Raw genomic sequence first — 144,179 nt, 5'->3', positions numbered from 1 at the left:
AGATTCAAATATAAAGCATATGAAAAACATATTCAAACTAGGCTAAAGGGTATCTGAAGGCAGCCTTCAGAGGAACCCCAGTGGATAAAGCCATGTTCGGCTTTTAGCATCCTCTTCCTTTTGCTACCTCTAAGGCATACATTATATATGGTCAACTTTCAGCTAGTTGCCTGACACCATACTATCTATAACCTCCAGCCATATAGCTTTAAGGGAAACTAAAAAAACCTATCACTATGCTTACAGGGACCACATATACTACAGAAGCACCCAGGTATTTACTTAGCAGGGTGCTCTTTAATAAGCACCAATGAACTTCCTGAGCTGCTACATCCTTTTCAGGGAAGAGAAGGGAATAGGGATTGTTGGCTACCATTTCAATCTCTCTACATTTCTCTTTTCACATTTACTTCCTCTCTTTCCCTGGGATGCTATGTCTTGATATTCATACTCTACATGGTAGCTATAACTCCTATTGGTGACTTGCCCACTAACTTCATCCTGGTTGCACATATTACACACAGGCATCCACCTGCTATCAGAGCCCAAACATTTCACAATGCACGCTACTAACTTTTTGAATCAAACAGGACACATGTGCAGACTCTTTAGCAGATGTCTCCAAACTTAACAAGTATAAATTATTCATCATTGACTCATATATTTTCAAAGAAAAATCTGACATCCAACTAAAGGTTTTTCCTGTCCTGAGGAATTAGGACAATGCAAGGCACAGTCTAACTGTACAGACAGAACATGGACTGCCCTTAACAGAGAAGAGCTAAGAAGCAAAGATGTCTCAAGCCTTAGTGGTTTAAAAGGTTAATAAAATGTCAGTAGGTTATACACAGCATCTACTATCCACTTCCAAATTCACGTGTGATAATAGGAAATGTCACACTTGTAGCTCTGAGGCCTAGAAAAGGATACAATAAGACACTGGGGCATGAATAGTTACAAAAATGTTCTGTACATTATTGTGAACTCTGATGTTCAAGCAGGAACCAAGACACTCTGCTTCTTTCAACAAGACCTCCTGTTTGCCTTCTTAGCCTACACTTTGTAATCTTAATGCTAGTGGTTAAAGAATCTCCACCTTCACAACGCATTCAATTCCATCCAGTGGAGAAGTCCCTCAAGCACTCTATGAGCATGCTGTGGAATGTCGAGCTCCTGCCCATGTTTGGCAGCCCTGAGGGGAGCCTGGCATCTCCAGTTGATGATGGAAGAGGCTGTGAGGCACTGCAGAAGGGGCATACCACTGGACAGTTAGGAAACAGCACTCACACCTGACACTGGTGCTCAGAGGCAGTGGGACCTTTTAATAGCCTTTTCTACTTTTCTGGACCTTGTGCCATGCCTGCTAGAACATAGAAAATATCTTTCTTTGTCTAAAGACAGATGGCTAGATTAGATGATTTATGATTTTCTCCATTTATGATTTAGTTCCACAATTCTACTCTATGCTTTATTTCTTGACTATATCTGGGTATTCTCTGAGAGTAATTAGCCATTCTTATCAAGAACTCCCAAATCACTCCTTTGTGATCCCTATGCATGCCTGGGTACATGTGTGTATGTAGGCCAGAGGTTGACACCACTGTCTTCCTCAGTCTGTTTCCATCTTGTTTTTTTTTTTTTTCTGAGACAGGTTCTCTCAGTGAATATGGAGCTCACAGATGCTATTAGACGGGCTGGCTAGTGAGCTTCAGGGGCCTACTGGTATCTATCTGTTCCCTAGCACTGGCATCACGGATGTATGCTACTGTACCTAGCTCTTCTGTTCACACTGGTGCTGGAAGTCTGAACTTGGGCCCTCAAGGTTGCCTAACGACAAGTCCTTTATTGACAGGGCCATCTCCCCAGCTTCCAAATCACTATTAATGCTACAGGAATAGCATTTTGGGGTGGTACTATCATTGGAAGCCGGGGCAGCTAAACAGTACCCTCCAACTCATGAGTTTTCAGATAAGATATTTCAAAGACAAATCTGGAAATCTGGGCTAGAGATGTAGCTTCATGGTCCACCACTTGTCTGGAAATTAAGAAATGCAAATACAGCTGGGGTACAGCTCAGTGGTAGTACATTTGTAGTATATGTAAGGCACTAGGTGCCTAGAGATGTAGCTCAGTTTAATGCTTATCTGCCATCTACTATAAGGCCCAAGTTTGAGTCTCAGGACTGCATAAAACCAGGGCTGCTATAATCCCAGCACTGGGGAGGTGAAGGCAGGAAGATCAAACAGCAAGGCCACTTTTGATACATAATGAGCTTGAGGCTAGCCCGTAATACATGAGACCCCGTCTCAATAAAATCTATGTCTTGAGTTTTATTTCTTTTATAAACACTATCAACAACTTGTCAGATGGATAAACATCATTCCTGAATTTTGAGCATACTTCAAAACACACGGCAGGACATCAGGGCTTATTAGGGAATTCTCACCAAGTCAGAGGCCTCTGATATGAGAATGCTTAGGGGTAAGTTCCAGGGACCACAGTTAAGTGTTAATCAAGCACAAGGAAGCCTTCATTACCACCAATGAATTGAATTACCTTTTCTAGGAAGCTGTCTTCTTCCTGAGAGCAGAGCAGGAGAAAAGTCATTGGCAGATAGACAATGATCAGAGTTAATTCACAGCATTAGAAACAGCTCAGTATTAGATCTTGCTAGCTTGCTAGACATGGGCTTTTAAAAGCTCTGAACCCTTCAAATGACAAGCACTGAAAATAGAACACGTTTTCCACATGCGAAGATCTTGGTCATGCATAGTATATTATTATACAGTTCGCTGAGATTATCATTCAAAAACCATCCTTCTACAGGCCTTGACTTTTCTGACCCCAGGAAGCTGCCTGAGGGTCGAGTCAAGCCTGGTGCTGCGTCTTCCTGTTCATCTGCTGTCATGTGCAGTTCTTACCTCATCCTAATGCTGCCTTCATGGAGGAACCTGGCTGCTGGCCTGAGAACAGACACTCAGAAGCAGGTGATGAGTTACTCCTTTCTATCGCTCGTCTCATCTCATCTAGTGCCCGGAGTCTCCAAGAGCTTTTACCCTCTCCTGGTACCCACCCGCCTCCTCAAAGGCCTATAGACTCCCCAGATTTGAAGGGCCTACTGAAATGTACATGAATTTTATCTCAGAGCTTTGTGGATCACAGTATCCATCAGTTCCTTGATTTTCCCAGTGGACATAAAAGACAAGAAGCAGGGGAAACAGCACCTTTTCTCTTCCTTGTTATTTCTGCAGTCATTACAACCCAATGGGAGTGAGAGCAGCAGCAGTGATCACCACCACTTAAGAAATATCTACCATGTACCAGCAGCCATGCCAAGGGTTTATATATGATGTCACTTTATCTGCACATCATTAAGAAACATTATTCCCATTTTACAGATGAAGAAACTGAGGCTTTGAGAGGTTAAATTATTTGCCCAAGGTCACACACAGGTAATAAGTGACAGTCAACACTGGATCCCAGGTCTGACTAACCCCATTCATTATCACCGTACTCAGGTAGACAACTCAGAAAGGACAACACAAGCGCTTCCCAGATAGAGGCAGGGGAGACCTGTGGGAGTACTTCTAGAATCAGCTAGGAACAGTGATAACTGCTATTCACAAGGCAGCAAGGTTAATGCAAAGAGTATCAGCCCAGATGTGAGACAGGTCTTGGTATAAATCTTCCTTCTGCCTCCTACAGTTTGCTCAGGCAATTTACCAAACTTCATCTTGTCTCAGTGTCTTCATCTCTGAAGCAGGTAAAGTATTTTCTACATAGGGATAGTGAAGCAGTTTAAAGTTAGGAGGAAGTGGGGTACACTGCCCCAGAGACTCTCAACTGGATTCTTCCTGATCCCATTGTTGACCACTGAGAAAATCAAGGCTAAATCCCATCTCAGGTCTGGTAGGTGTAAGGAGAAATCTAAGACTTGCTGTCAGAGAAGCAAAGGTGTCTGGAGCAGGAGTGAGCATTTATTTCCCGGGGATTGCAAGTGAGAATCCTGAACCTATTATCCTGAGTTGTTAATATGGCAATTAGGGGTCTTAATATTGTTAGATACTTTTGAATTAAACATGCTTTTCTGCATTTACCTATACTTTTAAATACCATGTGAAATAAAGTAGCCAGAGTCCTAATAATAGTACTTATAAGGTCCATATTGTCCTATCATTATGATATTTCTAAATGTAAAGTTGATTCTGAGTGTCAGCTATCCAATTTAACAAAAATTTGTACTCTAATATTAAGTTTAGAAACATGTGTTAGTAAATCTGACAAATGAATCTGACATGATACATAATATACCAAGCAAAATGAAGCAAGGATCTTGTGTCAATGTAGGCCCTGAAAGTAGGTCCCTTTGAGTGGTGACCATCTATCAGTATAAAGGGCTATGAGAAATACCTTCTAAGGAGGACAGTGACAAGTAAGGACACAGAGAAGAGAAAGATGTGGTTGGTCCGTGGTTTCCAATTCTGACCGGTCCTCCTTAGTCTCATAATATACAACTGATATTCTTAGAACTCATATGTACAAGTTCCCAATACATGGCCACTTGTTCTTTAAAAAAAAAAAACCCAGGATTTTTTTTGTCAGCTGGTGTTGGGACCCAGAGCTGTGTACATGCTGCACAAACTTTCTCCTACATAGCCACATCTAAGTCCTTAAGTCACAGGATGTGGATGAAGGGAACTAATGTGAAAGTAAGCCAGACCTAGTGGTGTAGGATGTTATGATGGTTACTCAAGAAGTTCATATGGACGCAGGAGTTCAGGGCCAGTCTAGAAAACATAGCAAGATACATGCTCTAAGAAAAGGTAGAAGAGGCAGAAAGAAACAAATGCACAGAAAACTTAAATGACAAGGTAACTAAGAAGAACTTATTCATCTTGTTTGTAGGGAGCATAACCTAACTAGACAATGTTGAAAAAAATGTCAAAAACCAAAAGGTGACACTGAATGGCAGCTTAGTGAATCTGGATTTTTCTAACAGGCATGTGGGAGCCACTCACTACCTTTGAGCAAGGAAGACCATTGCCCCCAGCAGAGTAGTATTACAGAAAGTTCAATCTGGTAGACCTGAATGGGAAAACATGAAGTGCAGGAACAAAGGAAAACATTAAATGACTATCAACATAGGTCAAGAGGGAGAAAAAGAAACACCTTAAAACTCATATGGGGGCCAGACAGTGGTGGCGCACACCTTCAGACCCAGCACTTGGGAGGCAGAGGCAGGTGGATCTCTGTGAGTTTGAGGCCAGCCTGGTCTACAGAGAGAGTTCCAGGACAGGCAAGGCTACACAGAGAAACTGTCTCAAAAAGCCAAACCAAACCAACCAAATAAACAAAAACTAATATGGGGGCCCATGAAAGAGCTCAGCACATAATGGTGTTTTCCACTAAGCTTGATGACTTAAATCTCTGGAACTCACATGGCAGAAGAAAAGAAAGCAGCTCCACACCACTGTCCTCTGACCTCTACAAGTGTGCCTTGGAGTGAATACACAAGCAAAATCAGTCAGTGAATCAACTTATTTACTAATATGGGGCCTAGGAGAAGGCTCACGTGATGGAGGTGCAAGTATACTAGCTCCTACAAGGCAGGAGAGAACCAGCTCCCAAGAGCTGTCCTGATCAACACACATGTGTTGTGGCACATGCATGTCTGTCCAAGTACATGTATACAGACACACACACACACACACACACACACACACACACACACACACACAGAGAGAGAGAGGGAGAGACAGGGAGATAGAGACAGGGAGACAGAGACAGATTGAGAGACAGACAGAGAGAGAGAAATTCATTTAAAAAAACTAGAATGGGAAAAATATATTTTAAAATAGTGGATAGGCAGTGTTTCTTAGTGGTAGAACAATTAACAATTATCTGGCATGAATACCACAATACTACAAACATGAGGAATGGAAAAAAGAGAAAACTCTAAAAGAATAAAAATGATTGATTAAATGCAACTGGAGAGGCAGCAAATTTACATGAAAAGTTTATTTCTGTAGTGACTAAAATGGTGGCTTAGTGGTTAAAGCATCTGCTACATAGGTGTGATGGAATTTGGACCCCCAGAACCCACTCAAATGCCAGGTAGGTGTGGTGGTCCACCTGTAACCCTAGCCTCAGGGAGATGTGAGATCTTCAGAAGCTGGCTAGCAAGACAAGCCAAATAACTGAGATCTGGGTTTGACAGAGAACAAATAAGGTGTGAGACAGATGGAGAATGATTCCCAACATCAAGCTAGGGGCTTCACATGAATGAGCACACACATGCACACACCTGAATATGCATATACTCAATGCACATCACACACACTTGAAAGTGTGAAAAGGAAAATATATAGTGAGTTTACTTCTCTTTGTGTAGGCATAAAGACAACAAATGTAAATTACACTTAATCCAACACTAGCCTGAATTTTGAAAGTAGAAACATCGGTTAACCTCCACTAATAAAAGGTCACTCGTTCCGTAGTTCAGTGGACTTGAAAGGACACAAATATTCTCTTTGTTAAAGGCTCTGCTGATCTCATTCTGAACAGGAGCCCACTTCAGGATTTGTTTCCCTGGGGTGACATGAGATATAACAAATGCAATGCAAATCATTCCTAAGTCCAACATTTACCCTAAGAAGAATATTCTAAGTAGTGAATGTAGCTAAAACAATATAAAAGAGTTTTTTTTTCTTTTTTTTCTTCAAATCGAAGATTCAGACTGACAGTACTGAGGATTAAATCCAGGGCGTGCGGAATGTTAGGAAAGTATTGCATCTCCACTGAGCTGCATCTCCAGCTCCCTCACCCACTTTTAACTCCTTACATGGAGACAAGGCTTGTTAAATTTCTCAAGCTAGCCTTGATCTTGTGATCCTCCTGCCTCCAGTCTTCCAAGCAGCTGGATAAAAGGTGTGTGCCACCAGGCTCAACTAGAAGGTTGAAATTTAAGAATAACTAAATGGAAACTGAAGTTCTCAGAAGAAATAGTTCATATGAAATATATAGAAGAAACAAGTCATACATGTAACAGGACAAGAAAGGAGCAATTAGATAAGCAAGATAAAGCAAACCCAGGGTAAAGAGAATACAGGTCCTGAATGAATCACCAAGTTTCTATCTCAGACTTTATATCCTTCTCCTCACTGGTATGTTCTCCACCCATCTTTCATCTTTTCGTGTTTGCACTTGCAACCAAAACCCTTAACCAGTTCTGGCACGTCAAGCCTGGTATCCTTTCCATTAGCTCATTCTATATGCAATACCAGAAGGTTCCTTCTAATATGTCAATTTTCAACCTTGTGTTAGTCCTCAAAGTCTCCTAAAGGTTCGAGATAATCTCTGGCTCAAGCATAAGTGCATCTCTTGATTTTAGGAGCATTACCTACCCCCATCTTACAGAACTATCTTCATGTATCATAATCTGATCCTTCACCCTCCAGGGAAATCTTAGTATTTCCCACTCATGGTCACTTTTCTCCTTACTTTGCATCCTTTATTCAAGGTGCTCCTTACTTCTAGAACAGTCTACTCAGCCTATACCTAAATACATGTTTGTTTCTTTTTTTAAAATATATATTCCCTTCAGCTGGAGAGATGGCTCACAGGTTAAGAGCATTGACTGCTCTTCCAGAGGTCCTGAGTTCAATTCCCAGTAACCACATGGTGGCTCACAACCTTCTGTAATGAAATCAAGTGCCCTCTTCTGGTCAGCAAGCATACATGCAGACAGAACACTATATACATAATAAATAAATAAATCTTTAAAAAATATATTCTTTTCAGCAACTAGGCTGTGGGGTACCTTTTCACAGACAGGGGTTTATTCTTTTTATTTATTTATTTGATGTGCATTCGTGTTTTTGCCTGCATATATGTGTGAGGTTGTCAGGCTTGGAGTTACAGACAGTTGTGAGCCGCCATGTCAGTGCTGAGAATTGAACCGGGGTCCTCTGGCTGAGGAGCCAGTGCTCTAACCTCTGAGCCATCTCTCCAGCCCCCACATGTTTGTTTCTTAAGTGCTCTGATTTGAGTGGAAATATGTCTGTGGTTAACTTCAAATCAATTTCCTAATCTACGTTATTCATATGTACTGAACATATTTCTAGATCATGTTAATATTACAAGCATCAAATATCCATTAAGACAAAAATAGGCTGATTCTGAGATTGATTTTTGCAGAGATTGCCTGGTGAATCGATAAGCTTTTATAGCACATGAGGGCTTGAGCAACTGTGTAGAAAAGGAATCTACAGTGAATACAAATTACAACCTCCATAACATTCACTTTACATCATTTCCCAAAATGTTGACTTACCCAAACAGAGTGAACAGTAGCCGGTATGGACCACTAACGTTCAAATTATCTTGAACAAAACTTTCTATTAACCATGACTTAGGAATTAGCTATCTTTTGCATGCAAGTATACTTTCATGACCACTAAATTACAGAAACTCACATAATCTCCATACTACTTTATATCCAGCATGTAGTAAATATTGATGATTATCTGCAGGTTAACATATTAGTTAATAAATCAGAAAAATGGATCTTTGTTTTGAAAAAGAATAAAAATCATTACAACAGCAAATAATTCTCATCTGCTCCCACTTTACTTAATCCCAACTATCCTAGGAGTTGTAGAATCTCTATTATTGAACATGGTTGGAAGAACAAAAAGATTCATGCTAATTATCTCATTTTGCCTTTAGCAGGAAGCAAATGTAACATAAGTATCTCCCTGAAACAGTACATGGAAACAAATCATATGAGCTGAACTCATTTTTGGCTTCCTTGTGGATTTATAGCACACAATCCAATACAGGGCATGTATCAGTATTAAGGCTACCGTTTCACGGGGTCTGAAATATCCCGTCGGGTCCTAGCAAAGCATGAGTGAACATGAGACCTAAAGAAGTGTTTCAGAGTCAAGATAGGCGGAAAGGTGTGCAGAGAGGGAAGTGGTTATTTTAGACTCCTGTTTACTGCCTCACAAGATGAATAACTTCTTTATTGATGAGATACAGTAATTTAATAAAACTGAAATGCAATAACCTGTGGAAAGAATGAGAGCCCTAAAGCCTACAAAATAAGAACTTTCACAAAGAACAAATGATGATCATGAATGTATAATTTAATAAAAAGTCATTATGTAATTACAAATGACCAAGGTTCTATTTCTTTAACCCTGAGTCAATAATGTCCTAAAAGAGCAAAGAGGGCCCCTTACAGAGACGCTGATTAATCTAATGATTTTGTATACTTTACTTATGGATGTGGTCAAATTGCCTGATAATATACTTTCTATACAGTAAGACTTTTCAAAGCTTGTTGAACCTCCTAGTTACTCCCAGAATATGAAAAAATTATGGTCAGGTACTATAATGCTGCCACTGACTTTGATTAAAAAAATAAGCCATGATCTAATTGATAGGAAAACAAGAGTAAAGAGAGGGTATACAAGGATAAGTTAAAAATACCAAAGAAGAAATGGCCAAATTTAGGAACTAAGAGACCACTGCCTGGACAACTAAACTAGACTCTTAAAAGGCAAATGACAGTAAAGAAAAAACAGAGACTTGTTCTACTATGAAGAGTATACATACACACATGCTATATACTACATGAAAGGTACTACAGAAACCTTAGCATATATATGAATATATGTATATACACATATACACACATGCTATATACTACATGAAAGGTACTACAGAAATACTAGCATAAATGTGAATATATGTAGATACACACATACATATACATACACACATGTTATACTGCATGAACTGAGATTGCATTTTGGTTTTTAGAAAGCTATAAAAAATTGCTAGAACAATTGGAAAAATATGAATATAAACTAGATGCTAGACGGTATTCGACACCCTTTCCCGACCTCTGTGGGTAGGCATGGAATGCATATGGTTCACAGACAGACAGACAGACACACACACACACACACACATACACACACACACACACAGGCAAAACACCTATATACACAAAACAAAACTCATTTTTCAAAAAATTAAAAATAACGATAAAATGAAAAGCAGGAACAAAGAAAGCTAGGAAATAGGGTTTGGGATGAAGTAGAAAAAAATCATGCAGAATCTATTCTAACAGGTGAAATGCAAAATTTGAAAACTAAGACTATGGTGGCAGGCCTCATGCCGAACAGGAGATGGCCAACACAAAATGAACCCATCCATTCTGGTAAACTTTTTGTCTCTTCTTGCTTTGTTTGGGCATTTTTTTTGTCCCACTTGTATTTTGCAAGGCTTCCTATCTTTTGCTTTTATAGTTTTTGTTTGTATGTACACGCGCATGCATTTCTTATGACTTTTTTCCCTTTTAAAAGAATTCTAGTTTGTCTTTTGTTTGCCTCTTTGTCTGCTTTCTAAAGTCAGAGAGAAGAAAGAGTGTGGAGTTGGTTGGGTTGGGTGGGGTGGGAAGGCTCTGGGAGGAGCTGGGGGAGGGGACCTGTGATCAAACTATATTGTATAGTTTTTTCGATACAAAATGAGAATATGGCAGTAGGAGAAAAACAATTACGAGAAATACCAGACTGGCAGGATATGAGTTTCTGTAGAAAATGGTTTCTTTCAAACACAGGTAAAGCCTTCCATCATGAGAGCTCTATGGAAACAAATAGATTTTCAGTGCTGTAATTTGCTCTGAGTCACAGGTGCAACAATTCCATGGCAACGGCACAGATACAAGCCAGCAGGCTACCCTCCTCCTCTAACCCTTCCTGCGGGATGCTACAGTCACTAGCTCTGCCCAGGCCTAAGCACCAACGTGATTTTGTACACATGATGACATTTGGCTCTTCATTATATTTGGTAAAAAAGCTAAGAATAAACTTGTAGTGCAAACTTGTACACAATCCAACAATAGTTTCATTTATCTGAAAAGTTTTTAATAGGATGAATTTGCTATTAAGTCATGTTTTTTACTGAAAATAATATACTTTCTCTTCTTAAGACTATAGATATTATATAATAACTTGGTTTGGGAAAGGGGAGGAAATAATTCTCTTCCTTTCTTGAGTCACATTAAGTGAACAAGCCTCAGTGTGCATTATACACATCTATGGACTGAGTTTGCATCTCAGTTGGCAGAGAGCCTGCCTAGCATGCATGAAGCCCTGGCTTTGATCCTCAACACTGCATAAACCAGGATTGTGGCATATACTTGTGATCCCACACTGGGGAGGAGGAGACAGGGAGATCAGAAGTTTAAAGTCATTCTCATTTGAACAGGAAATTCAACCCCAGCCTGGACTACCAAAGAAAAAAAAGTGTCTGGAATGTTAGTAAAATGTGACCCAGGCTCCATATCTAAAGATTCTGTTACCACTGGTGAATGGGGATAGGGACCTCTACTTAGAGTAAGCACCCCTAAGGACAATGATGCAGGTTCTGTAAGCTTTCCTAACAGCCTGTGTTCTCATCAGCAGCAAAGTTTGATTTGACATAATGTAGGGAGGGATACTGGGGAGGAAGTCAGACAATCTGGACAGGAGATCTGTCACTAACTTAGTTGACTATGGGCAACTGAATGCCTCTGGGCCTCAGTTTTCTTGCCAGCACAATGAGGATAATACCGCATGGTGCCCTTGCCACACCTCACATACATGCCAATTTATGTGAAAGAGTGTGATAAACCTAACAAGCATTATAGCTCTGAGAGAGACTTTAACCTTATTTTGGAAGTATACTACCTACTTTAGTCACAACAAGAGTTAACGACAGATTGGCCTCTTCTTTTCCCTCTTAAGCTTAATTTAATTTAAGTAGTGCTAAGATAAAGTGACATTCTTCTGTATCATTTGTCAGTTCCCCTGATCCCAGAAGAAGAGAGAAGGCACAGAAATAATGGCGACAAAAACGTGCGAATTAAATGTGAAGATGATTTTTAGAAAGCTTCTTACCAAGTCTATGAGTTTGGTAACAGGAACTTCTCGGATTGGCCTTTTCATTCGACACAAAGCCTCTAAGGATGTACCAAAGCAACTCGGAAGGTAATTCCCGCCGATGGTCAAGAAGTAATCTTTGCCTCGATCCAAATGAAGGACGAGAATGTCCTCAATCTGATCTTCACCAGAGTTCAGGATGGTTACAGAGTCTTTGCTGACGTAGACATCAAGAGAAATGTCTACTGTCTCATCTGCAATGAAAGAGATGGTGCGTTGTAGTCCAGAGCTTTCTGGTGGAAAAATCAACTGTCCATAACAGCAAGAACAAAACAACAGTGGGAAAAGGATGGGACACACGAATATAAAGACAGCGAAGCGAGAGACAAGCGCTTAGAGAACTAGAAGTTAAGCCAAGGTGGTGGCAAGCAGAGGCAGTGGTAAAGGGAAAACTCACTTGGCTCCAAGTAGCCCTCAAAAGGTTCAGCTCGAAGCCATGGCTTGCAGTATTGGCTGTCATTAAGTTTAGGGATGAAAGAAAAATGGCAGGGAACCTGTCCATTGTTGCTGATCTGGAACTTCTCCTTTTGCAGCTGCCGAAACTTCACATTCTCAAACACAAACTGGGGAACAGACAGACACAAGCATGCATCACTAGTAGGGGAAGTAAGTTGGATTATTCATAGACAATATGAATCAAGAATAAGGTAATTATTAATCAGATGCGTACCTACCACATATATTCACAGACCGAGACAACTTCCTAGCATTGGCTTTCCTACATTATTTAGTTAACACCAGCAAAGAAGGAGCTAGGTAACTTTTGACCCTGTTCAAGGCTACTCTGATTGTTCAGGGATCCTGAGAAGAACACAACTGTGGTCCAGGGTGCTTATTCTGTGACTAGGTTCTGCTCCCTCAAACATATGAACTGAATGCCAAACAAGAGTAACTAATATGAGGGCTTCCAAGCTGCTGGGTGCTGTTTTAAGAGCTTCGCAGGTATTAACTCATGTGATCCAGCAAAGGGAGCTGCATCTCTGAGGCTTCCTGTACTCCTCTAGCTACCAAACTGCAAAGCTGACACCAGAACAGAGACAGTCTGACACCAGTGGAGATGTTATCCTTGATGCCCGTTGAAGTAAAACAGTTTCCTTTGTGTTAACTAATAATGGATAGTAGACAGGAAGCTGTCTAGTTTTGCTCACCTCTCTCCTGCTAAGTTCTAATGAAGGAAGGAAGTCATTTTCCATTCTGTCCATAATGCGTACGATATCTTCAAAGACCTTCCGATACCTCCGTTCATCCACAACCTTCACCTAACGGGAAAGAAGGAACCATTTTCAGCTCTACATTCTCCTAGCTCATCTCCATCAGAGAGTATCTAAGAATTTCAAACTGGGCATTACGGGACACCTTTAAGATAAACTGTAGTATAATCAACACACTCCAAAGCTTTAATATCCTACTTCATCCATAACTTTCACCTCAAAAGAAATAAATTTTTATTTACTCTTATGTAATTTCAACTTCTCTAAGAGTTTCTAATTCTAAAAGCCACAAAATAAATTAATAAGCATTATAAAATACACCTTATGGGAAAGATAAAGTCAAATGGCTAAATGTACTGTTAAAGTACAATCTGTAAGATGTTTGATAATGGTATATAGCTGGGAAGGATTTTTTTCTTGCTTCGTTGTTAATCATCTGAGAGTGGAGAAAATGAGAACTTGTAGTAAAAATGATTTCTTGCAGTGTGTAAAACAACACTGCTAAAATACATCCACCGCTATTTTTAACAAGCAAAAATTGTGAAACTGTACAAAATAATGATCGAAGCATTTAAGTCCATTAGTTGCTATGCACGTTGACAGGAATCAGGTAATTGCTCAGATTACTAACAGGAAAGCTATGGTGTTAGGAAATGGAGCCAGTGACCATTTTAGAAAAAGGCCACCACAGAATGTCCTGGAGTAAAACCATGACAACAGACAAGTCGTTTGGAGTAATGGGTCAAAAAAGTTTCTAGGTGACACAGCATTTCCAGCTTCCTGACATAGCTGTATTTTTGTAAATATTAAAAGTTCAAACAAACTAATGTTCTCACTTAGCATAAATAATGTAACATCATTGTTATATGTGAGACATCGGTTTCCTTTTTACATAAAGTATAAAATTACAAAAGTCCATCTTAAAAAGATTCATGTATACAGCAAAGGTTCTGAGGCAGATGTGGGAAACAGCTGAACTTAAGTGGACTAGGGAGCTTTTTTATTTTTAAAAAAAAGATACATTGTTGCCATAACTTAGAGAACTGAGGATTCATCACTTTAACTCCACAGTATATAAGCGTTAGGTTAAGATAAATTTTAAATTCTTAAAAAAAATTCATAACTTTTTCTTTCTTAAAAAGTATTGCTTGAACTTTCAAGACCACAGCGGCAAGGGCTATTCTAAGTTTTGAGCAGTTCACCTAGCTGGCTCCCTGGTAAGACCTGGAATACTATGCAGATTCTTTCAGAAAGACGAGGTAAGCAACAGATTCCACCTGGCTGAGGTTTAAAAATCACAGGGGCCTGAAACTATTACTCACATTGTTGAGGTGAGGGGTTCATGTCTCCATCCTTTTTTCTTCTTAAGTTCTCTGGACAATGGGCATTTTCACTAAAATCTGAGAGCCATCACAGCAAATCACAGAACCCAGTGCAGGGTAGAACACTGTCTCAGAAAAGCTTCGTCTCAGACAGTCCACAGCAAGTCTTTAGAAACTAACTGACAACAGAATACTTGGCTCCTTTGCTAAAAGTCCCTGGGGCCAGTGGTGGTGTCACAATGTGTAATATAGTTTTAAAAGTCTCTAACTCGTAGTTAGCCCAAGACTCTAAAGTATGAAGTAGTTACTCAAAAGCAAACCTATTCTCTGTGGATTAGCACTACTTAATGGTGCATCTAGAATAACAGAGGATGGTGGGAAGAATCTTACCATGGGATACATTCATTTCAGAAAAGGAAATCCCCAACAAATTAGGAATTCAGTATAAAAGGAAAATGAGCTAGATCTTAACATAATGACCCAGAGAGATAAACTATATATCACAAACAAATTTCAGATCAGCACATGTATAAGACCACTTACAATATACACACACATATACACAAAACTTTTAAGCAGAAAGACATATGCAGAAGTCTATCATGGATATAAGACATTTTCAGTGTCACAGAAAGTACCGATGATGATACACGTGTAGGAAGACAAACACTCATACATGGTGTTGGCCTGGCTAGGAAGTAGGGATTTATGAAAAGTCTCAAGTGGGAGATGACAGTTACTAGAGTCTCAGCCTTCTGTGTAAATTCTGCTTAGGTCTCTATTTTAAAAAAATACAATTTAAATTTTCTTCTTTGTGTGTGAACGCATGTGTGTGCATGTGGTACGCCACACATGTGGAGGTCAGAGGACTACTTTCGGATATTGGCTGATTCTCTCTTTCCACCATGTGGCTCCCAGGAATCAAAATCGGGCCATAAGGCTTGCTGACAGGTACCTTTACCCACCGAGACACCTTGCCAGCCCCACAAAGGGCTCATTCAAGTTGTTGTATCATTTAAAACCAGAAACATAGACTATTAAAGATGTATAAAAATATAAAGAACTCTTGTAAATGTAAGATTATTTAAGTGGGAGTTTAGGATTGATGTGTAGTATGAAGAACGTTCCAAGGTTCTGAGGGCAAGTACAACAAAAATCCAACATGACTGATTAAACCAAAGAGGTCAGTGTTTAAGAAGTGATACCTTCTTTAAACTGATTAGGGGACGAGGAAAAGAGGATGTCCTAGAAGTACAAACTGAAATCCAATGGGTTAAAAGTAGCTTCTGAAGGCACGTTTAATTAGTACATTAGAACCATCAAGGTACAGTGGGGTAGTCGAAAGACCACACATGTAGGAGTTAAACAGACTTAAGATTTGAATCAGAGCTCTCTTTTTACTTGAACACTCTCAAGGAAGTCATGTTGGAACTCCCTGAGTTTTTATCTGCTCATCTGTGAAGTGGAAAACATTTAAGTGAGCACTGTTGTGGGAAGTAACTGACGTGCAGAAATTCCCTAAAGCCACTTCAGGCTCACAGATACTAGCTGCTGTATGTTAGAGTGGAAGGGAAGGGGTGGGGGTAAGCACAGCTCAGTGATCTGGCAGGTGTTTAGAAGACACAAAAGCCTGTGTCTGATTCCTAGCATCAAATTAAAAACAACTGTGGATACTGAAAGGCGAGAAACGACTCCTACCAAGTTGTCATCTTACCTTTACACACCACACAGCAGGTGCCTCCCCAGCCAAAATATAATAAGAAACAAAAACAACTGCAGTCCAAAAGTGGAAAAAAATAAAGAACTAATTTTGTATCTCAGGGAAATGCCCTAAAGTCATTCTTCTTTAAAAGAGGACTTGAGGGTGGAGGTGAGGGTGGGGAGATGACTCAGTGGTCACAAACACTGGCTGCTCTTCCAGAGGACCCAGGTTCAATTCCCAGCACCCACATGGCAGCTCACAACTGTCTGTAACTCCTGTTCCAGAAGATCCGACTTCCTCACATAGACATGCATGCAGGTAAAAATGCTAATGTATTTAAAATAGAAACAAATAAATCCTTTTTAAAAAGAGGACTCAGGATAAAAGTCACCATAAGACACCGATGGCAGCAGTCCCTGAAACTGACATAAACAAAAGTAACCTGTCTCACTATGCCCTTCACATGGTTGAACTCATTAATCCTCATGAGTAGGTCCCATTACCAGCATACTTTGTAGAGTAGATTGACACACAAGGATGCTAAATAAATTGTCCATATTCTTCACAATTACAAAGTGGCTGACCTAGAATGTAAAACCAAGCAGAAGACTACCTAATTCATCCTAGTGAGAATCACATGAGTTATATCCTGACAGGTTACATGACCACATATGTGGAAAATACACAAGAAGTAATCAAAATATCAACCATCAAGCTTATAAGATAATTTCCACAGTCATAACACAGTTAAAAATGGGAAAATGCATTCACATTAGAGGAGAAACAGGTTATAAGTTCAGCATAAGATGCAACCAAATGCAAAACAACATAATACCTATGATATTTGAGAGGAATGTGCCACAGTAGTGAACAGGACTCTCTTTAGTGAGTAGATCTGGTTCTATTCTGATCACTCTGTGCCTACATGGAATAAAATATCTGTATATCAGTAAAAAGACAGGATCATGAAGAAGTAGAAGGATAGCATTTGGGAGGGTTGAGGGGGTGCTAACCACTCAACCCTGCGAATGATTGTTTGCTTAGAGAACATTTACGGCATGCTGGATTACGAACTTACTCGATCTCCATAATGCTCTGGAAGTAGCTACTTAACAGGTAAACGAATGAATGAGCAATCAACTATTTACCCCAATATGGAACAGAGCGCTAACAGGCTTGTGGTCACTAGTTTTGAGTTCCATGTGACTCCGGTAATGAAGTTGATTAATATTTATTCCTCTCCAAAGAATTCGGTCACACCAGGCTGGAACTCGGCATTTCCCACTGTAAATAAAAGAATGAGTCACAAACAGAGTATACCACACTAGGATGCAGTAACACACACTGGTTTAGAATCACATTAGGCCTCTTCTAATATGCTTCCAATGAACCACATACTTCTCCTTCCCGGGTGGTCCCTATCATCTTCTCTACATTGCAAGCACTGATAAGGGCCTGTATCTGCTTGTCAGCCACTAAACTCCTAGTACAACGTGTCTAGTATCAACTAATGGAGAAATGGTTTTCCTAAATTTAGGTCTGCATCGTAAATGTCACCACAGGGAAAGATGGAACAGCACCTCCTTAAAATAGCCTTCTCAGGTCAGGATTCCATCCTGAATACTTTCTCTTTCTTTGCTCCACCTGACTGCAATGGTACTCCATGATAGACAATTAATCGAGTTGAAAACCGCCACTCTTTATTCCTAGGCCAGGTTTAATCTCTGGAGAAGACTAGAGCTTTCTCTTCTAAGAAGTATGGGTCCAGACTTCAGGATGTCTAAGAGGTCACCAATGGATTACTTTTTAAGACCTATTTTCAGTTTTTCATTAGTGTGTGTGTGTGTGTGTGTGTGTGTGTGTATGTATATGTACACACACACACATACACACACACACACATATATGTATATGCATGCAGATGTCCTCAAAGGTCAGAGAAGGGTGTCAGATCCCTTGGAGCTGGAATTACTGAACTTAGGTCCTCTGCAAGAGCACCAAGTATTCTAGCCACTGAACAATCTCTCCAGGCCCTTACCAGTGGATTCTAATGTGTTCTCAGGACCAAGAATGACTCTGCTAGAAGAACTGCTTATGACTCTTGGTTCTCACCTTCTGGTATTCAGAGTAAGTAGCAGAGAAGAAGTTTGGCTAAGAGGTAAGCATTAGGGAAGGAGGCTAAGAGTCTTAGGTGAGAAAGAAATGTAAGACTAGGAACACAAAAAAATCTAAACTAGTTTTCAGGGGTGACAGAAACAAGGTACCAGAGGCAGCTCATAAAATGTCACCAGCCCTGATATCTAATTAATACTTTCCTAATATAAGCTCAGTTTGAAATACTCTTCTGTAATAACACTAAGCCATTAGACTTCCCTCTCTGCATACGGAATGATACAAAAAAAAAATCCTAGCTTGTCAGGAGGGACAGGGAAAGGCTCAGTAAAGATCAAGCCTTAACCTTTTCTGTGAGAAGGTTCTTATCACTTTACCTGGAATCCCATCTGTCAGTTTTAGAATCGTACTTGTAAGTGGGAATAAACTTGATTTCCCCTTCATTGAAATCCACAAAGGCTTTTTTCTGCGTGCGCTGAATGTTTAACTGCAGACAGAAAGAAACACCACGTAAGCACAATAACACCACACTAACAGAGGTGATAATCAGGCTGGTTGGTCACTGTTCCCTTTGTAGGGATCCAGTTCCAGAGCCTTTTCAAGTGTGGAAAAATACACAGATAAGACTGCTTATCTTTCGGATTCAATGACAACACTTGTTATTAGCACATTGCCATTTTATTGCCAACTGTGGTCAGGACAAAATTGTGGAAACATGAACTCTGAATAGTCCTACATTGCTTAGAACTGGACAGGCACAAGCTAGCATAATTATAATTACAATACCACCACCACCAACAAAACCATGCAAACCTTAAAAGGATAATTCTTGAAACCAATTTCAATGACTAGTTAACGTTTTTTTTCTTTTTCTTTTTTTTTTAAAAGTGGGTGAGTTGGGGCAATAGAGAGGGCCCAGTGGTTAAGAGAGCACACTGCTCTTCCAGGGGACCCAAATTTGTTGGATGGCTCACAACTACCTGTAACTTCAGCTCTAAGGGATCCACAGACATATTCTGACCTCCATAGGCACTGCACGCACATGCTCCAAACCATACTCTCTCTCTCTCTCTCTCTCTCTCTCTCTCACACACACACACACACACACACACACATACAGTGACCCTCCTGTCTCCACCTCTCCCTGTTAGTGCTGGGGTTACAGGTCCATGTGACCATACTTGGCTTTTTTATGGATGTTGGAATCCAAATTCAGGCCATCATGCTGGCAAGGCAAGTACTCATTTCTCCAGCCCTATAACCCATCCTTCTAAAAAATTATCCTCACTCAGATATTTTACCAAAGTTACACAAGATTCAGCAATTATCCCAACTGTACCCTTTCTAGAAGCAAGAAAGAGGAAGGAATACAAATTAGCCATTTGACTTCAGTGTAAAGGCAGATAGCTAAGGAAGACTCACATAAAAACTATTGTACTGCAAAACACTTGAATTTTTACTGTGTCTAAAGGTCAAAAGGCTCTCATAGGGATTTAAAGACATTTGAATCAATTTAAAACTTTGTCTTTTCTCATTAAGAAGCATTTACTTTCACTCCTGTACCATGATGTGCTGGGTACATAATAAAAGTAAAACCAGCATACCAAAGAGATAAGTGTTCACATATGTTTACTGTGGCATTAGTTATATAGCCAAAAATAAGGAACCAAGAAAAGTACCTGTGAATACTGACTAGATAAAGAAAATGTGACACACATATATTATTCAGTCATAATCAATGAAACACTGTCATTTGCAGCAAAATGGATGAGCCAGACATAATTATTGTTAAATGAAATAACTCTGACACAGAAAGACAAATGTTACAATTTAGCTCTTAGGTGTGAAAGCCGAAAGAAGTCAGCCTGAATGTAGAATAGTGATAGAATAGTGATAATCAGAAAGTGGAATGTGAGGAGAGATCATTAAAAAAAAAGAGGTAATTTTTATGGTGCTGTAGATTGTCCTCACAGCCTAACATAGATTTTGCGAGTGTTCGACCACTAAGCTACATCCCCAGATCCCAGAGGCTGGATTTGATTACTGTATTCTGACTCCACATGCTGATACATGATACAAGAAACACAGTAACTCTGTACAATTAATATGTATTAATAAAATAAGAAATGACATGAAGGAATATTCATTTTCATTGATCACTACCTATATTCCAAAAAAATTATTTTTATGATCAAGGTGCTTTGGCCCATACCTGTAATATCAGCACTTAGGAAGCAGAGGTAGGAGAAACACAAGCTCAAGGTCAGCCCTAGGCTATACAACTAGTTCCAGGCTAGGACAGGCTTTATCGTGATGATCAAGCGCAAAAAAGAAAAAAGGATGTATGAAAATAAAAATTCAACTCATTTACCAGGTTTACACACCAACATAGAGGCTTATATTCACAGAGACTTGTTTACTGATTATCAGGTTTTGTCTGAGTGCTCCATAATCAATAATTTCCCGACAAGTACTTTGGTTGCTCTTGTTTGTATATATGTGGGTAGGCATCCATGTAGGGATGTGCAGAAGTCAGAGGGTGCTATCAGGATGCTTTCTTCAGTCACTTCTCTACCTTATATTTTGAGACCAGGCTCTCTCATTGAACCAGGAGTTCACTGTTTGGATTAGGCTGGCTGACCAGTAAGCCCTTGGGATATACCTGTTTCCCCCAGAACGGGGATTACAGATGCATGCTACTGTGCCTGGCATTTACATGGGTGCTGAGGATCCTAACTCAAGTACTGATTCTTGTGCAACAAACACTTTATCCACTGAGCTACCTTCTCAGCCCCTTCCACTGGTTTTAACATCAACAGCTAAATATCAGTCAACACCAACTTATCAATCAGTTCCTATTTGACTATAGCTTATGCTGGTCATCCCAAACAAACTTGTTTTTATTAGTTTCCCAGTCTCGTTCATAGGGCCTGCCCCTCTCTTTTATCTCCAAGCTGTTGCTCAGCCTGCCAAATAATCACAGAACAATTTTCGCCATTCCATCTGCTAAACCACATTAACACAGCAGAAGGCCATTCTCCTCTAGAAGTATTCTCCAATTAACCTCACGTAGTCTGTAGCCAATCTAGACAAATCTCTAACATCTCTGCCTGATAATGACTTACTAAATGAATTTTACATTGGCTTTTTGTCACCAACATTATCTCCCTTGAATCTTAGTACTTAATCAAGGCACTCCAAATCTATATATCCCCAGGTACAATACCTTGCAAGATAGTAAAACTTGCCATCTCTTCCTAGCATAAGCCCTGCCTACCATGGCTATCTCATAATCCTCACCATCTCTGCCACTGAAACTTTACTTACCTGGTCGAATTTCAAGAGCTTCTGAAGGTCATTTTTATTAATAAGACTTTTCACCTCATTGGCGTCAGGCATGCAAAGTCTGTAGTTCAAGTCTCCCAACCAAATGACAACACTGAAGACCAAGAAATAGATTAAAATAGCACTAATTAACATTAAAGTCAATCAGAGGAGAACAGAAAGAAGAGAATGGGTAAACTACTTATAAGGATCTATTTATCACTGACAAGAGGTTTAAAGCTGCAAACAATTCTTTGGGGGCAAGTACTGCCAATCCCAGAGAAAGCCAATAGACTATAAAATAGCAGGGAAAATAGGCACGCCACATAAAACTGAATGAAAGTGGGGCCATATAGTATACATATGGGATTTGGAAGCCAAGGAGTTAATGGACTGAGAAGCACGCAGTTTATTTGCTGGATTAGCTTCAAAATTTTGTCTGGCTGCCTGCCAGGTCTCTAGGCGAAGAGAATCTTAATGCTTTTTGCCTCCCAGAGCCCTGAGGTTCTGTAGGTGCTCTGTCACGGTTTGGATGGTCGGAAAAACTGACAGCCCACTAGGAAAACTGAGCCCGGCCCTCCAGTGTAGCCAACCTGACTAAATCTGTTTCAGATCTGAAGTTCAAGTTCCCCCAAAGAAGCAAACTGGCACCTTACTTCTCAACTGCAGCACCAGGACTTGAGATGAGCCAAGACCCTGAAATTACCACATCAACATGGGTCCCTTTTGAATCACCTCAAGTTCTCAAAGGCAACAGGAAAGTTTGGACTCCTGGGATTAAATTTATGGAATTGCTGGGGGCTTCATGAGCATAAATTTCAAGGCCTTGACTTTGTCATTGTGAAACCAAATTCTATATTCTCCCAACTGTTGAGATAGTATGGACATATTCCAATATTACCACCTTGCCCTGTTCCTTCCTTAATTCCCCCAATATCCACTGCTTCTCACAATCCTAGGTTATCTCTTGATTTACTACAGTTCTCACCTCGCGCTATTCCTTCCAAATCACCGTCTCAGAGTTTCAAAGAATTTCTCCACAGCTGACTCTTTTCTACACCACCTAGCCCATTCCTCAATGGACTTCCGCTCCTGTCCTTACGAAATCCTGGTCTTCGCAGACCTATCACTGCCACCCATTTTTAATAATCACAACCGTTAAAAAGAATAATGTAGATCTGCAGACACAACGCTGGAAAGATGAATAGGGCAATGTTCTCATACAACAAGTATGTGTGTCTGTACATGCATGGAGAAGAGTCTAGAAGAAACTGTTGGATGAAATGATGCACGCCTCCATATCCTTTTATTTTTTTCTAGTAGCTGCACTTAAAATATAAAAGTAAAAATAACAACTTTTATTTAACTTAATACACCCAAATCATTAAGGTGTGATTAATATTTTGCAAATTAAGGTATCCCACATTTCCCCCAAGCAATCTTCAAAATCCAATATAGCTTTTGCTCACAAACCTCTCAGTTTGACGAATAACTTTCAAATACCAACAGCCAGATGCTGGCTATCATATTAGACAGTGCACATCCAGAAAGGTCTATATTCAAATGTTAAATACAGTCTCCTATGGAGAGAGGGACTGGCTGGGGAGAAGAGGAGGTAAGTAAAGGATTTTAAACTATGTTTATTCATTTTATCTTTTATTATCACACTTACAGTGAACATTTCTATTTCATTTTTAAAAATGACACTAATGTGTAGATTCCTTCAACATTATTTTAGAAGTTACACTAATACAAACCTTTTTCCCCCTAATGCCAAACCTAATTTCTCTGCCTCAGCGAATCTAGTTCTAAATAACATATTCTCTTCTTTGTGGAACAAATCCCAAAATGGTAACCCCTTCCTCTTCACAGCTCCATGGCTTCTCACCCTATCTAACCACTGCTACATCTCCATGCAAAGGCCACAGCACGGAGAGGCCACTTACTCATGTTTCATGATGTTCAGCTGTGGGAGAGCCTGATTGGGGACTGTAAAACTCATTCTTGCACAGATGTCCTTATAATCCTGATTCCTTCTTTCAAACTCTTCCACATGGGCAGCCAGGTGTGAATTGACGATGCAGAAGGTGGTGTTATGAAATACAAACCTCACAGCGACTCCTCCTTTGTTTCCCTGGTAGCAAAGGCAATTATAAAGTTAGGAAACACGGAGTGCAATCGAATGTCACATAGACATCAACAATAATCAAATTAATTGCCAAAGTAACTCACCATTTTCCCCATGATTCCAGTTCCCACTGTTTCTGTAGCAATATCACGGATATACCGACACTGATCTTTTCTGGCAAATATAAGAAGCATCATCCCCACAAGGCGGACGAGTTGCACCTATGAGTTTCAGGGAGTTACAAACAGCTAATGTGAGCATCATTTTCTGCTACATAGCAACCTTTATAGAATGACTAACAAAGTGATTACTGATGTCCACATCTGTATCTGCATCCTCTAATTTCCTACTGGACCCCATAAATTGGAAATCAAGGTTCTCTGTGGAAGCTCTCTAGTCTCAATTTGACTAATAAAAGTCAGAATCTCTGAAGATAATGTAGAAGTCTCTCTCTCTCTCTCTCTCTCTCTCTCTCTCCCCTCCCCCCACCCCGCCCCGCCCCGCCCCACCCCGCCCCGCCCCGCCCCTGTGTGTTTCTATTTGTCAGTGCTTGAGGATCGAATGAAGAACCCTGAGCATGCTATGCAGGCAGGCACTCTACCACCAACTCACATACTCAGTTTTAGCTCTCTTTGTAAATCACTTTGTACCCTACTGATAGTACATTAAAAGTTCAAATAGTGAAGAACAAACCCTTATCCCAGCTTGTTCTTCCTTCTCCTTCCTAGACTCTGATTTCATGTTGTCTAAGATATTTAAATCTACAAACAGTGATCCTTTGAATTTTGATTATTTTTAGTCTAAATGAGCTAGAGAGCTGTAATATCTTCACAATTTATGCCACCTACATAAACTGTTCAAAAGCAAAGAAGAACATTAGATTACTCCTTCTGAGATCAGGATAGTTGCCTTGAAATGAAAATATCTCTCCTAGTAGCTAAGTGCCTATACCAAATATCTCCTAAAGACCAACAAATGTGACCACCTTGCTAAAGTCAACTCTATTGTTATTATTACTTAACAAATAGCTGAGTGTTGTTGCATACACCTTTTAAAAACGATTTTTATTTTATGTGCATTCGTGCTTTGCCTGCATGTGTGTCTGTGTGAAGGTGTCAGATCTTGGAGTTAGAGAAAGTTGTTTGCTGCCATGTCAATGCTGGGAATTGAACCCAGGTCTTCTGGAAGAGCAGCCAGTGCTCTTAACTGTTGAGCCATCTCTTCAGCTCCTCAACTTTATTCTTCACCTCCAAAGAAGTCTAGAATTTGTTTAAATACCACAATACTGCTGTTCTTGTTCTGAATCTAAAGCACACTTTATGCACCCCATAAGTTTCAATCTGCTTTTCTGGTAGGCATTTTATTTTGGCCATGTTGGAAGACATGTTGTACTTTTATTACACAGACAGATCAATTAACTCATATGTAATTATTTTGACTTAATTATTAATGCAAAAACAGTAAATTGTTTTCTTCTAAAGGCTACCCAAGTGATAAAAAATTATGAGCAGAAAACTTATGCCCCCCCCACCCCAGAAGTAACTATGGTAGATTAGTCTCCTATAGCACAGTATTTCATCTGAGGAAGAATTCAATTATTTAACAAGCTTTTTGAAAGAAGTTCAGATAATGGAATAACTCCCAGTGAGGTCTACTTAGTTATATACTGAAAGAGATAATCCAATCCAGTAGCTTACTTTTTTATACTTGGCCTTTGAAGGCAGACCCCTTTCCACGGCCATGGACCATTCTTGCTCTTTTACAGACTCAAAGTAGAAAAAGGCTTCTGTGCTCAAATCCAGCTCTTGGAATCTGAGGGAAAAATGAGGGCAGAGGCTATAGCTATGGTATACACAGCCCATAACTTAGTGGCTACCTCCTTTCCCATTTGCTGAGACATTAGAGTAAAGGAAAAAAAAAGAATGCAAGATGAATTTTATAAAAGACATGTAGTTTTTCTAAAGAATTCCCACCATTATATTCATAGGTTATACTAAAACCAAACAATAACAATCAAAACTCTCATAGGGATAGTAGTAAAACTTTTCTTTTACAACCTTTGAATAATCACTGTGAGAATTGATTTCGTCTGTTTCTATGATGAGCAATTTCCTATGGGTTTCATTCATGCTTTCTTTTGACCCACAAATTAACCCTCACATATAGTTCACATCAAGTTTTTAACCAAACGGGTTTTAGGAAAAAATAGGAAGATGAAGGCTGGGGAAACGGCTCCACCGATAAAGGGCTTGCTGTCCAAGTGTGAGGACATGAGGTCAGTCCTCAGCATCCATGGAAAACAAAGCTGAGGGTGTAGCATATACCTGCAATCCCAGCACTGGGGAGAAAGAGACAGCAGGATCTCGAGGCAAGCTCCTGGTTCAGTGGGAGTCCCTCAAAAAATAAGGTAGATATAAGGTAGGCTTTACCATAGAAGTGGGTGGCAGTTAATGTAGGAACTCGTAACTGGCCAAAGTGCTGGGAATCAGTGATGGTGGAGTGCCCTGTCACCCTGGGGCAGCTATATCACACATTGCAAGGCTTGGGTAACATGTGAGAGAGGGTATGGAAAGAATGTAAGAGCCAGAAGACAGTGGCATGTACAGCAAAAGGACGTCTTCTCGATGACGTAATCATTGCTCCTCTTGAACTCACTCCAGTTGTGGTTATCTGCATAAGACCTTTACAAATTGGACCCATCACCATTTCGTCATGGATAGGGGAGGGGCCCGTGAGGCTCTACCCCTCCCTGAGGGACAATGGGCAGTTAATGGTTGCTGGTGGAAAGGCTGTCACTTTCTTCTGGGGTACAACCACTGTTAGTTGTTCATGCTCCAGTAAATAACCTCCCATCCATGCTCACACGAGAAACTCCAACTAAACACAATGGGTCACGTATATACAGAAGATGTGGATGTAGGAGGGAGACTTGTTGGGAAGAAAGGTTTCAGCAGGAGAGAGAGAAGGTAATAGGGGTGGGAACAACAAAAATTTATTATATACAAGAATGAAATGGTTAAAGAATAAAAAATGCAAAGAAGGTAAGATGGAGAGTGATCGTGGAAGATACTCAATGACCTGGTGCTCACATGTACATGCTAACACATTACATACACAAACACATACACAAACAAAGGTGAGAGAGAGGCCAAAGCCATGTTACATCAATACCAAATAGAGGAAAAGGAAGGTCCAGAAGTGGTCTTTACCCAATGCAGTAAATATCAGGAGGATTTGGGTCACAGTTCAGCCAAGGTTCTAAGCTGCTATCTGGAGACTGGCCATTCACATTCCAAGTTCCAACAAAAAATCTAATACAGTACAACAAAAATTAATTTGAAAACAAAGATAAAGCATTAACAAACATAATACTACTTTTAACATTTCTATGAAAGGGTATATTGATCAACATAACTCTTCAAAGTGTTTTGCCAGTTACATAAGAAAAATTCTGCTCATAGAATACAGAGCCATGGGTTTATTTTCTCTACATTTTACATCAAGTGAGTCACCATAAAGGAGCTAGGTCTGTATTTTAAACAGACACTTAACTCTCTTGACAAATTTCCACTCAAACTTTATCCACATTCATTAAGGGAGAGCTTTAGGTTAGACTGGAAAGAGCTATTTTTGCGCTGGACACAGCCTAATAAGGACACCTGTTTTGTAAGAAGCTATAGCTAAACTGAAAAAAAACCTTCATGAGGATCATGAGGACAACTCTTTGGGAAATTTTGATGAGGCAGATAGTACACTAAGCAGGAAGGCAGAAGGGATGACTCATGACTGTGCTAATTGTTCACATATAAGTGCTGTATAGAATGTGAGGAACTGCAGTTGTGACTGGATTCGAGGAAATGATGCATGTTAGGCTAGAAGATGGGACTGGAGTCTTGGATTAGAAAGGAATATTCTGCCCATGAATAACATACTGGGGATACATGCCGCACCCCATCACCTCTCCTTTATACCACATATACCAGGGTCCAGAAAATGAGATGTTAATGAGTCAAGGTGAAATGAAAACTAATAGGAAAGGATTCAGGATAGATCTTCCAATCAAGATGACTGGGTGAAACTTTAGTTAATTTATCAAAGCAGTAAATTAATACATGGTAGTAACGGTGGACTTTAGTTTTCCAGTACTGGCTGGACAAAGATTCAGTGGGCCAGATGAGACACATACTTGTTTATAGAAGGCGTGAGAGGACAATCTTCTATTATATGTGAGTTTGATTTGTTTCTCTAAGCGTGGGTAGAAATATTAGTAGACATGGTATTATTAGCAGTTAGGAAATTGAAAGGATAGCTTCTGCATGATCTTAGATATATATGCTTCTGGCCAGCAGAGACAGAAGTCGGAGTCAGATGAACATTGCCTTATAGCATGCTTTGATTCTTAATGAAGCTGATATTTTTACAAATAAAAAGACTGTTATACCTTAAGTTTTAGACTCAGCGAGTAGAAGACAGACAAACCTGAAAGACTGGAGGTTGACATATTCTTTTTCTCGCTTTGCAAGGATATGTTTGATGAGACCTTCTCGCTGCCCAGATTGGGTATTTGGTACAAATAGCTTCCGCATGGTGTTGGTCACTTTGGGCTGTTCTTTGTTTGAAGCTTCCTTTTCACGTGGAAGCCTAGCACATCAAGCAGGGATTCAAAAGTAAACAGGCTAACATATAAGCCTATTATAGGGGGAAGTATGTTGCGACACAGGACTTACATTCTATTTACTGAAGGAGGTGGAGGGGGTGGTTCCCGATGAATCGCTGTGGGGTAGTTTGGTGTGTCCATTTTTTTATCTAAATTCATAGATGAAAAATTATCCTCAAATCCAAGCAGCCCTGAAGAATACAAGATCCAAAGTGAAAGTGAAGAAACAGAGATCCTCCAACATAGCCAGGATAGACAAGGCTTTTATTTGCAACATCAGCAATGTTGCTAAACAGAAGGGCCCCACAGCGGTAGTAATCACTTATATTATGGTAAGACTCATATTCATCCAAGAAGCACTGACATGCTAACTGTAATGATAGAAAATTTATACTGATCTGGATTTTGAATAATATAAGCTGACATTTACAGAAGGGATTATATATCATTTGTCTTTCTTACATTATAATAACCTCATAAAGTACTTTTAATGAAAAATCTTCCCACATTGTAGAGAAGGAAACAGAAGTTCATGATTTTTTGAGTCACTCAAACATGATGGCATAATTAGTAAGCTTCATGTCAGTATTTTACTGACTTGATATTCAAACCTAGGCTGTTTGGTTTGGCTGTGGAGTTTGTACTTTTTAACTTTTTTTTCCCAGTTGGCCTCCCAGTTGGCCTGTAAAGAGCTACTATACCATAGAGTGAAACATTGGTCCATGGTCATGGGGTCAATAAAATCACTCTACACAACCAATTAATCTGAACTAATACAATCTATCGACTCTAAAATGATCATAGCAACCAGAGATAAAAGAGTCTTTCCAATACCTGAATAAGTAGGTTTATCCTTAGTGTCTAATTTCTGATACCAGCTAGATGATTCTTTCTGTTCTGGAACAAGAAGCTGTGACTGAGCTGGAAAGACAAGATTTAGGTCAGAAACTGGAAAGACCATCACTAAACTACAAACGCAAAGCTATTCATTTATTCAAACTCCCCGAGTACATGGTCAGCACAATTCTGGAATGGAATGGAAGAGACTAAGGAAATACCGACAGCTCTGAGTCATCTGGGGGCAAAAGGAGGGGGATTACAGGCTGCAGGGAACTGCATGCCTTGCCACTGACTTTCTTTTTAGAGCTGGGTAGACTTGTTCCTTAATCTATCCTGAGTTCATTCCTGAAGGAAAAAAAAAAATCAGATATCAGGGCTTAAGGGGCAGGGGGCTTTGTTGACGGCTACGTTACTCTGAATCAGCACGTCAGTATTTCACTCCCATTGAAATAGTGGGAAGAAACTTGCTGAGTCTTGACTTACCTTCCTGTGCCGCAAAGACTTCTGAGAGGAACTTTAAGCAGAGCTCTTCATCAGGAATTTCAAAGTGGCGCTCTCTGGTCCAGTCTCCTTGCACCCGAATTTTGCAACCACCTTTAAAAAGAATTAAATCCACAGATACCTAGATATGGGACACACTGCTTTACTGAGACAGTATTCTGAAATTTTTTGGTCAGTAGGAGGTCCAGATTAGAAATATACTAGACCCTCAGAGTAAGGAGCGCACATCCAAGAGCAAGGGCTCGGTATTGCAGTGGTTGAGGGGCTGAAACAGAGAGAAAACGCTATGGGAAGTACTCACAGTGCTGATGGACTGTGTCAATAAGCAGACTGATCTAGCAATAGGCACTAACTATTATAATAAGCTAACTCATAGCTTCCTATGTCCTGATCTCTCAGATGTCAGTGCAGAGATTTCTAAGTTCTAGCAAAAGATAAATTCATCAATCATCCTCTTCCTCTCTCCACATTGGAAATCCCCATCACTTCAAGTTCAGCTCACATAGTATTCTAAAGCATGAAGGTAATATAGGAAGTAACATGATTAGGTTCAGAGTAAATTAAATTTACAAGCTAACTTAAAAATAGCAGGACTGATTTAAAGTGTTCTGGAAAGATGTACCTATACCTCTAACACAAGTGCAAAATACCTCAAATAAAAATGAGGATTTTGAATAATCTTGCAAATGCAACATAAAGATCTATTCTAAGAGTGGGTTGGTTAAGAAGAACCAATTGAGAAAGAGTAGAATTTGAAGCAAATTTACTGAGGCTGGACAGACGGCTCAGCAGTTGAGGGCACTTGACGCTCTTGCTGATGACTTGGGTTCAATTCCCAACACCCACATGTTAAACCACAACCTTCTGTAACTTCAGTTCTAGGGGATCCAATGCCCTTTTCTAGTCTCTGCAGGCACCAAATATGCACATGGTACAATACATACATGCATGCAAAACATATCTAAACATTACAAATAGTAATACTTAAAAGTAAATTTACAGCCAGCTGTGGTGGCACATGCCTTTAATCCCAACACTTGGAAGGCAGAGGCAGGCGAACTCTGTGAGTTCAAGGCCAGCCTGGTTTACAAGAGCTAGTTCCAGGACAGGATCCAAAGCTACAGAGAAACCCTGTCTCAAAAAACCAAAAAAAGAAAAAAAAAGAAAAGAAAAGTAAATTTACAAAGGGCTCAGAGTTCTTTAATTATTAAAAACTATTTTTTTATTTTATATGTATGAGTATTTCTGCTTACATGTATGTCTGTGTTATATATCTGCTCCTTGCAGGTCACAAGAGGCAGTGTGTCCCTCTAGAACTGGAGTTACAGACAGTTGTGAGTTACCATGAGGATTCTGAGAATTGAACCCAGGTCCTCAGGATGGGCAGCTGAGCTATCTCTCCAGACTCAGGCTTAGACTTTTTAAGGGTACAGCATACTCTCACCTGTTTTCTGGTGCCCTAAAATTACCGTCTGTCTCAACTTTTCAGATTTTATGATCCAGGGAGCCTATGTATTTGTTTATATTCTTATTCTAATGGATTATACATCCTGCTTCCCTGTGTTCCTAAAGCTACACATTCCTTAGTCAGGAGGCAGGACACATATCCACATCATCCAATGCTCCCCAACAGTTTCAGAGTCGTCTGAAACTTAACGGCTTCCCATACGAGCTTCAAGACTTTTCAGATTATTAGGATGGACAAAGTCCCGAGTTAGCTGGTCACTCTCCTGGTGACAATGATGGCAGATTTCAGAGCTAGAAGGCATTTAACAAACAGCTGTGGAAGAGGACTTTTCTACACTTATAAATAATAAAGAAAGGAGAAATGGAATTTATATCCTAGTTTCTTATGTTGGTAATCTAGTTCTCACCTTTGGTTCTGTTTTTGTCTTCTTTTAAAATCTCTTTTGTTTCCATCTTCATAGGACTCAGTGAATTTTTAAAACAAAATTACTGGTCAGAAGAATAAAAAGGATGAAAAGGGAGGAATGAAAGACAACTAAGAGGGCCACAGATAAGATACTTACTGGGGCAATCCACTGTGCAGAGGAGAACAAAGGCAGGTAGCCAAGTGCCATTTAGGAACAGCCTTAAAGCTACTGGGAAAAGCTTCAGGACCCGAGTCCTCCATTTCTCATGTCAGAATAGGTAAAACAGAGCAATCTCTATCTGATATAAATTTAGTACAAGAACATTTAATCCCTTTCCTACAATTCTTGAAAAATAGAATTTAGCAAATGTAAAATAGATTTATTTAATGGCCAGAAGATTCCAGAAACTGTTTGAAAATTATCACCGAATGCTCTTTTACCAAAATGCTTAGGAAATATAACAAATTATTTCATGACCCAACCTTCTCTTCTCCTTTCTTCCACCGTGTCCTTATCACCGAATTCTCTCTTACCAAAATGCTTAGGAAATATAACAAATTGTTTCATGACCCAACCTTCTCTTCTCCTTTCTTCCACCCTGCCCCAACTCTCAGCCTTCTGTGGCCAGCAAACATTCCTGCATTCACCTCCTCGGAACAGTCTTTGTATCTCTTGGTAGTTCTCAATCATGGTTGCATTACATTTCAGAGGTTTATTTATTTGTGTGCACGTGTGTGTACCTACACGTGTGTGCACATACAGGTGGAAGACAGAGGTTAAACTGTTATTAGGCCTCAGGAGCCATTCACTTTATCTTTTGAAAAATACAGAGTCTTTCATTGACTTGGGACTTGTAGGGTAGTATCGGCTGTTGACCAGGGGGCCTCAGGGATCTAACTGTCTCTGTCTCCACAGGGAGGGATTATATACGTGCCCGCCATCTACCTGTTTGTTTAAATTTTTTAAATTATGGGTTCTGGGGATCCAACTCATGTCTTCATGCTTGCACAGAAAGCAGTTTGCCAACTGAGCCATCTCCCCAGCGGGAGAGGCGCTTTTTAGAGCACACTGACAGGTGGGCCCCATTCCAGGACAACAGAAAGAGAGTATCAAGGGAGGAAGCCCAGAAGTAATGTCTCACTGTGTAGCCCTGGCCAGTTTCAAACCTGCAATCCTGCCTTGGCTCCCAAGTGCTGGAATTCTAGGTACCTGTCACTACATTTGACTCTACTGGTAGTTTTAAGCAAAATACTTGCAAGGGATTTCAGCATCCAACTCCATTAAAAATCAGATGCAAATGCAAATTGCCTGGTTTTCAAGTGGGTTACCCCTCCACAGACTGGCTTTGATCCCCTGCTCTCAAGTGATTCTCCCTCAGTTTTTCATGTAGCTAAGACTATAGACAGGTACTGTCATGCCTGGCTTAAACATGATGCAATCCAATACCACCTGTAGACTCCTCCCTCTCCATCTCTTTCAGGAGACCGCTCTCTCCTGAGGCTCATCCAGTGGGCTGTACTGCTTTCTCTTTCTTCCTCTGCGAGAGCGCCACTCTCTATTAAGACTCAGAATTCAAGATCCGATGCCTGATACATAAGACTTCACCTCCACCTTGTTTGAAAACTAGTGCAGAAAATCCAGTTAACACCTTCAACTCCTTCACCCAATGACCTTCCCATTCCATCTCAGCCACCATTTTCTCACTCCCTACAGTGACTCTCTCAATAATATTCTAGATTTTCCATCATGGAAACACCATCCCCTAACACACACCAAATCAAACATCTCGCTGTGACCTCCTCCCAATTTACTTGCTTATTATCTGTACTGGAATTGTTTTGGGCCTCACAGAACCTCAGCCCATTAATCCCTTCACTTTCTATCCATAGAACCCTTCTTGCTTCTACTTCCCCTTTTCTCAAACAGATGTCATCACCATGGTCTGTTGCAAAAATCCACAATTGCCTTACCTCTGGTCTCCCACAGCACCTATTTGGCTAAATTCCAACCCACAAAAGTCCAACTAATTGCTTTCTCAGTACTTCCAGCAGCGCAGCCAGAGGAAATGTGCACACACGCACACGTCCGTATTGTGCTGGCTAGACCTGTCAACTCGAAACGAACTACAGTCGTCTGGGAGAAGAAAACACTGATTGAGAAAATGCCTCCATAAGATCGGACTGGAGGCAAGCACACAGAGCATTTTCTTAATTAGCAATTGAAGGGGGAGCAAGTCATGAGGAACAAGCAGCACCCCTCCATGGCCTCTGCATCAGTTCCTGACTCCAAGTTCTGCCTTGTCTGAGTTCTTGTCCTGACTTCCTTCAACGATGAACAGTAACATGAAAACATAAGCCAAGTAAACCATTTTCCCCCCAAACTTGCATTTTGGTTATGGTGTTTCATTGAAACAATAGAAACCTGAACTAAGACACATATACATTGAGATTTGCTAGCATAATAAAATTTCGATCACCAACCTCAAATGGACCCTTTAGCCTAGAAAGCAATTGTTTCCTACAGTTAACTAGTTTCCTAGTATTATCTGGAATAACTTTCACATCTTTTCATGTATTCTCAGATTGCGGACCAGCTCCTTCTCATGTGCTTCCACTCAGCAGGTTGCTTAACCTATACTTCAGAGAATGGAAGCCTACCTGTTTGTACTCATCTCTTTTACGACCCCATTCAAAGAAGATCCCTTCTACATGATCCCAGTCCCTCCTCACACATCCCCCAGTCCTCTCAGGAATCACGCTTCCTGCTAGTCTTCAGGTAGACGCTCCCCATTCCAAATTTACAAAAGTACTCATCCAGTTTGTCTACTATGGATATTAGTTGTTACTACTTTTTGAAGTGGCTCCTCCTATATGTGACTTTAAAGAAACAGACAGAATTCTTTGAACTAACACAAATTATTTTCTCATTCTATATAGCACTGTCCCAAATATTCTGGGATCTTGTGCATGCTCTATAGTTGGACCATCCAGTATGGACACATCTGGCTAGTGAGCTCTTGAAAATGGATTACTGAAATGGATGATTGAATTTTAAATTTTACTTCTAATTCATGCAAGGCATATGCATCAGACAGCACTGTGTGAAACAGCACAGCTCTCGACATAATCACATTATTTATATTATCATTCACGTGCTAGTGGTTTTGATTTTGCTTCTAAGTGGCATCAGTCTGACTGTCAATTAGTCACCCACTCACTCGTGTCCCAAAGAAATCTCAATTAAATATGGTTAAAACTGCATTCACTGGTACTGTAAATCCAGCCACAAACCCATGGTTGGGTCACTCAAAAGCCCCAAGGATAAGCCTACTGCTATTACTCTGCTAAACGGACACAGTATCAACCTGCCCTCAAAGCCCTCAGTCTTTATCCAAAAGTTTGTGCGGTGGGTAGTGGTTAAGGAAGAAACTCACAGCTTGACAAAATACAAAAAGTAAGCGTCAGTGGCAGGTTCAGCCACAAATGGACTTCTATATCACACTCCTTTCCCAAGGCTTAGGGGAAGATTGAAACAAAACTGTCTTCTTGACATGACAGGCCCACACCGCACTCGAGCTGAGAGCAGCGGTGGTTATGTGCACAGCACCTGCACAAAATCAGTCAATCAACATTCTAGCACCAAGTGTAAAGGGGTTAATGAACCCTTACTCCTAACTGAAGAGCTACGGACAGCTGATGGCTTCAAGGGGAGGGAGAGTCAGTTTTCCTTAAGGATGTGGTTACTGGTAGGTCAGTGGACGATTCCATGCCCAGGAGTAGGTAAAAATAATCAAAATGTATTGTATAAAATTCTCAAACAAATAATAAGATATATTTTAAAGAGGAAATTTTTGACAGTCCTCTCAAAGGAAAACTCATTCCAACTTCAATGTAGTTGTGCAAATGGGCATCATCATCTCAGTTCAGGTTAGAAACCCTGTATTGATCCTCGACACTTTTCTTCCTCCCACTTCCCACACCCAAGCCAATTCTTCTTGATTCTACCTCTAAATTCATCTATCAAATCTGCTCATGTCTCTCCATCTCTATCACCACCATACTCTCTAGCATACACAACCAAAGCAGTCTCCTAAGTGGTCTTTCTGCTTCCAGGCAAATGATGCTATATCAGCATAAAATCATTAACTTCTCATTTTAAGATCTAAAAAAACAGATTCAACAGTGTGGATTACAAGATTCCACTGGATCTGGCCTCTTGCCTCAGTGCTCAAGCCCTATTCCAGGCATCCTAGCCTTTTATTTCCCAGAAAGCATCAGGGTACTTTTAAATTTGGAGTCTCATGTGCCCTTGATCTGGAATACATTTTCCCCCACTCCACTTGTTGCCTGTCTCTTAGGCCCTCTGTTCCCAATTTAAATGTCTCTTCTTTGTAAATTCCTTGCCTAACTACAATGCCCAATGAATAACCCTTCTTGTAAATTCTTTGCAAGTTTTGTTTTATTTACCAAATCCACAAGCATGTAAGCGTCTAAACCTGCTGAAAGTCACTTTTCTATATTAAAATACATGAACTACCAAGAGTGTTGTTTTCTCTTGTAGTGTTAGAACCTTGCACAGTGCACAGCACCCAAAATGTACTCAGATATTTATTGAATACATTCATGAATTATAGGCATCTCTGTGGCTCAAGCAACAAAAAAAATCACAGAAGGTAAAACCAAAGCAATAGCAAGACTATTATCTCTGCTGTGCTCTGATGATTTTGTGGGATTTACAAGCAGGTCTGACAAACAGAAGGCACTGAACAAATATTTATAGAATAATGAGTAAACTAGGTAGAGTAATAATTAAAAATTAGCATAATAGAGTTCATCTAAAGGTCATAAAGGTACAAGAAAGAAAAGGGGAAATCATATCATCTCCATGAATAAGAGGGACAAAATTTAATAAAATTCAGTATATATTCACAATGTTAAAGAACAGCAAAAAACTTAAATACATTTATTTTACTGTTAGGTTTTTTTTGTAAGTGACAGAGTTTTGCTATGTGACTCAGGCTGGTCCTGAACTTGCTATATATAGCCCTAGCCTTGAATTCATGATCATTTTACTTAAGCCTTCCAAGTATTCTGACTACTGGCACATGCCATGTCTGGTTTAAATGCAGTTTCTTACTTTGTTTTTTTAAGAACCAGCAAGTAATCAGCTAGAATGTCTTGAACTGGGAAATGCCACTTGAGGTATCCTCACTGGAACCCAGACCCACACAAGGATTAACACCATTAGCTAACATTGATCCCCAAATTCTCATCGGTACAGTAAGACATGAAACATGGCAATGGCTTTAGCTATGAGAAATAGGGCAGACTAGCTATTTGAAGATAATTAAGGTTATCCATCTACCAAAATGGAAAAAAAATAGAAAAATACTAAAAATAAATTAGGTGAAGTGGCTGGATAAAATATCCATGATTCATTAGCTGTTCATATGCTAGTAATAAGCAATCAGAAGATAACTGACCCCCCCACACACACAATATCAGCAACAAATCATCATGAAATTCTTAACCTAAAATTCTGATGTACATAAAGAAACAACAAGATTTGTTATAAAGAGATGAATTGTGTTCCTGCAAAATGATTTAATTTTATGAACTAATTTGATAAAAGTATGACAAAATAGCTATGGTGAGATACTGGTTATTAGAAATTGTGTTTAAACGACCTGGCAAGGTGGAATAGGCTTTAATTCCTGCACTAAGGAGACAAGGATCAATGTTATCCTTGACTACATAAGGAATTTGAGGCTAGCCTAGAAATAGATAGAATTCTTTCTCAAACAAAGAACAATAACAACAACAAAAGTATGTTTAAAATGATTTTAAATATCATAGGGAAAATGTCATGGTAAAGTGTTAAGTAAAAATCCACAATAAAAACTGTCAATAAAGGAGTAGAGGTATAGCTCAGTCATAGAGTATATGTTTACCATGCACCAGACCTCTGGGGTCAAAGTTCATCATTAAAACTCTCCCACAAAAACTGTGTAGAAGGATTCTAATTATGTGGAAATATAATCTAAAGCAGTAGGATACATACATACATATATATATATATATATATATATATATATATATATACATATATATAAATGTTAGCTACAGTATAACTTCATGATTATATAGCAATGCTCAAAGATTTTAGTTTTAATTATGTGTGTATGTTTGTGCAGATGTAAGTGCAGGTGTCTGTGGACTCTAGAAGAGGGCATTGGATCCCCTGGAGTTGGAGTTACCTTAAGTGGGTGCTGGAAACTGAACTTGCAAGTGGGTCCTCTGCAAGAGAGATACTAGCTCTTAATTGCTGAGCCACCTCTTCCATTCTACCCAAAAGTTTAATTTGATACTTTGAAACTTTTGATGATCACAAATTATAATTAATTGCATTAACTTTATAACCAGAAAAACTATTTTCAAGATGTTTATTATTGGTATCTAAACAATACATATTTATACCAAAATCAGTCTTGCCCATTAACAAAGGGTGCTATTTTCTAGGGGTTGAACTCAGATCGTCAGTCTTGTACAGCAGGTGCTTTTACTCACTGAGACTTCTCCCTGACCCTATATTCATTAACAACACCACCACCACCACCAACAACACCTCTGGTTTGGAAACAGGGAGGGTTCCATGTAGCCCAGGCTAGCTTGGAATCACTATGTAACCAAGGATAGACTTGAATTCCTCATCCTCCTTCCTGCACTTCAACCACTGAGGTTACAGATGTACGCCACTATGCCCAGTTTATGTCGTGTTGGGACAGAACCAGGGTGTTTTTGGATGCTAAGCAAACACTCTATCAACTGAGCTACATCTCCAACCTGGTGCTGTTTTTGTTTCCTTTTGTCTAGTCACAATAAAACACAGATTCTGAGTTACTTTCTCTCTTGGATACCTGCAACAGAAACTAGCAGCTAGTTTTACATAGCATGTTAGGACCAGCCTTTAAGACTTCTATATTTGACGATTAAAGAAAAGAATAATAAACTCAAACCAGAAAACCATCCAGTACAAATTAATAATGCCAAGGGCAGAGACCATCTCCAAGCAAAATTAATGTGCAACCTGTAGCCTCAAGCTAAATGGCAAGTTCTACTTATCCAAGGACTCAAGCAAGAGATAAGGCAAGCTATTTGATTTAGATTTGTGTGGTCAGACACACTTTCCATAGCAACCACACGGTAGTCACAGTAGCAATCAAGTGCCCATTTTCTCCTCTCCAGAGCACAGTACAATTAGATGATAAACAAAGAACATCTTGCATAGAAAGTCAGTGATTTGCAACAAACTGATAAAAATGAAAGCACAGAAACAGCGAAAAGAAGACCATGTTCCCTCGGATGAATGGAGGCCTTGAGGGAACAGGGCTCAAGTAGGACACAAATTATTTCAAAAAAGAAAAGAGAATGCTTGAACAAGTAATTTCATGGACTCTGCGCCTTTCAACATAACATAAGGAACAGGTGAAAACATCGTGAGCTTACACAAAAACATCAAGAGAAGGTGGGAGAAAAGTCTACAGTATAATAGCAGTCAAAAGATTCAGCCACAAAGAAAAATAGAGTCGTGACTATTGCAGGAAAATAGGTGTAACAAATTACAATGATGATATTAACAACGTGTCTCAGACTCAGAAAGACAAATACTGCATGTTTTCCCTCACACACAGAGCCTAAATTTTAATATGCATCCAAGTGCATCTATGTGTGTGGGGGGGTACGGGCTAGAAGACTGGAAAGGGGATCATGAGAGAGGAAAAGGTCTTATCTTAAGGGGATGTTGGGGAGAAGAAAACAAGGTCAAAGAATATATGTGACATGCAGGCAGAAGGAGGACCAGTGAGGTAAAGAAAGGGTTCAGGAGGAAAGAGGCTGTGGGAGGAAAATCAATAAAGCCAGAGTATGTTCGAAATGCCATGATAACATTTATTACTTTGTATGCTAACAACAATAACAACAAAAGAAAAGGCAACTAATGACTCTCCGAAAGGGAGAATCAGCCTCACCCAGGGATGAGCCCCTAATTTGTTATTCAATACTCTGAAGCCATATACACACAAAGAACAGAAACCTATTTAGCAGATTGTATTTATATATTTATGCATACATGAATGCACACACATATGCAACAAATAATAATAATAATAACAATAAAGAAGTTATCAATTTGAAAGTGGGGGGACTTGGAAGAAACTGTAAGGAGGGAACTTTAGAGGGGTTGGGGGGATGATAGGGAAGAACGAAAAGAATGCAATTATATTTTTATTTTAAATACACACACATAAAAACTAATATGGCTGGGTAGATAGCTTTATCAGTAAGGTGTTTGGCATTTAAGCATGAGGAACTGAATTTGATCTTCAGAACCTATGTAAGAAAGTTGGAAAGTGGAGCATACTTGTAATATGTGCTGAGGAAGCAGAAACAGGTAGACTCCTAGTGCTTACTGGCCAACCAGCCTAGCTTAATTGGGGAACGCCAAGCTGGTGAATCCCTGTCTCAAAAACAAAGGTGGACAACACCTAAAAATGCTACTTATTGTCACTGACCCAAGGCCTCAACACAAATGCACAGATGTGCACATGTACACACACACTGCATGTACACACACATGCATGCTTATCTGCATATATACACAAACACACACACACACACACACACAAAAACATGATCTGGAAACCTTAAGTGTTTTAAGCATTTCCCTAGCTCTTCTTTATAATTAATCAGTCCCACAGCAGTGATGCGAATGGTAGTGACAATAATTGCATCTTCAGGTGGCTTAAAGCTCCTCAGCAGAAGAGCTGATTGCATTTCAGATTTTTAAAGATTCTTAGCAGCTTTCTGTGTTTTCTCAAACTCAGATGGAACGTTTTTGAGAGATGAAGATAATTTGTAGGGCAGCATTAAGAAAATGGTGACAGGATGAGATGGCTAAATACAAGCAAGATGTACCCCTGAAAATTCTCTCTCTCTCTCTCTCTCTCTCTCTCTCTCTCTCTCTCTCTCTCTCTGTGTGTGTGTGTGTGTGTGTGTGTGTGTGTGTGTTTGTTTGTTTTCGATTTTCAAGACAGGGTTTCTCCCTGTAGCTTTGGAGCCTGTCCTAGAACTCACTCTGTAGAACAGGCTGGCCTCAAACTCACAGAGTTCTGTCTGCCTCTGCCCCCTGAGTGCTGGGATTAAAGGTGTGCACTACTACCATGCACCCCCCCCAAAAGTTTCTTAAATATAGAGTAATAAAGTCAATATTTGTAGAATGAAAATCAACTCCATTCAGAAAGATACTCACTGTTTGAAGCAATATCAATCAAAAGAGTTTCTTCTGCTTCTACAGGGAGGAGAAAAACACAATGGAATCAGAGAGGAGAATCCTACTCATTACCACGAAAGCACTATTTCATAACTAAACAATCACTCAGTCACCCCTCCTGAGTCTCAGAATACATTAAAGAAACCTTTGTTTTCGTTTGGAATATTTTTAAAAAGAATTTTTATAGCCCCAGGTTATAAAGACTATGTACAATTCAACTTAAAGAAAAAAAGAACTGATCAAGGACCCAACTGGAACTCCTCAAAGAAAAGCAAGGTATGGTGACTTAATAGAAGGGAACATGACAACATGTTCGTGCAAGTGAAGGCCAGTTTAGCTCTCTGTGTTCTTTCGATCTTATAGGAAGCCAGGGAAAAGTGACTAAAAGCCTCAGAGAATTCTTCTCACAGAATTATTCTCTCAACTCAGACATAGTCTCTGAAAATTTGTCAGTGATCTCATCTCTGCTTTTGCCCTGTCGAAGAGTAGAGTATACTTAAAGTTCTTTTCTCTTAGGCTTTAGTGAATATCTGTGGGTCTAAAAGGTATCATATCCAATAAGAAGTTTCAGACACAATGCCATCTTAATTGGAGCATGATTCACAAGAGCCATCTACTGACGTGAGGACCCAGACAGATGAATAAAGAAGATCCAGTGTATAACACACAGTGGAATACTGTTTAAGGACAGAGAGAATGAAATCCAGTCCTTTTGGCCATTGGATGGAACCGGAGGACATTATGTTAAGTGAAATAAACCATCACAGAAGGATAAATACTGCATGTTTTCACTTACATGTGGAAGCTAAAAATTGATCTCATAGAAGCACAGAGTAGGACTAGAGACTAGGGTCAAGTAGTGGGTAAAGGGATCCAGAGAGAGTAAATACGGGATAGCAAAGTACGGTTAGATAGGAGGACTAAGGTCTAGTATTCTACAGCATAGCAGGGTAATTACAGTAGATCACACGTTACTACAGATCTTAGAAAAACTAGATGATTTTGACGGTCCCTAATACAAAGAAATGCTATTGTTTCAATTTGACAACTGCGTGTTTCAGATTGTTACACTGTACTCCCTAATATGCACAAATGTTATGTGTCAATGGGCGGGGGGGGGGAAGGGGGGAGAGGATAGCAAAAGCCGTTTGCAAGTTTAGAGTTCTCTTTTCTCTCATTGGTTTTCCTGGACTTCCTTTTTTGCCTCGAGTATCTGAACTCAACCTACCTTCTTCTGACTTCCCTAGATTTGAGCACAGGCTACTGTCTCACAGCTGACACTTGGTTCTGAGCTGGAATCAACCATGACCTCTGTTGATCAGATGCGAAGCCACACACTTTTCTAGCTCCCTCATTGCACTCGATTCAACACCAGGTTCTACTATTCAGGTACAAGAGCAGCGATTAGTAAGGCACTACGTTTTCTAGCAGCAGAGTGTAGTCCCCCTGCTCTCCGTTGCAGATTGACGTAAATAGGAAATGAAGACGTAATCTATATTCACAGTTGCTCTGTAATGCCCTTTAGTTCCACAAAACTCTGAGTGACTAGTTTCCCAAATAGATATGCAAGTCAGGAAATGGAAAGGAAGTGAAAACTCAAGGGCATAACATTTCAATTTGTCATGGGGGAAAAATGGCATACGTCTTCCACTGCAATATAGCAACTGGCCATCTACTTCTTATTAAAAATAAGGGAAACGAGACCCTTGGGGTAGTAGGAAAGGTCCAAATCATGCTCAGACACCAAAACCTTTGGCTCTTTTGTGAGTATAGCAACCTTATTATAGCAGTAGGAGCCTTGTTTACAATGTCTCCAGCGCAGGGCAGGTTCAACAGCTGGTTTGCTTTTTGACACACTGTAGACGATACTCCTGTACATATTTCAATTTACTCCCTCCTCTTTCTCTTCCTTCTGTCCCCTATCTTCTCCTCTCCTTGTTCCTTTTGCTTTTTGCTGTTGTTGTTGCAGGCAGGGTCTCCCTACATGGCCAAGTCTAGCCTGGAACTCTTTCTTGGCCTCTAATTTGCAACCCTCCTGTTTCAGCCTCCTTCTGGGATATAGGTGTGAGCCACTATGGTCAGCTGAGTATTTCTGAGTTCTTAATACACACTGTGTTTTCTTTTCAGCGCACTGTTTTAAAAGTCATACACACTGACTATATTCACTTACAGGGATAAATCCTGAACAAATAATAAATATGTAGGAAGATTTATGTGCAGAGATGTTCGCCCCATTCCTACTTATACCAGTGAACAGTAGTCCAAATGTCAACCAGAGAATAATTAGATTATGAGCTATTCATAAAATGGAACGGCATATAGCCATTGACAGCATGGGACAGCACTCATAATATAGTAGCAAGTGAATGAGAGAAAAATGTTGTATAGGATGAATCCCGCTTAAACGATGTATTGTGTGCACACAAAAAAATAGCTATTAGGTGTATCTAAAGGACGCTTTAGGTGACTTATTTTCTTCATGCATTGCTGCTGTTTCCAACCCTTTTACAGAATGCATGTTACTGTTGTGAAAAGATCAAAATTTAATGTAGAAAGAACCTGTGCAAGGTGGGACTCAAGCTCTCAAGATCCTCCACTGGGTACAGAATGCTTCTCCCTGAAAAGCACTGGACCTTTGGGAGACACAATACATTTGGTCTCTAGTAACCAGTTTCCTTTCTAGAACAATGGGAAGTTACAGAAGCAATACCTCCTACACAGCTCTCCCAGCCTTTGAGTTTCATTGCAGCAAACGAAACAAGATTTTTCTATGTTCAGTCCTCAAATGTGAGGGTAGAAAGCCAAGTGCTCCCTCCCCAGAGTTATGATTTCACCAACATTAAGGCTTGAGAACCAACAGAACTGAGTATGAGGCATGACAGTCAGATACTTCATGTTGCCAAGGTGACTGAAATCCAAAGTGCAGAATATGTGAATCCTTTACAATGGACAGAATGTTGGCTAAGCCCAAGGTCGTCATTTAAATCCACATATATGTCAGTCAGCATAAAAGATTAGTTATGCGTATCTCCAACCCTACTCAGTGAGGCAGGTGTTATATACATATGTAGTTTAAAATATAATTCTTCAGCATTTTAAACATAACACTTATCTTTTCAATGGCCGGTTAGAAGTGTTAATTTTTCTGTGAAGAGCAATATATTTCATTTTACATGCAGTGACAAATTTGAATATGTATGACATTATACACTGCATTAATGACCAAGGCGAAGCCTTATAAAATTAGCTAAGTCATTAAAGCAAGTACCTTGAACACATTTGAAGTGGCTATTTATAGGAATGATATCTTGAACATGCTGTTCCTTCCCATGCAACTGGATTATTAACCTAGAACACAGAAGAATGCATTAACGAATAGTTACTGAAAATGACAAATATTTAGCAACAAAACACCTTGCTGTCTTGCTACACAAAAATAATATGTGTTTAGTGGACCTGCTGCATTTAGTCCATTCGATCTGAGCATCACAATTAGTAAATGCTGCTCAAGGGCTAAGAGTGGTGATCAATATCTGAACATCCAAACTGGCTTACATGCATAAAGAATGTATATGTTTATGTCTTAAAAACAGTCTTAAGAGCATGCACTGCAAGTTACACACCTTCATTGTATAAACATCAGCCTGGAGAACCTATAACTTTAAGAGAACTCACTGATGGCAGGGACCATGGCTATCTTTTTGGTCATAGTATTTCTAGTGCTTAGTTCAGAGACTGGCATGCCACACACACTCAGGTGCACTGAATCAATGAACCAGACAACCTGTTCTTTAGGTTTTCATGTTCGGGTTCATGTCTTTGACCAAAGAAGTGTTCTATCTCTTTCGCACATGCATGTAGGTTGCTGGAGGAATAAGAAGAATTATTCCTGGACCAGTAAAATAACAGCAAAGAGGTAGCCCAAACCATAAGTGGGTTGCCTTCACACCCTTTGAGTATGTTCTCTGGTTGCTAACTTCAGGCTGGTAATTTTTTTTTGCAAGCATGAATGAATTAGGCTTCCAAGTATGAAGTGCAAGACTTCTAAATTCACGTATTCTTACTCCTTACATTGTTGAGACAGGGTTTCACTGTAGTTTGAACTGCAGTTCAGGCTAGCCTATAACCCAGTATATAGCTCAGGCTGATCTCAAACCCATGATCCTTCTGCCCAGTCTCAAAAGTGCAGGGACTGTAGATGCATGCCACCACGTTGGGCTCATTTTTAAAAAAATCACTTCTTCTTAGTGGCACAGAATCCAAGTATAACCTAATTAGTAAACCGCTGTTCTAAACATCAACTGCTTCCTTCACATCAAGCACTCTTCAGTTTTGTTCAAGAATATCTCTTTTCTTCCTGAGCCCCACTTCAAATACGCCCTCCTCTGTGAAGCCTTTTCCAAACAGTTCCAAGCAGAACCAGCAATCTTCTCCCACTAGCCTGGCCTTCCAACAGAACACTTAAACAGCAGTTACATTAATTTTCCCTCGAGTGGAGCTCCTTCAGAGCAATGACCCTATTCAGATCTGTCTACAGTCTAGCAGATACTCAATGACTACTGGTTGAATAGGTGAACAACTTTAATAACACTATAAGCAGAGGTTAATTTCCTAATTAAATTCCCCAAAGAAATAAATATTTTTAACATTTCATTGTTTTCCTTGCAAAACCCCATATGTTTATTTTTCATTTTGGTCTCTCAAGCAAAACTCTTCCATATTCAGAACGACAGAGCTAAATGTGGAACTAGGCTTCAAGTTCGAAGACAAAAAGTCCGAAAGTAAAAACTTCTGAACACCTAGGTCAGAGAAGACATCAAGAAGAAAAAAACCTGTGAGGCGTACAGATGGTATTATAGTTTCAGGTGTCTGCAGTGAATGTTTTCAAAAGAAATTTCACGGCCACACTTTTAATCCCAGCACTTGGGGAGACAGACAAGCAGATCTCTGAGTTCAAGACCAGCCTGGTCTACAGAATGAGTTCCAGGACAGCCCAGGGCTACACAGATACCCTGTCTAGAAAAAAAAACTTTTGTCTGTAGAATTCTGGATTATACTGCATAGGTTTAGATCTCAGCCATGCAATGCTGTAACTGAACAAGAAACCTAGCCTCCCTTTCTCTATAAAGGGGCATGATAAGCACTTAGAGCCAGCATCGAGTCACCACGCAGCAGTTGTTGCTACACCCTTAGCATTTATATGGACTCACACCACAAGGATTTGATTTCTCTGTGGGGAAATCATCAAGAGTGCTCCCTTTGCCAAGTTTAAAAGTTTTTCTAGTACAAGAGATTAGACAGGACAAGTTCCTTATCCTAAGACCAGCTACTGGCTCTCATTTTAGAGTTCTAAACCCACTAAACAGGGGGTTCGATTCCTGTGTTGTGGTCATTTCGATGATGTAGCTATTCCACTTGATTCTTAGAACTTTGGTTTTGTTTTGTTTTTTGTTTTTTTAATTGAAGAGGAAAGCAAGAAACATAGAATCTACTGGTGTGTGCAGGTTATACTTCTCCATACTGTTTCCACCTTCCGACACGATAGTGGAAGCGAACCCTTCAATTCACTGGTCCATTGAATGCATTCTTATTAAACTAGTCTTCCTGGATTTTTATAAAGTCTAGGGAAAATAACATGAATGTCTCACGTCAGCACAACCAACCCAGCAGGATCTAGGAAAGAGCTACTTCAAAGATGGAGTTGAAATCAGTTACAGTGTCACCTGTAGCCTCAAGGCAAGGCCTGTGGTACTTTGCTTCTGTGTGCAGCTAGAGACAGAGGATTAAAAAGTAGGGCCCGAGACAAACGGTTTTTCATGCAGAATCCAATGTTATGAGATGTTCAGATTTAAGTAATCAACAATTGTTAAACGGCGAGGAAAACGGATTACCAGAAACCAGTGAACCAAGGGTAGTAGCGTGCACATTTACAGCGAGAGGGCATTGTGACATATAATGGTAACCATGGGAACTTAAGATGAAGCATTAGTGACAAGGGGGCAAGGTTAGCAGCTGTGCGATAGCTTATCTAAATAATCTTTTGCTCAATCAGTCAACAGTATTTACTGAGCTCCTATCATCCAAGGAAGTGGCTTGCACTGATAAAATGTCAAATATCGCTTTATTTCTGTACATTTCATTAGCTTTTCTTTCCAACAGTCCAGTCCAGTGAGACAGTTACTGCCCTATGCCAACAAATTAGTGAATTAATGAATATGCCTTCAAGCAAATGGAAAAAGAGGATCCAGGGACTGGAAGAGCCAGTCGAATGGGGAAAAGACAAGTCTGGAACATTAAAAGCAGAGCATTTCCATAGCACTTTTACTTTGTAAACCACTTTTGCACTTATGATTCCCCCAGTTAAACCTCCAAAAGTTCTAAGACAGTTTATGCTTTTATTCAATGTAAGAGGAAAGAAACCAAGACTCAGAAAACCTTATTAACTTGGTTACACAACACATGTCAGTTACAGGGTGCAGGAACTAAGAACCCAGGCTTCCTGCTTCCCTGTCCATTGCGCCCTTCCACTGAGCCACAGGGCCTGGAGTTATCTAGCAACTTAGAAGTTGGTGATGGGAGGCCTCTGCTTAGGAAGCGCTCACTCTGCACACCTGGCTGTGAACCTGTTGCCCGCTTGGCCAAGGGGGCTGGCTTCTTGCGGTTTCGGACTCAGGGAGGTTTATGGAATAAGGCGCTCTCCGCCGTGGGAGTCAGGTGGTTACTTACTCATATCGCCCGTTCCTCTGGGCTAGGGTCAGGGTGCAGGGCTCCCGGAGGGGACCCTTCATCTCCAAACCCTCCACCATATGTAGGCACTGGTCAAGGGTCTTTCGCTCTTTTTTTTTTTTTTTTTTTCCAAACTCAGCCAAGGAGGGGTGATGACACGGGGCCGGGCGCACACCGGCCGCCCTCCTTGGTTCCCCCAGTGTCCCCTCCCGAGCCGGCCCCCTTTCCATGCTTCGCTCAGCCCCAGGACTTACGTGCGGCACCCCGGCCCGCGCCCCCCGCCCCTGTGGCCTCCCTTCCCCTTCCCCCTTCTCTCAGACGGATACGGCCAGGGGCTGAGCTCCGATCGGGAGCTGCGGCTCCATCAGGGCGGCCTCCCGGCTCTGCGGGGTTGCGGACTGCCAGCGGATTCCACGACACCGCCTCCTGCGGCCTGCCGCCCACCCGCCTCGGCTAGGCGGACAGAAAGGGCTCGGGCGCCAGCAGGCGCTGGGAAGCCCGGGAGCCCGGGAGCCTGGGAGGTAGCCGGGGAGCTGGGGAGCTGGGAGGAGAGTGTCTGACCCGAGAGAGAGCGGCGCCTCCCGCCCCCGCCCGCCTGCCAGGCCGCCGCAGATTTCGCCCCCTGCGACCAACCTGGGGAACTGCAGCCAGACACCCGAAGGACTTTAGGACTCCATAGCCGCGGGTCCAGTGGAAGACAACGCACCAGAAAGGTTCTGAGGACTTTGAAGACAGTCAGAGAAAAAAAAAACAAACAGCCATATCGGATGAGCTGGGCCGATAGGAACCATAGCATGATGCAAAAACAAAAAAACAAAAACAAAACAAAACCCCTCAAAAATCCTTTAAGGTTATGAAGCTCTCTGTTGGTCATCTTCTAAGGTGTTTTCTCTTTCCATGTTTTTCTTCCATACCCTAAATTGGGAAATTACCCATAGCTTTCCTCTGGCCCATCCCCACCCCTGTATTTCATCCTCCTCAGGTGACTTTCGAAGCACACATACCTAGTCCGTTCCACTCAGCCATCAGCCCTGAAAACTTAAAAGCTACATGCTTTCTTCCTCGCTCATGATTGTTTTGATCCAACTAAACCTTATTCATATTTTCTTTGGAATGACTTTTTCAATTTCTTGTTTTCTCTCCTTTCAAATGGCCACGTAAGCAAGCTTTTGTGATATCTGAGCTGGGTTACTAAATCCTTCCCCCACCCCAAGAACTCCTGTAACTTTTCCAGGCTGTTAATAGTCGCCCAAAAGTACTACCACTTCCGTGGTGTTATTCATTTCCTCCAGAATCTGTATTTGACTGGATATCAAGACTTACTTTAAAGCTATGCTAGTTAAGACTATATAGTATGAGCACAGACCAATGGAACAGAATACACAGTCCATAAATAGACCCATTCACATACAGAAGATGGATACTCAGTATATATGCCATTTCATATCAATGAAGAAAGAATAGATTCTTCATTAAATACCACCGGGGATACTGATTTCTTTTTCCACATGGAAAATTATATAGTTAGATCCTTACCTCACACCATGGATGGAAAAATCAGTTTCTGGAGGTATTATAGTTAGTAGTCAGCCTGAGCCCACTAGACAAGCTGTGTGTGCTCTATGTGTCAGAGCTGGGGAGGTGAGGTTAACCAAGCACCTTAGAGCCCAGAAGATCGCAAATGAGTCCAGACATCTGACATTAAGCTTTTTACACTGTTAGATTTTTGCTTGGCCTTCACCTGATTTTCACTGTGCCCAGGCTCTTCCCTCTGGAATAAGAAGGTATGAAACTTATTTTGGATTTTATAGCAGCCTATAGTTAAGAGACTTTAGATCTTTAAAGAGAATGGGCCTTTAAAATAATTGGTATTTTTAAAAGACTAAAACTATTTTTTGTTTGTTTTTCAAGACCCATTTACTCTGTTTAAAAGTCCTGGCTGTCCTGGAAATCACCCTGTAGGCCAGGTTGACTTCCAACTCACAGAGATCCATCTGTCTCTGCCTTCCAAGTGCTGGGATTAAAGATATGCACCACCACTGCTCGGCTAAGACTGGAACTTGAAAACGTTGTATTGCAATTAACATGAGATTCCAGAGAAAAGAAATAAAAAATGATTGGTTTAAAATTGTGTGTTCGTGTGTCAGAATTGACAAAGGGTGGGATGATAAAGGGTTTGTAAGCTCAACACAAGCATAGACATACCCAAGAGGAAGGAATCCCAACTGGGGAATTGCCTGTATTAGATTGACCTGTGAAGGCATTCTTCTGATTACTGATGTGGCAGAGTTCAGTCCACTGAACAGATAGGCCTATGCTGTATATGAAAGATAGCTAAGCAAGCCAAGGGAAATGAGCCAGTAGGCACTATTTATTCTCTAGGATTCCTTGCTTCAGCTCCTGCTCTGGCTTCTGTTGATGACGAATTCTAACCTGGAAGATGAAATAAACCCCTTTCCTCCTCAAGTTGGTTCTGGTCAGTGCGTTATCACTGCAACAGAAAACTAAGATGGGCAGGTTAAAAATCAAATGGTGAAAAGCAAAACTTGCAACTTTCAGAAGAAAGTTAGGAGAGCAGGGGTGGGGGTTATGGGCCAGCGATAATACGGACATTTAGTATGCACAAGTCCCTGCAACCCCCAACACCAAAATTATTTTCTGAAAATACAGTGAGAATGATAACTTTAGTTAAACTACTTTTTCACAAGGCATATACTTTAAGACAATAGAGTGAGACATGATAACACATGCCTGATATTCAGGAGTTTGAGGCTACCCTGGGTAACACAGCAAGTTTAAGACTTGTTGAAGCTATATAATGAGAGCTTATTCCAAGGAAAACAAGGAGATGAAACTCACCTTAGTGATAAAATGCTTATTTACCCCGTTCCAGGCTTTGGAGTTAATACCTAACAACAAAACACACACACACACACACACACACACCATCTAGTAGAAAACAGCAAAATATATGAATAAATAAATATATGATTGTCAAGTACACCTTATGACTGATAAAACATAAAAGGATGCACAGCTTTATTACTACTCAGGAAAAATAAAACATGAAATAATGAAATATTTCTTCGCAATCATTTTTTTTGGCAAAACATTGAAAAGTTAGGTAGCATCTGTTAGGTCTCAGGCCCTCTATATGTCTAGAAATGATTTCAAGATGGAGAATAGAAGGATTTCTGATGATTAGATAAAAGCCAGCATTCCTCAGGAACTTGTGAAACAGGTTTTCCATCCCCCCCCCACATGAACCCCTCCCTCCAGCTACCTTACTATAATCTGCCTGGTTTGTCCACCCCCCACTCTCTTGGGACTCTATTTGCTGCTCTCCCTATCTCCTGCTATCTCTACCATTGTCTCCTGCTCTCCCACTTCCCTAGCCCCAGCCATGTCCAGTCTGCTTTCTTTCCTCTTTGCTCTGGACTCTTCCAGATGCCTCTGGATATTGCCTCTGTTTTGCTAACAATAAGAACCTCCCCGCCCCTCGTGGAACTGTCATGTTGGCAGTTCCTTTACTGCATTCCCTTGGATGCAGCACCAAGTGTTTTTGAGGGTGTAGAACATAGATAACTTGGATAGAATTTGTACTATCATTCTAAGTTAGTAAAGAACAATTGACAATGTCCAATAAAAGTGAGAACACACCCTGTGGTAGTTTGGATATAATTGGTCCCATAATCTCATAGGGTGTGGCACTATTAGGAGGTGTGGCTTTGTTGGAGTGGGTGTGCCTTGTTGGAGGAAGTGTGACACTGTGGGGGCAGGCTTTGAGGTTTCCTATGCTCAGGATACCACCACCCAGTGTCTCAGTTGATTTCCTGTTGTGTGGCATGACTAAGAAAAATCCAGAGACAGAAATTGGAGTTCTACCTGAAAACCAGAAAAGCAAGGCAGCCAAGCACCAGAGAAGCCTCTAAAGAGGTTGGGCAACCATAAACTAATTAACTAAGCCTCTCTCTCCTCCCATTTTATATTCCCTCTAGTGCTGGGATTAGAGTCAGGACTCCCTAGTACTGGGATCAAAGGTGAGGCACCACCACCTGGATTTGTTTCTGCATTGATTTTGTGTAGCCCAGGGTGGCCTTGACGTCACAGAGATCCATCTGCCTCTGTCTCCCAAATCCTGGGATTAAAGGTGTGTGCCACCAATACCTGACCTCTAGTGGCTTTAGCTTTGCCTCTGGTCTTCAGGCAAGATTTATTTATTAAAAAACATTAATATACCACTACACTGTTGCCTGCAAGATGTAGGTCTCTCAGCTATTTCTCCAGTACCACATCTGCCTGCTTGCCTGCTACTATGTTCCCTGTCATGATGATAATGGACGAAACCTTTGAAACTGTAAGCCAGCACCCTCAATTAAATGTTTTTCTTCTAAGAGTTGTCATGTTCATGGTATCTCTTCACAGCACTAGAAGGAAACCCTAACTAAGACACAGTCTTAAACCCAGAAATACATTCCTAGGTAGAGATCCTGGCAAAACTAATTTTTCTAAACAAAGAAATAAATTATTTTGCATTATTTGTAACAAAGATGGAAGTAAATCAAATGCCTGTTGGAAGGTGAATGGTTAAATTTTGTTTTTCATGAAGGTAAATGCTACTATTTTGAAATAAAATGAATGAATTTGAACTTTAGGTAGTAACAGAATTAAATCTCAGAACTATGGAGTTAAACAAAAATGTATCATATTTATAAGGGAGGAGAGGTCTGAGAAGGATCCTGGGGCAGGTGTGAATGTTATTATCTTCTCTCTCTCTCTCTCTCTCTCTCTCTCTCTCTCTCTCTCTCTCTCTCTCTCAGTGATGGAACATGCTATGTAAACCAGGCTGTCCTTTAACTTGTGATGATCTACTGGCCTCCTCTCAAGTACTGGGATCACAGATGTTTGCCCTCAGACTTAGTTTTTAATATTTATTTCTTCAAACATAAAATGAAAGTTGCTGTTGCAAGATTAGTTAGAACTGTGTGCTGGGTGCATCTATTTTTCTATTGTTCACATGTTTCCCTGCATTGGCAATCATTGGTAATCAATGAAAATGAAAAGGGAGCAATCTGTTGGAGAGGGTGAGCAATGCCAAGTGCTAAAATTAGGCCAAGGAAAATGAAGGCCAACAGACTTTCTTTGTCTTTTGCTAGGAGTTCACTAGTGAACACCAGATGTGTGGTTTCAATTAGAGGTGAGAATAGAAACAAGATTACAGAGAATGCAAGGAGGGAGCTCTGTCTTAAGAGAGTGGAGACAAGACACCACATATTGAAGAGCTTTGAAAACAAAGAAGAGAAAAGTAATGAACTTAGCCAGAAGTGTAACACAGGCTTTCGATGGAGCCAGAAGGCCCTTTAAAGCCAAGGGATGGGAGCCAGCATATATTAGATTAAGTAGGCTGCAAGATCCTAGGCAAAACATCATGAGGAGCAAGCCAGTAAGAAGCACTCTTCTATGACCTCTGCATCAGCTCCTGCCTTCGGGTTCCTGCCCTGCTTGAGCTCCTATTCTGACTTCCTTCAATGACATACAGTAATATGGAAGTGTAAGCCTTTCTTCCCCAACCCAAAGATCCCATGCAAATACCCTCAGTAATTGGGAAGGACAAGGATCCAACCTGGAGACAGAAGAATCAACTTTGGTGAAAAGGCATGATTCTTTCTTTCCACTTTATAGTCTATGAACCTTAAAATAGTGCCTACCAGATAGTGGCTTTTGAGGGAACTCTTTGTTGGATAAAAAAATTAAGAGATTTGCATAGATACTAAAGTATATTTATCTAAGGGCTCTAAAAGCTAAGTCTTCCATAAAGGTAATAATGGCTGTATAGGAAAGACATTAAAGGGCTGGGAATATAGCTTAGTGGAGGAGTTTGCCTAGGAAGGTGCGAGAGTTCCAGCAAGAGTTAAGTGGTCATGGAACAAAGTGCAAGGTAATGTATTTTTAGCTTTAAGGAAACACAAATCTCCAAATCTCACCAGCATCCCAGTGTGCCTGAATTCTCAATGTGTATCTTTGATCTATCCCACAATGTCCATTAGGAGTCATAGGATTTTCAGAGACAAAACGAAAACTTGAGATCCTGTGCAGAGCTCTTGGATTTCATCCCTAAGTACTGAGAAAAGAAAATTGACATCTTAAGGCTATAAAATACTAAATGAAACCAGTAAACAAAAGAAAATAATTTATAATCCAGTAGCTGCAATATTGTATGTTCTATCGAGTATATTAATTGTTATTATTTTCCAAAACTCACTATATTTTGTTCTTGTTCTGTTTTGGGCTTCCTCGTGCTGGTTTAATGCTCTACCACAGCACATTCAGTCTGTGCTTGGTATGCTCCTAGCCCTGACGCCCATGATATCTGAAACTTGTTTTCAGGTCAGATCTTCCTACTTCCCAAGTCTGCTTAATTATTCTGCAGAAATCACAGCCATCATAAATTAAATTAGTTATGCACAGACAATTTCAAAAGCAAAATCGCAAAAGCACTTTCAAAAATTTATAGTAAAATATAAATGTTTAATGTAAGAGGGGATGCATTTTAATATGTTTAATTCGATGCTGGCTGGAGCTTCCACAAGCGAGAGCACTTAGGGCCTGTGAAGGGAAAAACAGGCCTGCCTGGCACAGATGAGGCCAGGAGGAAAGATTGCATGTAGGTGAGTCAGCAGCCAGAGGCTGGAAGGCAGGCAGAACTGAGGCATAAATGATTCATTAATTTTTAAATTACCACTAGTTGAAAAGCCTGGCTTTTCACACACAGAGGTCCAACTACTGGTATTGCTTTCCTTACAGCGCTGCATGAAGAGCGTTCATTCTTATTTACATATTTCTGTTTTACATTTCTGTGATGTATTTCTAGTTAGGCATTTTTAGTTTGTTTACATATATTTTCCTTCTGGGTAGAATTTGCACCGAGAAAGATTTATTACCTGGGGTCACATACACTCTAGAGAAATGGTGAGAGGCGCAGCAAGCGGAAACAGCTAGCCTCCTTTAGCACAGAATGCCCTCCAGACTCTCCTTTCCCACTAAGCCTCAACTCACATTTGGTATTTCCTCCTTTCCTGGCTAAGCTCTCCACTTTCTGCATACATTGTTCTTGTCTTTGGACTATGGCTCGTCTTTGGCTTTTCTTTCCCGCATATTGACCCCCAAAGTCAGGCATTACTCCGACCTACTTGCCTCCTCCTCTCAGAAGCTAGAGAGAGACAGCTGACACAATATGGAATCAACCTGTCTTTCTAGGATCCAAGGATCTGTTTATGTTACATTTTTGTTCGTTGGTTGGCTAATTTTTTTTCTTTTAACTTTTAAAATTCTCTCTCTCTCTCTCTCTCTCTCTCTCTCTCTCTCTCTCTCTGTGTGTGTGTGTGTGTGTGTGTGTGTGTGTGTGTGTGTGTGTGTGTGATATGTTGATCAGAGGACAATTTGAAGGAGTCAGATCTTTCCAGTATGCATGTCCCAGGGACTGAATTTAGGCTGTCGAACTTGACAGTAGCTGCCTTTTGTTCTGGAGACAGGAGCCTTCATTCTACAGGTCACGCTGTCTTGGAACTCACTCTATAGAGCAGGCAGCTCTCAAAATCTTAACCCTCCTGCCTCAACCTCACAGCAACAACACCTGCTGGGATTACAGATGTTTATCATCACACCTGGCTTTGAATGATTTTTTTCCTTCGATTATATAAGGAAGAACCTTGGGACTTGCATGTGCTATGTCAGGGTTTAACCACTGAGCTTCATCTACAGCCCCTGAATATGTCTCTTCAGGGTTATTGCTTCAGACTGCTTTTTACAGCCTTCGTGTTCTAGCCATCATGCCTTTGAAATTGAACATGTACAGCAGTTTGAATAAACAAAATAGTTGGGATCCCTTGAATGCTGCTAGCTTGCCATCTTGGTTTTGACCTTTATAGAAGGCTTAGTTACAAAAATGGTTATAAAATACTCAGTATCTTTCCAAAGAATATGAGAGATGGCAATGTTGAAATACAGAGCGTCAAATTGATAAAAGCTTCTACAATTTGTCAAGATGATACTCATCAAACCCATAAGCTGATCAACATTTAGATTGCATATAAAATTTTCTTGAGTGCTTTGGAAAGCCTAAGGAAAAATAACAGAGTTATGGCTAAATTACAAATTAGTATCTCATTTATTGGTAATAAAATCATCCACTTCTGCAAAGTTAAGATCTCTAATTTCATGTGCAAACAAAATAAAAATTATCAAAGTGGGCAAGTTTTTTTTCAAAACCATGGAATTAAATAATTCCAGACAAATTTGTTTAGGGGAAGAGACAGACTTTTGTCATCATTATCATTATTATTACTACATTTTTATTCTTTAGTAATGGTGCCTTAGATACTTGAGCCAGTAATTTAACCCAGTGACTGGATAAATACCCACAAAAGTGAATTGTATAAGGCCATATATGATCCAAGGTCACCACTGAGGGACATTAGTTATGAGTGATAAACATCAGATGTTTTATTATTAGTTTTTTATGTTAGTATACAAAATAATAGGTTTCACATGAGATTTTCATGCATATGTGTTGTCATACTTTGTTCTTATTCATTCTCCTCCTTCTCCTCCCTCCCTTGTGTCCTCACTAGCTGATTCTTTTCCAGCTCAGCCCTCCCTTCTGCTTTGTTATCACAAAGTATCAGATTTTGAAAGCACTTTCTGTTTGTGAATACTTCAAGGTCAAGTAATATTTAATCAACACTGCGATGGATACAGTAAGATGGTCTATGAAGACTGCCTGAGTGCACCAACCCTCACCCTCATGACCCTTATTGATGCAGGCAGTGTGGCACAGTGTGGCACTTTGGCCTCACGTCCAATGTAGGTGCCACAGAGGGAGAGAAGAATGTATTCTTGGTTTTCATCTTAAATCTCAGTCCAGGGTTTAAGAAACAGATTTGGGAAGAGTTCCTGCTGGAAAATACATGTTACACCCCTCACTTCTATCTCTCTAGCTCCAACAAACAAAAGCCAAAGGAGTGGTAAGAACATGAGCAGGAAGAGGAGAGAAATTAGGAGTGGAAGTCTTGTGGGAAGGATGAGATAAAACTGTGTTGAGCAGCAGTAGAGACCCTGCCCTTAGAGGCCTAATAGAAAGAAGGCTCCCTTAATGGATGGCAGCATTAGTGGATAACTGCACACCTCCAGGAAGACCTGTGAAAGCTACAGCCAGATTCAAGAAATGGGCTCATCCCCTCCCCTCCAAATGATATTTCAGTCTTTTTTAATATAAACTCTTGAGCTCAAAATCAATATGACTGTCCTGAAGGAGGGAGAAGATAAATCCTAAATTTGATTGAGCCTAAGTAGGAAATGACTGAAAGAGTCCCCAAATAATGAATTGACTGAGTTTTATGTGGATAACCTAATCATTTCTCTCAGGAAGGATGGTGCCTCCGGAAAGAAATGATGTCCAGATACAGGCAGTGGAAAGTCCAGAATTTAGTCTCTCTTTCTTATGGAAGTATACTCAGCAGTAAGTACCCCACACAGTAGCATTTCCATTGGCATCTGTAAAACACACAGTATTTCCATAGGGATCTGTTAAGCAATCCTTACAGAAAAAGATGAATGACTTGGAATTTTCCTAAGGGTGTTAAACATCAAAACAAATCTCAGAAATGCTGTCTCATTTCTTGAGCACACATTCCCTACTTCAATATCAGTATTAATTTAGCTCTATCGATTGTCCATCTCCTCTGCTATTACCCAATGTTACCCTCAGTTCTTCAATGCTCACCTTAGGGCCTTGCTCTTTGAAGCTCTTCTCCCATTACTGTTCAGCTGGAAAGGAATGCTCCCTCTTCTGAGCAACAGTGTGCCTCTTTGTACCTTTTATAGAACTTCTTGGAACTCTTCAAGGTCTGCTTTGTATCATAATTGTTGCAGAACGAAGGAGCACATGATGGCCTCTGTTCCTTCTTATCTCTACTCACCATTGTCTCAGCACTTTATGGTCACACATTTTAAAGTAAATGCTTGTAAGATATCTGTATATATTTTCCTATGCCATGTCTGCTTTGTCCTTCCTTTAATGTGCATAAAATAGATAAACACACTTAATAATAATTATAAAGCAAATGCACATGTAAACTCTATCTGGTAGAAACAGGAAATCAAATAGTTAGCACTTGGGACAGTACCTCAAGAGCAAGCATCTCTTACCATTCCTCCCCCAAACCAAGATTAAATCTGGAATAGCTGCTCAGCCATAATTCTCTGAAGTATAGACATTTCTGTTTATTTTCATTTATTAAGGTTTGTGTCATACTGGCTGTTAAAAACATCTTGATTGAACTTACTGGTAATAGGCTTCTTTAGCATATTCAGAGATGTAGGTTTAATGCTCAGCACCACAAAAATTTTAATATCTCCTCTGTATATAAGTCACTATCTTGACTTTTGTAATAATTATTTCCTTGTTTTTATTTTTACTTTACAACATGAATATGTGATACATTATTTATCTGTATTTGCCTGTTTGGGATTATGCAGTACATACTCATGTTTTGTTAATTTCATCTAATATCATGTCATGGTGGTGAATGTATGTAGATTTGTACATTTTCATTGATGTACAGGATATTGTATTGTATAGTGACTATATCACAATGCATTCCCCCTGATGAAAGACATTAAATTTGTCTTGTAGTTGTCCTTTTCAAGCTAATGCTATTAAGAATATTCTTACATAGCTAATTTTTTCTGATGCCCATAGGAATGATGAATGACATTCTGGAGGGTATATTATCCTAGTGGATTTAGTTGTCAATGATAAGAAGCAAAGATTCATAAATGGTGCATTGTGTGCAAAATTTTCATTAGCAATCAATACCTGTGAAAGAAACGCAGAAGAAGGTTTGGGACGGCAAGGTGAAATGCAATATAAGAATGAAACTTGAACCAATCTTTGGAACGACTAAAGCCCACTGGTGCATTTCTGTGTGTCTGAAATGATTCTTTTAATCCCTGCCTTGCTTAGTCATCTTAGATGTGCAAGACCTTGGCCCAAGCATCTCTCTGCAGTTGGGGCAGATTCAGGAAGTTATTAGTTGAAGGCTGTCTCTTTACTTTGCTTTCCAAATCTGAACAGAATGCACTTTCTTGAAGTAGAATCTAGGTGGCACATCTATCTCTACCACAATTTATGTCTTCCACTCTAATAACATAATGTAATGCCAGACTAGTTTCTAAAGTAGCTGCATAATTTACATTCTTGCCTGCAATGTGAGACCCACCCTGCTCCTCATCCTTCTTAATGTTTTCTCTTTTCAGTCTTTAAGGATTTCAGCCATTCTAGTTGATGTATAGCAGGGCCATATCAGGTTTTTAGTTTGTCATTCTCCCAGTGACTTTAGAGATTAAACACCTTGCATGATTTTTGCTTTGTTATGTCTTTGTTTTTCCAGTTGTACTCACTTTGTGTTCCTTAAACCTTAACTGGATATTGCTCATCCAGGGTCTGCAAACCCTGTTTAAAGGCCAAAGGCCACTTCTTATTTGATCATCTGTTCTTTGTTTGCTTGAGTCAGGGTCTTGCTGTGTTGACCAGGTTATCCTAGAACTTTCAACTCACAATCTTCTACCTCGTGAGTGCTAGGATTGCACTTGTGTGCTGCCACACCTGATCACTTATCTCTTTTGTTTTTTTACTTTTTAAACAAGTCCTTCAGGTAATGCTGATGTGCAAGCATGAGAACACTAGTCTAATCTTAGACAAGAACTTTATCCATTTTCTTAATGAGCCATCATGGTATTACTGTTCTATATGTACTGTGTGGTAGTTTGAAAAAGAAATGTCTCACATAAACACTCGATTCCCAGTTGGTGGTGCTTTTTGGGGAGTTATTGGTGGTACAGCCTTGCTGGAAGAAGTATGTCACTGAGGGGTAGGCTGGGCTTTGAGATTTATACCCTGGCCTTCCAGTTTGCTCTCTCTGTTTCATGTTTATTGTGAAAAATGTGAGCTCTCAGCTTCCTGCTACAGTTGCCTTTCCTGTCGCTTGCTGCCATGCCTCCACACCATGATGGAATCTTGCCCCCATGGAACCGTAAGTCAAAATAAACTCTTCCTTCTAGCAAGGTCCATTGTCCATGGTATTTTATCACAGCAACAGGAAAAACAGTAACAAATACAAAAGTTGGTACTAGAGAGTGGGCTTCTGTGGTGAAGAATCTAACCGTGTTGATTAATGGAGGAATGTCAGAGTAATTGGAACTTTTGCCTAGAAGGATAGTTGAATGCTGAATCAGAGCTAGAGATCATTCCTGTGATATTTTGGCAAAGAATCTGGTTTTCTTCTTGTACTAAGAACTTTCCTGAGACTACATTAAAAAGTTCTGTGACTTCCTAGAAAACCACTTCCTGGATGAGGAGGTGAAGCTCATTAAGAAGATGGGCAACCACCTGACCAGCCTCCATAGGCTGGCTGGGCCACAGCTAATGCAGACTGGCATGCCCCAGCCATCTCTGGGCTATCTCTTTGAGAGGCTCACTCTCAAGCATGGCTAGGAGAACTCAACTTCCAAGGGGCTCCCACCTCTTCCCTGCACCAGTCAGCCTCAGGACCTTCACCAGAACCTCTTAAGCCACTAGACAGCTTCATAACGGCCCTGGAGCCCCTCTCAAGTCTTGGACCAAGTAAAATTAAAGCTTACTGAAACAGCAAAGAAAAGACTAATTTTATTGGTAGAGACAATTTCAAGACCACATAATGTTGAAGCTGGGGCATGGTTTCGACTGATAATCCTTAGGTAGGTATACAATGAAAATGAACAAGCAGAGCAGAGAAAAAAACCAAAATGTACTCTTAGAGAGAAAAAGAACACCAGGAAGCTTACTATTCCACACAAGGCAAGTGATAGAAGAAAGGCAGTAATTGTGAGAATTAGCACCATTAAGAAGAAGCTTCCTGCTCTATGGGAGTTGGGGGTGGGGAGAGATAGGTGCCCTCATTGGAAAACCTCACCCAGCTGAGCTGCCACTCTAGGAAAGCCCGCTTAAAGAGTTTTTGCTCCTTGAAAGCACCTGAATAATGTAATTTAAAGAGGTCAGAGTCCATTCCAAGATGGCAGCCAAACTTGGCAGTACTGCTCATCGGATGCTGGCTTTAGAGGGATGGAGGATGCAAGAGTAGCACGGTTATAAATTCTTCCTCCTTGGTTTGCCGAGGACCACTGAGGCCAGACTGTGTAGCAGTGTAGTCTCTGTGTTAAGACTCTGAGACTGCAGGAGGCCATTGTGTGAAGCTGTTAAAGTGAAGCCTGGGTCGCAGTAGAGACTCCAAGATTACAGAGATGCCAGAGCCATGGGGTATCTGCCAGTAATAGCTATATATACAGGGAATGAAGCCATCCTAAGAGGGAGAGGGAGGAAAGCTGGAGTCATTTAAGCCCTTCTGACAATGGATATGAGGCTACCAGATTTGCTGTTTGCCCTGATGAGTGCTGATTTTGTTTTGGTCCATAATTTTTTCACTATGCTCTTTTGGGATGGTAATGTATATTCTGTGCTATCATATGTTGTGTGTGGTTTGAATAGGAAGGGCCCCCGTAGGCTCATAGAATTGAGCCTACAGTGTGACCTTGTTGGAGAGGGTGTGGCCTTGTTGAAGGGCATGTGTAACTGGGGGTGGGTTTGAGGTCTCAAATGCTCAAACCAGGCTCAGCCTCTCTCTCTCTTTCTCTCCCTCCCTCCCTCCATCTCTCTTTTCTTTCTGTAATCTACTGATCCAGATGTAGAACTCCCAGCTACCTCTCCAGCACCACGTCTGCCTGTATGCCACCATATTTCCCACCATGATGACAATGGACTAAACTTATGAATTGTAAACTACCCCAATTAAATGTTTTCCTTTCTAATAGTTTCCATGGTCATGGTGTCTCTCTACAGTAATAGAATAATTACTAAGAGATGTTGGAAATATGTAATTTGCTTTTGAGGATTTTGCAAGGTGTTTCAATTAAGAGATTACCTTTAGTCTCAGAAGAGATTTTGGACTTTTAAACAGTGTTTAGACTGAGAAGGTCTATGGGCACTTTTAAACTTGGGCTAAGTGCATTTTACATATGATATAACCATGAGTCTACGGGGGACTAGGAGTGGAATGTAGTGATTTGAATGAGAAATGGCCCACGTAGCATCAAGTATTTGAACATTTGGTTCCCAGTTGGCAGCACTGCTTGGCATGGTTTAGGAGGCATGGCCTAGCTGGAGGAAGTGTGTCACTGGGGGTCAGGTTTTGGGCATTTACATTCTCATAGCATTTCCAATTTACTTTCTTTGCTTTGTGCTTGTGTTTGGAGATATGAGCTCCTAGCTTCCTTTTCCAGTAACAAAGTCTGACACTTGCTGCCATGCCTTCCCACCATGACGGACTCTTATCACTTTAGAACCATAAGCCAAATTAAAACTCTTCCATCTAAAAGTTACCTTGGTCATTATATTTTATCCCAGCAACAGAAAAAGTAGCTGACGCCTGCTGTAAAGGAGCCTTGAAAATGTTAAACGCTTCTTTCTCTTTGCTGCTCCCAGGCTGAGTTTGGATTCTGTGCTCCAGAAGCTGTAATTCCCAAGTTCTCTGTTTTTTTCCCCCAAGAGCAAAGAGAATGAATGCATTGTCTTTGGAGTTGTTGTCATTTGAGGATATGAATGTGAATATTCCCTGGGACAAATGGCATGGCCTGGATAAATACTCAAAAGACTCAGAGCAGGGACATGGTGCCTGAGAGAAATTCATAGCATACTGCATTTAGGGGATACGGTACCAGATCTGAAGTGATCTTCAAATAAGCAAGAATCATACTGGTGGATGATTGAAGAAATTCCAAATACATAGTGTCCCACATGTCTCAAAAACAAATGGCCAATATTAAAAGGTACCATGAAATCTGAGACCAATGGTTGTGGTAACTTGTCATTGTAGATCACAACACATCAATCAAGGCAATCATTCATCCAAGGTAAAGATATAATTTGAACTCAAACTGTATTTCAATGTGTTATAGGTAGGAGAAACTAGAGATGATGTCCGAGTAACTGAACCATGTATTGTTTGTTGTACATGTGACAGCTGTAAAACTGGACACCTAGGACAAGATAGAAGAAAGGAAATGAGAGAATCAGGAAAAGTCAACCTAGATGTCCAAAGGTATGTGTGGAGGGTGGAGGACCCAATGTAGCAGTTCAGTTAGTTCTTGGACTGAACATTCCTATGTCATTTTCAAAAAGTGAATCATTCCATTATAGTATTTGATATGTAAATTGTACTATCATACACAAAGTATGTTCTTAAAAAAACCCATGAATCAGATATGTTTCCTGGTTTCAGGTAGGTGTCAGTCTAAGTTAGGGAGTATCTTGATTCTCTTTTGCTTAATTTACTGCTTTTCTTTGCAACTTTATAAATGTGCAGTTGCACTAAATTGCTGACCCTTAAAATGATAATAGGCTCAATTAACTTGGCAACTGCTTAGGGCTGACTTCCAGCCAGGGCTTTTTTTTTTATATTCTTGGCTCAATCTGAAGCTTGAAGTGTTACCTTGAGTTTTGTCTTTTTGTTAGTTAGCATTCACTGACTGCGTTTTGTGCACCAAGATCATCTAAATGTTTATTTTTTAAAATATTTTTTATCCATCTTTATTCTGCATCTTTGTTAACTACTTTAAGTTACTTATTATCATATCTGTTTTATCTGATGTAAATCTGAGGCAGAAAGGTTGAATAACTGGATAGAATTTGAACTCCAAGCTTTTGAACTATAGTATCACAGCCAACCGCTCTGCTGCCAGTAATAATTTTTTACCATGCATAATATTGTGCTTTTAATAAGCCAAATTTATATAATTTAGCATGTTTCGTGGTTTAGAGTACTATGGATGAATTGAATTTCAGGATTAGAAAGCACGTGAGAAATTTGTTATATCTTTTTCTTGACCTATGTTTTATATGCTAATTTCTAAAAGTAGAAAAATCTTTATAAACATATGGCTTAAAATGGTTACAGTTAAAAGCAGTTCCTCACCCAGCTCACCTCTATTGTAACCAGTAAAATAATTTCTATTGTTTCTGCTGCTTTACCCACCATGGCCATATTGTTTCTTTAGGATAAAATGCTATTGTTTGTCTCTTTATGTAGCCCAGGCTGGCCCTAATCTCTACAACTTCTAGCTTCATCCTTATGTGATTATTGGTATATGCCACCACAGTCCTGTGTTTCTTTCTAGCTCATACTTCTGGCTTCGAGCAATGTTTTGATTTTCATCATTTACCATTTTCTTTCTTCCTTACATAAAGAAGCAACTTTATCAAGGAAAATGATATAATAGAAATTAAAAAAAAAACAAGCTTGGCAGTGGTGGTGCATACCCTTAATCTCCGTACTCGGGAAGCAGAGTCAGCTGGATCTCTGTGAGTTTGTGGCCAGCCTAGTCTACAAAGTGAATTCCAGGACAGCCAGAGTTGTTGCACAGAGAAACTCTGTCTCAAAAAACAAAAACAAACAAACAAATCCCCCTCCCCAAACTTAGATGCAATAGAAAAACTGTCTACCAGAATCCTACCAACCACATTACTGCAACTACTGGTAACATTTGGAGCAGGACTTTTCAATAGTGACATAAATTCTTTCTTTGCTTTTTTTTTCCCCCTAAAATAAGAACATTCTATTCTTGACTTTCCTTTATAGTCAGATGAATACTAAGGGCATATTTCTGTGTCAAAAACTACCTATATGCATAATCATTCTTTTTTAAAAGTTTGTTTTTTATTTATTTTCATTTTATATTTATGAGTGTTTCCCTGCATGTTAAGTGCATCATATGAATGCAGTGCCCATGGAGGCCAGAAGAGGGCGTCAGATCCCTTAGAACTGGAGTTACAGATGGTTGTGAGCCATCATGTGCGTTCTGGGAGTTGAACTGGGTCCTCTAAACAGCAGCAAGTGCTGTTACCCACTGAACCATCTCTCCAGACCCCACATAACCATTCTTTATGTTTGTTTAGTATTCCATTTATGAATGTATTCTACAATTGTTTTCCAATCCCTTCTTGAATATCTAAGTTGTTTCTTTAGGGTTTTCCCACTCTTCAGTAACTGTCCTAAGAATCAATACTGTTTGGGTAATTTAAAGGAAACGCCAGGGAGATAGGTGACAGAAATATTTTTCAGTTATTTTCTCAATATAATTTCACTATCAAGGAAGAAGCACCATGAAGAACAGGGAACTTGATAAAGATGAAATGGGGAAAAATGATATGTTAAATGAGTTTGGAATTTGGATCTGGCTTATGACACTAACTAGCTATGGAATCTTAGATGAATTATTTAATGTCCTTAAATTTCCATGTTCTCATTTGTGAAACAGATGTGCTGATTTTTATTTGAAGAAATTATTAGGAGCTAAAGGCAATATCAGATAGTAAGAGTGTAGCATACCACGGTTGAGGGAACACTGAAGAAGAGAAAAACAGGGATGGAAAAGCCAAAGGGTGGGGCGATGTGTAGCAGAGAGATGTCTTCAGGGTATGTCATAGTCATTACCCTGAGGCTGGGACTACATGCACAAGGCCTGCACAAGACTGAGACCATTAACCTTTCATCATGGATGGAAGATAGGTCCACAAGGTTCTGTCTCCCCACAAGGGACTATTGTCTGTTAAAAGTTGTTGGATGTAGGGGTGTCGTTTTCTTTAGCGGGGTAAGCCACTGGTAAGCCACCCTTGCTTTAGTAAATAACCTTCTATCTATGCGTGGGTAGAACTTCAACAACAATAACTATTTCTTCTTCTTCTTCTTCTTCTTCTTCTTCTTCTTCTTCTTCTTCTTCTTCTTCTTCTTCTTCTTCTTCTTCCTCCTCCTCCTCCTCCTCCTCCTCCTCCTCCTCCTCCTCCCCTCCTCCTTCTTCTTCTTTAGACAAAGTTTCTCTATGTAATAGTTCTGGCTGTCCGGGAACTTACTCTGTATAGACCAGGGTGGCCTGGAGCTCACTGAGATCTGCTTGCCTATGCCTCCCAAGTGCTTGATTAGCGTGGGTAAAACTTTTAATTCAACTCAGTGGGTCACACATGAAAGACAGGAAAGCAAAAAAAAAAAATGTGAGTTGTTTTGAAAGGAAAGGTTCCAGCAAGAGGAAGGCAATAAGACAGGAGAATGGAGGTGAACATGACTCAAATTCACCACATAAATGTACAAAACTGTCAAATAATAAAAAGAAAACAAATTTACTGCAGAAAAGCTTAAATAAACTAAAAAGGAGAAGGGAGGAATGCAGTACACTACCTGATACACTATAAGGTGGCTTTAAAAATGCCACTACCATAAATTTAAAAAAAGGTGAGAGAGAGTTTGGTTCAAGCAAACTGGTATCATAGTTGCAACCAAGATACTGTGACCAGAATTCTGTGTACTAGCTTCTAAAGATAATGATGTGGTTTGAAGCCAGCATGTACGTTCCATGACAAATTTCAGATACAGGATAAGAGAAGGAACACAAGGACCTTGAAGTGGCCTTTAGGAACTTAGTGAAACAGTTGAATAGCACGCGTGAGCATGCATCCTTGTAATTACTGGACAAGCATTGCTCTGTTAAAGCAGCAACAGCACAGCTTCTATGGTGTTCATATCTGCCAAGATAGACATTAGCACAGGAGGCGAGATTAATTTCCAGATTACTACATTCATATGGCTTCCTTTCTTTATGAACATTTGCCTTGTTCTCCAATCCCAATGGAGTAGTGCAATTAAAGACCATTTCACAAGTTCATACTAGGGTGGAGGAGAAGCAGATAGGGCAGAGCATAGAGAATCTTAAGTGAGGGGACTTGAACAAAGTCTACAGATCATGAGTGCTAGGCAGATTCACAAATAGGAGGGTACATGCTCTGTAAATACCAGCTGCTGCTGTAAGCCAAAGGCCAATATTTACATGAATCCTGTGGCAAAGTCTATTGACTGAGCATCAACCTTCCCAGGCAAATTCGTATTATTGTGTGCCCTTTCAGCCATCCTGTTTTAAAAAAGATTGATCACCTTATACATATGTGAGAAATTGCCAAAGTAAAAATACGTTATATCCCCCAACCTCAAATCACTTCCCAGATTCTTCTCTTGGAATGTGGAACATGTATTCACACAGAAAAAGATGTACTGATGAAAGTGTATTTAATACATGGTGTACCAGAAACATTGTATGGTAACAATAAGCAATATGGTACCTTAAAAGCAGGAGCACAGCAAAAGACAACAAATATTTCTTGGACCTTTCTTCTCTTTCTATGAGCTGCAGGCAGCAAAGTGGGGAATTCTAAATTCTCAGTTTGCAGTTTGAAAAGAAAAAGAAAAAAAAGGAAAGAAAAAATCCTCTGCTTCCTCTGTTTGATAGGTATGTATATACAGCCTACTTTTTCCTTTCAGGTCTTCTGTAATTTGTCTACCAAAGGACCTTAATGATTGATCGAGGAGACTGTACAGGTAGGGGGGAAAGGATAAGAACTCGTATTCCTTAATGTCTCTGTATATTTTAATAGAAAATTCAATTCTAATGGTCAGTTAGTCGATCTAATTTCCCTCTCCATCTCCTTCTTCACTGGAATCTGATGCTTCAGGAATACCAGCAGTCTTTATACCGAGATAGCCAATGTCCATTGGGTAGTGCATGTCTGTACTTCACTAAGAAATGTCATCAGTGGACTGGGGTGGAGGGATTCACACATAATGATGGTAAAATGAGAGGATACCATCATCAGATTCTTTTTCCCTTTCTTTGGCACACTCCTTCAGTCACTGGCTTCTTCTCTGCCTCTTTTTCTGTGTTTAAAATTAGACCATGAAATGGAGCATGGTTGCTCATGCCTGTAATATTAGGGATTGAGAGACTGGGGCAGGAGAATTGCTACAAAGTAGAGGTCAGCTAGAGTTGCAGAGCAAGACCCTTCCTCAAAGGAGAGAGGTGGGAGAGAGAAAATGTGAGAGGGAAAGAGAGAGGGGCACTGAGAAACACACACACACACACACACACACACACACACACACACACACACAGAGACACACAGAGACAGAGAAACAAGACTTAGTTTAGGGACACAATCTCACATCCAGATTAATCCACAATCTTAATTCATATTAAGGCACAAGTGACCAGTGACCAGTAGCAGACAATATTTGGGGGCATCTGATTGCTATGGTACTATTTACACAAACCACAGCTTATTTTAGATGTATTGTTTAGGGAGGTCTGCTGATGGACATTAACCATGTGACACAGTTACTTTGGAAAGCAGTTGCTTCATTTTGGAAACAGTATGCTTTGTGATTGTTTGGTATACTGTTTCTTACATGTTCTGTTGTCTGTCATTTCTAGTGACTGAACTTTAAAGGATAAGATGTCAATCTCCCCACTGTTTATAAATAATAAGGGAACATAGAAGCAATGATGAATAGTCGTGTTTATATACACTTGCACCTTTTACAAAACACATTCAGCGATCATTGATTAATAACAAGGATATGAGCAGAACAGAAGCAAAACAATATCATAGCTGTTTAATTCAATGACCACTATCAGGTAACCTATCACAGTTGCCCTAGGTTTTGTGGAAGACTTTGACATTGTCTCCTTTGAATTTTAAGATTCAGGGGTGCATTCAAAAGAAAGACTCCTAAGTGTTGGCCATCTGAGGAAACCAGAGTGGAAAGTGGAACATATATTCATAAAATCTCTGTCAGGTTTTGCCTTCTGAGGGAGTATTTGCCGTCGAGTGATTCAAGTTCTTTTCCAACTGAGTTTCTGAAGGTTGAGTGTATACTATCAATCTAATTCTTCCAGAAACCTGCAAAAGGGCAGTCCCCAGAGGGGTTCTGGGCTTTCCAAAGAAAAAACTGTAGACCGAGAAAGACCTTTTACAATGCAGTCATTGGCTGAGGAGTCCTTTATGCAAGGAGGGGAGAACACACCCACACCGAGGCACAGAGGTGCAGACTAGGTAGAGCAGATTTGAGGGAAAGAGAATTTCTTTTGCACACATCTGTGAGGGAAACTCAGGCTCACTGTTGGGGGCATATGGAAAAGTAGAATTTTTAAGGGATCATGAGCTGTGTGGGTTTTGTCCGCCACCCCTGTGTGCACCCCACATTCAGGCAACAGTTGGTCGTGTGGGACCAGCCCGGGCTCTGAGTGGGGAGGGGGAGTCTCGCGATTGGTGAGGGGGGGCGGAGGGGGGAGGGTGATGGGGGGAGGCCATGACGTAGGGTGGGTGGACGGAAGTGGGGCAGGGTTGAGGGTTATTTAAAGAAGGTGGGGGGCGAGCGAAGGGGTTGGAAGCTAGTATTCCCTACCCTTGCTCTATCTAGCTCTTCCTAGCGCAGCCACTGCAACCGCTCAGGAGCCTCCCTTCTCCCCTTCATCTTTCCCGCTCCAACGCCATGGAGCCGGACACGGCCACAGAGGCAGCCACCGTGGCAACCTCGGATGCCAGAGCCACAATCGTGGTCATAGAGGATGAGCAGCCCGGGCCGTCCACCTTTAAGGAGGAGGGAGCGGCTGCCGCCACCACGGAAGCCACCTCGGCCACTGAGAAGGGCGAGAAGAAGAAGGAGGTAAATAGAAAGGGGTGTGTGCGCGCGCTCTGTGTATGCCGGTCACATCCTGTGCCTGGCCCCTCATAGGGGCCCAAATCCTGACCTTTTGGCGCCGACAGGTACCACGATCCCTGCAGGGATGGGGGCAGCAGGGCGGCAGAACCATTTAGCATTCCTTCCCCTCCCCCTTTCCTGCCGGCTGCCTGCTGGGCGGGGGCGGGGCAGGGCGAGGGCGCGGCAGGGTAGCGGGGTGTCTGATCCTGAGCCCCGAGTTTTCCTAGCCCCGGGTCCCCCACCTTCCCGAAACTGGGGAAACGATATGGAGGATGGGGCTGTGCAGGAAAAAGCCTTCGCCTCTCCCTTTCCTCGCTGGTTTCTCCTATTCTACCCCCCTCTTCCCATCGGCCTCTGCCTGGGAAATCTGGGCCCTTCAGTCCCACCGTCGCTGAAGGGGGTTTGACTGGGGCTTATATTTGTAATTTAAATTTCAAGGTGCTGGTGGTAGGGGGAGCAGGACGGGGAAGGGGAAAAATGATTGGAAGAGAATGCTTTCTTTGATTGGCACTGCCTGTCTTTGGGATTACAGAAATAAAAAAAAATAATCCCCCTTGTTCCTTTGATCCCTACCTCATGGTGAGGAGGGGGTGTCATGTCAAGAAAATAACCTCTCCACGGTTATCTTATAAGCCTCACACTGAGGAACCATGCTTGCTGTCTTAGGAAAAATGTCCAATCTCTGCACCCTCACCCTCTTCTGCCCCGCCCCTGGTGGTATAGTGTTTCGCCCCAGGCCACCAAGATGAACCCCCGCCCCCGCTCCCCCAACCCCCACCTCCACACACACACACATCTGGCTTGGTCTTCCAGCCTTTCATTTCCCTTGCCTACTGGGGCACCATTCACTCTTGGACACAGGCAATTTTTTGTCAATTTGTTGTAAAGTCCGAGTCTGTAGAATGAACTACTACTGATGCATGCATGAAAAGGCACCACTGTCAATCACACCTATTACAGGCCAATCCAGGAAGCAGGTATTATGTCACATGAATATGCAAGTAAAACTATAAAATGCTTTGAAAACTGACGTTAAAGGAGAGAATGGAGTATAAGAAGTTTTGATGTCTAACAAAGTTGCAGAACAGATCGTATATAGGTGGATATTTTTCTGTTTATGACATACATGATGATTTAAAAAATGGTGGGTAATTGAAATCATGCTTTAGAGTTCTCAAGTGGGTTGGTATGAGTCATTATGCAATACTATGCCACTAAACGGACAGCTTTGGGAGGAGATGAGCATCTTTTCGCCTCGAATTGGAGGAGTGACGCTAAATCCCAGCAGTTCCTTAAGTCACTCAGTCTACAAAGTTGACTAAGCAGAAGACAGCTGTAGTGCTAAATGAAAACCATTGGAGATACTGGATGGAAGATGTGTGTAATACGTGGATCACCAAGACAACATTGATGATTAAAGCCGGATCAAATACCATGTATCAAAATTCAGAAATGTAGGTGCTTTTTATTCCCTGGACTGGTAAATATAAGTACTAACTTCTTCTTCTTCTTCTTCTTCTTCTTCTTCTTCTTCTTCTTCTTCTTCTTCTTCTTCTTCTTCTTCTTCTTCTTCTTCTTCTCCTTCTCCTTCTCCTTCTCCTTCTCCTTCTCCTTCTCCTTCTCCTTCTCCTTCTCCTTCTCCTTCTCTACCTCCTCCTCCTCCTCCTCCTCCCTCCTCCTCTTCCCCCCTCCTACTCCCCCCTCCTCTTTCTTCTTCCTTCTTTTTTTGAAAGTAGTCAATGCTGAATTTTGAAACTGTATAAGTTTTTGGATTTTCATTGTGAAAAGACTGGGGATCAATAAAATATATTTACCAAACATGAAGTGTATTCTGTATGCTCATGAACTCTATACACTGCTCTGGTGGAACCTCATTTGTCCACTCAGGATAGAAGCTGCATTTTCTGGATCTCCAAAGTTTCCTATTTTGCTCAATATTTTCTTTTTTAATTTTTCAGTTGTCTTTAGAAGTTTAGATTGGGACAGTCATGAGGACTAGAATTTGGGTCCCGCTAGCCAGGTAACACACTAGGCCTGTACACACCTGAAGACCTTAATTTTGAGGGTGACAGAGCTAGAAAGATTGCGGGGCGGGGGTGGCTTGGTGGCTATTAGCCTAGTGGAAAAAAAGCAGCCCTTGGTTGAGAGAGAGACACTGCCTCAAGGAGTAAGTAGAAAGCAAAAGAGAAGGAACCTTGATGCTCTTTTCTGTTCCCCACACTTGATACATGGCACCTTCACACTCATATGTGCATATAGCCAAGCAAATGTATAGAAACACACATATATACACACCATTTAAAAATGTTATGCATATTTTGAACTACCTTGAATCTGTAAGAAGTACACATTCATTCTTTCCTTATAGTCATTGGTTTTTATGCTTTGTTAGTGATAAAAAGCCGGTTGACATTAAGCAGCTTGTTTCCCCTCAACTAAATAACCATTTCTCAGACTCTTTAAAAAAGTAATAATAGCTTCTAATTATTTCTCCCTCTAATGATTTTTACCTCCTCAATAGCAGGGTATGTACTTTTGCTTTTTAAAGATTTCATCTACTTTAATCAGAAGGAATTTATCTATTGTATAGGACATAGCATTTAAAGCATCTGTAAAATACAAAAATATCAGTGATGCTTAACCCCAGGAATAAGGGATGCTACTATAGAGAACAGGATTTCAGTCACGGAGTTCTGCCATGTCTTCCTGGTCTCCACAATACACCTTGTTTGAGTAGTCTTTATTTTGTCATTTGGTACTGCTTTCATCCCTTTGGGTGTGCAAAGCTGGTCTATCAAATGAGATGGACGTGGATAGAGCTGTTAGTGAACCGATTGTGACAGTTAGCCCACACGGGGTTATTTTTTCTTATCTTCTGGTTCCTGAAAAAATAAAAAAGAATTGTTTTGGATAGTAGTGTCAATAAAGTGATTACCCATATCCTTTAATAGTACTACTCTAGATGAAGGATTCAATTAGCATGTGATTAGTTTTTTAAGCACAGAAATAATTAATAAAATGTTTTTCTGAGATGTAATCTTCTGAAAGTGAAGTTTATTTCCCATATATATATTTGTATATGTATATATATATGTATTTGATGAGATACTTATTGTTTTAAAACTTGAAAACTCCACCTCATTAACCTTTTAAGATACAAGTATGAGTATTTTATGTATATTTTGATATCTAAGATTTTATTGCTTTGAAAATGAGACATGTAATATATATGTGACTTTTTTGTGTGTTTTTTTTTTTCAGGGTCTTACAGAAACAGGGTCTGTCCACATAGCCCTGGCTTTCCTGGAACTCACTCTGTAGACCAGGCTGGCCTTGAATTCATGGAGATCTGCCTGCCTCTGCCTCCTGAGTGCTGGGTCTAGAGGCATGCATCATGACTTCCAGCATATGGGATATGTTGAATGTATGCTCTTCAAAGTGTCTTTCTCAGTTTCTATTCCAGTCCACCCAGAATTGCATTCAAGCCAACTCACATAGTTGACCACTGCACATAAGCTGCGGTGTGCCACTCTAGATAGACGTTCTGTGATCAGTGCTCCAGAGTAGGACTCTGACCATGGTCGAGTTCGATAATCTTTGAATTTCCTCAAAATAAAACCTTTAGAAAATGTTGGAAGACAGTCATGAATCATTGGAGGCATTTTATTTTCTTGTTTAAGGTCAGATTCTGGTGCTGAATTACTATGGACGATTTCAGAGATAGGTGGACAAAAGTTGTGATAAAAGTGACCTCAATTCATTTGTTTTCATAAAAATGATTTGTACTTTAATTTCTGCAAAGTCTGTGTTCAAATTCAAGTATTCTTGGTATTCATCTTAATGAATAGATTCTTGTTTTTGTTATTTTATCTTTTAATTTTTCCCAGAGAAGGATATTTACTCTATGTATATTGTGATACTTAAATCAATAGGCTTGTTTCTTCATAAGATGTTGACCCTGTATTGACAGGTTATTTTAGACTTCTCATTGCTAATTGATGCTAGTGTTCACTAAATTATAGCATTAAAATGTCAACAGTTAATAGAGAATAGCTCTGATGAATCACTTGAATAAAATGTTTTTGTAACATAGCCAGAATAGTTTTCTTTCCAGAGGAAATAAAGTGACCAGTTTGAAGCTGTACTATTGGATTATTTTAAGTGTATGAGATCATGTCGCAATATATAAAAACATACATGCTTTAATTAGTCTAGGAAAACAAATTTTAAAAGTGTCGTTTCAGAAACAGCAGCCAGAGTCTTTTATTCTGAAAGTCTGGCTGGTTTCCAGTACATAAAGAAGTGTTTGGGAGGGTTATTATTTACATTTCTTGAATTCTTTGGTTTGTGGTTGAGCATTAGCCTGTTCAGGATTTCCAAGTCTGCTTTTTTATGGTTACACATCTCTTCTGCTTTAATTAAAAAAATAGACAAAAAGGCTTAGTGTTTTATTTTTGATTTTTATTCTAATTAATGCCATCTCTCTGATATCTCAGCGTTGTCACTGGACCTCAGGTGCACAGAACTGGATTAAAATAAGCCCTGCTTCATAACTTGCTCTCATCATTGCTCCATGCACGTCCCTCAGTGATTTATGTATCAAGTTATTTAATTACTTTTGGCTTTCTTTAAGGAAGAACATTGACAAGCTTAAAGACCTTGCTTTGCAATTGACTGATATTTATTTCCTTTGAAATTCTAGAAAACCACTTCTCCGTTTCAACTCAAACTTACTGCTAAAACGTCCAAATCTGAAAAGGAAATGGACCCAGAATATGAAGAGAAAATGGTAAATATGCCCTTGGTAAGGTAGTGAACACTGTACTTCTCTTTTTTGTGTGTGTGTTTGTTTGTTTGTTTGTAGATGGGTCTGGTTTATATAATTCCAGGCAGAAGTTCTTGTACTTGTGATTATCTCTCCAGCTTTATTAGCATCCTGATTTCTGTGATTATTAGTTCCATCATACATGGCTTATAGTTAATTTTATAGTGATATGAAAGATGAAAAAGATTTGTCTGTTTATGACTCATAATCATATTTCTGAGTACAAATGTGATTTGAAACATTAAATTGTCACAAGTGTGTATGTATGTGTGTGTGTGTGTGCGTGGATCAGATGTGAATGTCAGTTATCTTCCTCAGCACATCTTATTTTTTTTGATTCCGGCCTCCTTATTCTGAGGAAGGGGTTTGGGTGGGTTTCTTCCTTAACCATTCTCTACCTTACTTAATTTTTACAAACTGTCTTACCAAGAGCTCACAGATTTGGTCAGGCTGAATGGCTAGTGAGCTCTAGAGATTCACCCCTCCTTCTTGTCAATGCTGGGAGCATAGGTGTGTGCCATCATATGGACCTTTTTATGTGGGTGCTAGGGATCTGACCTCAGGATGTTATTCTGTTGTGAAAAGCACTTTCCCCACTGAACCAACTATTACTTTTTATTGAATAAATTAATCTCATTTTCAAAGGAGAAAATTAAGGATCACGGAAACTACGTGGAATAGCTGAGATGAGAAGCCACATCTCACTTTTGCCAGTGTTCTTTAGCCAATACTAAGATGCTATAAGGCAAAAATATTTTGTGTGCTCAGTGATGAAGGTATCAGTGGCAGTATCTGTGTGGCTTTGTACCCTGAGGGATATGCAGTCATGATTCCAGATCAGTATTTCTCCTTAATTTGTATATAAATTAATACTATACGTCAGGAAAATATGTATTATGGTAATCCATCTTTTGAGGTATATTCAGGCATATTTAACCAATGCATGAAATGATTGCATACTTAAGTAGTGTAATCTTAGTTGAATACCACATATTGTTTTATGATTTGTTTAATTTTCAGTCATAGAGACCTGGGCAGGTAGTTGGAACTGATTTTTCCCCCGAAGGACTATTTTTGCAGTTTTAAAAATAAGCAGAGAGGAAATAAATGTTTTAGTTGCTGATAGCTGTTTTACAAAAGCCTGTGCCTTGACATTTAAGACCACATCTAAGGAGACAGTTGATGTTTTAACAGTTCTAAAAACAACATTCCAGAGAGGATAACATGAAGTGAAAAAGTTATGGCCTCTATCCAGCTCATCATCTGAATGTATTTTTTCTAAGTCTTGTATCTGTGCTAATGAATGTTCTTTTAAGTTTCTGGTGTTCTTATTACTTTTTCACCATTAATCTCTGCTGAATGGTCAGAAAGTAACTCTAAAAGAAAAGCCAAACCAACTTCATTTTTTTTTTATCTAGGATGAGGTACAAGTCTTTAAATCTTTTAAGGTTTTGTATTGAACACAGTTATTTTTATTTTTTTTACTATTTTTTTATCAAAAATAGATTTTTTTACTATATTCTGAATATGGTTTTCCCTCCCCTTATTCCTCAGATTCCCCCCAACTCACCTCTCGTCCACACCTATACCCCTTCTTCCTCTTTCTTAGAAAATCAACAGACATCTAAAAACAATAATAATTAAAGGCCATTTATTTTCATGCTACAAGTTATATATAATGCTTCAGAGATTATTGAATTTTAGACTACACATCATTCAGTACTTAATACAGATTAACTGCTTCCCATATGAGTGTACCAATATTTTTTCTCTAAAATCCTTTCCCTTGGGCAGAAAGCTTGCATACTAATAACATAAAATAGAATTTTCCAGATTACCACAACTCAAAGCAATGTTTATTGCATTATTGTACCATGATGCTGAAATATTTTTTGAGAGCTGCTGATGCCATGCCATACTCTAAGATTTCAGTTATTTCTAGGTACAGCTTGGTAATTCTTAAAGTTAAATTTCTAGTATGTATATATCATAATTTACATGTGTTCTATTTGTTTGTTTGTTTGTTTATTTATTTAGAGTTTCTTGAGAGAAGGTATCTCTGTGTAGTCCTGGTTGTACTAAAGCTTGTTATGTGAACCAGTATGGCTTTGATCTCACAAAAATCTTCCTGTCTCTGCCTTCCAAGTGCTAGAATTAAATGTGTGTGCCACATCTGGTCCCAATTTATAAGTGTTTCTATGTTTATGGCATTATAATTGATGTTTAATTTTCGATTATTAAGGAAAAGAGAATCATATTTTAGAAAGATGGATGAGTGATATTTTCTAACTTTGACTTTTTGATTCTTTTGTCATATTTTGACACTGGGACTTGAACTCTGGGCCTTGGTACATGCTCTGCCACCGCATTGTACCTCCAATGCCAAGGGTATACTTTTGGGGGGCATTTAATAAATCTGTCAGGTCATTTTTCTTCTATTCAAACTGTTTGAAATAGCATTTTAAAATTTTTTTACTTACAAGCTGTTGAAGCTTGGGAATGGTCCTTGCTCATTCTGTGCCTCCAATTTATCATCTGTAAAATGGGTATGGCACTAGTAATTACCTCCTGGATTTCAGAAGGGAATTCAGTAGATTAGTATGTTAAGAGCACTAAGGATATTGCATGAATTAAGCAGAATATAAACGTTTGCTAAATAACTTTGAATAAAAAGTTATAATATAAAATATAAAATAAACCTTTCCTTTTTCCTCCCTTTTGTAAATTAGAAAGCAGATCGAGCAAAGAGATTTGAGTTTTTACTGAAGCAGACAGAACTTTTTGCACATTTTATTCAACCTTCAGCACAGAAGTCTCCAACATCTCCTCTCACCATGAAACTGGCGCGTCCTCGAGTAAAGAAAGATGACAAGCAGATCTTGGTTTCTGCTGGAGAGTATGTACCCTTCTCTCTACTTTCTTCCCCCTTTTTATGCCTCCCCTTTCCCATTCCATTTTGTCAGTATAGCTATATATAAAATATGATTGTTGGCAATATAAATATGTCTTGGAGACAACAATATTTGTTTTTTTTCCTTTACCAGAACTTAGTTAGTTAAAAATGTAGACTGCTCTTAGCACGTTCTATGCCAGACACCAGATAACACATTCCTTTTTCATAGAAGTTGTTAGCAAACCTAACTTCGTTGGTGCCTCAGCACTGGCGTTGAATGTGAAAAGTTTTTTTTTTCCCGCCTTAGCAATCGCCACAGGCGCACAGAACAAGAAGAAGATGAAGAACTGCTGTCAGAGAGTAGGAAAACATCAAATGTGTGTGTTAGATTTGAGGTTTCACCTTCCTGTGAGTATTTCATCACAATCACGGCTGTTTTAACAGTTCCTTTTGAGAAAAACAAATTTCTTTGAGTATCCTAGCAGAGTATGAGAGGTTCTTTATTTTTGTTTCCAGATGTGAAAGGTGGACCCCTGCGAGATTATCAGATTCGAGGACTGAACTGGTTGATTTCTTTGTATGAAAATGGAGTCAATGGTATTTTGGCTGACGAAATGGTAAGGCGCTGGTATTTGAAATATGTTCTGAGTTACTTGAAGTTTTTCATGTAAATTTGAACTACCTGTGCTGGGGTTCCCTCAAACCCTATACCTGGAAACTTTACTTAGTGGCAAAATGATTTACTTTTTAGCTTTATTTATTTTCCTTTATGTTTGTGAGTGTCTTGTCTGCCTGTATGTGTACCATGTGTCTGCAGTGCCTGGGGAGGTGAGAAGAGGGCATCAGATCCCCTGGAACTGGAGCTATGAATGGTTGTGAGCGATCACATGAGTGCCAGGAATGGAACCCAGGTCCTTTGTCAGAGCAACAAGTGCTCTTCACCTCTGAACTCTGTCTCCTGCCAGCTAAAGAATGTTTGTAGTCTACAATTGTTCAAACAACTTCAAGAATATAGACCTTTGCCCAGCACAAAGATCAATGGAGATTTCCTGAAGTGCTACAACACCTCTTTTTGCTTTTGCTTTTGTTTGCACTTTGGCTTCTAGGAAGCCCAGAGAAAAGTGCAATGTCAAAGGCGTATCTCTTCACCCCTTTAGGTCTGCCCTTGGTGATTTCTTTTTCTTTTTTTCCTTTTCTTCTCTTATGCTTTACCTTCTAGTATAATTTTCCTTGATAACTTTTCATTTCTGTTTTGCCTTTGATTTGTGTTCCATGTTTTTACAATAGGCAACCTGGCATCTTCTTGGGAATGAGGCAGGATGTATAAAACAAACAATACGTAAATGAATGAATGAACAAATTCATACATGAATGAATGTTATCTTGTCACTCACTATAATAGGCCACTATTATATGTCCTCAGACTAATGGGTTTCAATTCTTCGCTTTAGCATTCTGAGTGTTGGGATTATAGGCATAGCCACGATATTCAGCTTCAGTGTTGAGTCTCCATAAGAGTAGAGTGCCAAGTGACAGTCTTTTGCAAAGATAATAAATCATGGTCATGCATGTAAAATAACTGAAAAAGTAAGATCATACAATATGCTAATTGAGTAGATGAGGGGAATTATATGAAGGCCCAGATTTTATTTTAATATAAAATAATGAAACTAAAGAGAGGATAGAGGGAGTTATAGACCTATTTTACCCAATAATATAATATTTATGGGACTTAGGAGCCATATTTTCAATGACTACTCTCCAGAAGGCCAAGTGATGAAATGCATTCTATGACATTTAGTCAGTCCCATAGGCACTCATCTTTGGATGAGCAGTTATTAATTGTATGGCAGAGCATTTTTATAAAAAGCAAGAGTCAGTAACACCTTACATTTACATTATTCAGCTCAGAGGGTAAGGGCCTTGATTCATTTCTCACCAGAAAGAACAGGATTTTTTCCCCCAAGAATTTTTTGGCCACAACCTGTCTAAGACAAATGACCTAAACGTTCTTCAATGTAGTAAGGAGGAGCAGCAGGCTGTGTCTTGCCACCCGGCTAGCTTATATCCCAAAATAACAACACACAAATTGTATTCATTTAAACACTGCCTGCCCCATTAGTTCTAACCTTTTATTGTCTAACTCTTACATATTTGTTTAACCCAACTCCATTAATGTGTATCGCCACTTCACTGTGGCTTACTGGCATGAGTCTAATCAGCGTCCATCTTGGAGAGGAGAGCCATGGTGTCTGCCACACTTCCCTTCTTTCCAGCATTCTGTTCTGTCTATTCTGCCCACCTAAGGGCTGCCCTATCAAAAGGCCAAGGCAGTTTTCTTTATTCAACACATAGAAAGCAACACATAGAAAGAAGATCCTCCTACACCACTTCAAGAGTCTGCTGATGCCAGATATGTTTTAATTCATCTTATCTTTTATTGTCTTTTTTAAAAATGTCCTTTTCTTTTCCTTTTCAGTACTGGAACTTAAATTTAGGGCCTTGTGTGTTCTAGGCAAGGACTCTATTATCATGCTATACACCAGTCCCTTTTATATATTTTGTTTTGAGTTAAAGTCCCATTATTTTGTTTAAGCTTTTAACTTGCGATTCTCCTGCTTCAGCCCCCCGAGTAGCTGAGATTTAAGGTGTATCCCATCATGTCCAACTTGTTTTAATTAGCAAAAGAGAGGAAGACAGTTTAGAGAATATATGCAATTTAGAAAGATAAATTTTTAAGTTAAGTAACTAAGTAATTTTAATTAAGTAATAGTAATTCTGCAATCAAGAAATAACCACAGTTGTCACTTTGACATCTTTCTTTTTAAACTTTTTTTCTAAATGTATAGTTGAGCTCATATCATATGTATAATTTGGCATTCTGACTTCACATTCATTTGTATTTTTCATATCATTAAAACAGTTTGTCAAAGGAAGTTTTTACTGCCTAGAAGTCTTAAGGAGGTACCACTGTTTCTACCCACTCTTGTCTTGCTGCTGCCCATTTGGACTGTTAGCTGTGTGGTATAAATAGTGCTACTATGACAATCTTGTCCTTAGTTTTTCTGTTCCTCTTAGATGGTTCTTACAGGACTCCTGGAAGTGGAATTATCTTCTTAAACATTTTAAGGTTTTGGTGGCTATTGTCCATAACAATCCATCTTAAGTGACTTATCAGATAAGATATAGTCCATAAAAGTGCTATTTAGCTTAGATTTATAGAGTGAAGTTATCTGCTTCATTTAGAGATAAAGGCAAAAAGCTGCTTAATTATTTAGTATTTACTTTTACTTGTGAGGCTGGGATTAAACCCAGGGCTTCATGCTAAGCAAGCACTCTCCACTGAGACACACCCAACTCTTTATTTTAAAAGACTGAGTTTAAAAGGCTGGTGAGCGTACTGCATAGGTACCTTTCCCATGGGCGGGGTGGCAGGCTCACGGGTGTTTGATACATATTACTTTGAGAAAGCACACTGTGTTTAGAGATCTCTAAGGTCTTTTCTCACCGCAGTGTTTTGTTCCTTTTGATTCCCAAGGTCATTAAGGGTGTGAGGTGTAAGTAGATAGCCGTGAGTCTCTTGAGATGCACAGTCTGCATATTTAATGCCTGTGCTGGAGTAATGCTGGTGACAATAGGAAAGAAAGGTCACCATCTCAGGAGGTTGTAAAAAGAAGTCTACTTTTGTGAAACATATATCTCAACATTCCCAGTTTTGCACCTACTAGAAGAGATTATGTAATCAGTTCACTTGCTCCTAAATAGAGTCAACATGTCCTCAATGGAAAGGTAATTTATTACACAATAATTTGACTACAGGTTATTGGTTCTTTTCCTCCTCCCTCATGACAAGTACTGAACTGAAATGGTTTTGTGTCTTTCTTCTTTTTTAAAAAAAGTCTCCCCTCTTACTTTTCATTGGTGGAAACCTAATTCCCAATGTGAGATAGGTGGCAAGTATTTTACCTGATGTTATTTCTAATAAATCGTTTCCTTTGAAAAGCGTATTTATGTGTTTTTCCCCTTGTGATGATAATGCAGGGTCTTGGGAAGACTTTACAAACCATTGCTTTGCTTGGTTATCTGAAGCACTACAGAAACATTCCTGGACCCCACATGGTTTTAGTTCCAAAGTCTACGTTACACAACTGGATGAATGAATTTAAACGATGGGTTCCGTCTCTCCGTGTTATTTGTTTTGTTGGAGACAAAGAAGTAAGAGTAAGTTGAGAAACAGCTTTAAAAAGGCTGTCAAGAATATCATTTCTAGACTGCAGTTAGATAATATTGCTGTTAAAGACACTTAAGTCAGCTATGCCTACTACTGCTACTACATAATACTTCAGTTATACTGACTCTGAGCTAGGCTCTATTATATTGTGCGCGTATTAACTCATTTAGTTACTATATTTGTGAACTGTGTTTACTTTTTAGTTAGTAAATACTTTTAGCAACCCCAATTTGTGCTGTTTTGAAGACAGAAAATGAAATGACTTAAATCTTGCTGTTTGAAGTTTTGGCTTGCTTGGTGCATTTGTCCACACATAGAAATCTGTGACCCCAGAGAACCTCACAATTCTCTGTTTAAACAAGAGTTTATAACATGTCTGTATAGTCTCAGATAGTACTAGAAATTTAGATTTTGACAGGGGAGGGAGAGGTATTTAAATTAGCCATTTGTCCAGTTAAGCTATAATTATTTTAGGACTGTACAGTCAATCAAAAAGTAATGAATTATGCAAAACCAAAAAGAATAATTTTCTTAGAAAGCATATTATTGAACTTTGTCTTTATTTTGCCCCCAGAGAACATAGTTTAAAATAAAAGTTTATACTATTTTGCATATTTAGATAGATGGAGTATCAAGAGACACTCAGTGGAATAGTACCATAATGAATTATGTAATTTAATCATTATCATTTTGCTTGAAGAAAATTTACTTAAATTTATTTAAATTTAACTTATAAATAATTTAAATATTGAAATACTGAGTTCATAAATTTAGAATCAAAAGGTTGGTTCCTCCCTAAGTCTATTATTTCTCCATAGTAAACTGGTCACTTAGAACTCATTTCTGGTCATTGCCTTTACTTAATGTAGTACTATTGCTTACAAAATCACATTTATAAGATATTGATACTTTAGTAAAATTATGTCTTGAAGATTATAAATAAAAGAGCAACATATAGGCTTGAGTTCTCACAGTACAATAGTAAAACTGTATTTTTATTTTGAGACAGGCTCTTACTATTTATGCCTGGCAGGCCTGGAACTCACTATGTAGATCAGGCTGGCCTCAAACTCATCTCTACCTACTTCGGCCTCCAGAGTATTGGGATTAAAAATGTGAGCCACCATGCCCAGTGCATAAAAATGTAATTCGATGGCTTTTAATATGATGCATAGAATCTAAATGTTTCATGAAGTACCGCTGGGAGTGTTAAAGAGGAGAATGGAGGTACTTTAATTATGGCTGCTCTGCCTCCTGGGAGGTTGGGATTTTGCTGACTTGAACAATCTCTTAGTCTTCAAAGCCAGTCTGTAAAGTCAGTATTTTACAAATTGTGAGTCATCATCCATGAATAGGTTGTGGTTTCATTTTAGCAGTGGCAACAATTTTTTTAAAACATCAGGAGGGAATTTCAGAGTAAGTAAGCAGAGTTTCATACCATGACAAACAAAAGTATTGCTTTAAGAAATTGTTTAAGTTGCTTTTTGGACACACACACTCAAACATCTATCCATATATTGGGTCACATGTTAAATGCAGCTTATTATAGTTCATCATTAAAATGTTCAAAGCCAGGAATTCACAAACACACAAGTAATTAATGTGCTAAGTTTAGTTCTTAGAGATTGACATTGATATATCTAAAATTCTAGATAATCATTTGTAGAGCTATTTGAACCCTGGTTTTGTATGGGATAGATATGCTGACTCTCTCATTTTTATGACTTCCTATAAATAACTTAGGAGGCCAATATTTAATAATTACAATTTTAATTTCTACAAAGGCATTTGAGTTGTGAAGTTATTAGAGATATTCTTGATCCTATCTATATAAAGAGAGGTGCTCTTGATCCTGACAGATATAAATTCATCTTGAGGTCTATTGCTGTAACATGAGGGCCGGCTTGCTTGGGGTATCTGTCCCTCCCAGTACCCCACAACCGGCATATCCCAAAGAAAATCAATCACACAGAGATCTCTATAAGTTATAAAGCTGATTGGCCCATTAGGTGAGGCTACTTATTAGCTCTTATAACTTATGTTACCCCATTATCCTTATCTACATTAGCCACATGGCTCAGTACCTTTCTCAGCTGAGCAAGTTCCATGCTGCCTCTTCGGTGGTCTGCGCAGAACTGCTGAGGGAGCTTCCTGCTTTCCAGAATACTCCCAGTCTCTTTGCTCCACCTCTACTTCCTGTCTGACTTTCCCGCCTATACTGCCTGCCTGGCCAATCAGCATTTTATTAAAATATGATTGACAGAGTACAGACAATTCTCCCACACCATATTGCCATATTGCACATCTTTATCTATCATGGAGGAATCCATATCTAGTGGGCATGGAAACAGATATGTTCTTAATTCCAACGTCACTACCGATTGCACAATTATGAGTGAGTTTCAATGTGCATGATTTTAATACCAACAAAAAGAGAGCTTTTGGGTCATGTGGCCTTCAATATTTTGTCAAGATATCTAACTCTAAGTTTGGTCTAGAGTTTTATAAGTTCTAAATACTAGATAAGCTAAATAAAAAATAAATCCCAGTTTCATGAAACTCTCGAGAAATCATGATCCCTTATCCTTGTTTCACTGAGTAGAAGATTCAGTTTCATGTCAAGTTGGCCACCATGTTGGTCACTGCCTGTGAAGATTTAAAAACAGTTACAAATGGTCTTTCACTAGCTTCCTTCACTACATAGAGAAGATTCCCTTTATGAAACCACAGCCATAGCCTTATAATATTAAGAACTTCACAAAAATAGTAAGGTGCTCTGGACACCTTACCAAAGTACACAGTTCTTTTCTACTGGGAAATAAAGGAATATATAAAATGTCACCAAAAGTGGGAACTGTTACTATATGTTAAGTATTTTTTGTTTGGTAAATAGATTATGTTAGTAGTGTTTGTATCTTTGTAATACCAAGGTGTTTAGTCATGTCATTCATGTCCTTTTTGAGCCTTTCGTGATATGGAGTGATCTTCTGGCTCATGTAACATGAGCTTTTGCTTTTCTTAAGTTGATAACTATGTTCTCAACACAGCCAAATTATTGACTACAAAGCTATTTTGGGCCCTGATATTCCTGTCTCTCAAATGAACAAACCAAGTATGCTCTATGATGTCCCATACAACTCTTAATATTCTTCATTCAGTTGAATTTGGTGATCACCTTGTCAACATAATGTAATATAGCAAACTTTATTTTGCATTAGGCCGCTTTGATCCGTGATGAAATGATGCCAGGAGAGTGGGACGTGTGTGTGACTTCGTACGAGATGGTAATTAAAGAGAAATCTGTGTTTAAAAAGTTTCATTGGAGATACTTAGTCATTGACGAAGCTCACAGAATAAAAAATGAAAAATCTAAGGTAAGTTCTCAATATCTTCATTCAAATTTTCATTTACTTAGTAGGCTTGCTTGTCCACTTTTCTGTGTTTAAAATAGAAACAAAGTACTAGAAGATTATAGTTTTATTCACAGAATGTGAATGACAGTATTTTTTTAAAGCGCCCATAAAGAATAAATTATTGAATATAGGACCAATAAAGGTTGGGTACAGATTTCAAATGCAAATTAGGTATTGCAAGCTCTCCTGTTGTAGCCTAACTCTGTCATGCTACATTAGTTTAATATTGCTGAGACTATTTGATGTACAGATATCATTAGCATTGACTTATTTTTTTATTGAACAATTGCTTACCTTATGTGTATTGCTATGGATTAGAAAAAGGTAATTTCCTGGAATTATCTGACTTGTGTGAATTAGAGTCTGGTGTTAACATTAAAAAATATCAATGATTTGTTGCCATTCAACTTCGACAGTAGGAAAAACTTCACTTATAATGATGAACCTTTCTTTGGATCACTGGGCTACTTTGGGAGAAACAGGGACAAAACTGGAGCAAAACCACCAGGTGTAGCATACTAATTTCACATTGGAACTAATCCTTGATAAGAGGATGCATGTTAAAGCACAATTGCTTCATTAAGAGCATTATGAAAATAGGAATTTTTCTAAAATTACTGATTTTTATGTTTTTGTCATATTTTTTGTGGTCTTAAACTTGAAATATTGACATATAGTACCGGGAAAAAATGAGTTCAATTCTGGTACTGAATAATTGTGGCCAGGCTGAGTTGGAGCTTAGCTATGCATGTAGATGAACAACATGGTTGGTGGAGAGATTTTGTGGCATAATATGGTAGCTTGGAGTCTATGGAAAACGTTTGATTTTCTGAGACCCAAAATGGAAAAACTAAAATGTTTCATGGTGGGGGAGGGATCTCGGATATAAATATGATTTGTATTCTTTCACGTGTGGAAATGTCTAGGATATTATAGTGTGCAATGCCACCTGAACTAGTGTATTTTTCCATAGAAAGTGAATTTTCAAGTCTTAGTGTATCACAGATGTATTGAATAAAGTATATAACTGAATGCTGAGCATTCTAAAAGTCAAAACAATGCTTATGTAACTACTGTATATATATTTTTTAGCTTTCAGAGATTGTTCGTGAGTTCAAGTCCACTAATCGCTTACTTCTAACTGGGACACCTTTGCAGAATAACCTGCATGAACTCTGGGCTTTACTTAACTTTTTATTGCCGGATGTCTTTAATTCTGCAGATGTAAGTTTAGAACAGAGTATTTGTGTGAGGGGTAGTGGTGCTCGCGGTTGAAACCAGGGTATTTAACTGATGCTTTACTACTGATCTCCAATCCCAGTTCCAAATCATACATCTTAGTATGTTTTCTTAATGTTCAGAATCATTCACTCTCTTTTCTCCCTCCCTCCCTTCCTCCTTTTCCCCCCTCTTCATCCTTCCCTTCTTCTCGCTCCTTTATTAGTATTGTTTACTGTGTGCATAATGCGTGTATGTGTGCAGATCAGAGAACAGCTTGATCAAGTCATTTTTCTCCTTGAACCTTTATGTGTGTTCACAGATACAACTCATATTGCCATGCTGACCCTGTGAGTCATCTGTTTTCAAAAGTAGAGGAAATAAATTAAAATTTATACCTTTTCCATTTGTGATTCTTCATTTGTGTATTTTAGTTTTTTCAAGAAAGAATAAGGAAGTCCCCAAATTTTAGAGTAAGCATATTTTGGGAAATAGTGTATTTCTATTCTTTCTAATTATTCTGTCCATTATTTTGCCTATATCACGTTGTTACCACACTTATAAGATAGACTGAGTCTACAGCAGTGTGTTCAACCTTTTCATTAAATTTGAGAGACTTATTATTTTTTCATTATTATCAACACAGTTTATGAGATCAGCAGATTGAACAAACAATTTAAGGATTTTAAGGCTTTTTTTTAAAAAAAAAAATCCTAGTCCTCTTAACTAGACATAACCAGTTAGAATGTTGTATGATATAGTGCTCCTTTTTATTGCCATTAAAATTTTGTCAACAATTGCAATAATTTTCACCTATTATAAAAGTAAAAGGTATGACTATCATATTAAAATGTTTTGAAAGTAGTTTTAAAATGAATTATTTCTACATTGGTTGTGTACAAATGTATAGAGTATTGAGTTTATTTTAAAAAATATGTGTACTTATTCTAGAATTTTCACCCCTCCACAGGACTTTGATTCTTGGTTTGACACTAAAAATTGCCTTGGTGATCAAAAACTTGTGGAAAGACTCCATGCAGTAAGTAATAGTAGTTAAAAAAATCAATAATAAATTTAATGGAATATAAGTGAACAAGAAAATAGAATCTGAACTTGTGGGCTTCAAGTTTGCCTCAGTCTCATTGCTTCTCCCTTGTAGTCCTTTTAAGAACCCCATGGTCAGCAAAGCTCTCTTTGGCCTCTCCAGTTAATTTTTTCTTTTGGTCTCCACCATCCTGTGGTCCTTCCTTGTGGGGCCTCTTTACTCTTTAATACCCCTCCAGTCCTCCAGATAGCATCAGTATTCGTCTTGTTGCCCAGTGAGCCTTCTGAGTCACTGCTGCTGCGCTGTATGTATAAACCTCTGCTCTAGAGTCCTGAGCCCTCTCTCAGTTCCATCGTCCACACGCCGTCATCTTTGTCATCTCTTTATCTCCAGGTCATGCCCCATATTTATTGTTCAACATTTTCCAATCTTTGGTAAACACTTAGATCCATGTGTTACTCAGCCTATTTCTTCTGTAATATGACAGAGACCTCCAGTCCCCAGATCCCTACTCCAGTGTATCAATCTGAAAAACTATTTTCTATCATTTGGATCACTCTTTTGCTAGTACTGTCAAGTCCCTTTGCACCCCTGTTCCTCTGCTACACCTGCCCTGACAACTCCTAACTGGAATAAAGTAATGCTCTCTGTCTTCTGGGTTTCAGTTTTGCTGTTGTCCCGTGTGACAACAGTATATTTTGTTATACTGAGACTGCTCAATACTGATAAAGACAATTGTACAACCCTATAGGTGGGAACTACTATAATTTCATGTTCTCTAGGATAAGCTGGAAATTCATGATACTGACCCCCTCAACATGACCTTCTACAGCCTTCTTTCCCTTTTCTTCTAACAAATGATTCCAATCTCCTCAACCTCAAGACTTCCATCTCAGGTGTCTCTTGCCCTCTATGTCTCTCAGTAGGTAGCACTATTCTCTTCTGAATGACAAAGTGGAAGGCATTAGGTAGGAATTTATTGATACAGGTCTGTCTTCCAAAGCTCTGTACATTCTGTTTAATGAGCTGCCTGAATGGAAGCATTATCTTTTCTCTGCTCAATGGCAAATTCTTTGATGTGAACTCTGGATATCATCATTTCTTTTTTTTAATGGACGTTACCCCATGATAACTGATTAAATTTTTTTACTTATCCATCTGTATTGTTTCCTTTCCCTCAATACATAAACATGTGCAGGTAGCTACCTTGTGGTCCTGGAGAAGATGTTTCTGAGTTATAAAAGATAGCAAATGCACAACAGTCCATTGTGTAAGGGCTTTGATTTTCCAAACCCATATCTACCTGACCTAACACGCGCACACACACACACACACACACACACACACACACACACACACAGAGAGAGAGAGAGAGAGAGAGAGAGAGAGAGAGAGAGAGAGAGAGAGGAGAGAAAGCCATCTATAATCTCTCTCTTTACCTACCTAGCATCTATCTATTCACCCATCCGTCTGTCTGTCTGTCTGTCTGTCTATCATCTGTTCATCTGTGGGAGGTCACTGTAGGATATACAACTGTCAGGAAAACGATCTATGCAAGGGAAAAATGAAACTTGGTTCAGCCTGATTGGTGCTAAGCCAAGACTTCTTGTTTATTTTTGCCATATTTAAGCATAACACAATTTTTGGAAAGTTTTTTTAATAGCAATTAACTCAGGCCTATGAGTACAGCAATGCTTAAGACATGTTTACATTGAAGCTCTTTGCAAAATCCATATGGCTTTGCCTGTAAGATGGGTTCTTGTTGACTTAGAAACTGTGCTTTAGGATAAGCATCTGTGAGAATGACTGATGTAAACATAATCCCGTGGGAGTCAGGATTTGGTCTGGCCCTGAGATAACACAGAAGTCACTTAGGCTGTTGTAATGTACAAATGACATTTCTTACAAGGATGAGTTTTATGGCCAGGAAGTAATGTTCAAGGTTTTATGGGGAAAAAGTCTGGGATAAGTAAAGCATAAATTCTGGAAGATATGGGCAGAGTCTGGCTCCTCAGGCTGCAAAGGATTACCAGATTGTAAACTACATCCATTCCCAGCATTCTAGAAGAAGGATAGCTTAAACATCTCTTTCCTTTGAAGGATGCCTGTGACTTTAACTTTCCTGACTTCTCCAGTGTTTATCTGTGTACACAAGCACTTTTTGCCCTATTCATCCATCTATCAATGCCCCTCATCTTCGGGTACTTAGCTTTGATTTTCTTTTCTTGACAGCTAACCTTCTTGAAAGAGAAGTTTCCTTCTACATCTTCAGTGCCTAACCTCCTAAGCTTACTCATAAACTCACTGATCATTGATATCTCTCCATTCCACATGAGTGTCACCCGTCTTACATAGTTTTCAGTGACATTCCAGTTGTTAAATTCAGGATATACCAGTTTACTTCTCATAACTACCTTGTAAAAATCTACATAGTACCTTTTCTTTATCATTTTGCCCTCTATCATTTCACTTATCCAACATCAATCATAGTCTAAAATATAGAAAATATAGAAATAAAGACAATAATTAATTTTTATGCATGAACTATCACTAGTTTCCATACCAGTCTTGGAAGTGTCATTATGCTTAATACAAAATACTTCCTTCTGTTGAAAGAGAATATACTTATATAACTTATATTGCTGTATTAATTTTTGTTCTATTTTACTATTATTATTTTACCGTATTTCTATGTGGCATTTATAAATTAAAGTTATCATATATATACATGCATATAAGACATCATATTATATATAGAATTCTATATAACTTGTTATTTTGAGAATCTTCTAGGAATCTTGGACACTGTTTCCAGTGGGACATCTGGGAACTACTGACCTTTAACTTTCTACTGTATTCTGAGGTTTTTTTTTTTGCCTCAAAGTCTTACAGATAGTTCAAATGTTTAATAAACTTTTAGATAAGTTTAAGATGCTCAAGCCAGCAGTCTTATTATCTCTTATAAATATCTAATAATAATGACTGCAGTTTATTGCATGTCCACCACAAATAATCTCTATGCATGAACAACCACAAATTTCTATAGCACCTTTGGAATTAGGTATTATTATTATTTTAAATGTATAATACTTATATTTATACAATAAATATACATGCTGAAATATTTTTAGATGAGCAAAGAAATAAAATTGAAAAAAATATTGTCTGAGTATTTAATTCTGCTTCTACTTGTTAGCATAGTGACTGGTGAACTTACAGAACTTTAAATAATCATATTCAGCCAAGTGGTGAAAGCGCACACCTTTAATCTCAGCACTCAGGGTGGGGGAGGACAGAGGCAGGAGGATCTCTGTGTTAGAGGCCAGCCTGGTCCACAGAGTGAGTCCCATGACAGAGGAACTCTTTTGAAAAACCCAAAAGGCAAAACCAAACTAGAACAAATAAACAAAACCCAATAAAAAAGAAATAATCGTATGAGAGATAGCTCAGCAGTTAAGAACACTTTTTGTTCTTATGTAGAGAGGACTTGAGTCCAGTTCCGTACACGGTATCTAACAACTGTGCATAGCTTCATTTCCAGGGGATATGATGCCCCATTCTGGCCTCCATGGGCACCAAGCACACACATGTTGCAGTACTATACATGTAGACAAAACACACATATTTAATAAGATAAATAAATCTAGAAAAATTGAGAAAAGAACCCTTCAGCGATTTTTCTAAGGATTTAACTACTCCCTGTAAAGATAATGGTGCAGTGTGTGACACATTGTTGGCAGATACTCCATGAATTGGAACACCATTATTTTCTTGTGACAAAAATCTGTGTTTCCTGTATACACTAATTACCTTTTATATCTATTCATTCATGTCTTTAAAAAATTGAATTCTATTCTTCTTATTCATTTATACAATAATTATTTTAAATGACACAGATTTAAATTTTATTTGGAGAGAACTTAAACTGAAACTCTCATTTCCTATTTTCCCTATGTTAAAAAAATCTTGTATTAGGACTGGAGAGATGGCTCAGCAGTTAAGAGCATTGCCTGCTCTTTCAAAGGTCCTGAGTTCAATTCCCAGCAGCCACATGGCGGCGGCTCACAATCATCTGTAATGTGGTCTGGTGCCCTCTTCTGGCTTGCAGGCATACATGCAGACAGAATATTGTATACATAATGAATAAATAAATATTTTTAAAAAATCTTGTATTAAAAGCAGTATTTAAAACAAGAATTCATTAATTATTCCATAGACAATGGTCTTGTCTTAATTTTTAGTTTTATTTCTCCTGTCATGTCATCAACATTTAATTTTCCTCTCTCTTGTTTAGAGGATCTGGAAACTGAACCTAGAGTCTTATGACTGCTGGACATTCACTCTTTTTTTTCCTGGCCCAGCCTCTATTCTGACTTTTTTCTTTCAAGACAGGGTTTCTCTGTTTAACAACCTTGGCTGTCCTGGAAATTACTCTGTAGACCAGGCTGGCCTTGAGCTCACAGAGATCTGCCTGCCTCTGCCTTCTAAGAGCTGGGATTAAAGGTGTGCACCATTTCCATTTTCTAAGGAGTCATTTTTTGGTGGTTATTTACTGAGAAATTAGGCAACTGTTGTTTTTTGTTATTGTTGGCATTTGTTAGATTATGTATCAGGATGAAAGTTTTAACAGTTGAATAGCTAGCATTAATGAAATACACAATTTGAAATTGTAAATGCTTTATGTATTTTTATAGTAATCATTGCTTTTTAGGTTTTAAAACCATTTTTGTTACGCCGTATAAAAACTGATGTAGAGAAGAGTCTGCCTCCTAAAAAGGAAATAAAGATTTACTTGGGACTGAGTAAAATGCAACGAGAATGGTGAGATATTTTATATTCACTATCATTAATTTATAAATAAGAATTTATTAAAAATCACTTTTGTTGATTGTTCAGCCTGACGATTATGTTTTATATTTAAATGTCAAGTTGTGCTGTTCAAATATTCTTTTTAAAACCGTTGTGTTTATTTAAAATGGAAGTTGAGATTGCTTTTGGCTCCAACATGAATATAGCTCAAATGAGTCAAAGTTCACTGTAAACTTTCAGCAAATCTTTTAGTAAATGGATAATTGTCAGATGTACTTGCTGGAACTGTTAGTCTTTGATGATAATTTCTAGTAATGGGTATAGTATATGGACATAGGACCATAAGCAACATAAGTAAGTAGCATACAAAACAAAATGTTCAGCCGGGCGGTGGTGGCGCACGCCTTTAATCCCAGCACTCGGGAGGCAGAGGCAGGCGGATCTCTGTGAGTTCGAGGCCAGCCTGGGCTACAAGAGCTAGTTCCAGGACAGGCACCAAAAAACTACAGAGAAACCCTGTCTCAAAAAAAAAAAAAAAAAAAAAAAAAAAAAAAAAAAAAAAAAAAAAAAAAAAAAAAAAAAAAAATGTTCAAATCATTAACTTCTTGCTTTTTGAGGTCATATTTTCTTTCAAACCAAAACCTCTTTTTTTTTTTTTATCTTTTGGCATCGAACTTGGGGCACTGTGCATATTAGATGTGCCTTGTACCATTCAACGATACCTCCAGCCCTCAAACTATATCTGCCTTTATCTACTGTATTCCTAGTGGAACATTTATTTATGGCATTAAGTGTTCTTAAAATTGATTAATTATAATTTAACATTTTAGGTATACAAAAATTCTGATGAAAGATATCGATATTTTAAACTCTTCTGGCAAGATGGACAAGATGCGACTCTTGAATATTCTGATGCAGCTCCGAAAATGTTGCAACCATCCTTATCTATTTGATGGGGCAGAGCCTGGCCCACCTTATACGACAGATGAACACATTGTCAGCAATAGTGGTAAAATGGTAGCTCTGGATAAGCTATTGGCGAGAATTAAAGAACAGGGTGAGTGAGGGATTTTTTTATTAGCTTAGTGTGGAATAAATTCCCAATAATGGTTTGTGTACGAATAAAATGTTTTGCATTCACCCATCTATTTGGTTAGTAGACATTGTGGAGTACTTACTGTTGGTCAGGAATTGTCCCACAGGCTAGGATTGCAAAGATGAATATGACAATGACTTTGCCTTGGAGAAGCTGGCAGTGTAGTGAGGAAGAGGAGCTGCAATTCATTGTACTAAGAGCCCTTCATTGTGCTGTTGAGAAACTGAGGCTTGGGAATGTCTTCCCAGTGGTGACGTTTGAAGTGAAGGCTGGGGAATGTGGGTAGGAGTGAGCTCTTGGTAATGGAAGGGGAATGCTTTTCTAGGGCAATCAACAGGTGTGAAAGGGAACACAGCAGAGGAGTTTATGGCGTGTGAGGTAGAATGGCATTTGATGAATTTGGTAAGGCTCGATGGTGCCAGATCATGGAACGTCTTTAAAGCCATACTTCAAAAAGTGTTCAGACTTCTATTTTGGATGCAGAGGAGTTAGAGAAGACTAAGTGGCAGGAAGTAACATGAGCAGAATTGTATGTCAGGAAGATAATGTTGGAAGCACTTTGTGGGAATTCTACTTGGGCTGAGAGAGTAAAAGCAGGAGATGAGGTGGAAGACAGCTGCAGTAGTAGTTCAGTGAGAGATTAAGCGGACCAGTGAAGATCCTAGTCCTAAGGACTAGGCAGAATCTGTGAGAAGATTTTGAAGACCTAATGAAAACCTTGTAGTTCAACAAGCACATAATTTTACGTAACATTCTTTGTTTTTTTTTTGTGTGACTGTGTGTTCATGTGTCATATTATTTAGATTGTTTATGATGCTTTATTTTGTTTCTGGCTTTCAAGCTAGCTAAAATTGCTAGCATATATTAATTGCACAGAGATGATGTGTTTCACTATGACATTTTCACACTTTGCACAAGTCATGTAATTGTCTTCTGGTGAAATATTTTAGGGTCAAGAGTTCTCATTTTCAGCCAGATGACTCGCCTGCTAGACATTTTAGAGGATTATTGTATGTGGCGTGGCTATGAGTATTGTCGACTAGATGGACAAACCCCACATGAAGAAAGAGAGGTGAGGAAAAGGAAATGAAGCAAGATTTTAAAAGATCAGAACTTAGTTATAGAATACTTTTCTTTACCTATTTGTTTAAAACTTTAGTCTGGCCTACTTCTAGGTGGTAATGAATTTCTCACTGTCATCATGGTCTTTCTTCCATATTTATCTTTCATTCCACCATCCTCCCCCACCCAATCATCCCAAGCTCTTCAAGGATATTCTTTTCTAAGAACACTGTCTGATTCCATCCTCATCTTTTTTAGCCACTGCCCCATTGATTCCTGTCTTACCCTCCGACTTGTAATTCTGTGTTATTTTTTGATTTGTTTCATGCTGTAGACCCTTGGCATTTATGGAATTTAATGGTGGATATTTTGCTGATTTATGATTAACTAACTTTAATATTGACTTAAGAAGCAGTCTTGACTGTGGTGGGCCTTTGTCAAAATGAAGTTGTGACAAAGTAGGTGTAGGTACTTATGAGTTTGGGATTTTAGGACACTAAAATGTTGGTTTGGGAGCATGAGTAAGTGCACCTACCCGATGTCTTCTTCAGATTTGCAAATTCTTGTAAGTCTTTATTATTATCCATCACAAATATCATGGGCCAAAGGCATTTTAAACCCATTATTTCACTTTGTTGACAGCTTTGCTAATTATTTTTCTCTTTTATGTGATCCTTTAGGTCTCTGTCTTTGGTTTCTTCTTTAAATCAATACTCATGCTCTGGGCAAAAGAACAGAATTTTATGGTACAGTAGAAAATACACAGAACTTGGTTTGAAGGCCTGACTTTTAGTATTAACTCCACCACTTTCTCGTGTATACAGGTTATTTAATTCTGCGAGCCTCAGTATCTTTAATATCATAAAGATAAAAGTAGTACTAAATGCTTCTTCCTGGTGACATTGTGAAGACTGGTGGATATATTAGGTGCAAACGAACAGTTTAAAAATACACAGAGCACTATATATTGTGCCACAGGTCTTTGTATATGTTCAGGGCTTCTTCATAGGCTGTGGGACTCTCATTCCGTGTTCGTCTCCTTCCACAGCTCTTTCCATTGAAACAGTTTTTTGTCTCTTATTCATGCCCTTATTGAAGCCTGGGTATCACAGAGTATAGTGTTGCCAACAGCTCACAGACCTCTTTGTTAAGGGTCTTTGGAAACAGTTGCCATAACTTTTACACATAAAAGAATGTTTAAATGCTTGAATTATTTTCCACCTTATAGCTTGAAGTCCTCTAAGGCAGTGACTTGAAGCTTTTGTTGGCTTAGTCCTGAGAACCTATTCATTAAGCATAGCACCTCTAGTATTGTTCAAGATGATCGACTCTTCTTGCTAGAATGGAGATGACACCAGACAGAATTTAGTAGGCATTATCTGACCTCAAAATGCCAGTTGTATCACTTCTGACCTATCTCCCTGCTCATTACCTAGTGTTGTAGAAATAATTCTTCTTCTTCTCCTCTCCAAATATTGTTTTCCATTCAAAGATTTTGAATTACATGCATCAAATATGAATACAAAGAGGCCAGAGCCTGTAGTAAGAGGAGCAGGCTACATCCTACCGCCCAGCTAGCTTAACCCCCGAAATAACCACACAGAAATTGTATTCATTTAAACATGGCCTGGCCCACCATCTCTAGCCTCTTATTGGCTAACTCTCACATCTTAATTTAACCCACTTTCATTAATGTGTATTGTCACTTGACTGTGGCTTACTGGCATGAATCTAACCAGCATCAGTCTCAGGCAGGAGAATCATGGCGTCTGCCATACTTCCCTTCTTCCCAGCATTCTGTTTTGTCTACTCCGCCCACCTAAAGGCTGCCCTATCAAAAGGCCAGGGCAGTTTCTTTATTCAGCCAATGAAAGCAACACATAGAAAGAAGAACCTCCTACACCAAGAGCCATTCTTTCTTTTCCCTGGGAGAGGTCCCATTTATATAATAATATCAAGTCTTTTCCTAATACATTTGATTCTTTACTCTGTGTATCAGCAATAATGATCCCCCTTAATAGTTCTCGTATTCACTCTTTCCCTGTGGATAAATAAGCTATTTAGGGCTCTGTTCATCCTCTGACTTAATTGACCTCACTTTTATTGGTAAAGGGGTTAACATTTATCAAGCAGCTACAATAAGCCAGGCACCTTGAAGGTCCAAATGATTCCAATAGTCAGGATAAAGTACTGATAGGATTTTCCCACATGAAATGTGTCAGAGAAGGTAAAGGCTCATGTCTCATATATCTATCTATATCTATCTATCTATCTATCTATCTATCTATCTATCTATACACACATACATATACATATGCATATATAGCTGAGTTATGCTTCACTCCCAGATTTTTGCTATTTCCTCTACACCAGAGTGTCTATCACCAATCTTATTGTATTCTATGCTATACAGTTTCATGCTCTACCAACTGTGGTTATGCTAGTCACCTTCTCTGCCTCGAGCTTAGACCATATGTGTCTATTGCATTAACATATATGTGCATTTTATGACTATAAAAGTAATATATGAGTACTGAGTGAGATTTGCAAAATCAGTTTTCTCTGGGAAATCTTTATGGGAAATAATATGTAAGAAATTGATACCATACCTACATACACACACACATACATACATACATGCACATATATATAGTATATATATAATATATATTATATATATATCAGTATTCTGGTACTTTTAATCAGGATATATTGTTCTTTGTTAGTATAAATAATCATTATAAATAGTTTCAGGAAAATATTTAACCTTAATGATGTATTACTCTATGTAATGTGTTCTCTTGTTGTTGATGGTTTAGGTTGTTTCCAAGTTTTCACTGTTGTAAATAATGTTACAGTGAAAGTCCTTATACATAAATCTTGTGCACATCTCTCATTTTTTCCTTAGGATAAGTTCCTGGAAGTGGAATTACTGGGTCAAAGGGTATGACCATTATTAAGGCTCTTGGTTCATGTTGCCAAATTGCTTTCCAGAAAGATTGTTCCAATTTATACCCTCAGAAGCCATATCCCTCTGCTCCCTCATGAAGATTGAGTATTATCATTTTTTATCCTTAAAATGTCATTATATTATTTGTTTGCATCTATTTTATTACTAGCGAGAGATGAACATTATTCTTGCTTTATATATATATATATATACACACACATACACATGCACATATGTGTGTGTGTATGTGTGTGTGTGTATTTATTCTGTAAATTGAAGCTGTTCACTTTTCAGGTTCCTTTTTCTACTGGTCAGCATTTTCCTAATTAATTTCTATCAGATCTTTGTATAGAGGATGTTAACAATATATTAATTTCTAGGGTTCTTTACTAAATATCTCTGAACATGTTATTCTGATTTTTCTGATTATTTACCCATTTTCCCTTTGTCATTGTAGTGATATTGACCATCTTACTGTCCTTTGCATTTCTCAAGTTTCTCTCTCTTGATTGACCTTACCCACACCTTGTTTATCAGTCCTTGGAGTGATATTGATGTTTCTATCATTTTACTCAAAGTTATATTTCACTTATTAATCAATTAGAACATTTTTACTATTATTTTCAAAGAATGCAAATGAATTATTATTTGATTAGTTAAACTTGTTTGTATGATTGCACTCTGTCTGTCTCTATTGGATAGCATATGCAAACTCTTTTATAAAAGCATCTTTTCTCCAACTGCATACACAGTATAGCTTTGAAGAATATTATAAAACATTAGGTTATGGAGAATATTACATATAAAGTATAAAAGTATTTTCTGTTTCTTAAGATTTGGAATGTAATTCATTTTTCTCTTTTTATATTCCCGTGTTAATTAAAAAAGGGAGCGATAGAGGCCTTCAATGCTCCTAATAGCAGCAAATTCATCTTTATGCTGAGTACAAGGGCTGGAGGTCTTGGAATTAACTTGGCAAGTGCTGATGTGGTTATCCTATATGATTCAGACTGGAATCCACAGGTTGATCTACAAGCTATGGTTAGTAATGTTGAACAATATCAAGAAATTACTGTAGCTCAGAATACTATTGTTTGTATAGCACAAAGTTAATGAATGATTAAAGTGTACAACTTTGGAGGAATTTCATAGAAGTTAGAATGAAAGTTTCTCACTTAATTGCAAAGACAAAAAAGATGAAAATCAGCATATATATCTCAAATATAAGTGTAAAACTTAAATGCCTATAGTTTTGCTTTTATCACAGAATAGAGATATCAGCATTTTCCTATTCTTGAGTATTAAGGAGGCTTCCTGAGTTTGTTTGAATAAGAAGTAGTAACAAGAAATCTCATTATTTTTGTAACAAATATATATTAAAGTCTTTAGGCTAGGTGTGGTGGCGTGTGCCTTTAATCTCAGCACTCTGAATTTGAGGTGAACCTGGTCTACAGAGAGCGTTCCAGGACAGCCGGGGCTGCATGGTTACACCCTGTTAAAGAAACCGTTAGTACTAAAATTAGAAAAGGTCAGATTTTCACTCTTGTGATAAAATAATTGGAAAGAGAAGGTAAAAAGTGTGAAAAAGGAAAATGTGCTGTTTGAGGACGTCATTGGAAAGCTTGTGTGCCTGTGCACATGTGCACTCCTGAGAGGACATACCTGGAAGTTTAGAGATGACATAAGGATGTCTTCCTCAATTGCTTCTCTGTCTTTTTTGAGACGGGTTCTTACTGAGCCTGGAGCTTGCCATTTTGACTTGCAAGGTTGGTCAGTGTGCCTGCCTTGCCCCCACCCTAAATCCATTTGTCTCAGCCTCCCAGTTCTAGAGTTGCCAGTGTGCATGCGCCCCCATACCTGGCTTTTATGTGGCTGCTAGAGATTCAAACTGTCTCAGGACCTTATGCTTGAGCAGTTAGCATTTCCCCCACTAAACCATCTTTTCACCTCTGCAAATAATTTTGTGCATGTGTGCACACACACATCCACACCCCCACCCACGAAACTGTTTCTCTTACCATTTATCATAGCCTGGTCATTCAGGGAGTGTTGTTTGGAGTTTAAATTTTTAGAGATTTGTAGAGCATTAAATGATCTTCGAATGTGCTTCATTTAAAAACTGACTGTAGTGTTTTTGTATTTACTACAAGGACCGTCTGCTACCTTGTTTCTTTGATTCTCCCCACCTCCACTCTGTTCCCCCTCGTTCTGTTAGTTTCTGCCTTTTAAATACACCCGCCCCACATGCTTATATTTTGCCAGAATTTGCCACCTGCCACCTTTGCTAATTATAAACCACTGGAGCAATTCTAGTATAGTAAAATTATGAAGATCTCATTAATATTCATGAGCCTTTACTATGTATCCCAGAATTGCCTTGGTAAGCAGAAAGAACGGCTTGATGGATGTGAGATAAAGCAGACTTTGTCAACATAGCAGCCCTTGCGAACTACTTTGTTCCTGACTGCAAAAACACCTTCTTTGTCCTAGAGATGGTCACATTTAGCGAAAGTTACTTAGTAACTTTTTGTCCTCATCTTAAAAGGGTTTTGCCTTGTGAAATTCTGGAAGATTCCCAGTAGTAGCACAGCACACTTTGAGATTTCTTTGTTCCCAGAAGTCTTTGGACATTCTTAACATTCATCATCCACCTTTCACAAGTGACAGGCATAGAGAGAGGTTGAAGTCTGAGTTTTATTTTTGGATATTTGTAGCACTGTAGCTATATGTCCAAGTCTTGTCTACAGTCTCCAGCATCTTACAGTGGGACTCTTTCTGCCAGGATCGGGCACATCGCATCGGTCAGAAGAAGCCGGTACGAGTCTTCCGTCTCATTACTGAAAACACAGTGGAAGAGAGGATTGTAGAGAGAGCTGAGATAAAACTGAGACTTGATTCAATTGTTATACAGCAAGGTATTTCTATGTGGACTTCATTAATTGGGGGAGGAGCAAAACACTTTTAATTTCCTTCAAAGGAGATTACTTTTCAATAATCATTTTTTCCATTTGATTTTTAGCTTAATATATTTTCATCATTTCTTCTTTCCCTTTCCTCCCTCCAAACCCTCCTATATGCATACCCCTCCTTGCTCTTTCAAATCAATGGCCTCTTTTTAAGTTGATTCTTATTGTATTTATATTTGTAAATGTATATTTTCAAATATAAACTTATCAATCTGTATAATGTTATTTATATGTAAATAATCTTTGAAAATATGTTTGTAATCTTTCTTTTTCTTTTTTTGGTTGTGAGCCTAGCCTTTAACGGTTGAGCCATCCCTCCAGGCCAGTTGTAATTGTTCAAATTTAAGCCTATGCTTTCAGCATATGAAATAAGATCACTAGGTTATAGTTGAATGCCAATGACATGAATTTTGCAGTACCTTATGCTATTTAACAGATAAATATTGGCTTCTGGAAATTTTTAACAAATACACACTAGAGAATCTTTTCCATAAGGTGACGTTATGTGGAAAATGAGATTGGAACACAAAAAAGTATTTCTGACTTAGTTTTTTAACTGAAATAGTGAACTAGAAAATGTGATAGAAAAACTGGTAGTCGTTTATTAAATAAATAACACTAAACTCACCAATGTTTGTGCTTATATTTTGTTTGTGATCTAACAAATAAAATTTGCCTGAAGATCAGAGTGTGGAGCAAGCCACTAGTTAGCCATAGAGGCCAGACAGTGGTGGCACACACCTTTAATTCCAGCACTCTGGAAGCAGAAACCTCTGCGAGTTCAAGGCCACCCTGGACCACACTAGATTGAGGCAGTCTAAAAGAGAAACGGAGCCAGGAGGTGGTGGCTCACACCTTTAATGCCAGTACTTGGGGATCGCATGCCTTTAATCCAATCACTAGGGAGGTGGAGACAAGAAGAGATATGGCTGGGTGGAGGAAGAATATAAAGTAGGAGGAGACAGGAGGTCAGGATTCAGTCTGAGGTTTCGTAGAGACAGCATTCATCCGAGGAGTCCTAGAGACAGGATACCATTTGGTCTGAGGACTTCGTAGAGGTAAGAACTAGTGGCTGGCTGCTCTGTTTCTCTGATCTTTCAGCTTTCACCTCTTAATATCTGACTCTGCGTTTTTTATTAAGAAGACCAATTAGAATTTGAGCTACAAACGTTTCTCATAAAGCTGCTTTATGTATGATTTAATTCAATAGTGTCTGATCAGAACCATTATACTGTACTTTCTTTGACATAGAATTGAATGTGTTTCATTTTATCTGCCATCAGGAAGACTCATTGACCAACAATCTAACAAGCTGGCAAAAGAGGAAATGTTGCAAATGATACGCCATGGAGCCACCCATGTTTTTGCCTGTAAAGAAAGTGAGCTGACAGATGAAGATATTACAACTATTCTGGAGAGAGGGGAAAAGAAGGTTAGTTCAAAATAGCATTGTATTTTCAAGATGGGTTATTTACAATCCACATATTTCCACATACGTGTTGTATTTCTGCTGAACTGCATGTTCCAGACAAGGTTCTTCCTAAGAACTTGTAGAATTGTGTTTGCAGGCATTGGGGAGGGCTTTAATTTTTTTTAGCTCAGTGACACTAGGCGCATCATTTAAAATTAAGCGATTTATGTCTTCTTGAAAATATTGTATATTTTGTATGTAATTGCACATGGAAAGACTGCATTTTGTGATATTTTTTTTGCACTGTATTAAGGTACGGTGCACTATTGGAAAGTGTTTTGTAAACATTGTGTGAAACATTAAATCATTCTTTGTCAAATCACCGTAAGTGGTTTAACATTATTGCAATTTTGTGTCTAATGTGCCCTTTCTACAGCAAACTATGGCTAATTTCAAGCATAAGAAAAGGTAGATAGAATGGTGCAATGAGTTCCATGTGTTTATCACCAATTACACTAAAAGTAAAAAAAAACAAAACAAAAAACATCGCAGCTTTGCCTCACCAGAAATGCATTTTTAATAGCACCAGATATTTAATATCCAGTAACTACTCAAACTTTTAAGTGTTACATAGCTAGTTTGTTGTACTTAAAGAAATATTTTCCTTTTTATTTTTAAAAAGTGAAGTCTGTACATTGCAATTGATGGTTATGTTTTCCGTGTGCCCATCCTCTCTATGTGTATTTTCCCCATAATTTACTCGGTAAAAAAACCTGGGTTGTTTGCCTTTTCACTTAATCATTGTGTAGATTTTGTGGATTGCATATCTATGGTCCTTTTAAAACATGTTCGGGATTATATCAGTTCTTTCGGTCTTCCTATAACATAATACCTGAGGCTGACTATAGGGATAAGAGATTTTGGAAAGTACAAGAGCCTGGTGCTAGTTTTGTCTTCCAGTAAGGGCTTTATGGAGGATAGCATTATGTGGTGGGAGTGTGTGTGCAGAAGAAGCTGGCCCGATTTCATAGCAACCCACTGTCATGTCAATTAATCTAGTCTCACAAGACCGAGAGAGCAGTCCTATGAGACCTAAATTACTCCTAAGGGAAAACCCTTAATCTCTCTTAAACACATAATCAACATCTTTTGACATTCCACCAATTCAATACCATTACAATGGGGACCAAACTTGCAGCTCATGAACCTTTGGGAATAAAAAACTATTGAATTTTTCATTTGATTCTCAAAAGCAATTTGATTCTCAAAATGCTTTTGTTTTAAAGGTAATAGAACAATCTTGTGTTACTGTGCTGTATATCCATATGCAAAAAGCGTTTTGGTTTAACTTTGCCTTTATGATAGCATTAGCTATTTCTCTCATTAAAGATACACAATGGAAATTATAATATGGCTACATCTTCATTGATAAACGTCCTTTAAAGAAGGCCTGAGTGAAAATATTTGGGAATGGAACATTTAATTTTTTTAAATACTCGAGACAAGTTAAAATTTTAGGATTATTTTGTGGTGTGTGTGTGTGTGTGTGTGTGTGTGTGTGGTGTGACTGGAGATAGAAGGTAGGGCCTTGCATGTTGTATGTCTGTACTCTATTACAGAGTTAACCATCATCTCAAGAACAGTATGTTGTCTCTCTTCTCCTCTCTCAGCATGCGGTCTTTAAAATTAAATTAATTTAATTTAATGTAATATGTCCGGGCGTTTTTCTGCATGTGTTCCTGGAGGATAGAAAAGGCTGCTGAGTAAAGTTGAATTGGAGATTTGAATTCCATGTGGTGCCGGGAGTCGAACTCGAGTCCTCCACGAGAGCAACAAGGAATCTAAACTGCTGAGCCCCTAATGTTGAACATTTTCCCCTTGTAACTTAGCTGAGTAGATATTTCATGACAAACCTGACTTCCAGATAAATAGGAAGTTCGCATTTTTTGCAAGTTAATTTACTGATAATTTTCTCATTTCAACTTATTCAACTTCAGACTGCAGAGATGAATGAACGCATGCAAAAAATGGGAGAAGCATCTCTAAGAACTTTTAGAATGGACCTTGAACAAAGTTTGTACAAGTTTGAAGGAGAAGATTATAGAGAAAAACAGAAGGTAACTTTATTCTTGCAGTCACTCAACGGTCAAATTTTCACTTTTCCTTGTAAAATCTATACAAATCTATACACAGGCATTCATATAGTTCAAGGTCAATCATTAATCTATTTTTGCTTTAATATGATGATGGTCTTATTGCTGTTGTCACTGCAGTTCAGTATGTTTTCCCCACATTTTGAATCAGAGTGTTTCATATTTTGGAGTCTTTTTGATTTTGAAATAGTTTCAGAGCTGTAACTGATCTGCCAATTTGAAGTCAGAAATATTATAAAACTTCTATTAAAATTTGGAATTTTGGAGCATTTTGGATTTCAGATTACTTTTAGATTGGTATGCTCAAGGTGTACTACTACTTTGTTAGTGAAAATAAGTACAGGAACGTGGTTGAGTCCTGAAACACAAGCTGAAATCTCATCTCTGCTATTAGGGAAATGACTTTGGGTACTCAGCTTTTTCATGTAACAAAGGGAGAATGTAGTAAGAATGCAGAGTGATTCTCATAAGGAAATGGGTTAATATTTGTAAAGTAATTAGAACAGCACCTGACAGCGAGTGTCTAGTTGCTTTTCCTATTCGTTGTTATAAACTACCCCTACAGAAGCAACTTAAATAGTGCTGGAGAGATGGTTCAAGGGTTAAGAGCATATACCATTCTTCCAAAGGTCCTGGATTAGAATCCCAACACCTGTGTCTAGTGGACCACAATCTCTTATAATTCCAGTCCCAGGGGACCTGTCACCTCTGTCATTTGTGTATCTGCTTACATGTAGGTACACACACATCCTAATTTATAGATAATAAAATGTCTACAGAAAGAAACTTAAAGAAGGGATGGTTGTTTATTTTGGTTTACAGTGCAAGGTACAATAAGTACATCATGGCAGGTGGAGTGAGGTAGTAGAATCTTGAAATAGTTGACCCTGTTGCAATCACAGTCAGGAGGAAGACAATGATAAATGCTTTCGTCAGCTAGCCTTTTCCTTTAAATTAGCATTTTAAAAAAGAATTATGAGTCGGGCAGTGGTGGCACACGCCTTTAATCCCAACACTTGGGAGGAAGAGGCTGATGGATCTCTATGAGTTCAAGGCCAGCCTGGTCTATAAGACCTAGTTCCAGGACAGTGTAGCATGAGGGCTGGCTTGTTGGGGTATCTGTTCCCACCCGGTACCCCACAGCTAGCAAGTCCCAGAGAAAATCACACACAGGACTCCATAAGATTATAAACTTATTAGCTCTTATAACTTATGTTACCCCATTATCCTTATCTATGTTAGCCACATGGCTCGGTACCTTTTCCAGTGGGGCAGCTTACATCTTTCCTCTCTGGTGGTCTGGGCAGAACTGCAGAGGAAGCTTTCTGCTTCCTCGAATACTCCCAGTCTCTTTGCTCCACCCCTACTTCCTGTCTGGCTTTCCCGCCTATACTGCCTGCCTGGCCAATCAGCGTTTTATTAAAATATGATTGACAGAATACAGATAATTCTCCCACACCATTTCCCTCTTTTTTTCTTAAACAAAGGAAAATACCCATAGTCCATTTGTTGGGAATGTGGGCGTAGTATTTCAGGCTACTTCCTGCTGGTTGGGGTGCTGATGATCTTATGGGGACCTAAAGAAAATTTAGAGTTATAATCAAGTCCTGACTGGGGTATCCTGTGAGTCTCGATCATCTCAGGCAGCAGTCCTGAATCAGTTCTGGATGTAGAACTCAGACATCCGGGCCATCTGTTCCTATCGGGAATTTCTCGGGTGGTCATCCTTTGTCAAACTGGATTTTTCTTAACTCAGAATGATTCCACAGCCTCTCATTTTCTGTGGAAACAAAAACAAAATCTCTTCTCCAAAGTAACATACCTTTTGACTTCAATTTTGAAGCCAAGGTATTTTCAAAATACCTATCATGGGTTAGTTCAGCAGCATTTATAAACAAAAGTCTTTTAGCAGCTGTTGCTCCTTCCTCAGCATTCAAACAATTCAAAGAGAGCATAATAGCATACAGTATCAAGATTCTCTGTATATTCTCCATCTTTATTTTAACCTCTATTTCTTTTATTTTTACTTTTACTTTTTGAGACAGGATCTCTGTATATCTTTGTCCTGGAATAACTCTGTAGACCAGGCTGTCCTTGAACTCACAGAGATCCTTCTGTCTCTGCTTCCCCAGTGCTGGGCTCAAAGGTGTATGCTACCACACCTTGAACTCACAGAGATCTGTCTGTCTCTGCCTCCCAGGCATTGGGATTAAAGGCGTGTGCTACCACACCTTGAAGTCACAGAGGTCAATCTCTACCTCTGTCCCTTGAAGTCACAGAGGTCAATATGCCTCTGCCTCCCAGGCATTGGGATTAAAGGTGTGCACCACCACACCCTATATCTCCCTTTCTTTCTTTTTTATTTTTAATGACTTTAACCTTTTAGCCTGCATGTATTTTTAACACACTGTAAACCATTTAGAGGTTTTCTTCGTCTTTGAATCTCTCTTTACTGTATATCTCTCTTTTTTCTGACCACATGAGTCTTTAATGGGTAGAACCAAAGCCATAGCTTTGACAGTTAGATCCAGCCCATTCCTTAGCTTTCCAGTCTCATGGCTGAGATACCAGCCAGAGCTGTGTTCACTGCCACAACTCTATGGCGTTTCAAGGTCCTTGCCAGCAAGCTGCAGCATTCTGCTTACAGACAACACTCAGTCTGACTGCCTGCCTGAAAGAGTCAGAGATTGCCCTGGCAGGACAGCCCAGAAAGCCGGCATTTTAAAACAGCACAGCTTTTTTCCTGCTACAGCTGAAAACCCGAAAAGCATGCGTTCAGCTTTTCATCAACACCGTTTAAGTGTTTTGTGGCAGGACCTCTTAATGAGCTACAAAGTTTTGCAGCTAAAGCTGAGTCAGGAAGCCTCTCTTAGATGAGAGCACTTGCTTGCCTCTAGCAAGCAGAGCAGACCTGAGAAATTGCTGCTACCAAGAAAACATGCTTTACTCTATTCTTTCCCAAGCTTTCTCAGGCTTTCTGTGGATGCAGTTATCCACGTGGGTGCCATATGTAGCATGAGGGCCAGCTTGTTGGGGTATCTTATGGAGTCCTGTGTGTGATTTTCTCTGGGACTTGCTGACTGTGGGGTACCGGGCGGGAACAGATACCCCAACAAGCCGGCCCTCATGCTACAGGACAGGCTCCAAATCTACAGAGAAACCTTGTCTTGAACCTCCCCTCCCCCCAAAAAAGATTATGTGTGTATGTGTGTACATTAAAGGATAACTTGTGGGAGTCGGTTCTCTCCTATCTTGTGGGTTCCTCGTATTGGACTCAGATTGTCAGGTTTGGAGGCATATGATTTTATGGATTGAGCCTTCTTACTGCCTCCCTTCCTCCTTTTTATATAGTCCAGGATCCTATCCCAGGGAATGATAATGCCTACCGGTGGCCTTCTCATCAACATACTACATCCCCAAAGGTTGATCTCACCAACCCCAAGATGATTCTAGATCCCCACATGATTCTAGATCTCATCCAGATAAAAGCAGTTTTGTGATCACAGTTAATATTAACTGAGCATAATGTCACATTAGCAGTTAATTGCCACGAGGGCTTTATTATATGTAGTCCTTTGAAAAAGAATGCCTTGTACTACATAGATATCAGTGTTGAAGAAGTGAAGGTTTTATGTTCTGTATGCTTAAACTGGAATTTAAGCAGTAATTTTAAGCTTTTTATTTTAAAATGACTTTAGATGAATAGAAAAATAGCAAAAATAGTAGAATTTAATGCTAATAATAAATGTGTTACTTTAATTATTTAATGTAAGAAATTACCGTCAGTGTTTTTTTTTTTCCTTAATGTTCTTTTGCTGTTACAGGGACTTCATTCTAGGATTCCAAATTGCATCATTTTAACTAGACTTTAGCAGGGTGTGATGGCACATGCCTTTAATCCCAGAACCTGTAAGGCAGAGATTGATGAATCTCTGTGAGGTCAGCCTGTTCTACATATTGAGTTCCAGGACAGCCAAGGTTACGTATTAGAAAGACTCTGTCTCAAAAACCCAAAACTAAACCAAACCAAACTAAACCAAAACAAACAAACAAGACTTTATTTTTCAGAGGAATTTTAGGTTCTCAACAAAATTAAATGGGAAGAATATATATCCCTTGCCTCTGACATACACCCCTCCTCTACAGTCCTGTGCCAAAGTGGTACACGTGTTACAATCTTGAACGTACATTAACACATCATTGTCACTCCAAACCCATCATTTACAACAGACTTCTTTTTAGTAGAGTGGCATATTCTAAGGTTTTTAAATAAGTGCATAGATATCTACCATCTATCATTAAGTATTTTCACTGCCTAAAAAATTCTTTGTGCTTTACTTATTCCCCCCACCCCCACCATTTTCCACTAGGCTTCTTGCAAGGATTCATCTCTTTATTTGCTGTTTTCATAGTTTTGCATTTTTAAGAATGTCCATACCATTAAATGAAGTCTTTTAGGTTGAATTCTTTCATTTAGTAATATGTGTTTCAGTTTCCTCTGCCTTTCTTCACGGGTAAACAGCTCCTTTCTCTTGTAGCAGTGCGAGAGAGTTGACATTCTGAACGCACTGCTGTTTATTTATACATTCAGCTACTAAGGACATCTTGGTTGTTTCCAAGTTTTGGTGGTTATGAATAAATCTACTGTATACATCTGTTTGTAGGCTTTTTTAAAAACAAAAGTTTTTGTTTTTTAAATTCCTTTGGGAATACCAGGGACTATGCTTGTTGCATCCTTTAAGAAAAGTAAGTTTAGATTTGTAGAAAGCAGCCAGACTTTCTTCCCAAGTGGCTATGCCGTTTCGCATTCTCCCAGCAGTAAATAAAAACTCAGTCCACATTTTTTCAGTAGTTGGTGGCATTGAAATATTGGATTTTCACTTTTTAAATTGGTGTATAGTTACTTCTTATTATTTTAATTTGCATTTTTACTTTAAAAAAATTTGAGATCATATTTACATCATTTTTCCCCTTTCTACTCCCAAGATGCTCCTCCTTGTTCTCTTTAAAATTCATTTCTTAAATATATAAATACAACCTGCTCAGTCTATCTAATGTAACTTGTGTGTATGCTTTCAGGGCTGATCATTTGCTATCGGACAATCAACCCAGGTGCCTGAGCAAGGCTATTTCTCCTGCTGTCAGCATTCCTTAGTTGCTTGTATTTCTTTGTGTAGGGTGTAAGCTACATGAGCTTCCCCCTGCCTTCATTGCCATGCCTATTGACGCCATTGTTGCTCAGCTTGGGTTTAGGCAGTTATGTTAGTGAAACTTCATGGCTGGAGCTTTTTTGACGTTTCTAGGAGACACAGTTTCACAACACACTTTCTGCTCCTCTGGCTCTTAGAATCTTTCCTCTCCCTCTTCTGAAATGCTCCTCGAGCCTTAGTGCAGGAGTTGTGCTGTACGTATATCAGTTGGAACTAGGCTCCACGACGTTTCAGTTTGGTTGGTTGTGGTTTTCTATGATGGTCTATGTCTGTTGCAAAGAGAAATTTCCTTGATGTAGGATGAAAGCTTTTGTGGTCCAGCCTCAGCTCGGGTTCGGGTTCGGAGACAGGGAAGGGGTGTCAGCTCAAGGAAAAAGTCTGACTACCAGGTGGATTGCGCTCAAGTGACCCCGAAAAGCTTGAGTCATCTTTGTTTGTACTTTAACAGAGTTTTTTTTTCTACCAGGCTTACATGAACAGTTTTATTATTGTCTCCTATTTTTTTTTACTTTGAAGAAATACAATTCTTAAAATTGTATTTTATGAAATACATTGTAATCATCATAGAAGCTCCCATTGTTCCCATTTATGCTTCCCAAACACACTTTCTCTCCTCCTACATAACCTTATTCTAGACACAGAGTTTAGCATTTTTGTAAACTTGGCTAAATAGGAGCCAGGCACATCGGGCTCTTGTAGCACTTATGTCAACTGGCTGCTACTTGTGGTTATAAAGTTACAAAGTAATAGACATGGGTACAGTGCTTTAAGAACAACAATATTCAAATACAAACAGTCCTTTTATATCTGTAAGATATATTTTTATACAGTTTCTTGTTCTATAAGAGGGTCCCATGTCTCAATTTCTCTGTAAAAGGCAGATTTTAATAAGGTACCCTTCTCCCATCCCACTATACTTCTTCCAACGATATAGGCTCCTATGTATGGTAAAGTTGGATCTCGCTATCCCATATTTTATAGTGCACTTTCCCATTGAATCATACTAGATCTTATCATTAATTCTACGTGCTTTGTGTCCAGGGATCTTACTCTGAACTGTTGCCACTATGCGTATTCCTGAGGCCTTTATTTTCTATTCTGTGTGTGTGTGTGTGTGCCTTCTTCTTCTTTCCAGAACTGTGAGACATGGTTAATGTTTCAATTGGTGTTTTCTCATATATACCTAACTGTCTCTACCAAGTCAGAAAAGTTCCCAGAATTAGGAGTTGTGCTTAGTAATACCAGATAAGAAATTTGAGAAGCTTTAGCTTCCAGCTGAATCTTAGGGAAAAACACCCGAGAAAGAAGAGACTTTCTAGGGAAAATTACAGCAGTTGCATGTGTGATTGAGAAAGTAAAGCTGAAAACTGCCCAAAGTATCAACAACATAGCGAGAGAGAAAAGAGCCTGCAAGCAGCATGAAGTTTGCAAATTTCTCTGCTGCTCTGTGGTCTATTGGTCCTTGCCAACTGAGAATCCATTTCCATGGGTGTTTTGCCCTGAGGAAACCCACTGGACGGTTAGTGGTTAGTCATATGCTGAACTGAGACTAGGCTGCACGACTCTTGACAGATATCTATACTTTTATCTGTGGGTATAAGAATGAATATTCAGAATGCAGCTAGGGCTTATGTCCCTTTAGTAAAGTGGTGGTTGTAGGGTCTCTGCAAAGATCAATGGCTTCACTAGTCCTGGGTAGTTGGCTAACTTTCTAATACCAGGCATGTTTGAGTGAGTCTTAAGTCCACGTAAAAGACAATTGGTTCCTGCCAAGGTATGCATACCACTGCTACACCCTTAGGGTTATTGCACCGTGCTGGTCATCACTGTGGTTCACAGATGTCATAGCTGAGTAGGAATGTTGGTTGCTTCCCTCCTTTGGAAGTTTGCATGGCACCTTTTGGTACTATGAAAGCTACTCCTCAGGGAGGAGGCATTCAAATCAGTTCCAACTCAGGAATCTCCAGGCTTTGTGTCCGAAGTGCAAGATATCTTCAGCAAAAGGGACTTACCTTTCACTTCTAGGGGGAAACAAGGTAAATAGCAATACCCTGCAATATTTTGGGAGTCTCTTGGGCCCTTCTGACCAACAACTTAAAAGGGGGATTCTCATGCTTGATGTTGGGGATTTTACTAGATAGCCTATGCCTCTTTGGGGGAACATTGCCAACTGAGATGGGAAGATTTCATTTAAGCCATGTATGTATATTTAGAAACAGATGTAGCATGTATCAGAGGTATTTTTAGATAGATAGTTGATGCATGATTCTTTATGACTTTTTCTGATCCCCTTACTGTTATTTTACCCTCCTCCCTCCTTCTGTATTAACCACCCTCCGTTTCCCTAATTAGAGATCCCTCCATTTTCCCACTTCTCCCTTCAAATTCCTTGTTCTCTACTGTTCCCTTCTCTATTTCTAACAGGTGTAGAAGGTTTTCTTCTTATTTTAATCTGAAATTTCTTGGTGACATGTTGAACATATTTTCCACATCCTTAACTACTATCTCTTTGTCTTCTTTGTTTAAAGTCCTGTCCCGTTTATTTTTTCACCTGTATTGTTTTGTTTGTTCTTGTATCGCCAATATTTGGATACTTTGTTTTCGATAATGGCCTAATCAATTTTGTCTCTTACCAAGATTTTCTCCCCATTTGTAGCTTATTTTTCATTTTTTTATCCCACATTACTTTTTTTTTGCTGTGTATGTTCTTTATCTCTCCTAGTCTGCGTTAGTTCTCCAGTTTTTTCTTTCATGACCTGGCCACTTTGGAAAAGCATTCATCAGTTATTTGTAGCTCGTCTCTTCTTTTTGTTTGGATAGTTTTAAGGATTTTATTGAGATTATGCATTTTTGGCAAGAATATCCCAGAAGGGATGTTGTGTCCTGAACATATTATCAGACCATCAATGATCTTAACCAATCTTTTCATGGATGATGTTAGCCTTTTTCACTTAGTGGATGGTATCTGCCAAATTTCTCTCTTGTAAATTTAGTATTTTTACTTTTGTAATTAATAACTATCTTGGGAAGAGTATTTTCAAACTTGTATGTGATGATCTTAGCATGTGTTGGAGGAGTTATTGTTATGATGTTTGCCTGAGGGCCATTTCCTCATTTCATCTATAAGTCCTACTTGGGAATTTATGTAAGAGGAAGCTACCCCTACTCTGTTAATTATTTATGTCCTCATTTATTTAAATTGCTATAGACTCATGTCTATTTACTTTTGACTTACAATACAGTTTGATTATTATTATTATTACTATTATTATTACTTAAATTGTTCCATAAAACATATTTTTGAACTGATAGAAATAATGTTTCATTAAAGAGAAACACTTTTTTAGACCTTGATTTTACTGCAAACTGAGAGCTGAATCATTTTAAATTCCATCACACCCACTATACGGACAATACTTTCTTGCCATCATTCGCCCCTGATAGATTTTGCTCCTTGACTTATATTTGTCTGTTTTATTTGCAATCTTAGACGCTTTGTGTTTTATCCTGCTTAGATGGAAGTGATGGCCTTTCTGTACAGGGTAGAAATTGCCTGCCTAATATGTTTTTTAGATCTAATTATATGATACGAATTTTATTTATTCTCCAATTATTCCTATGGGTTATTGGTACTAAGAATCTTTTATAAAGTGGAAAAATATTAATAGAACCTAAATAGCATTGGAACTTCCCTTTTTTTCAGTGTTAGGACTTCCTCATGCTCAGCACATCCTATACTACTGAATTACATCCCTAACCACAGTTAATAACCAGTTAAAGTAAGATTAGTGTTAGTAAAATACTTGTGTATGTGTAATATAATAGGCTGCCCCATGCTTAGATTTCTAGCAAACATGATAATTTACAGATAATATATATTTTAATGATTATAATGATTCTTCTAATTGAATGTCTACTATTAACAGTAATATCCAAAATCAGAATTTTTGAGTTCTCAGATGAGATTATATTTTATTTCTGTGCCTTCATGTTTTCTACATTGGGTCATAAATTAGGCTCATATTGTTTCTGAAGAGAATTGAAAATCTGACAGTATATTGTTCATAAATCTTAGACATTATATGTTAAGTTAGATTTTCACATGTGATTTATTGAATCAGTTACATTATTTTACTACCATGCCTAGCAAATTTAGTCATGGTAGCTGACATTAATCCTTGATAAATTAACTTGAATAAGTTAGTATTAATATGTTTTTGTCTAAAACAAGCCAATTCAGCATAATTAATTCTGTTTTTGAAAGTTCAAGAATTGACCTTTAACACTTATTTCAAATTTCAACATCTACACTTTCAAACATATACAGATTGGATGACCAAATACATTACTTTTAAAAAGTTAATTTCAAGCATACACTTTACTTCAATTTAGAAATATTAAATTATATGTTATTTATAAAATCTTTTTTGTGAGTGTGTATATGTGTGTATGTATGTTCACATTAATGTGGGTGCACATGTATGTTTACATGTGTATGGAGGCCAGAGGTTGATATCTAATGTCTTCCTTTATAGTTGTCTGCCTTGTATATTGAGGAAGAGTTTCTCACATGAACCCAGAGTTTACTGATTGTACTAGCCTAGGCCAGCTTCCTCTGGGGGATTCCTCTGCTGCCACCTCCTGAACTACTTATGAAATCTTTTTCCCACAAATACTGTCACCTCACACACTTATTTTGGTATAAGAACCATAATTCATCTTCCTCCTTTATTCCTTCCCTCCCTCCCTCTCTCCTACTGTTCTTTCCTTTCTTTGTTTGGTATTAAACCCTGGGCTTCTTACATGCTAGACCAGTTCTTACCACTGACGTACATCTGTAGCCCTAGATGTGGATATTTATTTTATTTAAGCATCACATTTTAATTTCTTTTAACTTCTAAGAATTAGAAGGCATTAAAGGTCATTTCCTCTAACCTTTCTTGTAATGAAGGAATCTCACTTTATAGGGTGAGCAAGATGACTCAGTGAAAGGTGCTTGCCACCAAGCCTGACAGCCTGAGTTCAATCCTTGGAATCCGTATGGTGGAGAGAACCGACTCCTAAAAGTTGTTCTCTGATCTTCTCAGGTGCGACATGGCATGAACATGCATGCACACATACACACATATGCACACACAAATAAATAAATGTGATTTGAAAAGCAATCTCATTTACAACATCGGCAACAGATGATAGTCTGTGTTTGAATTCTGAAGTGCTGGGGACTCTACCTCTCTCCGGGTAATTCCTTTTACTGTTTGCTGTCTTGCCCTTGTGTATTCTAGGCAAACAGTCTACTGCTGAGCTACACCACCAGCCCTGTGGAATTAGATTGCATAATGATGGTATTGTTTCTTGTAACTTTGCACATTGGTTTGAATCTTATGAATCAACAAATAACTATTCTTTGCTATTGTATAGATTTTGACTTATGAGCCTTAACATTGGGATTTATTTCTCTAGACACTGTGAGAATTTGTAGATCTCTAACCACCCTCATTATCTTATTTTATTATCCATGTTTTTCCTAAGTGGTTGTGGGGATTGAGCCAAGGGTCTTGTGCATGCTTAACATTTGCGCTACTATTGAGCTACACATGCAGCCTTGCCATCCACTCTTTGCCTATGATGAAATATTAAAATCAACCTTAGGATAAGATAAAATATTGGGATCATAAATAGTATATTAATAGTCTTTTAAAGGCCCCCATGGCTCATTTAAAGTCACTAGTAAAATGGAGAAACATTGTGAAACAGAAAACAGAGAAATAAGAAAATTTTTCCTTAGAGTCTAAAACTTTGTATTGTCAATTTTGTTTGTTGACTATGAAAACTCATTTCCTACCTGATGATGGGGTAAGTTTTGCAATGAGACAAGTTGATGGTGATCCTAGTCTCCATGTGGCTAGTTAGCTAATGCTTTCAGATATGTCATTGTGTGTGATGTTGCGGCTCCAACCCAGGGCCTTGCACAAGTTAATCATACTGAGCTAGAGTCTCAGATCCTTTGTGGTCATATTTAATCTTCAAGGTAAGTATTAATTGTTCTCATTTTACAGAAAACAGAAATAATCCTCAAAGATGTCTGACCAGTGAAATGGTACGATTCATGTTCAAATCTGAATCTTGCTGATTCTAGTGACTTTTGCCCACTCCTCTACAGCTTGCTTTTCTAGAAAGTTCCCTTCAAACATTTTTCACTTTTGCTTTGAAGAAGATGTGCCTGTCATTTACTCCCCTGACCTATTATATGTTTAAAGTTACCAGAATCAATACTTCTCTTCCTTTTATGAGAATTCCTCTTTATTTACTTAAATTGGCATCAGATCCTAACCAGATCATGCAGATTATTCTCAACTGAGGAGGAACTAATTTTAAAATTATTTTCAAAAGTGCAAAAAAACCCCTTTGCTTCTAAACTTGATTTATAGCAATGTTACACAACTTTGCAGGTAGAAGTAGAATTTATGAAGTTTTAATTGCTTATAATTACTGCCTTATTGCATGTGGTACTGAGAAAATAATTTGGAGTAACTGAACCTCTTGTTCTCGCTTGTGTGTAGCTTGGTATGGTGGAGTGGATTGAACCTCCTAAACGAGAACGCAAAGCCAACTATGCAGTGGATGCCTACTTTAGAGAGGCTTTGCGTGTCAGCGAGCCAAAGATCCCCAAGGTAAAACTGTACAGGGCCAGTTTTTATATGCTGTTGCAGAAGTCTTTACATCTGGTTTGTGAGTCAGATCTTCTCATATTATTGCCAAATCATAGTTCCTAAAATACAACAATACAGTCAGTACTTGCTATGGGCCAGCCATATGAATGAATTCTGTTGTATTTATTTTTCCATATGTAAAAAATCACTAGAGTTACTTGTATCAACTTTGTGCTTCATGAAAACAAGTATGTATGTATGCATGTAACATAGTTTTTCCTCATAGGCTCCTCGACCTCCAAAACAGCCAAATGTTCAGGATTTTCAATTTTTTCCAACACGTTTATTTGAGCTCCTGGAAAAGGAAATTCTTTATTATCGAAAGACTATCGGTTATAAGGTAATTTTTTCAAATTAATATGATATAATCTTTTCAAAATTGTTTTGTTTTATTTTATTTGTATGAATTTTTTTTCCTGCATGTATGTCTGTGCTCCATGTGAGTGCCTGGTGTCCTCAGAGGCCAGAAGAGGATGTTAGATCTCCCAGAAATTAAGTTACAGGTGATGGTGAGGCACCATGTTGGTGTTAGGGACTGAACCTGGGTCCACTGGAATAACATCAAATTCTCCCAACTACTGAATCATCTCCTCTATTCTCAATATTTTATGTGATATTGTAGAATTCTCTCATAACATGGTTTGTTATTCCAATTTTATTATATTTTTGCCAAATCATACTTACTAAAATATAACAATACAGTAAGCACTAGTTAAAATAGACTATGTACACTAGCTAATATTAAAGAATATAAGAACATATAACAATTTTTTAAACTAGTAGTAATGATTAAGCTATTGAGTCTCTCAAAAGGATCCCCAATGAAATCAATTTGTCTCCAATATTTCAAAACAGTAACATCTGTAATAATGTTATTTCAATAGATTTTGTGTTCAGATCACCAAAGAACATGTAGAAAAAACAAGTATGTGGTTGGAAATAAATTTTGATATATGTTTTAAAAATAATTTTTCTTAGTAGAATTAAGAAACAGTATTTTTGTGTTTATTGCTAATAGGTTAATAAAAGTCTTGGTGGTTAATGGTCACTTAGATATTAAAGATAACAAAATATATGATAATTAGCCATATGATTTTAAAATAAAATTATATTTGGATTTCAAAATTCTTTTTTGCATATGTGGATACAAATTTTAGAATTAAAATTTAGTGCTTGTAATATTGCATCTAAATTATTAAGAAATTAAGAATCCAAGGTTAATTCTGTGTGTGGAAACTGGCTTCCTAGTCAATGGAGATGACTTACTGAAGGTATAAGAATCACTAACATAAAGAAAATTAGAAACGTATCAGCAGAATTGTAATCTCATGAAATTTTTTATTCTATGAGTTGGAAGTTATGTTTCAAAATTTATTTTGTTGCACCTTTATTAGAATTGGAACTTTGATCAAGTATTTTGATTAGTAGCTAGAATGTACCTAGAGAAACTATGTATTCATGATAATTCATTTATATTACATGGGCTAGTTAAAGTATCGTTAGAGAAATGTGGTTAGATTTGGACATAATAATCAAGACCAGAAAGAGTCATTTTTAGGAAAGTGTAGCAGAATAAAGTAGCCACGTTTGACTGCTCAGGTTATGCATGAGACCACTTGCAAAGAAAGTGAACACACTGTAGAAAAAATGAAAAATACAAGCTGCAGAGAGTTATTAAATAGTTAACTTATTGAGATAAAAAACATAAAGCACTTCATTGAGATTTATAATTGTTCTTGGTCATAGAACATTATTTTCAGCTTCTTTTATTGACTGTTATCAGTAAGACTTGAAGGGAGAATTAGTTGAAATTCTAGGTTTTGAGTACTAAATGAAACAGTAGTGTAGGATATTTTATAATTTATATAATGCCTCAACATATATCCCATTTGATCCTAACAACCTCATTATATAGGTTTGATTGTCTGCTTGTAATTGGTAGGGAACTGGAGTTCAGAAAGGTTCAGTTACTTTGTGCAAGGTCATGTAGATAATGAGGTTCCCCTGCTGTCTCAAACCCACTTATTAGACTTTAAATACTGTGCTCTTAAATACTGTGCTCTATCCAGATAGCCTCGGCTGTTTCTGCATGTGATATAACCTTGTTTGTTTCTGCAGTCCTAAATAAGGACTGTGTTTATTAGTGGTGTGACATGTCATTTGGGAGGTGGGCCAAGTGGTAGTCAAGTAGCAGCAATAAAAGATCATCTCGTATAGTGGAACTGTTTATTTTCCTTCTTTGGAGATAGTGTGAGTTCCCTGTGAGAATTCCAGTGCCCACCACATTCGGGCCACAGGCTCAGTTAGAATGTAAACAGTGCCTTTCATTGCAGGCAGTTTAGAGTTGGGTCTCAGAATAATTGTTTGGGTAGTGGCCAGCTGGAAGAACGTAGAGGAGGGAAGAAGCCTTATAAGACAGGGTAATGAATGGGCAACTGCAAGGTAAGAGAGGAAGAGGGAGGAGGCATAAGAGGAGAACAAGAGAATGAGTAGGAAGAGGAAGATAGAAAGATGCTATGGAGTTTGCATTCTTGCACTTTACTGTTTAATTTTTCCCTCACCTCCCAGAAAGTGTTAGAGAAAGAAGAACGAAAGCGGGACTGACTGTTTAATACCTATTCACTGAGCACTGCTTTGTGTTAGATGCGGTGATAGACACTCGGGAGAAAGCGATAAATAAACTTGGCTGCTGGACTCCTTCCATGACGGGACACAGACATGCTCCTGGAACAGGCCTGTTCTTGTTAACTGTCCCTTTGCTGTGGTGCCCCTGCTGAATGAAACTGCCATCTGCCTGTGCAGCACATTTGCAAACTGATGGAGAAGGGCCTGACTCCTTCGACTCAGAATGGTCTTTAGAGGCTCACATGGTATCACACAGTGCCTTTTGCGATGGGTAATAAAAATTTTGGAATCCATCAGTCTAAAAGACTTACTCTCAGTCTTCCTGAAGATCATTTCTATTTAACTAAGGAAATAGTTGTTGTTGGTAGACATCTTGAGGGGAACTGAAAGTATAAGGGCACTAAATCCCATCTGATTCTGATAGACAAAATTTATTCCTTAACATGATACTATCAGTACTATCACTATCCATTGGGAATATAATTAATCCACAGTCTCTACCCTCGTGGCATAAGTTCGTCTATGTACTCAAGCGGTAAAACCATTGTAATAATAATAGTAGCAATGATAATGATACCAACAACAACAACAAATGAAAATGACAGTAAGGAAAATGACAAGACTCCGAGAATTTAGATTATAATGCGGGAGACATACATTAAACAGACACCACAGTGCAGTGGTATTATTTGTGCTCACAAAGGGTGCTGCCAGCAAGTATAATTGGTGTACAAAACAGTCTGGAAGATGAAGGCAGTGCTCGCTCTCCAAGGAGCTGCCACTTAAGCTGAGATCTACTTGATGATAGCATTGAGCCTGTATATTTTGACTGAGACACCATGTTTTCTGTGGGAAAGAGGCGGCACTTTCTCAGAGGTGGAGCATGAGATATGTAGTGCTCACAAAGAGGCTGAAATTTAGCTTTGGAGTAAAGGACCCCACCAAGATACCTTTAAAACATGATAAAATGATACTGATCTAAGCATTCCTTGTGTTTCATGATGTTCCAAGTTCTGTATAAATATTCAATGGGCATCCTCTTTGGAGGAACTATATCTATATTTTACAAATGAAGAACTTTTCTCAGAGTTGTAGGCCTTATGAGAGGTAAAAGATGAACAGATTTACATTTTGAAGAATTATTTAATTTTTTTGTGTGTTCCTGTGCATTCTTATGCCCACAGGAAGAAGTCATACCATGACTTTCTGGAGTTGGGTCTCTTCTTTTATTATGTGGCACCCAAGAACTGAACTTACATTGTCAGACTTCTGGGGCAAGCACCTTTACACGCTAACAATCTCATTGACCCTTGATTTATATTTTCTGATATATTTAACTTTATTTTATGTACAGTGGTGTGAAGGTGTCAGATTGCCCTGCAACTGGATTTACAACCACTTAGGAGCTTCCTTATGGGTGCTGGAAATTGAACCCGGGTCCTCTGGAAGAGCCGTCAGTGCTCCTAACCACCCAGCCATCTCTCCAGTTCTTGATTTATATTTTCAGATTATTATCCTGGATGTTAAACAAGGAACAGAGCATTTATTAGGAAAATCTCCCAGAAAACTGTTGAAATATGAAAATAAAAAATGGTGGTGACAATATGGACCATAACTGTGGCAGGCATGGTGTTGGTGACGGCAGGAGAGCCATTTTCCTGCCGCTCTGTCCCTACCTTTGTGCTCTCTTCAGTACAAAGTGCCACCACACTTTCTAAAGATTTGCTGTGAGTCTTATTAGGAATTCCTAGCAGAGGATTTAGCAGTCAAATACCACATTCCGGATGTTGACTCTTTCTGAACTTTGTTTCTTCCATTATTTCCTAAGAACTATGGGCTTGAGCTAAGGTGGATTATCTATCTAATTGGAAGGGTCTCATGTTTGAGTTCAGAGTACAGACAGATCAGCATGGCACGTTAATCATCTCCAGACCTAAAGGATAGGGCTGAAGAAATGGCTCAGAGGTTAAGAGCACTGATTGCTCTTCCAGAAGTCCTGAGTTCAATTCCCAGAGCAACCACATGGTGGCTCACAACCATCTATGATGAGATCTGATGCCCTCTTCTGGTGTGCAGGCAAAATGCAGATAGAACACTGAATACACAATAAATACATTTAAAAAAAGGCTTGGCAGTGGTGGCACACACCTTTAATTCCTACACTACAGAGGCAGAGGCAAGTGGATCTCCATGAGTTTGAGGCCAGCCTGGTCTACACAGCGAGTTCCAGGACAGTCAGTCAGAAACCCTGTCTCAACCCTCCCCTCCCTAAAAAACAAACAAACAAACAACAAAAAGCAACAACAACAACAAAAATAGATTTTTGGCCAGCAGTGGTGGTGCATGTCTTTAACCCCAGCACTCAGGTGGCAGAGGCAGGCGGATCTGTGAGTTTGAGGTCAGCTTGGTTTACAGAGCGAGCTTCAGTACAGGCACCAAAACTACACAGAGAAACCCTGTGTTGAAAACCCACCAAACCAACCAAAGCCCATAGTTTTATATGGTGAACCTTCTCAAGAAATACCTAGGATATTGTGTGGAAGTATGTGAATCCCCAAGAGTCCAAATAAAAAGATATCACAGATTTATTAGGAAACACAAATAACAACAAGGTAGAGAGCTGCCACAGTTTTCTGTTCTGCCCTGGGTTGAATGAAAGCAGCAACCCAATGTTCCACCACTACACGAGAGAGTGGGAGCCTGCCCCCGCTTTCTCTTTTTGTATTTAAACTGAGAGTACTTGTTGTATATTTTTTATTAAATTAATTTTTTTAGAAACAGTCTTTTCTCATTTTACATATCTGTCCCAGTTCCCACTTCCTCCCTTCCTCCCACTCCCTCCACCACCTCCCTAGCCCATCCTCTTTCCACTCCTCAGAGAGGGTAAGGTAAGGCTTCCCATCACTTTGACGGTAAGTCTGACACATCACTTTGAGGCAGAACTAAGCCCCACCCTCTATATCTAGTTTGAGCAAGGTATCCCTTCAAAAAGAATGGGCTCCAAAATGCCAGTTCAAGCACTAGTCCCACCGCCAGTGGTCCCACAGGCTGCCCCATTCATAGAACTAGCACCCATATTCAGAGGGCCTAGTTTGGTCTTATGCAGATTCCTCAACTATCAGTCCAGAATCAGTGAGCTCTCACTAACTCAGGTCAGCTGTTTCTGTGGGTATCATCATTATGGTCTTGACCCCTTGGTTCATATTATCATTCCTTCTTATCTTTGACTGTACTTTGGGAGTTTAGCCCAGTGCTCCACTGTGAATCTCTGCATCTGCTTCCATCAGTTGCTGAATGAAGGTTCTGTGATGACAATCAAGGTAGTCACCAATTTGATTACAGGGAAGGCCGGTTCAGGTACCCTCTTCACTATTGCTTAGTGTCTTAGCTGGGGTCATTGTTGTTGATTCCTGAGAGTTTCCTTAGTTCCAGGTTTCTTGCTAGGCCCATAATGGCTCCCTCAATCAAGATACCTCCTTTTTTCTTGCTCCCCCTGTCTGTCTTTCCCCATCTCGACCATCCCAGTCTCTCATGTTCTCTTCCTCTCGCCCCTTCTCTGCTCCCCTTCCTCTTCTGCCCTCCTCCCCCTCCCCTTCTGCCCTCCTCCCCCTCCTTACTCTCAATTTCCTTTGGAGATCTTGTCTAATTCCCCTTTCCAGGGGGATCCATGTATGTCTCTGTTAGTGTTCTCCCTGTTACCTAATCTCTCTGGGGTTGTAGACTGTAGGCTGGTTATTTTTTGCTTTATGTCTTATATCCACTTATGAGTGAGTACATATCGTGTTTACCTTTCTGGGTCTGGGTTACCTCACTCAGGTTTTCTACACACAGGTTCTCAAAAAATGCAACTGCTTCTCCCTTTTCTATTTAAATTAATAATCATTCAAGGTTGTCCAATATTTTGACATTGCCGCATGACTGCCATCTACAAAGTTCACTCTCAAGACCCATACAATTGAGTTCTAAAACATAGCAAAGAATCTGTGTTTTAAATAAGTTTATAGTTTCGTGTTGGACTGCATTCATAGTTCCCCTTGGCCACACATGGTACCTAACTGTAGGTTAGACTATGGGCTAAGAGGAAATGGGTATTGTCCATAGCTGGGCACAGTGTAGCGAATGGATATGATTTATCTATTTTGAGTCTCCAAAGTCTTAGTCTACAGTTATTGAGGAGAGGGCTAGTAAGGGATTGACTAGTTTGTGTTTTTGTTTTGAGACAGGGATGCACTGTGCTATGCTAGCTGGTCTGGAATTCTCTGTGTAAATCACACTAGCCTCGAACTCACAGAGCTCTGTCTGCTTTTGCTCTTGAGTCCTGGGATTAAAGGTATGCACTACCACGCCTGGTGTCGGCTCACTAGTTCTGAAACAGTTGATAATGCATGTTTGTGAGATCCTGCTTATTATTAGCTATTAGCCTTTTAATTTTCTAGTTGTCTCTCCTTCCATATTCAGTACACCAAGACCACAGCAGAAGTGTAGGTGGTAGGGTTTTTAGTGAAAAGGTTTTGTTTCACTTGGGGCGGGAGAAGCATTTACTTGCTATCCTGTAACCACTTTGTAGCCGGCAGAGTCAATTCTTCCTTATGGAAGCTTGGACCTTGCTGTGAGACATCTTGAGAGGTTTTATTACTCTTTAAAATTAAAAGAGCTGATATTTAATATGCTTACTTGTTCACCAAAGTCTTCTCATTGGAAGAGGGTGACAGTTGAAATTGTAACTGCAGAATAAAAGGTCCAGGTTTACCTGGAAGTTGCGGTCTATGAAGAGCATGAGCGAAAGAGCTTTGTCATGTTTGAAGCTAAGAAAGCTTTAGGGTATTCCAACAGCTCTCTCCAAAAAAGATTTCTTTAGGGACAAACGTAAACATTTGACAAATGGACCAAGTTCCACACACTTTGTGAGCTTTGGTAATATGTCATTTGGGGCTGCCTGTTAAACTCTGGGGAGCTGATTTCAGGCGACTGCTCTCATGTTTTATACTGCCACGTTTAATTTTGCAGTCCATATTTCTAGGAAATCTCGCTGTACTCCTAAGCAATAGAAGTTTTTCACTACCTCATGGAATCTAGCTCCTTTTTTATTCATTTATTTATCTTGAAGAAGAGGGAGAAGGGGAGAAAGCGAGAACGATACACAGAGAGAGAGAGAGAACGAGAGAACGAGAGAGAACACTACAGTGTGCCTATGGAGCTCAGAGAACAACTTGCTGTAGTCAGTTCTTTTCTTCCCCGTCTGAGTTACAGGGATTGAACCCAGTTGGAAGGCAGGCCATTTGGCAAGTGTCTTTACCTGCTGAGCCATTTAGAATGAGACTACCATCTCACCAACCCCTCCATTTCAGTCTTAGTTTATGCTTTTCTATTTCTTTTGTCACCACACTTCATTTCCAAGTTATGGTGGCTCAGAAAGTCCCCTGCCTCTGGTATCTGCTTTACTTTACTCCATCTCCTGGAAGGATTACATTGAAAATGCTGCATTTTGGTACCTTATTTCCTTGATCTGAAGTCTTCTATGAAGTTTGGGACCCTCTGAATCTGTCTACCTGGTTTTGATTTTTGGTCCTTTTCTCAATATTAGTCCTAACAGTTTTTTCCCGGTGCTTGCGATAGAACCCAAGCATTCATGCATTCTAGGTAAGTGTCCTCCTGCTCAGCATACACCGTACCTAATACAACTCCTGTGTATCCCAGTGCATTTCTGCCCTCATGCCTTTGCTTATACTGCTCCAGTTTAGGAAAGTCATTGCCTCCCATCGCTGCAGAACTTTATTTCTTTACAGGTTTTGATCACTGCCCAGTCTTTCATTTCATCTCCTTTCCCCTTTTTATTCCTCTTCCTACTCTGCTTTTCTCTCCTCTTCCCTTCCTGCAACTGCCTCTCTCTCTTTTATGCTCCCCTTCCCTGCCTCTGTCTTTCCTCTGTCTGTCTGTCTGTCTGTCTATCTTATTCGTGAGCCATTCTCCTGCCCCAGCCTCCCAGCTGGTAAGATAAGAGGATGTGTACTAACATAGTCTTTCCTTTCTCGTTTTATGAGATGCTCTTGTCGTGTAACGCAGCTCTCCTTGGACTTACAAGGCAGACCCAAGCTGGTCTCAAAGTTGAAACCCTCCTTCTTTGGCCTCTAAGTGCTAAGATCACAGTTGTGTGCCATTATACCTGGTGAAACTAGGATGCTTAAAATAAAGGTCAAAATCAGAGAATTGGTTTGGGAATTTCTATGGGCAAGGACTGTGTCTAGTAACCAGTCCATACTTATTTTAGTAGTAAGAGTACAACAGACACTTACTCAATATATTCTAATTTGGTTATCTGATACTGGTGGTTACAAATAAATCTGCTTTTTAATATACAACCTTTTTAAAAAATATATATTTGGTAAGTTTTTATCTGAAGAACTATTGGATACAATACTTTTTAAAATGCTCACCTTTAAAGTTATAACAATGCATTTTTTTTCCCTAGAAGAGAAAGGGTTCCTGTGTGTAACAACCCTGGCTTTCCTGAAACTCTCTTTGTAGACCAGACTGGCCTCGAACTCACAAAGATCCACCTGCCTTTGCCTCCCGAGTGCTAGAATTAAAGGTGTGTACCACGATGTCTGGAAATAGGTATAACAATGAGAAAAATATCCTCTAATAAACGTTATAATTTTATTGCGGTATTTCTATTTGACATTTCTAGGAATGAGTCATTTATATTATGTGTGCATTCCAAACAGTGGAAGACTTATGGCCAAGCCTCTTATTTTCACATTTAGTGGAACGCTATAAAATATACTCCATATGTTCTGTACCTGCTCTCTTAAATCAGTGAGCTGTGGCATGGCTTCAGATGTTTGTAGTGGTGCTAGAAGACTTCAAGGCTGGAATCCAGATTTGTCCTTCCCTACAAAGAATGCCATCCAATGCTGCTGAACCACAGTGGACTGTGTGCACACCATGATACCCTGGAGCCTTCTGAGCTACTGTTTCGAGATGCACACTACTGCTGGCTTCCTCAGAGATCTGTGGAAGATCTGAGGGTCTTCTGTCCTCAGTGGTGCCAGTTCATGCTCTTTTCTCAGTTGTCAGTGGTTTTACAGTCCTGTACCATTGTTATTTCTGCTGGCCACTGCCAGTGTACAAGTTTTCTCCCACGAGTGATGATTCCATCATAGCTATTTGTGTGCTATACTATACACTCCCTCTACATACACTTCTTAACTTCTCTATTTCTTTGTATTTTTCTTTATCTCGCCAGTCTTCTAGATTACCCATTTTATACCAAATACTCTGCAGTTACAACTTCTAGCAGCGAATAAAGGCACTCTATTGTTTTCACACCTGAAGATGACCAGAACATTGGATACTGTCTTTAGGTGCAGTTTTGTCTACCCTGCTGTATACTAACAGGGGGCTTTAGACTTTTTAAGTGCCAAATTGTATGCTTATTCTACAGAATGCCATATTATAAGGACTTATTTCGTTCTATGACATAATGAGACTTAGAATATATTGTAGCATCTATTTACCAATGAACTTTAATCCTAAAATATTATACTGTACAGTAGGAGAATGGTTTTCATTAGGGTAATACCATACTGGTAGAAATGCAGAGAGGCCTGTGTGCCATTTGCTTCTGAGTTTCCACTGTTGACGGCTGAAAACTCCCCAGATTGATGTATGTATGTCCACTGTTCTTGACTATTAGCTTTTCATCAGTTTGTTCATCATTTCTCTCTTGATCGTAGGTTCCAAGAAATCCTGAGAGCCCCAATCCAGCTATCGCTCAAAGAGAAGAGCAAAAAAAGATTGATGGAGCTGAACCTCTTACACCACAGGAGACTGAAGAGAAGGACAAACTTCTTACACAAGTAAACTATTTTAAGTTTCTGAACTACTTCTAATTAACAAATAGAAAAAATATAAATAATACCTGTTTTTTACTGTATAGGTCCAGTTGTCTTGATCTGACATACCCATAAACATATATTTTGACCACATATCTTCAGTTTTTAGAAAATTTCCTCAGTAGAACATGCTCTTCTGGAACTACTGGGGTAACATATACATGGGAAATAAAATTATTAAAATTAAGACGTATTTTCCCAATTATAAAAAGGTCAGTGAGTCCATATTTGAATTTTGATAAATAATAATTTCTAATATCTACATGAAAATTAATTTCTATGATTGACTTAATCTCTGAACTGTACACCAATGTTTTTGTTTATGAAAAATTCCTTTTGAAAGAAGTTAAGAGTTCTCAGGAAAGAACTTGAATACAATGATGAGAAATGCCTGAAGCATTTTATTGTGATCATTGTGTACTTATAGGCTATGCATTAAATAGGGAAGACTCCCACCTTAGAGCTTTCAAGTCGTTGTTGGTTTAATAAATTTCATATCACACTTCTGAAATGAGTTTTGGCAAAATAACCAAAATGTGAAGTTGTGCACTGCCTGAGCCAACTAAATTTATTTCTTCAACACTTTTTGGAACAATGTGCACGGTCCGGTAGTAGGCAGTTCTCCAGTGTAATTGATAACTGATAGTTTAGAATATTTCCCACACAAAAGAAGGATTGCTGCTTGAGGTAACATATATGCCAGTTGTAGAATGTGCTTGCAATATCACACTGAGTCCAGGAATATGTGTTAATAAAAGTAAAATAAGAGTTTTATATTTATATGTGGATGCAGTCCTTTTCCTTTTAATAGCATATAATTTTGCTGAATGAATTTTGACAAAATACTTTCAACGTTATTGAAAAAATGCCTGGAAGTCACCAAGTTTAGCCTGAAAGGATAATTGCAGTTGGCAGAGTTTTGAGAAGTACCACAGAATAAAGCATTTAAATATTCATGTTTTCTTTTATTTTAATTTCAGAACTTATTTCCTGAGCACAAAAATAAAGTTGTGCCCTTTGAATACTACATTGCTTAGAATATATTCTGAATATACAGTATAATGTAATCTCGATCGAGATATTTGAGTTTATAATTAGAGGCATAATCAAGTTTTTTTGTCCCTAAGAGTTGAATTTAAGCCATCTTTTTCTGATTTTACAAATTTAATGCCTGTTTTTTCAGTGTTTTATGTTTCCCATGATGGCCTTGACTTCACTCTGTAGTTGAAAGAATGACCTTGAACTTCTGATCCTCCTCCCTTCATCTCCTGAGCATTGAAATTACAGGCATATGCCACCATGTTTGGTTTATATGCTGCTGGGAATTGAACTTAGGGTTTTACCAATGCTAGGCAAGGTCTCTGCCAACTGAGCTACATTACCATTGATGGAATAATAATTGTGAAATGATGTGAAACTCTGATTATTAAAAACAGATGCCTAAGTAATATTCTGCTGATAGAAATTTTATTTATAAATATAATCTTTTAAAAGTCACTTTATTATTATGGAGAGAGGCATGTGTATGTTGAGATATGTATATAGAGGACATAGGACAACATTGGAGAATCAGTTCTCTGCTTCCACAGCGGGATACAGGGATGGAACTCAGGGTATCAGGCTTGTGTGGTGGCAATCTCAGCTGCTGTTCCATCTTGCTAGTCCTTTTGAATACAATTTTTACCGGAAAACTACTTATCCATTGTAGTTTGGATTAATCTAAAAAACTACGGAAATTTTACCAGATTCTTTCTGGATTTTCTTTCAGTGTTCTTTCAATGCAGTACACCCACCCACCTTCCTCCGCAACCTCCCAATTTACAAGGGAACAGACCTATGGAAAAAAGTCACTGAGACACCGAAACATTAGAAATTAAGAATTTACGTTAGAATTTATATCAGAATTGTATTTTCATTTTGTAGGCATCTGGAAAATATGGAATTAAGACTATGCAATGTCTTAGAATTATAAACCAACTTAAAATACATGAAAAGCACATCTCCTTTAAAACATAAGAGCAGTAATTTCTTAACACTCCAAACCTAGCTTTTGGTTCCACATTACAGAAAGGAACTTTATAAAGGGGTACATGCTAAGTGTTTAAAACTGCTTTGCTTGCATCATTGTACAGATATAAGTAGGTTAATAACTGAATTTATTAATTTAACATCTACTGATGATGCTTAATTTTTTATCCACAGGGTTTCACAAACTGGACTAAGCGGGATTTTAACCAGTTTATTAAAGCAAATGAGAAGTATGGGAGAGATGACATTGATAATATAGCTCGAGAGGTAGAGGGCAAATCCCCTGAGGAGGTCATGGAGTATTCAGGTTTGTATGCCATTTCAAACATGATATTTTATTTTAAATGTATGCATTTCTTTGACATAAGATTTATTTTTAAGTGTGTGTGTCCCTGTGGATGTATGCTATGGATGTGCAGGTTCCTATGATGAACAGAAGAATACATCAGATGCCCTGGAGCTGGAGTTCAAGGTGGTTGTGAGCTCCCTGATGTGGGTGCTGGGAACCAAATTTGGGTCCTCTAGAAGAGCAACAAGTGCTCTTAACCACAGAGCCATCTCTCCGGCCCGTTTCTTTGTCGTTAATTTAGTTGTGTCTTTGTTCAGAGCTGTTGCGAATGAGACGAAAGTAAGGATGTACGATATGACTGCATTTGTACACTGCTGTCTCTGGGAGGCAACTATGGAAGCCGATTAGCTCTGCATAAACCAAAGCAAAAAACTCGGCATGAGCTTTTTATTCTCTCACTTCTCTGGTTTGGTCTTTTTAAGGTCTAGTTCCGAGGCTTCTGGTTTAGCGGTTTGAAATACTCATCGTAGGTCACCCTTGAAGTAGAGAGCTCTTATCAGGCCCATTTAGAGACTCAACTGCCTTCAAGGAATTCAATCAGGTAGTGGTGGGCCCTATTAACTTGAGGCAATTTAGAATAGATCCAAAAAGATTTCTTGGCTAAACCTGTTCAGTGGTCCTTGAATCATTTCCCTCTCCTACTCAGCTGTGTCTTTAGCCTCAATCAGAATCAGAATAGCTGCACAGAAGCGTGTGGCGTTAATATTAATACCTGTGTCAGACCGTATCTAAACGCAGGCTTCAGAAAAGAAAACTTATTAAAATCACTTAATCTATCTGTTGTCTGTGTGTGGCTAAATTTCACATAGGCTGAACTTTCAAGTTTAGTCTGAATATCAAGTATTTAGAATCAAGAGCGTTTTCCACACAAAAAAGTGTTAAAATGTAGAATTGTTTCTTTGCCCCTCCCCCCCCCGTTATTTGGGATAACTACTGAAATACTGTGTTTATTAGGAAAAAAAGATTACAAAACACATAAATAAATCCAAGTTTGCTCATTACTAGGTGTAGCTTTTCATCTATCTAGAGTACTTGTTAGTGCTTGAAGAAAATCCGTTGTAATTAGAGAACACTTTATTTTTTCCTTCTGGAAATCTAAAAGGAAATTCCGAAGTTAATTGTGTCTGGATTTTATTTCATATGACATCGGACTCCTGAACTTCTTTTTCTTTGAACACTAGCATGACAGTACTCTTTGTCTTAGGGTTGAAAACTTAGCTCCAGGGCATTTTGGGGACAATAGATGGGAGAGAAATATTTTCATGAAGCCGAATGAAAAGAATGTGAAGAGCAAGCACACAGAGGGGACCCAGCATTGGTGTGAGTCAAGCTGCAGGTCACAACAGTGTTTCTAGAAGGCAGCAGGTAGCCAGGCATTGGTGAGCCATGCCTGCAGCCCCAGCCTTCACTCTGAGGTGGGAGAATCGTGAGTTCGAGGGCAGCCTAGTTTGCTTGTCTGAGGCCAACCTGGGTGTAGTGAGAGCAGGTTTCAAAAACGTAATGACTAAAGTAGCGTGACTAGGGCTCTAGGTTTTGCTCACTTCACTGAGATAAAGGAAGGAGGAAAGAGAGAAAGAGAAAAAGGAAGGAAAAGGAAAGAAAAAAATACGCTGAGCTGGGGTTTTAGTACAGCTGTGGAACTAAAGGTCCTAGGTCTGATTCCCTTCACCATGAAAACAAAATGACAATGGAAAAATACTCCTTGTCAGATGTTCCTTTAAATTTGTCACTAAACCAACTACCGTGAAATGAGTGTCAAAGACATGTACAGTGAGATTGTCTGAAGAATTTTCTTTCTTCTTTTCTGGAGTTCTATGGAGCAAGCTCGTGGCCTTTAAGCCCAGGCAAGTGCCTCTACCCTGGCTCTATATACACTATCAGCCTTTCTGGAGAACTTTCTTCAGAATTGTTATTCATCAGATTGGAGGCTATGTCAGAGGGTGGGGAGATTTGCGTGGGCTTATTTGACTGGTAGCAGAAGAATTGAGCACAATTGGATATTCAGGATAAACTGTATCTTAACATAAGAAGTTGTGATAAATGAACATAAGTGCTTATACAAACCATGAAGTGCTAATGCACCTTTCTTGTTATGCTCCAAAAATGAAGAATTTGAGAAGGTAGATAGTGTCATTAAGCCTTCTCTGAAGTCATAAGATGTGAGTTATTAATTCAGCAGATTATTTGGTTTATCTATAAAATTTGATTGGGTGGCTTAGTGATTTGAATATTCTTCTGTATGTGTCCAGTTAAAATCCCTCATCTTTATAGAAACTCAAAGTGACTGTAAGTATAAGAATGGTGAATGATTACAGACATAGTCAACAATTTCTGTAGAAATCACCACTTCATAGGAAAAAGGGGAATGATCTAGTAACGGATTTACTTTATTGTCGTTTTGCTTGCTAGAAGGCTATATTTACATTTATAATGCTTATGCTTCCCGCTTCTGTTTCATTTTATGCATTTGGTTTCTTTTGTATCACATTTGGATAAAATGATAATTTAAGAGCATTTAACAATTGATCATATATGCACACAGATGACCCCATACCTGCCTGTTAATTCTTTATCCTGTAATTCCTTGGATTCATTTGCTTAAATGATAGTAATTTAAAGTAATAACTTTCTTTTTCAGCTGTGTTTTGGGAACGCTGCAATGAATTACAGGACATTGAGAAAATTATGGCTCAAATTGAACGTGGAGAAGCAAGAATTCAGCGAAGGATCAGTATTAAGAAAGCCCTGGATGCCAAAGTACTGTATTCTATTTCAGTGTGTTAGTAATTTATTTTATTTGCTGTAGTGTTTAGCTTTGACTTGTTATGGCACATTCAGTTCAAAAGTGCCATTTTGTTGAAACTTACAGATTGCAAGATACAAGGCTCCATTTCATCAGTTGCGTATTCAGTATGGAACCAGTAAAGGAAAGAACTATACTGAGGAAGAGGACAGATTCTTGATCTGTATGTTACACAAAATGGGCTTTGACAGAGAAAATGTGTATGAAGAATTAAGACAGTGTGTACGGAATGCTCCCCAGTTTAGATTTGACTGGTTCATCAAGTCTAGAACTGCCATGGTATGTATTTCTTTTGTTGCTTAATTTTGGAAAAGTACACATTTCTTGTCTTCTCCTTCACTTAGTTCTTAGTTAACACTGCTTGTGATGCTCAGTTTGGTCACCTGGTTTTTGTTATGATTCCCAGGGATTACCACTTTATGGTACATTTTCCCTTTGAAAGTAACCAGGTGAATTTTGAGGTTGTCCTGCCACCAACTCCCAAATCACAACATGGAGACTTATTATTAGTAATGAATGCTCGCTTAATAGCTTAGGTTTGTTTTTAGCTAGCTCTTAGAATTTAACCCATTTCTATTAACCTGTGTCCTGCCCCGAGGCGCATGCACTGCATCTACTTACTGTCCTTCTTGCTTTCCTGCTTTTACTGTGTCTTCTTGCATGTCTTCCCTTCGTCCCAGCATCCTCTCTGCTGGGAAATCCCACCTAGCTATTGACCATTTAGCTTTTTATTAAACCAATCAGAGCGACACTTCTTCACAGTGTACACAAAGATTGTTCTGCAATTAGATGTAGGGACAGACAGGGTTCTTCAGATCATTAAAGTAGATTGTTAAAGAACAATGTAGACTTGCCTTTAAACTCCTCTTTTGGAAATGAGATTTCATTTTGACTGTCGTCAGACTTCAGCAGTGAGTTGGTTTGCCATCTTGCTCAGGGTATCTATGTCCACATTTAGTAGACAACTTCTTTCAAAGTCATGCATTGAGATTTCTAGCCACTCAAGTTTTCATGCATATAAAGATGTAATTTAGAGCAGAACTAATAGTTTGTAAAAGAAAAATGCTTAACTGCATTTTCTAGGAAATCACATTTTCAAGCATATGTGCCCTTTTATGCGATGAAACATTTGTTGAATTCTGTGATATTTCAGTGGTATTTTACTAATTTTTAAAAGGTTGGAGCTTGATGTTGGGTCTAGTTCCTGCAGTTATTAAACTAAGGCAGTAGGATGAAAGAGATCCAAAGTGCAAGAAAAGACGTAAACTGTTTGCATTAAGATGCTTGCAGAACTCTATAGCCGAACTCTGTTACCAAGGAAAAAACTCCAGTATATTAACAACCACTAGATGTCTCTGAACTCCCTTGTAAAGATTCTTATTTTTCCTCCATCTTCTTATTTATTTTTTTCGAAACATGTACGTCTGTGCTCTTTCTTTCTGTAGATATTTAAATCTTCAGAGCATATTTGCCAAAAGACATATATTAAATATATAAGTAATCATGAATTGGAATCTATATTTTGTTTATTAAAACTGGAGACACCTATGTGTTCTATTCCCATTTAGAAAGTAAAATTTCTAATTTTTACAGAATTTTTAAAAAATATAGTCATTTATTTTATGCTTCAATATATTAATTTAAATTTTTTAGGTAAGCTTTTCTATTATGCTAAAATTTGATTTTCCTTCTAGCCAGTGGATAAATTTTACTTATAGTTCTTGAATTAGAGTGTACGTTATATATTTAAAATAAGTATATATTTATGTAATCAATTTAGATTATGTTAATATCAATAATTATAGAGCTTGGATTATTAGTATTTCTAGATCATCTTTCTCTATTTCCTTCTAAAATAACTTCCTTTTTAGTGAATAATTTTCATAATCTAGGGAGAGAACCTACCCTCCCGAGAGAAGCAGCTGTGGTTTCTGTAATAGAGAACATTGGCTTTATTGAAAAACCCTGTCTTGCAAATAGAGGATGCAATCTGATTCATTTTTGTGACTATAGCTGTGCTTAAATGAAAATCTTTGCAATGATTGAACTTGGCTTGCTGAAAGGTTCTTCTTTCCCAGACACATCAACAAATAGTGTGAAATCTTTCTTATAAAAAAAATGTAAGCACCTTAATGGTTACATTTTATGCGCAAATCTCAAAGTACTGAACTCATGACATCTGACTTAAGTAAAACCCACAAAGCGCTTAAAGGAGCGAATCGCCACTTCCACATATGCCTCAGTTAAAGGTTGAAGAGTTTGAGGCTCTTCGTTTAAAACTGCTGGCTGTATAAAAGAGAAAATACGATTCAGTTCCATCTCTCTGTGCTAAAAAGATTGTGAATTTTTCCTGGAGAAATTGTGTGGTCTTTAAGTAAGTAATCAGCCTCTATTGAAGTTCATAGACAAGTAGGAAGCATATGCGGAACTTGGATTTTCAAGTGCAGAGCATCTGAGTTGCCTTACCACTCTCGTCCTGGGGCTGGGAATCTTAGAATAGGGCCTTAATGTGTGCTCATTCAAAAACTACTATGAGAGGAAATGATAATATACTGTATTTATGTGTAGCATCTCTTACATGATGCTGACCTGTCCCTGCATCAATTATTAGCTCATTAATTTTCTTGCCATCTCTGTTCATTTCTTAGTGACATAGCAATTTGTGGAGAATGTGAGTGTTCCAAAGGCAGTAACACACTAGTCAATTCACTGGACAATACACATGGGGAAAATACCTAGCCTTTCATCAGTAATGCCTGATTCTTCTTAGTTTCCTTTTAAGTACTTAAAGAAGAAAAAGGAAAATTGAATTCTCAGAAATAAGCATTCACTGATCAAATGCTTGTTGTTTTCTCTATAAGAGGACTTTGGTTTTTAAGTTTAGTGAAAAAAATCTTACCTTTCAATTGCCGGAGAGCATTGTTTTTCTCTTTAGCCAGCTCAGGAAGCTGTGTGTTGCTTTGCCTGTGGCCAAGAACATTACCGTTGAAGCTGAGTATTAGTAGTTAGTCATTACAATTACCCTGTCTTTTGTAGTAGTTTAAATGAGTTTTGGCGATAGCATCTCAGAGAATCACATACTGTTGAATACTGGGTGATAAAAATTTCATGTTATTAGTTTGTTTTCAAATCACAACTTTATTATTAATGAAATTGTGCCTTATTTAAAAGTAATAAAATGGCATTTCTCATTAGAACTGTAGGAGAAAAAACTACTTCCTAGAAAATATTGCTATAGCTTTTTATGAACTTGCTTCCCACTTTATATGGTTATCACAGGGGCTAGTAAATGATAATTAGGTTACTGGTTCCACACAGAATGTTTTTTTCTAAATATTCAATCTAGTTGGAAAGGATGTTTCTTTTTAGATATTTTAGAGGAATAAGAGGAAATAGAAAATTTCTGGTTGTTCTATAACCACAGTGATGCTTTGTTGCTTATGATTTTATATTGTACGTTAATTCTTAATTGCATGTTGACAGCTAGCAGTGATATTTTAGGACATTGCATTCTTAATTAAATATAAGAAAGATTAATAATATACTGTCAACACTGATAACTGCTAAAATGTTCTGGCTGGTTTTTCTTGAGTATGGCATTACATGTGACCTGAAAATGGAGAGAAAACTACTAGAAGTAGGAGGGCAGAAGAAGAGCATATGGGGAAGAAATACGGGCAGAGAGAAATGACAAAAACAAGTTTCATCTACAAATTCAGAGACACACATGTGCAGTGTACTTGTTTGCTTTATTTTACTTTCCTGTCCCTTACTTGTTCATTCACTTTTGACTTTCAACCCTAACAGTCAAACTGCATCCCATTCTTGTTTCATATGGGAGAAAAGAGAGGATATTTACTCTGAACACGAAGTGTTTGTGGTTCTGCAGATGATTCTGCTTGAGTCACAGGAGCTTCCTTGAAACACAGAATTGTTAGGAGATGGGCTTGTTTTCTTTGACTACACACGTTAGATATGGAACCAGTTGTTACATTCCATAAGGTAACAAATGGCAGTGTTGCATAAGGAAAGGTGTTCAGGTTATTCAGAGTTGGAATAGCTGGGCTTAGAAGGTAGTGAGCCTTCGGATATTGGAGGAAACTACATACATGGCTGGGCTGCATGACTCATTTGCAAGGATCTATTATTGGGGATTCATGATCAACCTAAATAATTTTTAATGTCAACCCCTTTCTAATTTTGGGTCTAAGATTTTTATGAGGTGACAATCTGTATAAAGGAGTTTCTGAGTACAAAATGAATATTTAATTGTGTCACTCACTCAACCTGCTCAAAAACTGTCATGGAGATTCTTTTGTCTGTTAAATTACATGGAAACCTTTAAGGATTTTTTTTTTGAGCTGTATATAACTTAGCCTTAACCATTGCTGTTACCTTGTGTATGATTTTCCAAGTTGGCTTCTACTAAACATTATTTCAGAACCAGAAAAATGTTTTGTCCTGAAATAGATTGGGGCGTGCTGACATTGAATTTTGCCACCAAGACTTCCAATCCACATTGGAACGCTAACAGCTCAGAAGCCCTGCCACAGATAAGTTTGCTTGCCCTTTTGAATTTCCCACATGTGTGAACACAGAATACTTAAAATATTTTCCACAGCTTTCAACACAGCGGAACAGTTTTCCAATTTGTTATTTTTTTATTGTCTTCTATCACCCTTAATTGCTTTGGCATCTTTTTTTTTTTTCTGACTCTCCTGTGTTAGTTTTCATTCTTCTAAATTCATCCCTAAATCAAGAGTGGGGAATTGATGAGAGAGTCAATTAGACTGAAGAATTACAGAAATTGTTTGACACACCATGAACCATCGCCTTAACCTCAGGAAAATAGGAAGCTACATGGGAAGACAAGAAACAGAAATTGAAGAGAACAAAAGAGCTTGTCCTCCTTTTTGATGCTTTTCTGTAGAGTTTGTTTTTCTGTGTTTGGGGGAGTTAGTGACAGGGTCAAAGAAATAAAGGTAAGAATTTATAATTGTAGTGTATTTTGAATCATTTTGAGATATTCTATTTTCTACATATAAGACTGTCTGAAAGTATTAGTATTTGTCCCTGAATCATTCATATGAACCATGAATATGTATCTAAAGATATCTACAGTCGCAGGCAGCTATTACTTATTGAGAATAATAATAGCCGGAGGGTATAGCTTAATGATTCAAGAATCAGCTTTATATAAAGAATCTGTGTAGTTTCCCTAGAAACCAAGGATCAGATCTCATCAGGGTCAACTTAGCCCTTTCTATAATAGATAAATTGAATAACATGCTGTTTAATTTGTATTTGTATATATTATTGAATGAAACTATGAAGAGTATTTGGTCTGCATATTAAACATATTTCCACTACTTTGGTAAGCCATGATCATTAGATTGTTATTACAGTGTTATTTGTCATCAGTTTATTTAACCTTGGGTAGTTATGAATGTCCATGAAACTTAAACATTCTGGTGTTACATAATATTGTTTTTAATTGGAAAACAAAAATTTGTTAATGTGTAATATCTTTCTGTCCAGGCTTTCTTTTATTTTTTGGTGGCTTGAATTAGAGAACAGAAAATGTTTGGAAAGCTGATAATATATACAATTTCAACATTGCCTCTTTTATGTGGCAGTTTTCTAGATCTTAGAAAGATAAAACCTGTTTTTTTTTTTTAAAAAAACTTGCCATTTCTTCCAACTTTATAAATTGTTCAAGACCTAAATGATTATTTTAGAAAATTTGGAAATATATACATGTATAAAGAAGAAAATAAAAGTTATTAGTTTAACTACATGAGTTGCTGCGGCAAAAGTTCTTTTGTAATTTGATGCTAATTCATCTTGTACAGAATAAATCGATTCCATTTTTTTTAAAAAGAAAAACCCGGCACTGATGCTCCATTCAGAGCTATCTGATATTAACTACTTGTTAGCATTTCTTTAGTTACTTCTAATATCTTTATCTTTTATTACCAAGTACCAAAAATTTAGTTTCCGTGATTTCCCTGATTTCAGTGTTCTAAATTTTTCTTGAAATATTTTATGTTTCTCTTTATTATAGTGTCTAAGAATAGAATTGTTAAGACAAAGGATGTGAAATATTTAAATGTTAAAAATATTTGTTATTTCCAATTTATCTTCTCAAAAGGTAGTTCACTGCTCAATGCTGTAACAAAATACCACAGACTTGCTGGGGTAGGCAACACTTCTTTTTTGTTTTCTTGTTCTGGAGACTGGAACCTAAGATTAAAGTACCAACAAGGGTAATCTGTTGGATAGATGACCACCATTCGCACATGATGAGGTGATGGGAGGGTTAGTACCCTTCCCCTTTTGGACTTTCTTAACTTTAATTATTGCCATAAATCACCCCTCTCTAAATATAGCCAGAAGATGACATTGAACATCTTGGATCCCCTAAATATGAGAGTCAGGGCTTTAATAGATGAATTTTGGGGAGAAAGTTTAGTTTATAACAAATAATGCTGCCATTCAACATCAGTGAATGAGAGTTCTCATTTACAGCTTACTGCAGCTAAGTATACATACTACACCTGCATAAGGCAGGAACACTTGGACACTATGAACATGGTAGAAAATGGCATTGTTTTACTTCCCATTTCTTTGAGTCTTGCCTTCAGAGAACAAATTGTTTTTGCCTATGTGTGTGCATGCATATATGTTGTGGAAGACAGGTTGGGCTAGTGCTTTACTACTGAACTACATATTTGGGTTTTGAAACCTAAAAAAACAAACAGAAAAACAAAAACAATTCTTGTACTAAGGATGGAGAAATGAAGCAGTGGATAAGAGCACTGGCTGTGCTTCCAGGGCAGTTGGATTCTCAGAACCCAAATGGTGGTTCATAACTATCTATAAATTCAGTTCCAAGGAATTTGATTATCTTTTCTGACTTCTGTAGGTACCAGGCACACATGTGGTGCACAAACATGCACACAGGCAAATACTCACAGATATAAAATAAAGATAAGTCCTTAAATATTCTTTAAAATTTGCTGAGTTTTCTATTTTATACTTTATCATTTTTATTTTTCTTGAGTTTGCTCTTAATTGTTGTATATATATGTATATATATATATTGATTTGAGCGTTTTGTTAGGCATTACTTCTTACACAGAAAAGGAGTAATTTATTTTAGCATTATTTATCCTTTGGTGTTAATCCATTATTTACCTTTAAATGCAGCAAAGCATAAAGGGTTAATAATAGATGAGTGTCTATATTAATGAATCATATGTTTAATGCTTACCATCCATTCATAAAATCTGTTTATAGTTTGAATGCATTGATTTCTTGGCATTAAAATATAGTAGTGACAAGGTTAATGCAAAAATCTTTTCAGATAATGTTTACTCTGAATTAGCAAGTACAGCTCTGATTCCCAGAACTTGAATCCCATAAGATATGTAGTGAGAGACATCTGTTGGCAAAGAAGCTTTGGGAACAGCTGTGTCTTACATCCCTGCCTAGTGGTTCATGGTGAGCATTGGGAGTTGGAAGGTTCCAGAAAGCTTTGTAATAAAGAAATCTGTTTTAGCAAACCACAACCAGCCAAAATGCAGAGTTGTGGAGTCTAGTCCCAGTGGATACATCTACAAAATACTCTTACACCTAAGTCTCATGGACCTTTGGAAAAGAGGGAGCAGCAAGATTGTAAGAGCCAGAAAATCAGGGAGTTTGCTGTGAGACTCTGTCTCCTAGGAATGCCAGAAGCTACAACCATAAAGTTCCACTTACACGGTTATCCAAACATGAGCTGAACAAGGAAAACAACAACATATATGAACAAGTGGACAGGGAAAAGCCCACACAAGGCCTCAACCCTACACGAAGAACTACAGGCAACCAAGAAAAGCTGAGAATGGGAGAGGTGCACAATTGGCTGTCAAGTACCAAAGGTCAGCCTTGCAAACACAGATCAAGTTATAATTAGGAATTAAGAATCTATGCATATACATATATGCATGTAGTAACAATGAAAAAGAGGCCATGAATTTGAAAGAGGACTAGAAGGAACATATGGAAGGGTTTAGAGGAAGGAAAATGGAGGGGAAATGATGTGTTTGTATTATAATCTCAGAAAGAAAAACAAATATTTTAACTTTTACAAACTCCACATTTCCAAAACCTATTTTAGCCATAGAACATTCATTTATTCTTTCTTGATTATGTGATTTATATTAACATTTTATTCTGAAATATTTATAGAGTAACAGAAAGTTATAAGGAAATGTACAAGGATATGAAATTCACCCTTCACAGTTTCCCCCAGTAGTAACAACTTGAGTAGCTATAGTATAATGTTGCAATCTGAAAATTCATGTCAGTATAATCCACAGAACTTGTTCTATTATCATTTGTACAGGCATTGTGTGTGTGTGTGTGTGTGTGTGTGTGTCACGTAGTGTTACCATTTGCAGATCTGTGGAACTGTCATTTCCATAAGGGTCACTTGTATTCTCTCTAGCCACACCCATTCTTCTATTCTCCTCAGCATCTGGCAGCCATTGATCTGTTCTCTACGTCTCTAATTCCGTCCTTATATAGCCAGGCACGGTGTCACATGCCTGTTCTCCTAGAAATTGGGAGAGTGAGACAGAAAAATTGCTGTACATTTAACGCCTGTTTGTCTACATAGTGAGTTTCAGTCTAGCATCCTGCTTCAAAAACATGTTATAGAAGTGGAAACACATTAGACATAACCCTTGTGATTGGGTTTTTCACACAGAATAATTCTCTGCACTCCATGGTGTTTTGTACATCAGTAGTTCCTTCCCTTTTATTGTTGAGTAATGTTCCATGGTGTAATGGAGAAGCTTGTTTAACCCATCACCCAGTGAATGACATTTAGGCTCTCCTCCTCCTAATACATTATACAAATGGTATTCTAAAGAATACTGGTTTGGTAGGTGTAGGGAGAAAAAAAATACAAATTTTGGAAATTCTCTTCTACAGAAATGATGTAGTTAAAGAAGTATCTTAAAGGATTGAATAAGTGTTGGAAATTAAGCTCTTCGTTGTTTCATTTAGGAATTCCAGAGACGCTGTAATACTTTGATTTCATTGATTGAAAAAGAAAATATGGAAATTGAGGAAAGAGAGAGAGCAGAAAAGAAGAAAAGGGCCACTAAAACTCCAATGGTAAAGTTTTCAGCATTTTCCTAACTTTTAGGTAGATTTCACTTTTTTTACACCTTTACAAATGTTTATACACTGTTTAATGCCATCGTGATGTCTGTTACCACGCCGGGTTTTATGAAATGCTAATTGGTTTTAGACAGAAGAAGAATCACACCACAAATATACTCCCATTTTGTTCGAAGAACATGTGGTTAGGAACTCCCTTGTTACAAGACTCGGTATTTAAGAACTCCCTCACAAATCTAAGCAGAAGCAGAAGCAAACAAGATCCTACGAATTGAGACTAGGTCGCCGTGGGAGTAGGGAATGTTTATAGTTGAGATGGGATAGTGTGAGATTCAAACTTGGAGTTCTGAGTCAATCAAATAAGTCATTTGATCTTTGTGGAACTGTGTGTGCAAATGAGAACCCTGAGCAGACAAGAAAGCTCTTTTTTTTTTGACAAAAAGTTAAGTGCTGGCTAAAAATGTGATTTTAATCCTGTCTGGTTGCTGTGTATATCTATGATTCAAAATGTTCTTTAGAAGATCATCCTGTTTGAGTGTGTTAAGTAGACCACCATATTTTCTCAAATCTAAGATGCTTTCTGTGGTGAGACACAGCATTTTTTTTTGTGCCACTGAGAGATTTGATGCCAAGTATCATCTGTTATCAGTTGTAAGGTACATCCTGATGTCAGAGATGCTCAAAGGGGAAAGAAATGTGCACCATAGAAGATATGAAATATGGTGCGTTAACATCTATCTTAAATAAAAAAATTCCCCAGAAAGTTTAATATTAAGTAGTTCTTTAAGATAAGAGTACATTTATAAGCCATGTGTAAGTAGATACTTGATGACTATTTTTGATGGATATTTTATGTCTTTTCATAAAAAGAAACACCTTTAAAGTTATTTTACATTGGGTTATATAGTTTGTTGAGCTATATAGAACATTTACTGTGAGTGTAACACTGAAGTGAATATTCATGTTAAAAATTTTTTAATGCATTTACATCCTAGATTTAACATTGTTGGGCCATTTAAAAGTGTGCATACTGGAGCAGAACATTAAATCTGTTTCCATTTTAGTCACAGAAAAGAAAAGCAGAGTCAGCTACTGAGAACTCTGGAAAGAAGGATGGCAAGAAGGTGAAATCCTAAAGTCTAGAAATAAAGTTTTAAATGGGAAACTGCTATTTTCTTGTTCCCATCTTCAAATGCTAATTGCCAGTTCCAGTGTATTCATGGTACTCTAAAGAAAAAAAATCTCTTTGGTTTTGATTTCTTGTGTATTTTATATATTTCCCAATACTTTCTACCTGAAATGTGTAGCTTTCTATTTGATGCATTCTAGTATTTTGTGTACTGTGTTTTGTGCATTTCATGTCTTCATCAAATCCCTCTCAGTCCTTGGTTTTTGGACGCTTGTGCTGAGGTTTTAGCTTTTCTATGTTTTCTATGCCGCTGCTTTGAAAGAGAACCTAGATTCTATAGCTGTATTATTGTTGTTTCAGACTTTAAATTTATATGGCTGTGGAAAAAATGAATTAAAATGATTTGAGGAGAAAGACTTTTTCACTTCTTTGTTGCTTTCTTTTCTATTGAGTCTGGGCTTGTATGTGTTACTGCACACTGTGATTAGCATAATAATTGTTTCTTTGAGGTCATCTAAATATTTTTTTCCAAAAGAAATAAAGGGTGAGAAAAGAAAAAAATATTAAAAAAGCCTAATATTTGATACTGTGCTTGCTGTCAGTATGCGTTACATTTAAATTATTCTCTAAATATTCAAGTGGGAAAATATAATAAAGAAATGTCTATAAGAAATGTAATTATTTCCTGTTTTTTGTGCAATAGAAAGCAATTGTATTTACTGAATTGCACTACTCACTACTATGTATTTTGGTTGAAAGCTTAAACTTTACTTGCTGATTTGTGCATGGTCTTCTGTTCCATGGAGCCAACACAGAGGACTCTAGGTGTACCATTTAGATTTAGTAGCAACTAAATTAGAAGATGATGAAATGAGGGTTGAGCATTGCAGAAGGGCAGTTTAGGAATGCAGTTATGCTCAGGTAGCAACCTCAGAGTGTCAGGGGTTTGGAACACCAACAATTTGCTTCTTGCTCACACCACAAATCCCATCTAGGTCGGAAAAATAGGGTGGGAGATGATATTCTCCACAGAGTCGCTCAAGAGTCTACACTGACTGAAGTTCTGCTGTTTTATAGTTTAACTGCCCAGGGCCTGCAGTCTCTGTCACTGTAGTAGAAGGATAAGAGAATGGAGCATTTCATACAATCTCTTTACTGCTTCAGCCCAGAAGTGACACATCATACCTACTTAAATTACACTGTCCCCCAACTAGCCACAAGGCCCTGTGTATTTCCAAGAGAATAAGCAAATGTAAAGGAACAAATGAAATGTCCTACATTACTGCCTTCACTAACTTGTGCAACGACCCCCAAATTGCAACCCAGAGCAATTAAACTTCAAATCAGATTTTGGGATTTTCCACTCAAATGACTTGAAAAGCTCCCATCAGTCACTGGACCTGGAAGAAACGATGCCCAGAGGAAATTTACTGACACCCTCAAGTTCTTTGCACTAGAGAAACCCTTGTTTTGTTCTGGGAGGATGAAGATGAAGGGCGGGAGCATGCACAATTGGACATCTAAGTCTTTACTTCTTATCCTTTCTCTGTTAACCACAAGTGGTTAATGGCTGAGTTGTATGTGTCTGCCCTAAGGGAGAGAATTTACAGGTAAGTTCTTCAAGCTTTTTCACGAGGTTATTTCCTTGATCCATAGCATGACTCTTAAGGTTCTTTCTTAGACCAAAGAATTGTGCTATTCAGTTCTCGAAGACTGTCAATGAAGTCTTGAGATGTAATTCGTAGAAACTTGTGGAATGATTTTATGTAAGATCTGGAAACACACACACAGCAGATGTTGGAACATGTCTTTTGCATGTAAAGATAGGCGATTGCATTCCTGAATTTAGTCTTCTAAGAAGACCGCCTAAGATCATGCCATGTTGAGTGGTACAAAATGCCCTAAGTCTGACTGTGAGACCCTTTTTAGTTGTCCAGTTTTTACAGAGGTATTAAACTGGTGTAGAAGATGTCAAAATTCCAGGAAAGAAATACATTTCAAACAAGAGATCTAGAGTTATGGGATCGTATCCCTAGAGCTGGCTGCCGTGTTAGAAAGAGAAAAAGATAGACAGTTTCTCACAGCAGCTTCTTGGAGGCCACAGGAAGAACAGAAGGCCGCATATTTGTATGGGATTCTGTAAGCGTATAAAGACTCCATCCTCTGCTCTCCAGCACCATCATTCTAATCGATGGCACTGAATCACGACCCAGCTTGATTCTTTGTTTGGAAAGTATGCAACAGGGAAAGGGGAAAAGAAACGGGGACTCTGAGGAGTCTCCTTCACTCGACCTGTATTCAATCTTTATGAAAGATAAGGGGTGATTAGGTCTCCCAAAAAGTGTAAGGAGTCTATAGAATCCCTTATAAAGTAGCCCTTTAATCCTGGGCCTTAATTTCCTTAGACTCAAACGACGGTGCTATGCCATCACCCTCTCCTCCGCACTATTAGTATCTCCTCGGTGCACAGTCTGATTACATAATTTTTCAATGAAAAATGTCCACAAAAATTTATCCTTTGAGACTCCCCATGGAAGGCAGTTTACTGAGTAGAATATTTGTGGCTATGTTGCTTGCTATGATATATGTTTTGGTTTGAAAAGCCTCTATTCAGCTGGTGAAATTACCCATTATCACCAAAATAAAATGCCATTTTTCCCAAATTTCATCGAAGGTTTGTATTTGTGGCCTCATTGTTCCTTCTCTTAGTAGTAGTTAAGATTCCCTGTCCCGTGTCCAGGTCTGTGATTGACACTTAAATCCACATGACTTTCTCTCCTGGTGGTTTTATCCGCA

At 38.6% G+C, this 144,179-nt stretch overlaps 2 protein-coding genes across 10 annotated transcripts in view; one reads left to right on the top strand and one right to left on the bottom strand.

Annotated features, from left to right (window-relative positions):
- The window catches only part of Ocrl (OCRL inositol polyphosphate-5-phosphatase), a 54,817-nt gene extending 6,547 nt beyond the window's left edge, over positions 1-48,270 (bottom strand). The window contains exons 1-19 of one of the 3 annotated variants that reach the window (XM_048439273.3): positions 48,044-48,270; positions 47,718-47,797; positions 44,260-44,339; positions 40,971-41,009; positions 29,773-29,883; positions 29,284-29,370; positions 28,520-28,640; positions 28,272-28,433; positions 27,002-27,103; positions 25,490-25,604; positions 23,897-24,013; positions 23,611-23,798; positions 21,668-21,779; positions 18,718-18,827; positions 17,377-17,512; positions 13,142-13,252; positions 12,391-12,556; positions 11,952-12,187; positions 2,557-2,580 (exon numbers count right to left, since the gene is read on the bottom strand). In XM_048439273.3, the coding sequence (XP_048295230.2) occupies positions 2,557-2,580; positions 11,952-12,187; positions 12,391-12,556; positions 13,142-13,252; positions 17,377-17,512; positions 18,718-18,827; positions 21,668-21,779; positions 23,611-23,798; positions 23,897-24,013; positions 25,490-25,604; positions 27,002-27,103; positions 28,272-28,433; positions 28,520-28,640; positions 29,284-29,370; positions 29,773-29,883; positions 40,971-41,009; positions 44,260-44,339; positions 47,718-47,797; positions 48,044-48,082 (2,136 nt within the window). In that variant the 5' untranslated portion in view covers positions 48,083-48,270. Of the gene's footprint in view, positions 1-2,556; positions 2,581-11,951; positions 12,188-12,390; positions 12,557-13,141; positions 13,253-17,376; positions 17,513-18,717; positions 18,828-21,667; positions 21,780-23,610; positions 23,799-23,896; positions 24,014-25,489; positions 25,605-27,001; positions 27,104-28,271; positions 28,434-28,519; positions 28,641-29,283; positions 29,371-29,772; positions 29,884-40,970; positions 41,010-44,259; positions 44,340-47,717; positions 47,798-48,043 lie in introns of those variants that run through there. The other 2 variants (XM_048439274.3, XM_085684678.2) reach the window with 2 other exon arrangements.
- A 20,770-nt stretch (positions 48,271-69,040) lies between these two features.
- Smarca1 (SNF2 related chromatin remodeling ATPase 1) lies at positions 69,041-142,056 on the top strand. Of its 7 annotated transcripts, none has more exons than XM_087902606.1 (25): positions 69,041-69,352; positions 74,091-74,177; positions 76,943-77,109; positions 77,414-77,514; positions 77,623-77,723; positions 81,148-81,327; positions 84,556-84,711; positions 85,843-85,974; positions 86,939-87,007; positions 91,725-91,834; positions 92,653-92,879; positions 93,869-93,990; positions 96,889-96,924; positions 97,819-97,971; positions 99,713-99,845; positions 101,180-101,328; positions 103,305-103,424; positions 115,234-115,344; positions 115,610-115,723; positions 125,745-125,867; positions 128,106-128,238; positions 130,919-131,037; positions 131,150-131,362; positions 140,138-140,248; positions 141,319-142,056. In XM_087902606.1, the coding sequence occupies exons 1-25, from the start codon at positions 69,179-69,181 to the stop codon at positions 141,388-141,390; spliced, it is 3,213 nt and encodes a 1,070-aa protein (XP_087758732.1). In that variant the 5' UTR covers positions 69,041-69,178; the 3' UTR covers positions 141,391-142,056. The 7 variants fall into 7 exon arrangements, with proteins under 7 accessions (XP_087758732.1, XP_087758731.1, XP_087758734.1 ...); XM_087902605.1 differs by having other exon boundaries at positions 74,091-74,192; XM_087902610.1 differs by lacking the exon at positions 69,041-69,352 and adding an exon at positions 69,353-69,453.
- Positions 142,057-144,179: the final 2,123 nt, after the last annotated feature.

This window comes from Myodes glareolus, chromosome X (genome assembly GCF_982192425.1).
Source record: "Myodes glareolus chromosome X, mMyoGla1.1, whole genome shotgun sequence".
NCBI classification, from domain to species: domain Eukaryota; kingdom Metazoa; phylum Chordata; class Mammalia; order Rodentia; family Cricetidae; genus Myodes; species Myodes glareolus.
Note: the sequence above shows the minus strand (reverse complement) of the source record. Positions and strands in the feature narration are given on the sequence as shown.

Bases quoted from the DNA above. Each gene is read 5' to 3' on its own strand.
- Smarca1 (XM_087902605.1), top strand. From the start codon at position 69,179: ATGGAGCCGGACACGGCCACAGAGGCAGCCACCGTGGCAACCTCGGAT. The intron at 74,193-76,942 runs GTAAGGTAGTGA...TTTGTAAATTAG, and splicing joins AAATGGTAAATATGCCCTTG to AAAGCAGATCGAGCAAAGAG. The intron at 115,345-115,609 runs GTAAAACTGTAC...TTTTCCTCATAG, and splicing joins GCGAGCCAAAGATCCCCAAG to GCTCCTCGACCTCCAAAACA.